Source organism: Tamandua tetradactyla, chromosome 3, assembly GCF_023851605.1.
Source record: "Tamandua tetradactyla isolate mTamTet1 chromosome 3, mTamTet1.pri, whole genome shotgun sequence".
NCBI lineage: Eukaryota > Metazoa > Chordata > Mammalia > Pilosa > Myrmecophagidae > Tamandua > Tamandua tetradactyla.
The window spans coordinates 206,840,955-206,953,024 of NC_135329.1; the positions used below are offsets into that span (position 1 = coordinate 206,840,955).

The following is a 112,070-nucleotide window of genomic DNA, read 5'->3' on the forward strand; positions in this document are numbered from 1 at the left end:
CCCCGAAACTGCGCCGCAGGCCCGACCACGGGATGGGGCTGGGCTGGGAGGGGGCCTGTCCTGCACATGCCCCTCCCCCTGGGAAAGTCTCAAGGGCACTGTCTTTGCCTCCTGGAACTGCTGTAGCAAAATACCAAGGTCCTGGTGGCTTCAAACTGACTGAAATTCATTTTCTCACTGTCCTGGAGGCTAGGAGTCTGAATTCAAGATACATCCAGAGGGTGCGTCCTTCCTTGCCTCTTCCTAGTTTCAGGTAGTTACTGGAAATCCTTGGCGCTCCTTGGCTTGTGGCAGCATAACTCCAGGGGCTGCCTCTGGGTCACGTGGCTTCCTCCCCTGTGTCTGTCTGTGTCTCTGGGTCCAGATTTCCCTCTTCTTATAAGGCCAGCCCTAATCCGGGATGTTCTCAAACAGCCACATCTTCAAAGACAGTATTTCCAAAACGGGCCACATGGGATTGGGGGGTTAGGGCTGGAACATGTCCATGACCAGGGGAGGGGAGCACAATTCTTGGAGACAAAGACCCCGGCCCTGAGTTTCCTCAAGGCCCCACACCTGGGCACCGATGCCCCCAGCTTCTCCTGCTCCCAGGGATTCCTCTGCCCGGCTGCCCATTTCCGCCTTCCTCCCCAGAACAGACCTGACTCACTCCACTCTTGGTGGCTTCTCACATTGCCCAGCCTCAACCCCCTGCTTCCTGGGGCTGTCACCTCCCCACCCCACCCTGCGGTTTGGCCCAACCACTAAACTATCGGGGACCCTCTACTCCTCAGCTTCTCACTGCTTGCTAGACGACACTGCCGCACGCAGAAAAGGGGCTTGAGCCGGGGGTCTGGGTCCAAGGGGCGCGCGCAGGAGACCTCGCTGCGGGTCTAAAGGACTGGAGGCCGAGTCAATTAAGGCATGAAGCGAGGTAGCTTTATTGTTGGTAGACGCTTATGCCAGGGCTGCCAGTAGCTAAAGACCACGAGGCTCGGTGAGCCCTGGATTATATACAGTTTGAGGAGAGGCGGAGTTAGGGCGTGGCCTCCAGGGGAGGGTAGCCAATCACACAGGGAGGACGGATGAGTGACTGTGACCATAGAGATGCTGTTTCTGAGTGTACTTGTAGCAGTGGATGTTGGGCAGGTGGAGGACTAAGGAGAAGGCCAATAGGGTTAAAGAGACAAGGCTGCATCATCACTAGTCGCTGGTGAGGCCTGTAATTCAGGGGTTTAGAAAAACCGGACGTGCCAAAATGGCGAGGGAGGGAGAGAAAAAGACTAAGCTACCAGGCCAAGAATAAAATTATGCCACACCACCCCCCAACCATACCTCAGAGCAGAGGTCCCTGGGGTTGGCTGAAGCTGTCATTGAGAAGCTCAACCAGTTGAACCTTCCCCTGTAACTGCACAGTCCCCTTCCTTCCCTTCCACGGGGGGTGGGCCCAAGGGCCAGCCTTGGCAAGCCCCTGCGTGCTTGGCTCCATCTCATCCGACCACAGCATGTGGTTCTAGCCTGGGCTCGAAGCCAGCTTCTCGAGGGGAGAGGCTGGGGTGGGAGGAGGTGTGTGGGGCAAGAGGGGTGCAGGCACCATTCCAGAGCTCCGGGGCCCTGGCCACTTGCCCCACAGGCCCCTGGAGGCTGCTGGTGGCCCCATAGGTAGCACAGCTAAGGGAGGAGGGCTGGGGAGGCTGGAGAGCCTCGGGGCAGCTACTCCCCCTTTGTCCTTTTATATCCCAGATGGCCACGTGCTGCCATTGAAACGAAGTGATATCTTTTTTAAGTTGAGAAACCACTGACCTGGGGATAGAAGACCTGGACCTGTTGCAGACGCCCCAGGAAGGGCCTGCAAGCTGGTGTGTGGGTTCTGTGAACCTGCCAGCCTCTCCCCGACCCCACCCCGCTCTCCGCCTTCCCCGGTCTCTCGAGGCACTGTTGCCCCCGGTTCAGCACAGGAGTGGCCCCCTCAAATAGGATGTCGGTTGAAATGAAATGAGACTTGCAGGGCCATCCTCTCTGGCTGAGGCTGGCTCCGAGGAAGCAGGTCCACCCACGTGTGCAGAGGGCACTGTCCAGCAGGCCTGAGGTAACGGGGGCTCCTGGTAAGAAAACTCACGCTGGTTCAGCATCTTTCTGTCCCTGCCTGAAACAGAGGCGAGGCTTGGGTTTCCCAGGGTTCAGTGAGGAAAGCCAGGCAGGACTGCTCGGGGTGGGGATGGGGAGCGGAGAAGCAGGTCGGCGTCCAGATCCAAGGTGGGGTTCACAGGCCAGCATCCCAACTTGGGCAGGTCCGGGGTTTTGACCATTCCTGAAAACACAGAGACAATCCCTCGGCTTCACCGCTGCTGGGAGACTCGGATTCACAAGAGAAACAGACCTTAACGCGGTGCCCTTGGGGCTGCGGGAAATGAGCCTTGTGCCCAGGCATGGCACAGGACACCCCACCCCACCCAGCGTGACCTGAAACCCAGGGGCCCCTGCAAATGATTAGGAGATCGTGGATCTTGTGCAGGGCCCGGTGGGAGCCAGGGGTCCCAGTGATGATGGATCTGGAACATTCTACAGTCAAGTTTGCAGGGATCAGAGCAGGTCACAGAGGAGACACGACATCCTACAGCCCAGTGGCAGAATGAAACTCATGCCTGCTCCAAAGGGATGGTTCTCGCCGTACGAAAGCCCAAAGAGGAAACATCACCAGCTCTACTAGCCATCCAGTTTCATTCCTGGGTTTGCCGTGTGCCTTAAATGTCCCGGCCTGCAGAGCCAGATTGTCTTTACTCCTCAGAGTAGGATGCCTTCCTTTGTTCTCCCACCTCCATCGATGCGGGGCATCTATTTTTCAGCCAGGTTCCTCTCCCCAAGTGTTTCTGCTTCTCGTCCCCCAGGAGAGGTGGGTCAGTTCCCCACCGCCCCTGGGTTTTCCATTTGCTCCATCTGGCTTCACCTGCTCTGCTGCACACACCTGATTCCCCACGGCGAAGGCTGAGACGCGGCTACTGCTTGTTTGCACCGAAGACTTAAAGAAATGGGAAAGCAAAGAGACTTTCATCTGCCGCTGGATGTGAAAAGTGAAGGGAGCCTGCCACCGTACCAGGAGCTACCTGGAGACCCCAAGGAGAAGAAGCTGTGTTCCATTCCCACGAACACGTCCTACCCCAGAGCCGGTCTTCAGAGCCTTCCTTTGCCACCTGAGCCGAGTGGCCTGGAGGCCTTCAGGTAGCCTTGCCGTCCTCTCCTGGAGCTGCGGTTTGGCCCTGGGCCTCAGAAGACCACTGCCGGGTGGCAGGACATCAGGATTTCGCACGAGTCCTGGGATTGTTCAGCCTTATATGCACCATCTGTGAGAATCGACCATTCGGATGATGAGGGTGTAGCCAGGTCTGGGCCGATTCCAGGACCAGGCGTTCCTCAGCTGGAAGGAAAGCCCAGGCCTCTTGTCCTTCCTAAATTCTCCGTGGTCTCCAGCCCCAAGACGCAGATGGAACCGGGAACACACAGCGGGCTGCATGGCTGGCTCAGTCGCAGCATCCTTGTGGAAGAACCGCTGCTGGGAGGGGACACGCTCACAGCGACGTGACAGTGTCTCCCGTCCCCCACTCCCCCCCAAGCCGGGCATGCCTGCCCTGCGCCCTGCGGAGCTGCTGCGTCTCAGTGGCCCCCTCATGGAGTGTCTTCATTGCACTTGCCCAGGGGGTGCCCCAGAACACAGGGGTGGCCACAGGCCTCAGGGGTGCTCTCGAGGCCCCTCTTCCAGCAGAACTGACGACGTCAAGCTTTGCAGTAACCTGGCTTCGGACCCTCCCCTCCCCAGGAGCGAGGAGGGCTGCGCTTCCAGTGCGGCTCATGGGCAGGGGGCTGTGTGCTTCCCTCCTGCTTCGCTTACACGGTCTAGGGCTAGGCTGGAGGCTCAAACCTGAGATGGGGGTCTGTTTTGTCCTCCCATTTCCAGCTTCGGGAGTCCGTCCTTGGCCAGCTCACCCCCTCTACATCAAGCTTCCCGGGGCTGCTGTGACAAGTCATAAACCAGGAGACTTAACCCAATAACAATTGATTCCCCCAGTTCTGGAGGCCAGAAGGACAACCCAAGGTGCCGGCAGGGCCCCCCAGTTGTCTGGTCAGGAAAGCACTAGCTTGACTATTCTGCAAGAATATGTCATGGCAGGTTGATGAAATCAAGTGTAGTAAATCATCAGTCAGTTGATTGCATCTGTGGCTGATCACATCTGCAGCCGGGCATGCCTCCCACGACAAGATAATCCAATCATTCGAAGACTTTATAAAGCAGGAAAATTCTTTCACTGCTTTTTCAGCCGGCAAGCCTCTCCTGTGGAGTTCATCCAGAGACTTCATTGGAGCCTTCACAGCCTGCCCTGCGGATTCTGGACTCTTCCATTCCCACGGTTGCGTGAGACACCTTTATAAATCTCACATTTACAGATCTTTCCAGTTTGTTCCGTTTCTCTAGAGAACCCGACTATAGCACCGTCCATTCCCTGCTCTGTGTGCTGGGTTCACCAGAGAAGCCAGTCCTGTTTGGAGACAAGTGAGAGGTAGCTGCATTTGTAGTTTTTGTTTTTGTTTTTGAGGGCAGTGAGGGGGCTGAGAAGGGTCACATTTGTGGGTCTCTCAGGCCCCTGCCCTCCTCACCGGAGGGACTCTCGCGAGGGCCGTGGCCCTCCTTCCCTTTGTGGAATGCGCTTTTGTCCTGAGGAAGGACCCCCAGAGGGCGGACCCTGGAGGCCTGGGGTCTTTGTCCTGAGGTTCGGCCCCTCCACGCACGTCCTCCCGGGGGCAATGTCTCTGTCTCAGTCTTGTGTCCGTTGTGCACGCTGGCCACCCCCCTCACTCACACGGGTTGCCCCTCACAACTTCTTTCCCCACTGATCTATTTAACAAAATCCTTTCTAACTTCTATTAGTTTCCACACTTGCCTACCAGGTCTCCATTGTTTCACGCAACTTTCCAGCTTCTATTTATTTGTGGCACCGTGCCCCGGTGGTGTCTCTTATGTTCCAGGTGTCATTAGTGCCCCACAGCAGTACCCAGCATTGCTCTAATAACTTCCACCCTCACAGGGTCTCCAGAGAGGTGATTAAAGAGGATACGGGTTGACAAAAGCAGCTCATTGGTGGCCTTTCCCAAGTCAAAGTCTTCCCAAGGGTCAAGATCCTGAGGGTGGGTCTGATTTTGCCCTCCAGGGGCTATAACTCTGGTTACGTAGATGACCGTCAAAGCATAAGGACGTCCTGGTCAGTAGGTGGCCGTCAAAGCACAAGGACTTCTCCAGTCAGCTTGCGGCACCTAGGGCGAGGCTGGGTTGAGCTCAGGAGAAAGGGGTGGCCCAGGCCAGACCTAACAGTTCACGCCTTCCGGGAGGTCTCGACCGGCTGGTAGGATTCATGGGTGAGGAACCAAGAAGAACTCAGATCCAGCCTGGGGGAGCCGTTCTCACTCTGCAGGTGGTCACGGTAGGGACGGGTCAGCAGGCGGTGACTTCTGGAGAACAGTGGACATCTTGTGCTGGCCACAGTGGTGGAGGCAGAGGAGCCAGGACCTTTGGCAGCAGCTCTGGTGGTCTCAGTGGTAGAGGGGCAAGATGGAGGGAACAGGGAGGGGAGGATGGAGCTGGCGCTGGAAGGGCCCTGGGGGGCACGTGGGCATGTGTGGTTCAGCTTCTACCAGTTTCTACAAGTGGATGTAGGGACCCTGCAGGCTTCTGCTTCCTGTCTCCTTGGGCCAGGCCCTTAGCCATGCTTCTGGACAGACCCAGGCTGGCTGCCTAAACAGTGCTGGATTCAGTGTTGGATTCTCAGGGCCCAGCTCTTTCCTGGAACCAGTGAGTAGCTCAAGATAAGTTCACAACAGTTGTATGAATCTGTTTATTTGGTAAATCAGATTAGTCAAATCATTTATTGCAGTTAATTGTGCCAGTTTCACAAATGTACAAGCAATAGGCATTATCTCGGGCTTTTCCAGACTGGGAGTACAATAAGGGCACGTTTCTGCCTAAATAATGTATTTGAGGCCCCCTAGCTTTAGTAGCAGGAACTTCAGACTGTTCTCAAATAAACCCAGGGTTCCCTGACTCACTGGCTGCCACTTGCTAGGGAGCGGGCATCAGGTACATCATCTCCCCACCTGCACCCCGAGACAGCGCTCAGCCCTTCTGTGCCTGATGGACTCCCATTGCTAATCGCAGCCCCGGCTCGGCGCTGTCACTAGTTGGGCCCAGAGAGGGACCGAGATGTCCCCCTGGCCAACCACACCTGACGTGCCCCTTGCTTGCTATGGCCAGGCCCGCTTCCACCAACCCTGAGGACTCCTCTGTGATTTCCAGATCCCAGGTGGGACTCCGAGATGAGAGAGGAGGCTCCCTCTTCTCCCCACAGTGTGCTGGGATCCATCTATCATTTCCTGTGACCCACATGGTTTAGTGATGCCAGCTCACGGTCCTATGCCCCTCCCCCAACACTGACTCCCCAGGATCTAGGGCCCCGGTCACCTGGTTGAGACGGGGCCAAACACTTTATGCTTGACCATCACTGGGGAGGATGGTGACCAGCTCCCCACTGTCCCCTTTCTCTTGGGATACCCCTCTGGTCCTAAACACACTGATGGACACATGTATGACAGGAAGGGTGTCACCCATCCCCACTGGGAGAGCGCCACTCTCCAAATGCAAAGAGAGAAACTAGAGCAGGGGCAGTCCCTGACTCTACCCACCCCTAGCTCTGGGTCCCGCACCTCAGTCCCCACTGAAATACTCTGTTGTGTGTACAAGTCGGGGTGTCTGAGAGCAGCATGGGTGATGTCTCACCCAGGATGGTGCAGCCCGAAGGCAGGGGGCAGTGTCGGGGGCTGGGGCAGTTCGGCAGGACTCCGCCTTGTCCATGGGTCCCCAGAGCCCCTGCCCTGTGGCTGCCGAGGTCCCTGGGGCCCAGCCACCTGTTCTCCAATGTCCCACTTCAATACCTCTTTCTCCCCCTGTGCTCCAGTGCCTAGAGGCTTCAGAAGAGAAAGCGGGGCTCCTGCCCCTGACTAGCTCTCCCTCCACTGGGGGAAACAGGAGTCACAGGCAGGAAGCATCTCTGTCCTGAGCCCTTCCTGCCCCTTCCCCAACCCCAACCCACATTTGCCCCCCAGAGCCCCCAGGGCTTCAAACCTTAAGCAATCAATCCCTCAGCCTCCTCCGGCCAAGGTCATGGGCTTTATCTAAAGCATCTCCCCACCTTCTCCTCACCTCAACCCCACCATCCCATCCTGAGGCCGCAGCAGTCAAAGCCCCCTATCCTACTAGAACGGGATTGCTAGTCTTCCTGAAGACCTTGGCCTTGTTCCCATTAAGGGACATGTGTTACTTCTCTTCCCGCCACTGCAGTATTGCAAAGCTTTCCCGCCAAGCTTCCCTATCATCATTCTACTCTTTGGAAGAGTTGACTTGTCTGTCACAACGTGCTGCTTCCTTTAACCTTAGAGAAGCCCAATCTAGGCAGTCAATTGTCTACAGTTTGTAGCCAAGCACTGCCGAGAACCCCGCTGCTACCTTTCTTTCTCAAGGCCAGGCCTCTGCACCCGAGGAGATGGCCCCCAACTCCTGGCTGACCCATTGCCTTCCTTCTGGAGAGGGTCAGCTCCTCGGGCAGTCAGAGCTCAGGGCAGCAAGACAAATAGACCTTCTCTGCTCTTCTCAGGCTGAACTGCATCAAGCCTGGTTCTTTCTAAGCATTTTCAAGGAAGCTAAGTCCAATGACCAACTTCTCAGACTGATCAAGATAGGAATTTCCCCCTCTTCTAGAGTCTTCTCCCACCACCTCTTCCCTCCAACCTGGGCTAGTGCTACAATTCCATGCAGGAAACATCTTGAGGGCATTGGGGAAGCACTATGTGTGTCAAAAGCTCTTGGCCTTGGCTCCTTTCTCCATGTATATCTTGTCCCCTCAGGACTCTCAGTTGCTGCTAACAGTTCTCCATTCTGTCCCCATGACTTCCACAAAGTGTCTAGTTTTTCCATGGCCTGGTCCCCACCAGCCTGCCTTAATCCCTCTGCATCCTTCTTGTGGGCAGGGGAAGGGCACCATAACTGACTCTCGTGTCCTTCTCCTAACTCCTCTCTGGTTTTTTTCCTCCTTCTTTCCAGAATTTTTTAGTCTAATAAAAAAACAAGGAAGAGTTGGGAAGCATCCTTGTTCAGATGGTCTCATTCTTTCTCAACTCTTCTGCCTTTATATCTTTTGGACCTAGAAATCAAGAATTCACCTGGTTCTCAGGTTCTTCAGAGATCCCTACACACTGGGTGATTTGTGTCAAGCTATCTGGATTTGGGAGAAAGGTCTTTGAGGTACAGTGAGCAAAAGCGGTGTTCAATGAGCATCAAAAGGGAAAGTACACCAATGAATACACCACATATCATCCCACCACACAAAAAAACCTTAGCATAGTACACCTGCTCATAACATTTGGGGATGGGGTTTCCTTCTTCTGAGAAAGGTATCCCTTCCCTTAGCCCCTGGTGGCCATGGTGTCCTGGGAGACCAGCTGGGCCCTAGAAGGCCGGTGTGCCATGATATCCATGCGGAATTCTTTGATGACAAAGTAGTAGCAGAAAACATCCAGGCAGCAGTTGATGTTGGAGATGCACAGGGACAATTGCAAGAATAAGCTGATGTTCTGCTTAGCTCTGCACTCTGTGATAAAGCCATTTCTCACCAAGAACTGCAGGAAGAAACCCAGGTGGACCGGTAGAAAGGAGACCACAAAGACAACCAGACTGGCTGCAATTGTCCAGATGCAAGCCCTCTGCTGGACCCAGTCCGGGGCGTAGTCCTGCCGGCCAAGGAGAATGTAAATGCTCCTGGAGGAGCAGAAAGCGATGACACCCATGGGAAGCAGGAATCCAAACACCTCAAAGGGGATGATGATCTCGGCACTCCAGGTGTCATCGGACATGTTGTGGAAGCACTTGTACTTTTCCACTTTCCTATGGAAGCTGTAGATAGGGGTGCTCCCGGCCCACACCATGACCCAGATGGTACAGCACATGATGAAGATCTTCCTGGGGGACCGCAGGTGCCTGACCAGGAGCGGATACTGGATGCTCAAGAACCGGTCGAGGCTGATGAAGCAGATGGTGAAGATGCTACCGTACAGACTGATGAAGTAGAGGCACTCCGCCAGGGTGCAGAGGGAAGGCAGGGGGGCCCGCGCATAGGACAGGGCCAGCTTGAACGGGAGGGAGAGCACCAGCAGCAGGTCAAAGACTGCCAGGTTGATCATGTAGATGGAGGTGGCAGTGTAACCTGACCACCTCTTCTTCAGGAAGGAGCTGAAGCCGCGGATGGCCAGCAGGTTGAGGAGGAGGCCCAGGAAGAAGGTGGGGATGTGGACTGCCAGCTGCAGGGTCTTCACCAGTTCGTCCACCTCATGGAAGGAGCAGTTCACGCTTGTGTTCTGCTGGCTCATGTTCATTCCTACAACATCAACAACAGATTAGATGAGGTTCTTCTCACGCTCCTGAAATGAGGGATTCAAATGACTTGGACAAGAATAGTAAACATGGCCCCTTTATCACCCAGCAAAGCGTGCTCTTATGATGATGAGTGACGATTAGAAAGCACTGCAAGGAAAAAGAAATTATGATTCCCTCTAAGCCTGCAACCCAGATATAACCACTGGTGCCTTTTTGTGTATACTATTCCAGATATTACACATACATATACATACACATTTCAGATAACTGAAAAGTAGGGTGGGGCTGACTTCAGATGCAGTTTGATCAGAGATTCAAATGCTGTTAGCAGGACACAGCTCCACTTTATATCCTGACCCCTCTGCTTTTCCTCACTCCCACACTCCCCTGAACAGAGTGATTGGCCCATTGATACTTCCGGGAGGGACGTCTGACTCACCCAGAGGCAGTGTCAAGCAATAAAACTCTGGCGTGGTTTTCTAGCAGGAAGTTGGGGAGCTCTTGGCTATGGGATTTGAAGTTGGGAAGGTGTACGTTTCGGACCTGCTGCACTCTCTTGCTACCCTAAAGAGAAAACCAGATGGAGAATGGAGAAACATGGAAAGGAGGACATTCCCAGAGAGGAAGGCCTGAGGTCTCCACAGAGCAGAGAAGGATCCTCAGTCAGATAAGAACTGGAACTGGCCTCAGGGACAACAGGATCAAGCTGTAGGTGTGGTTGTCACAGGGCTGTTGTGACAGCAGACAGCAGGCAAGGAGGTGGTCACGAGTCAGGGCTTCTGGTCAGATCAACATCTAGGGCCGAGGGGTCCTGGCCAGGTCTTGCTTTGCTTATGGGCCTGGCCAATTGGGGGCAAAGTGGCATGGCATCATGGGGTTATGTATCAAATAGGTGGACCTGGAGCACTTCAAAATCAGGAGCTGTTCAACCTGAACATCCTGATGCTCAGGATGCAGGATGCAGGTACTGCAGGAAGAACTGGTGAGAGGGTAGATCTGAACTATCTTTTCCCTCGTGGTGTGAGCATCCAAACCATCATGAGTCTTCCTTCCAAATATCACCAAGCATCCACCCTCTGCATACTCGTGACTTCTGCCCACCTTCACCATTCTCACCCCTGCTTCCATGCCACAGGGGAGGCTGCTCTGTGATTGGTCCTAGTGGGCCCTGTTCACTCCTGGTCAAAGTCACTGTGCTTGAAAGGTCACGTGCATTCACACCCAGCCTCTTTCTTGACCACTTTCTCAGCACAGATAGTGGATGAGCAAGTTCCACTACGGCCCGCTCTGTAAACCTAGCTTTCCTGTGACTCGCCCACCCTCCATGATTTCCTGGCTGGCCAGGGCCAAGATCCCAAGATTAAGGCATAGCCTGGAGGAAACCACAACATTGCCTCTTACCAGATAATTTTGCACTCGTGACCAATGCAGCTATTTTTTTTTCTAGCTAATGCTATTATACTGGATTGTTTAAATCGAAAAGATACGACAGTGTCACAGAGGAATTTTATCAAGCATTCTCAAAAGAACTAACACCAACTCTGCTCAAAGTCTTTCAAAAAATTGAGGAACAAAAATCGTTGCCTAACTTATTTTATGAAGCGAATATCACTTTAATACCACAACAGATAGAGACGTTGTAAGAAAGGAAAATTACAGACCAATTTCCCTAATGAACATAGATGTAAAAATTCTCAATAAAATTCTTGCAAATTGAATCTAATGATACATTAAAAGGATTATACATCATGACCAAGTAGGATTTATACCAAGAATCAAGGATGGTTTGACATAAGAAAATCAATTAATGTAATAGAGCATATTAATAATTTCAATGGAAAAAATCATATGATCATATTGATGAATGCTGAAAAAACATCCAACAAAATTCAGGATGCTTTCATGACAAAAATACTTCAAAAGTTAGGAATTGAAGGAAACTTTCTCATATCATAAAACATGTATATGAGAAACCCATAGCTGGGATCATACTTAATGGTGAAAAACTGAAAGCATTTCCCCTAAGGTCAGGAATGAGATAAGGATGCCCATTGTCATGACTATTAGCTAGAGCAATTAGGCAGGAAAAAGAAATAAAAGGCATCCAAATAGGTAAGGAAGAAGTAAAACTTTCCTTATTTGCAAATGACATGATCCTATTCTTGGAAAATCCTGAGAAAACCACAACAAAGCTACTTGAGTTAATAAACAAATTCAGTATAGTGATGGGATACAAGATAACGTACAAAAATCAGTAATGTTTCTATATACAAACAATGACTTAAATATGGAGACAATTAAGAAAAAAAATCCATTCAAAATAGCCACTAAAATATCAAGTATTTAGGAATAAACTTAACCAGGGAAGTAAAGGACCTGTACACAGAAAACTACAAAATATTGTTTAAAGAAGATCTAAACAGATGGAAAGATATTTCATTTTCATGGCTAGGAAGGTTGAATGTTGGTAAAATGTCAATCATACCCAAACTGATCTATAGATCCAATGCAATACCAATCAAAATTCCAACAACCTATTTTAAAGACTTGGGAAAGCTAGTTATCAAATTCATTTGGAAAGGAAAGAAACCTCAAATAGCTAAAGGTATTCTAAAAAAGAAGAGTGAAGTAGGAGGATTAACACTTCCCTGATTTTAAAGCTTACTACAAAGCCACAGTTGTCAAAACAGCATGGTATTGGCACAAAGAAAGAACTATTGATCAGTGAAACTGAATTGAGAATGTGGATATTGGCCACCAAATTTATGGTCAATAGATCTTCAACAAGGTTCCCAAATCTACTGAATTGGGACAGAATAGTCTTTTCAATAAATGGGCTTGGGAAAACTGGATATCAATAGTCAAAAGAATGAAAGAGAATTCATATCTTACACCCTGTACAAAAATTAATTCAAAATGGATTTAAGGCCTACATATACGATCCAGTACTATAAAACTCCTGGAAGAAAACATAGGGAAACATCTTTAAGACCTGGTAATAGGTTTCCCGAACTTTACACCCAAAGCACAAGCAACAAAAGAAAAAAAATAGATAGATGGGAGCTCCTCAGACTCAAAAGCTTCTGTGCATCAAAGAATTTTGTAAAAAAAGGTAAAGAGGCAGCCAACTGAATGGGAAAACACATTTGGAAACCATATATCAGATACATCAAGAAATCCTGTATACATAAAGAAATTATGCAATTCAACAACAAAAGAATAAACAACCCAGTTATAAAATGGGCAAAAGATATGAATAGACATTTTCTGAAGTGCAAATACGAATGGCAAAAAATACCTGAAGAGTTAATTATCTTCTTTAGGTATAAGGGAAATGCAAATTAAACTATGATGGGATATCATTGATTTGTCATCTGACCCTGCAACACCACTACTTGGTATAAATCCAAAAGAGCTGAAAGTGACACGAACAGACATTTGCACACCAATGTTAATAGTGGCACTATTCACGATTGCTAAAAGATAGAAGCAATCCAAGTGCCCATCAACAGAGGAGTTGGTAAACAAAATGTGGTATATACATACAATGGAATATTATGTAGCAATAAGATGAAATGAGGTCCCGAAGCAAAGGACAACATGCATGAGCCTTGAGGACATAATCCTCAGTGAAATAAACCAGACACAAAAGGATAGATTCTGCATAATCTCAATATTATGACACTGGTAAGATGACAATGTCAAGGCTCAGGTGAGCTGAATGAGTTGCTCTGAATAATATGCCAAGAAATGATCATCTCCAGATGGAAAGTCAGTGCAATATCCTCTGATATTTTGCTCTAGTATGATCTGGATGAAGATTTTGGGAACAGATGGGGAATATGGTGTCTCCTGTCCACATTACCCTCCCTCCTTTCCCCTTCTTCTCTCCCTCCTTTCTCTTCTTCTCCTTTCCTCTTTTTCTTTCTCTCTTTTCTTCCCTCCTTCCTTCTCTAAAAATAAAGAAAGAAAAGGTATTCCATGCACTCAATAAGATATTCAAATAGTACAAAAGGATGTACAAAGGAAAGCAAGCATGTAAACATACGTATGATAAATGACGAATGTCTGATATTGATGAATGCTTCTTTTTTTTTTTTTCCACATGGGCAGGCTCCAGGAATCAAATCCGGGTCTCTGGTATGGCCAGCGAGAATTCTGCAGTGCCCATGAATGCTGCTTCTTTAACATGTGTTAAATATTATGCCTACAGTTCCATCCCTTGCTTTTTCACTTAACAGTGCTTCTTGGAAATTCGTCATTAACATATACAAATATACTTTTTTTTAATGCCAAGTGCATTTTATTGTTTTTTTAATTATTTATTTTTTATTGATATAGTATATCTACATATCACATGATCATCCAAGTGTACAATCAGTGATTCACAACATCATCATATGGCTGTGCATTAATCATCACAATCAACTTTTTTTTCTTTTTTGTGTGTGAAAAATAGCATATATACACACACAAAAAAAACCCAACCAATTTCAAAGCACATTGCAACAATTCGTTGTAAAACAGATTTCAGAGTTTGGTATGAGTTACAATTCCACAATTTTAGGTTTTTACCTCTAGCTGCTATAAGATACTGGAGACCAACAGAAGTGTCAATATAATCATTCAGCAACCATACTCATTACACAAATGTAGTTTTTCTTTTAAAGACATCCTTGCATTTTGTTGTGTGGATGTACCATCATTCATTTGGTCAACAGCCTCTTGTTGAACTTTGAGGTTTCCTGGTGTTTCTTTACTGAATGACTCTTACTAAGGAAATTCCATTCTCCTATTGTTTCTCATTCCTGCAGCTCCCTTGGGGGGCCGTGAGAAGAAAGGATTGGGCATTTTTTTAGACCTTATCAGAGCACCATCCAATAGTACCCACAATCTCTAACCCCTAACAAAAAGGAAATTTAAATATATATTTGACACATATATATGCATATACAGGAGCACCATGTGCTATATGTTTGATACACATTGTTTAATTTGGCTTTCCAAAATAAAGATCCTGTGCTTTCTACATGTTAACTTTTAGTATGGACTTATGTCACAAGAAATCTGGGAAAACATATTTCCTCATGTGTAAAGCTTTAGACTCTTGTGTTCTGTGTGAATGGCATACCTCGAAGTTCTGCTGAGACCACACTGGGGCTCAGGTCCCCAGGTGAAACTGCTTCCATTCCAGGATTTCTAGAATAAGCACAAGCTGGCATCTGCCTCCTAATTAGACCTACCAAAATAGCCACAGGCCTTTCTCAGAAAATAACTGAATATTTAGAATAACTGAAAACAACAAGAGAAATCTCAAAAATGATGAGAAGAGCAGTCAAAAACCCTATTCAAGTCTAACTGTAAAGTGTTGCAACACCAAAGAGGAAGAATAAATGGGCTTAGAGAAGTTACCTGTAAGGGAAAAAACAACAGAAAACCAAGAACCACAGAGATAAGAGCAAATAGAAGTTCAGGTTTAAAGAGATCCAGCAAGACTGCGAAAAAGGAACTTGAGGCATCCGTTTGGGGCTGACTCAAACTCACGCAGATTCTATAGATGAACTCAACATGTAGCTGGTGGTTTGTAAATAGAACTAAAATGGCCAAGAAAAACAAAAATCAGTGATGCTGAAAGACCAGATCAAACTCAAACCCAAAACCTGGTGGAAAAATTCTCCCACGTAATGGCAGAGTGAGTAGAGATTGAAAAATTAATCTTCTGAATTCCCTCTGAAAGTCCTAGGAAATTATTTTTCTTTAAAGTTTTTTTTTTTAAGTAAGTAGCCTCACTGAAATAAGATTTTTTAAAAATGTGTAAACACATTTTTTTAAAAAGCAAGAATTGAAACACTGAAAACTTCTGGAAGATGGGCTGCTAACGCAATGCATGGTGTCCTGCCGTGCTGAGTCAGCCTTCCCGCCCTGCTCGGCTCGGCGCCCAGTCCAGCCCGGGGCAGCCCAGACACCCCCACCCACCAGCGATCATATGTAACAGGGGTGCATATGGGGGCCTGAGTTGGCCCAAGTCCCCTGAGAAGCAGACGCTCAGGCAGCATCAGACATTGGAGAGATGTATTGGGGGAAATGGCTGTGAAGGGCAAAGGGGAGACGGAGCGGGACGCAGCGGGGGCCTCCGGCAGGTGTGACAGCTGCAGAAGGAGAGAGGAGTCGGGGGGGCGGGGGAGGCGCTTCAGACCATGGCGCGGCCAGGCCAGTGAGGGGTCCCCGGGCAAAGTTGAGCAGGGATCACCCAGGATCAGGGGCCCCCGCCGTGTCGGTCACCGGCTGGGGGCAGCCCAGGGTGCTGTGGGTCTGAAGGGGCAGCAGCACTAGGCCGCCAGCCCACAGAGCTCTGTCAGCAGGCCAGCTTGGGACCTGGGCCACCACAGAGGCCTTCCCAAAGCTGCCATTTATGCCACGCTCTGGGCAGCGACCCGGGAGGCAGTGGGAGCCTGCCCAACCACCTTTCCCGGCAGGGCCCTGGGTCCTGTGCCACGTTTTTATTCAACCAGGCGAGCAGGTGGGGTCCCTTTGCCTCCCCCAAGAATTTGGATGGGCTTGGTCCCAGTAGCCTCCTACCATGAGCGACATGGAATTGAGTGGGGAAAGGTCAGGGGTCAAGCAAATAGGGTCCGTGCCTAGGACTGAAGGGACCAAAGATGACATTTCTCAGGCACCAGCAGTAGGGTGTGCCAGGGAGGTGGGGCTGAACTGAACAACTGAGAAGATGAGAAATAGGGTTCAAGGAGGTGCCTTGTTGCAGGATTGATGGAAAGCCACCCCCAGATGTATCACTCTCAGTCTTAAATGTCATTAACACAGAGCCTTGCAACATCCCTGAATAAGCAAATCAAGTTCCTTGGAGACTTTCTGGAAAAATAATGAACACCCAAAGAGGTTTCAGGGAGAGAATCTGGATGCGAGAATTCCAAACCCAACCAGATGTGGAGACCACAGAGAGCCTCGCTCGGGTAGGTGGACTCGTGAAAAGGAAAAAAAATGCCTCAAAGTTTTAGGTCTCTAAGAGATAATAATAATGAAGAAGGTGAGAAGGAAAAGATTAAGGTGGTAAAGTTGGGGCGGAATATTGAAACCAGGAAACTATAGGAAAAGACATAAAAGAGATTTAAATTATAATGAATATAGTTACACATTAAAAACAAAAAAATTATAATGAATATAGTTACACGTTTAAAACAAAAAAGGAAAGAAAAGAAAAAGATCATCTGCATACTTAAGAGAAGACACATGTAAATTAGAGAAGGAATAATGTTCTTAACGTGTGGGGGTAAAGGAGTGAATAATAACAGCATGTGGGGGGAAAGCAAATGCTTCTGTTAGAATATTCCACAAAGGGGAATCAAAAGTTATTGTTCTGTTTTTAAAATTTTGATGTTAGAGAAATATAAGTGTAAGAGATTTGGAAACCTTGAAGTAACCACTGACTATTAAAAACAGGATGTTTACCTTCAAAATTACTGAAGATAAAAAAAAACAATTAAAAAGTCAGATTATACAGCAAAGGAGTAAATAAAATGCAAAGAGCAACTAAGCATCAAAATTAGAACAATAAAGGTGAAAAATTCAAACTTCCCTTTACTAACTAGCAAAGATTTTCAGTTCAATTAAGTAGCAAAATACAACTGTTTACTGCTTTTAAAGGAAACATTTCAAAGGCACAGAAAAGTTAATGATAAAAGTTAATTACTGTATGATGTAGCAGAAAAATATAAACGAAAAGAAAGCCAGAATGATGATATTCATAACTAGCATTATAGAATTAAGAGTAAAGCCACTTATTAGGGGAAAGCAGGGCATCTTATATTAACAAAGAAAAATTTAGCTGTGAAGGCAAATACAGTAATTGTTTATACACTGAATGATATAGTATAAAATACATAATATAAAATGGTTAAAATTCAAATAGATATTGACAAAGACAAACCGCAGTAGCAAACTTTAGTATAATATAGATCAAGACAGTTTGAGTAGGTGAGCTATAAATTAGAACAGAATTATATAAATAATATACTTAGTAGAGTTTAACTAATAACACTTGGACTTGATTTTAAACAAATAGGTGATCCATTTTTTTCTCAACTATCCAATAAACAGTTGCCAAAATGAATTATCTACTTAGCAAAAACAAAACCTTCTGTAAATTAAAAAAGCAGAGATTATATTGGCTAATTTTTCAATACACACAAACCTAGGAAATAAAAATATATATAATTGGCTAATTAAAAATAAATAAAGTGAGAACTATAAAACAAAATGCATGGGATGTAATCATGACACTTAAGGACTTTTTAGAATGTCAAAAAAAACCCAAAAACTTCACAGATGCAGTCAAAATGATTCTCAGAAATAAATACTATCCCTAATTGTTTTAATTTAATTTTTTTAAAAGGAACTAAATAAATGAACTAACACTCAACTTGAGCATTTGGGAAAAAAGAAGAAAGAAGACTAAGGATGTCAGGAAAAAGAAATTTATAAAGATAAAAGCAGAAATCAGTGAATTATAGAAGAGGAAAATACCAGAATCAGTAAAGCCAAAAGTCGGTTCTTGGGGGAGATATACAGTAAACTAAACAAGACATATGTCTCTAACAACTGTTTCCAAGAAAAAAGACTCAGATGAGCATAATTAGAAAGAGGAAAGAAGACGTTTAAGGTTAGAGAGAGAGAGGGGAAGGCAAACATATGAAACTGCAGTATCGTTCATTTGCTAATCCATCTAAAGACTTTGATAGAGTTGATGTCTTTTGGGTAAAACATAATTTACTACAATTGATACAAAGAAGTAGAAGTGTGATTAGTTCAGTTACTATGGAAGAAACTAAGGATGTTACCAAAGAATTACCCTGAAAATAGGCTCTAGCTTATTTCAAATTGTCAAGGAACAGATAATTCCCTTACTCTATAAACTATTTCAAAACATAAGGGAATATTAATTAATTTCTATGATTACTTTAACTTACCCAAATACCAAAGCTTGGCAAATGCAGCACATAAGAGAAAAGTTATGACACAAGTGCACTTATGAATATAAATGCAAACATCCAATTTAAAACTCTACCAGGCAGGGCAGGCCATGGTGGCTCAGCAGCAGAGTTCTCACCTGCCATGCTGGAGACCAGGGTTTGATTCCTGGTGCCTGCCCATGTTAAAAGAAAAAAAAAGAAAAAGAAAATATTACCAGGCAAAATTCAGTATATTTAAATTATAGTTCATTATGACCAAATCCAATTTATACAGGCACTTACACATGAATGCCAGGCTGTTTCAGTGTTAGGAAATCTATTTAGACTTTATTAAAGCAAAAAGGGAAATCCATCTGATTGTACTAAAAGACAGTTTTTCATAAAACTTATTTAAGTGAATGAATAGAAAGGTAAGTCTTTAAAGTGATTGAGTAGCCAGCTCACATCTATGGCCAACACTGTATTTCATGGTAAAATGAAAAGACATTCTCGTTGAAATCAGACACTTTTGACACCCAGAAGTTCCAGATATTGCAATAAGATACTTAACAGAAATATTAAGAAGAAAGGAGACATTCCCTCAAATCAATAACACAAAGGGAAGATTTGATCAGTAAATGATGTTGAGACTCTCAGTTAACAAACTGAGGGTAAAATTCAACTTAGAACCTCATTTCACACCGTATAGCAAAAGAAATTCCAAATTCATTAAGAAATTAAATTTCAAAAAAACAAACTACAGAAAACCTAGGTGAAGATTTAATAGACAACCTCCCATAAAAGCTACTGGAGGGAAAAGCTCTTTCTCAACTTAGAATGAATGAAAAGCAGGACAAACAGAAAATAAATGGGACAGATTAGATTGCACAAAAAAGAAAAATAATTTTAACATCAAAAGATGTATTGCAGCAAACAAAATGCAACCGATATGACAAGCAAATTAATTTCTTCTTCTATGAGGAGTATATAAAAATGTATAACATCCATCCCCACAACAGAAAAACAGGCAAAGGACACTAACAAACAGTTCCCAGAAGAAGTATTACAGAGAGGGAAAATATTTGCTTAAGAAAATGATCAAAGAACTTGGCAAAAGCTCAGCTTGACAATCACCTGCCAGTCCGGTAACCGTACAAATTAATACATAACCTTTGGGATTTGAGAACTTATAAAAATCTTATTAGTCTTTCATCCAGTGATTCTGAAAACTTACCTTAAGTAAATCATGCAAAGAAGGAAAAATTGTGTTTAGAAATACGTTCATTTAGGCATTTTTTTTCTCATAGCAAAAGTACACACAGAGACACACATTTAAATGAGGTTAATTTCACTATGGTAAATGTACTCAACGGAAAATGTTTCTGTCACTAAAGATTATGTTTATGCTGACTGTGTTAAGTGAAAAAAAGAAACCACAAAGTCTTGAATTATACATACAAAATGATTTCAAGTATGATTTTAAAAACCCACGCATAGGGGAAGGGAAAAAAAAAACCTAGAAAAAAATTTCCATATGTCAAACAATAACTGCATTCTAGCAGTTAGGTGATGGTGATTTTTAAAAATCCTTTCTCTTTCTCTTTTCTTTCTTTGGTGTATTTTTATTAATTAATGACAAGGTGAAAGCAACTTGGAATTATATTTAATGTTGGAAAAAAAGCGACAAATAAAAATAGCTTTGGCTTCCTCTTATGTATTAGATAAGAAAAGCCCAGGTGTGGGTTTGAGGTATGGTGGGGTGGGGGGTTACACAAAATGAAAAGAAATGCACTGAACTAACAAATACACAGCTGATGAGGCACAAATCTTGGGACATCAAAGATGAACATTTGAAGATGTATCATTGAGGGATTTGGGGACAACGCACAAAGTGATGGAGAGATTTGCAAATGACAAGGGGAGAAAGCAGATCCCATCTGAGACGTGAGATAGCAGTGACAAGAAACCAATCCATGATTGAGTCTCATCTGTTCACAGGAATAAATAACAACATAGAAGAGGCTCAAGATGCCAGCTTACCAAAGAAGAGTGGGTGCCAGTCAGGGGAGATATTTAAAACATCATTCCCCCTAAGTTTGGTTAGCTATGAATAGAAACAACCACAGAAGTTAAAACTTAAATATTTTCTAAATTGTATATTTAGATTCAATGATCTTATCTATTTTAAAGGAACAAATGAAAGAGAAAAATTCACAAGAGAAACTGAAAATGAAAAACCTTCAGCGTCTCGATAAGGAAAGCACGGGGCAATCCGTGGAAGGGCTCATGGAAAATAACAATCATAATATGAAAACCCCTATAAAAAGTGCATCTATTTAGAAAGATCCAGTAATCTTTTTCCGATGAAAATCAGAGAAAATGAAGATATAGAGAGTGTAAAATGATAGGACAAGCTATGGCTTTATCAAGCACAGAAAATACAAGAAAGGAAGGGAATCCGACAAAGGAGTTTTTGGGTTTTTTAGTAAAAAGAATTGAGAGAGCAACATGGAGACTCCATAGTGCTAACACTTACAATAAATAATTGAAATGTAAAATGCTCAATTTTATGTTCCAAAGAGTGGAGCAAAGAATGGGAAGCTGCCAGAAATGCAAAAAAGAAATAAATAGAAATGAAAATATAATTGTAGTTGGATACCTTAATGCACTCTTCTTAGAATATCATCGATCACGTAGACGGGGAAATTAGAGTTCTCAACAGCCCAGTTAATAAGGGAGAACTAGCAGATAAGCAAGGAGAACTAGGCTGTAAATCAAGGGAATGTACCCTCTTTAGGAGGGGACAGGCGTCTTTTCACCAAATGTATCCCTTGGCATGTCCTTTTAAAGACCTGTCTACGCTCCTTGTTCTCAGACTGCAGGAGGCACAACTATTTGTCAACCCTACCCTCTACTACAACTTCATGCTATTAATAATATATAATAGACATTTCAGTCGGGGCAAAAATCAGAAGTGTGCTATTGAAATATTGGAACTATGTGTACACAAAACACAGATGCAGTTACAGCTGAAAATGAACATGGGAATGCCCAAGTGTCCTTGTGGGAAAGAAAACAAGAAATGAGGTGAACCAAGACTGCATTGGAGAGTCTGCAGGAGGAACGCGCTCGAGTGCTGTCCTGATTTCCCTGGACCGAGGCTGTCTGCCCCCATGGGTGCCCGGACGAAGGGCCCTGTGGAGGAGTTAGGGAGCCACAGCACAGCAGGGAAAAGCCACGCAATAGGCATCCCATGCCCAAGATGCTCCCCGCATTACGGCTTCAAGGGACAGCAGCAGGGCTGGCTGCAGGTGGCCCCATAGAAAGCCAGTCTTACAATCTTACAAATGGACTGTCCAAGACAGCACGTAGCAGCCTGGTGACGTAGTCAGCTCTCTTGTCACCAGAGGTATGCAAGCAACGGCAGAAGACCAGTTTCTCCAGAATGTTGTCAAAGGAATTCAGCCGTATGGCAGGGTCTTACTGGAGGGCTTTTTAAATATATATCCATCCCCGAAATGGAATTTTCTTTCTAATATGTTAATGTTCTCTAATGTTTAATGAAGATGGGGGAAATGATCCCATGCATTTGATCCCAGAGGATCCCAGAGGCCTCAGTTGTCCTCCCGACTCTGTGCAGTTGTGGGCCCCCACGCTGCCATCCGGGACCCCCCACCCCCACCCCGCTCAGCGCATGACCCTGGACCCCTGGCCTCTCCGAGTGGCCGCTGTCCCTGCCACCTGCCTTGTTCTGGGCTGCGAGTCCTGCAGCTGTCTGTGCCCCGCGTCTGCCCACCTGGGAGAGCCCCGAGGCTGCGTCTGCAGGGCTGAGGCTTCCTAGCCCAGTTACTGACCTCCACGCCAAGCCCAGCCTTCCCTCCCTCCATGGATTGGGTTTTCCAGAGAGTACAAGGGGCAGGAAGAGCACAGGCTTGAGGCGATTTGCAAGCTAAGAAGGGGTCTCCCTATCCACCCCCAGCCACAGTCCCAGAACTCTGGTGAGAGCCACCTGGGAGAGGGTAAGGCCAGCCCTGGGCTGGCAGCTGGAGGATGGAGCTTGAGGAGGCCCCGGAATGCTCGCCCACCACCAGGTCAGCCCACCCAGCTTCCCAGCCTGAAATCTGCGTTTTCTCGGGTTGTTTGGTGGTGGCACGACCCCAATGCCAATACTCACCTGCATGCAGGTCCTGCCGCCCGCACCATGCTGTGAGTGCAGTCTATGCTGACCAGGGCACCGCCATGCGAGGGGGACAGACTTCCTGACTCTGGAATTTTGCTAGAGCTGAACCCTGAGCTTGGAGGGGTTGGCGTGGGTCTGGGGTAGTGGAAGAGGGGCGGCCCAGGGGCTGCAGCCGTGGCCGGCACCATGCTAAGGTGCTGAAGAGAGTCAGCCCCAGGTCCCTCTGCTGGAGCTCACTCTGGAGTCACCCTTTATCTTCCCCCACCCCAGCCACCCACCAGCATCACCTGCCAGCGCACCTGGTGTACCCTGGAGCTCCCAGCCAGCCCCCTTCCTCGCTCTTTGCCCACGTAGCTTCACCTGACCCCCTCCCCAGGCCCTTGCAGGATGCTCCCTGCCCTGGTCCTTCTGCATCGCCCGAGGTGACTGTCCCCTGGGGAGGTCACTAATGATACCGAGGGGTGAGTGTCCACATAGTCCTAAGAGCAACCCCCGGCTGAGGACCGGGTCTCCTTGCCTCTATGTTGCCACACCTCACATGATATTGGCCCTCAGAAAGTCCTACTGAATGAAAGAGGGAATGAATGGATGATTGAATGATTTGGCCTACTGCTTCCCCAGAGCTGCTCAAGGGGCTGGGCCGAGAGGCAGCACCAGTGGAGAACGGAGCCTTCCATGGAGCTCCTGCCCACACGCCTGCTCCCTACCCTTTCTCCGCCACCTCCGGTGGCACAGCACCCCTCCAGGCGAGGCTCCCTGGCCTCCCATCTTCACCCCACACTCTCAGGAAGAATCTAGAATTCCCAGCATTCTCCATGCTGCTGCAGTTCCCCCCAGCCTCTCCAAGAGACCCTGAGGCCACTGAAGAGCCATCCGGTTATAAGATAAAGCAGCAGTTGAAGCCCACCAGATGCCAGCTAGCAGCCAAGCCCCGCACACCACCCACTGCTCCCAAGAGCCCCGCGAGGGAGAAGCCGCAATTGCCCCTATTTCCCTGTGAGGCAAACTGAGGCCGGGGGAGCTGCTCAGCTGGCCATGGCTGGGCCTGGAGTCCCTGCCCCGTGGCTGGCCTGCCGCAAGCGAGTTATATGACAATTCCCGAGATGCGTGATCTCAGGTACTTGGTGGTTTCCCCCAGAGATTCTGGGGGAGCCGGCTGCCGGCGGGGAGAGGAGAGCGGCACGCAAGCCGGTGTTGAGAAAGTCTCCCAGGCCGCCTACGGGGAGGTTTCCCCACACTGACTCAAATCAGGAGGAAGTCAGAGGTTCATAGAGAAATGTCACCCACCATTAGGGGACGAGCCGGGCCCCTGACTGCTGCTGCTGCTGTCACGGAGGCAGCCTCTGCCGTGGCCACAGCCCCCAGGGCAGCAGGTATGGGCACAGGTGTGGACAGAGGGAGCACGAGAGCCCGGTGACCTCAGGGAAGCCACTTGCTGTCCTTAGGGAAGCAGTCTGCTGCCACAAGAGCAAGGCCAGGTCAGCAGCTGCGGGCCTTGGCTCCTTTGCGTGACCCAGGGAACATTACCTGGCAGTGGCACGGTGCTGCTGAGTGAGCCGGGCGAAGGTATGTTCTCCTGCCGTCTGGGCCCGGGCCTGCTCTGGGGAGAGTCACTTCCCCTCTCTGGGGCTCAGCTTCCTCATCTGTGAAATGAGGGGGTGGGACCAGCTCTTCGTGAGGCTCCGGTATCATCAGCCTTACCTGATGGAGGGGCTCTGCCTCTGGGGTCTGGAGGTGGTCCACCCCACCACCATGCGCTGGACGGCCGGACCCGGGAAAGTGGGGCTCCAGGAGGAGGGTCTCCACCCAGCCCCTGCTCTTTTGGGGGAACCATATGCTCCTTGAGCGTCCAAAAAAATTAAGTAAAGTGAAGCATCCCTATGTGTGTCGAGGCCTTGGGAAACCTTTGGAAGAGAAGGAAGCGGCTCACACACACAAAGTGTGCTTTCTTGGGGAATCACGAGAAAGGTCACCACGGCTTCCAGAACCCCTGGGTTGAGAGCTCAGATTCACTGCCCACAGCGGGGTGGTGGGAGCTGGACACTTTCTCAGTTAGGCCCCAGCCTGGGGGTTGCATCGGGTCCCCAGGTGTGTCTGCAAGGACGGCAGGCAGGGCGCTGGGTGGGCCGTGCCTCGGCGAGGCCCTGTGCTCCTGACCCTGGCTTCTCTAGCCCAGGCACCCCAGAGATTCGGGCTAGGCTTGGGCAGCCCTCAAGGACCCTGAGAGCAGAGATTCCCCCAGAGGCCTCCCATCTCCAGGGCCGGGAGAGCTGAAACTCACCCATGCCTGTCAACAGGGAATCCGCACCAATTGCCACAAATCAGAAAAGTCTGGGCTGCGATCCAGGACGCGGTGTCCAGAGCCCGGGGCTGGGCGGTGGGGGCGGGTACTGGGGCGGAAGACCGAGGCCTGGGGTTATTTTTAACAGGCGTGCATGCTCTGACTTTCAGGTATCTGCAGGAGTAGAAACTCCCCGGGGTGGGTCGGGGTAATTCACTCCAGCACACGGGGTGCCCCTGTATAAATAAAGTGGTACCCTGTGCAGCTGCAGGGAAGCCACCTGCACCCTGGAACTGGGCCCGCCAGTGCGCGGTGAGGAGGACGACGGGACCGAGACGGTCTTCCAGGCTCTTGCCATCCACCTCTGGCTCTGTGATCAGACTGGTGCTTGCAAGGTGGGCTGGCACCTCGGAGCGCCAACTTGGCCTGGGCACCAGCCACAGGCGCTGGGCAGGCCTTCCCCACGCCAGGCCCCTCCCGGCCGAATCTCAGCGTCCAGCTGGGTCAGGGCATCTGGGCACAGGAGGGACCCAGGAGCAGGTGTGGGTGCCCACGGCGGCCTGCGGGGTGGGCTCTGGCCCCCTGAGCCTGGTCCCCACAGGGAGGGGTGACGCTGCTCAGCCCCTTCCCCCCAGGGAGCCCTGCCCAGCTCCCCTCTGACTCCCTTCTTTAGAAGGATATTTCTGTTTTCTTGCTGTGGCTTTTTAAATTCTTGAACACAAGCACACAATTGAAATGCATATAGAGAGGCATGTAGTAAAAGGTGTGTCTCCCCCCAAAAGTGTGTCACCTCCACTGACCCACACACCCCTCTGGGGACCACTGTTAACCACCGGAGATCTTCTAGAATTTCTGTCAGAGCATGTATGCATATATATTTTCATTCTCTCTCTCTTTAACAAAAGGTAGAGAACTTCCTGTGCTGTTTGGCAGCAAATGGTTTTCATGCAACAAGTCATCTCCCCTTGGGAGCTGGCTTTCTCAGGCTTTGCTCTCTGCTGCGGTTTGCCAGCGACCCCTCAGCAGGGGAGAAAGGCGGCGGGGGCCCTTGCAGGGGAACATGGGGTCTAGAGAGACTCAAAGGGTCGGGCTGGTTAGGGGCAGGCAGGCCCACCCCGCGGCTCGGGCCTCTCCCCCCAACCCCCCTCCTGCCTCTCTCTCCCCACCCCCTGCCACGGCCCCACAGAGTCATAAATATAAAGAACTTTCTTTCTCCAAAGGTTCTCCTTAAACCACCCAGCACCAGCCACGCCAGCCCTGCCCCACCCCCTCAACACCCAGAACGAGTCACAAGCTCTGGGAGCCTGGGTGGGCATGGAGGGTGACGGGCCACTGGGGTGCGTACCTGCGATTTCACCCCGTGGGGCAGCGTCCGAGCCTGGGGGCCAGCGCACCCGGGAGCTCACTGCATCCTCCTCCTGGGAAGCGGGACCCGCCTCGTTCTTTTAAGCAAAGTCCGCCCTGCCCGCAGGCAGCTCCAAGACCTGCCTCCAGGACCAGCCAGGATGACCTCGCTGGCCAGAGCTGCGCCACGAGGCCCCAACACTGCCCCGGGGCTGTCCAGGAACCTGGCAGGGGCCGGGGCTGAAACTCCAGGGACAGGGTGAGGGAGGAAGATGCTGGAGGCCCCGAGAACAGCCTGGGGGAGCCTCGGGGTCTCTCTGGGCAGCCAAGGCCAGTAGGAAGGAACGGCCAGAGCTGAGGCTGGACGGCAGAGCAGACATTGTCCAGGGGCACGCGGGGTGAGGGGGTCCCAGGGAGCCCAGTCTCTGCACAGGAACGGCGCACGAGCCGCTGTCCCCTAAAGGAGAAACTTCTGACGTCTGTGCATCGCGTCGCTCACCCAAATCAGAACCGGCCATGGTGGGAAGGGGCCGCTGAGGGCCTGGACACTGGACAGATCCCCAGGGCTGCGGGGGTCAACGTGGGGTGAGGGCGGGGACGAGTGTCCTAGCAGCCGTGGCAGGAGGAGATCAGGACAGGAGGGAGGCGACGAGGCGTCAGAGAAGGGCTGGCCAAGGCAGCTGGCTCCGACCAAAGCCTCAGGCAGCCCCGCCCGGGTTCGAGTCAACTGCCCCCACGCAGCAGCCCTGCAACCTTGGACCTGGCACCTCCTCGCTCCTCTGAGCCCACGCCCTCATCTCTCACCTGGGGGGTCATCCATTCACTCATTCAATCAACAAATGTCTGCTCATCATCTACCAGGTACCGGGCAGTGGGGGTCCCGCCAGGCCACAGCACCTGGACACCATCAGGACACGGGGTGGGGGAGGGGGAGCGCCTGGTACTCAGTGACTGAGGCCCCCACCCCCCTGACATTTATGTCTGCTTGGTGTCCCCCTAAAGGGTCCATTCAAAGAAAGGAAAAGTTACAAAACTGAGAATGGGACATTCCTTAGAGGAGGAGGCTGGCAGAGAAAAAGGGAGGCCCCAGCGGAGAAGGGTGGGCCGGGGCGGGAGGAAAGGAACGAGAGGGAGATGGGCCTCGAGTCCGGCTGCTCCCCGCCGCTGCCTCACCCCAAACCTCCGGCTTCTGCCTCTGTTCTTGTTCCCTGGCTCAGCCAAGGCCTTTTGCCTGGGTGACTCCATCGGACCTCAGTGGGAGCACACATGAGGACAGTGTCCAGCCAGCGTGAAAGTGGCACATGGGCCGCTGACACGCTCTAAGGCCAACGTTGCTGAGTACCAAGGCAGGATGGGGGAAGCCTGCAAGGGAGCAGCAAGGTTCTAGAATCCCTGCTTCCTCACTCACCCCGCCCCTAGCTCCACGGGGATGCGACAGTCCACTGAAGGCAGCAGGTTCTGGATGCCCAGACATCTGCCTGTGGACTTGCCTTCACTTCCTTTCATGACCCAGTGTGCCAGCACCTCCCTGTCCTTCCTTAATTTTCCTGCGTGGCCGTGGGGGCCACTTGGGACGAAGACCTGGTCTTGGCACAGGAAGGGCAGACCATCCAGACGGGGCGGTCTGACTTGACCACAAATGTCATAAAGACCTCCGGTTCTGGAGAAGACGGGAGTCTGAAGCATCCGTACCTGCTGAGCGCAGGGAGGGGTGGTGCCCGTGGCTGCTATGACATCATGCTTTGACATAAGCAGGCGAGGTCGTCCCACTCTGGCCTGTGTCTAAAAAACACAGGAAGGAATAAGTGCAGTCCTGGCCTGTCCAGGTTCTCACAAGGAGGTCTGGCCCTCGGAACCAGAGCCCTGGGCTCAGCAGGAGCTCCCTGGGGCTCCCTCTGCTCGGCAAGGTCCTTCTCATTTCTGGGGCCTCCCCTGAGTCCAGCCGTCCTCACCTCTGCAGGCTCACAGCTACCCGCTCCCACTTATTTCCTAGGGTCGTTGAGGGGTGTGTGGACACTTCCGAATTTATTTTCTTTTCATGCTTCGTCTCATGATGTCCTTTGGGCACGTGTCCCTCAGGGGCTTACACTTCTCTTTTGCTTTATGAAGTGTCTACCCGTCCTGTGTGGCGGGGTGTTTTCTCCCCACGCCACCCCTTGCGCACAAATGTACCTTTTACATCTTCGCTTTCCTGAATGGGAGTTTTAAATCTTGGCATGAAAGCAGCCCTTTTCCCCATGGAATGCCTTATACTTCATCTTCACCCCTCTATCGTTTGTAAAAGGATGGCATTCATCTCCTGCCTAGAAATCTTTGCTCTCATTGTTCCTTTTCTTTTAATCCAGGGGTGGAGGATGAAATTGCTTCTCCACTCCCAAGGGGCTGGCAGGCCGGGGCTCCAGGAGGTCTGCCGCCTGCCCTCCGCACCCACCCCACCCCCAATTCTCATGGGAAACCCCTCTCCCCAGGGCCACCATCCTCTAGCCCTGCCTGCTATCATCACCAAATCGCCCGGCTCACACCGCACCTGACCCCTGCCCAGGCTGCTGCCCCCGGAGACAGCCCCGCAGCTCAAGGAGACTCCATTCCCCACCATTTCTATCGGGCATCCTAAGGGCCACACTTCACAATCAGTTGGGCTCCAACAGCCTGCGGCATTTACTTTTAGCAGCTCCATTTACAGAGGAGGAAACTGAGGCACGGAGAGGTCGAGTACTGAGCCCAAATGCACACAGCCTGCAAGAAGCAGAGCTGGGATTTGAACCAAGGCAGTGGTGCCCGAGAGCCCCGACTTGTCCTCACGGGGCTGGGGGCTGAAGACAGCCCCCGACCAGGTTCTCCTCCTCTCTGATTCCTTGCCCAGCCCAGTGGGGCAGGGACCCAGTCATCCCCACATTGCAGGTGTGGGGACAGAGACGCAGACAGTGTGACCAGCTACTGAAAGCCCAGCAGCCCTTAACCCGCAGCACCTGCCTGGCTCCCAGGGCCGCAGCTGGGACTGCCATCTGTCTTCCTCCTTTCCTGGGGCTGCAAACGAGCTGGCTGAGCACAGCAGACATTTATTCTCTCGTGGTTCTGGAGGCCGGAAGTCATGATGCTGGCAGGGCCATGTGCCCCTGAAACCTGCCGGGAGGACCCCTCCCTGCCCCTTCCTGGCTCCCTTGGCTGTGGGTGCACCTGCCCACATCTGCACCCGGCCCTCTCCCTGGTCTCTCCCCTTCTTAGAAGGACACTGATCCTACTGCAGCAAAGGCCATCCCTAGCAGGACAGCAGTCACAGTGCAGCAAAGGCCACCTCCTCCAGGATGACCTCATCTTCAGTAATTCCAGCTGCAGTGGCCCAAATAAGCTCATACTCAAATAAGGTCATATTCTGAAGTACTCAGGGTTAGAACTTCATCCTGTCTTTTTGGAGAACACGGTCCAACCCAGAACACTAGTCCAGGCCCCTTTATTCCCTCGAAGGCTCCTCCCTCCACACCCTGGCCCTCAGGATAGCCTCCCTCCCCTTCCCTTCTCCCCGCAGGTCAGCCGCCAAGGCCCCATCTCCTCCCAGCTCTCCCACCACCCTGCTCAGGAGGCCGGGGCCTTCCAGCCCTGCCTCTCCACTGCCCAGTTCACGTCCGGTGTGGAGCCAGGCCCCCTGCCCCTTCTCCACTCCTCGCCCAGCTGCTGAGCCCGTGGGAAACACTCCAACCGGCGATGGAGCCACCCAACACAGCAGCTGGCACTGACGGATCCTCGGGGCACCGGCGCCCCCTCTCCTGGTGCTAGACCAACCTCAGTCCACCTCAGCGGCCCGCCCCCAGCGCCCCACCACCCACAGAAATCTTTGCCTCCTACTGCATAGAGAAAATATGGATTGTCAGTCACAAAGCCCTGAGCCTCATTCTGCAGCCAACCAACGACCACAGGTGTCGCCCTCTCACCTTCAGCCCACCCTACCTATCTCCTCCAGGGACCTGCCCCAGCAACAGCCTTTCATTGTTGCCTTGAGCAAGAGAAAATGCCAGAGTTTGTCACACTAACAAAACCTCCTTCCCTGTCTTCCTGGTTTTGAATGAAGAAAATTACTTATGAATTTGAGGGATACTTGTCCTATAATCAAAGGTGACCAGAAGCCTTACTTTATTATATTATGTAATTTTTAAATTACATAGATTTCAATAAAGGTACCCAGATTTCTGTTACATCATGCACACAATGTTATATGAAGTGAAGTTATTATGTAAGGGGAAGTCTTCAGTGTTCATTAAAATAACTGGATCTACACCTCTTCTAAATGAAGACAGCATAGCAATGAATATTTATAAGAAGAAAGGTACAGAGGCTTTTTGGCTCAACAAAACACCCAACGTTCTGAATTCATGATGGTGTTAAGTACAAGGACGGTGACACGAGGCTGCCATGGCTCCGGCCACTGCTGTGTCTTCCAGCTGCTGAGTGGGGTGTGCAGGAGCCCCCGTGTTCTTGCTTAGTTCCCAACCATCATCTCCAGCCAGGTCTCCTTATCCCACGGCCTGCTCCCATGGCTTCCTGGCCTTTCGCAAAAACACACGCCCAGATCCGATCCCAACAAGACTTGAACTACCACTGCTGGACCTCAGTTTTCTCATCTCTGCAGTGGGCACAGCTGTGCCGCAGCCGGGTCACCAGCACCACAATTCTCAGATTCTGACAGCACAGGACAAACCACAAGCGCACTGGGGGAAAGAACTCAGGCCCCAAGGACCGGGCTCTCATGCTGCCCGCTGTGAACATGGAGGAGAGCAGTCTGCTAGTCCAGGACGCCCCCAGCCAGCCACCCCACCTCCCCCTTTCCTCACCTCTTCCCCCTTCCCTGCCCCCTCCACCCCTGTTCTGCTGGCCCGGGCCTGCCCCTCCTCCTGCTTGCTCCCCTCCCCTCCTGAGGACCCCTCCCTGCCCAGCCAAGCTCCCCTCTCTCATCAGTTTGCCCCATCCCCACTTTCGAGCTCAGAAGGCCTGCAGCCTCAACGGTCCCCCTGGCCCCTGGCCCCCACCCTGCTCATCCCCCCTCCTTCCCCAGCCCAGCCCCTTCCACCTGGCCCCCCTCACTGCTTATCTCTCTTCCTTGGCCGTTGCCCTCCCTCTGGCCCTTCTCTGGCCTACAGCCACCTGGGCAGACCCCTCCCACCCAGACACCCACTCCCCCCATCTTTGCACCCTTGGGCCTTCCCATGAACCAAGCCAGGGGACTGGCGCCCCTGCCAATGGGTACCTGGACCTCTAGGAGCTTCAGTAATCAGGGCCCTGGTAGGTGCAGGGAGCAGCGGGGCTGAGCGGCTGCCACGAGCCTGCAGGGCCCTCGGGTGCTGCAGGAGGCCCCTCCAACTGGGTTCTCAGCCAACCGGGCACCTGGCTTGAGTCACTGGGTGGGTGTCCCCTCCTCGCCATCGTTCCAGAGGCCAAAGAAAAGGTTTGACCTTGGTTGGGGCCTCCAGAATCCTCAGAGCCCCCACTGGAGTGGGGAAGCTGGACTCCTGGGCTCCTGGGCTCAGGGCGTCTCTCTCTGCCCCCCTCCCCACTGCCGCGTGGCCAAGCACTGTCCACATTCAGAAGGAAGGACAGTGCAGGGTGCCTGGTGTACACCTCTTCCCCAAAGTAGCCCCCCACCAGGAGTCAGCGCCTGGGGCTCCCTTTGGAGGGCAAAAGCTGCCCAAGGAAGGGGTGACCTGTCTGCCTGTGGCAGCAGCAGGTGGACAGACAGTCCAAGCGCTGAGCATTGGGAGAGGACAGGGTCTTAGTTTCCCATAAACGGGTTGGTTTGACAATAGGAAAATGGCTCACGGGTTCAGAGGCAACAAGACTTGCTTGTCCGTCAGGCAGGCGGGCGCTCCTTAGGGCGCTTGGCCTTCCCACGGAGGCACAGCGCTCTGCTAACTTCTGGCTTCTGGTGGCCCCTGGGCATCTCCCTGTCCAGTTTCCTTTGCCTCAGTGGACAAGGAGGCACTGGACGAAGGGCCCCTCTTCTGTGCAGCTGCATCGTGACTACCTCTTCAAAGCCCCTGTGTACAAAGGGGCTCTCGCCACAGGACTGGGGGGACCTGAACGTGCCACCTGTGGAGGAAGGGGTCCACCCACCAGGCAAGCAGCTTGCTGCACCCTGGGGGGCCCTGCATCCTAGAGCCCCCCGCACCCTCCCGTAGGAGCAGGCCCCACTCCCCTCCCTGTCCCAAGAGTCCCTCTCTCAGCTACTGCGTCCACAGGACCCAGCAGGGTGCGGGCTCCGAACCCCTGGGACACAGGGTCCCCCTGCTCGCTGTCCCTCTGAGCCTGCTGGCCCCAGGGTGAGCTCCACGGGGAGCAGGGCTGATGGGGTATCTCCAAACCTCTGTCCTGTCCCCGCTCTTCTCCTCCCGCAGTCCTGAGACTCCTCCAGGCCCCGCAGAATGAGCTAGTGGGGTGACCTCCCGAGAGCGGGACTCCAGGCAGGCCCTGATAGGGGATGTGTCCAGCCATGTCACCTCCACACACTCAGATTAAACGGAAACCAGCTCAGGCTCCGTGAGCTGAAGCAGCAGGTGGCCTAGGACCCCCACCCAAAGGCCCCCCAATCTGCCCAGTTTTCCTCATGCCGTGGGTGCTGATACAGACGGAAGGGGGGAGCCTGGCCCACATTCGGGCCGTGCAGCATCGGGGGCCCCGTGGCATGAGGTGACCTGGGCTCCGTGGGCTCTGCCAGGCGTGCAGCCGCCTCCCCTCCCCCCGGCAGTGCCTCCCTCACTGCTCCTGGCCCGCTGGGTTCAGCCCCTCCCGGGCGCTGGGCTCCGTGTCCCCTCCCGGGCGCTGGGGCCTGGCACAGACCCACTCTTGCTCCAGGGCCCTTTAGGGGAGGTGTTACCAGGCCTCAGAGGCCCCCTCTGAGGTCACACCCACAGCCACTTCAGAGGTCACCATGTCACCCCATCCTGCCTGCCCACCCAGCCCTGTGTGGTCAGGCCGTGGTCTGAACTCTCCCTTTCAGGGCTAGTGACTGTGGAGGCCATGGTCCCCGGGCTGCTGCCTGAGGGGTCCCCTCGGCCCGGTGGCTTCTGCTCCCATGCCCTTCAGCTAAGAAAGCCGTCACCTCCCTCCCCAACCCACCCCACCCTGTGGCCTAACCAACCCACAAGGGCTGCGCTGCAGCTCTCGCCCAGAGCTCAACTGTGGCGTCTCTGGGTCCCCAGTGACCCGCTCGGCCCCTGGGCCCCGTCAGCGTTTCCTGCCGGGGACCTCTCGGGCCAGGTCTGGACACCGGGCGTGAGGTGACAGACAGCTGGGAGCAAGGCCAGTCTCCGCTGGTGGCCCCAAGCCCGAGCTCAGTGCCAGATGCGGGGGAGGGGGGGGGTCAGCACCCCAGCCTCCCGCCACAGTCCCCCGCCCCCCACCGTGGCCTGAGGTCACTTCCTGGCAAAGGTCAGCTTCCTGTCAGCAGGCTCAGAGGGTGGCTGCCCTCAGGGGACGCCCCAGTTGCTTCCTGGGATGGGGTCAGGGTCACCAACTGTCCCGGTGTGCCCAGGACTGGGGGCTTCCTGGGACAGTGGACATTCAGCACTGACACCAGGCCAGTCCCAGGCACACGGGGAGCGGCTGGTCCCTGCATGGGGTGGGTGCCCTGGGGACAGTCCCCTCTCCCAGCCCTGACTCCGACCCCCAGTGAAGGATACTGTCCCGGTCAGGTGCTGCCCTGCCCCCTGCCCCCACCCAGGGTCCTTGCCTACAGCTGGCAGTGCTGTTCTCTTCTCTTCCCGTACACTGTCCTCAGGGGCCCCAGAGCCTCTTGGTGGCCCGTTTTTGTCCCCGTGGCCCCGATGCCCACCAGCTCCACCTCTGCCACCACCTGGAAGCAGCAGCACCCATGGGCCCCTTCACAGCCAGAGACCCGGGGTCTTGGAGGAAACACCTGGGCTTGGGGCGCCTACATCCTCTCCTACTCCCCACCCCGAGAAGGCTGGCAGGCACCCCGCTTTCAGTGCCGCGGTGACCACATTTCCAACAAAACGCTCCCAGCGCCACAGCCGGACAAAGGGCTGCGGGTTTCCCGGGGCCGGGCCGGCCGCCAGCGCGCGGGAATGTCTGGAGCACCCCGAGAAGGCGGACCCTCTCCTCTCGGGGAGCCCGTGGGTGGGCCCAGGCCCCCAGGGGGGAGGGGCGCAGAGCCCGAGGCAGGGCCCGTCGGTTTCTCCAGCAGGAACCCCTTCCTTCTGGGCCCGGGAAGGGTGTGGACAGCAGGCCGCCCTGGTCGTGAGGGGCCTCTGCCAGGGGCCCAGTGCCCAGCGCCCAGAAGAATCAGGCTGCCTTGTGGTCTTCCCACCTTCAAAGGCTGCAGCCAGATCCCCTGGAGATGCACTCCCACCCAGACATATCACACTCACACACACACAAGACATTCCCGAGGGGGCATGCACACACACACCCAGAGACCCACATATATGTGCATATGTAACCAGACACATGTCCACACCCAGAGACATCACACACACTCAGAGCCACACACATGCACATAGACACACAGAATCTAAATACAACACAGAAGCACAGGCGTGCACACACACGTGCGCCCAGAGACACACAGATGCACACATGTACCCAGACACACACACACATACCCAGGACCTACCACACATTCGCCCCCACACACTAACCCCGAGACACACACTCACACACAAGGACACCCGCACATGCTGATGCTCCCAAAAACAGACACACATGCCCAGACACAAACACGCCCAAAGACTGGTGTCACACAGCTGCACAAGGTCAGAAAATGCAAGCCCACTCAGAAGCACAAGCTGCATATTCTCAGGCAGGTCCGCCCGGAAGCCCTGCCCGGAGCCCCCGCAGCCCCACCGGCGCATTTCTGGAGTTGATGCGGCTTCCCGACCCCCTGGAGGTCCTCAGCCGCCGTGCGGAGCAGGATGGCTGCCCGGCCTGGAGAGGACAGAGTCAGGGTGCTGGCAAGCCTTGCCTGGGCCTGTGACAGTGACCTACCACGGAGTCACCTTTCTCCTACTACGGGAACCTCGTGCTCATGATGACCACTCCAGGATGCAGTCTGAGAAGAACTTGAAAATATTCTTGCAGGCGGCACTTGCAGAGGCAATAACCTAAGAGGATTTCCAAGGAGTTCAAATCCAGCATAACAGAGAAACGCTTCTCAGAAAGTCCACAACTCAATAAAAACAACTCTAAGGCTTTGTTCTAAGGAATGCACGCTATGGAAAATGATGTACGAGGAGGGAAACACAACTCAACAAAAGCGAAACATTTGGTTAATCATGTGAAAGAATTTTATTAGATTGTTAGCAGTGTGGAATAATATATAAGCTATAAATTTAAGGAAATAAATCGGGATTCCAACTATGTAAATAAACAACCATTTAACAAATTAATGGTGAAATAGAAAAGAAAGAAAATGTTAGTGGTGCTAGGAAGATGAGATTGTGAGAAATTCATTTCCTTTTCCAATAGTTCTATAAAACGGGCGAATAAAAATTTAAACATAACCACGTAAGTGTATTGTAATGGAAATCCATCTAGCCTCAGAGCAAAAACTTACTACCTCAAGCATTTAATGATATTTCTCGGTAGAAGCAGGATGGAATTTTGCAGCAGTAGAATGAGTCAGGCTTATTAAAATTTGACATTGAGGACATGATCTTGTTAATTTGCCATTATAGAAAAGTCAAACTTTAAGAAGCAGGTTTCGGTTCACAGACAAAAGACATTTATTGAGGACCTACCATGCACACAGTATTTGGGATGCAAAGATGAATAAAGCAAACTTCAGGCTCTAAGGGTTCCGGAAGGAAATGCTTCCTGAACAGAGGGGTGGAGGAGCTCAGCAGGAAGCTTGGGCTCCAGAAAAGACTGGGAACCAGTTGTGTAGGAGGAGAGGGTGCTGGAGCATCAACAATGATTCTAGGTTTCTGACACTGGGACACTGGAACGAGAGGGGTCACAGGGCATTCTAAAGGAGGGGCTGCAATGGGCTCCAAAGTCTAGCTGGGAGGCAAGTGATTTGATTTTGGATCAGAGGGTTTGGAGTACCCCATAGAAGACGCCCCACAGTAAACAGATACAGGGGACTGCAGATTGAGAGTTGGGACTCATCCCTGTCCCTGGTTCTTTGGCCTGTGCCTGGGGCAAGGTCCACCTGCAAACAGCCTGTGTAGGACCCGCGTCCAGGCACAGAGGGAGAGAGGAGGGGCTGACCATGGGGCGGGGCCATGGGGGGGCCCACACCTCCCACCTCCTGCCCGGTACCAGCCAGTTCAGAGCTCAAGGTCAGGATCTCCGCAGACTGCGGTCACTTCCTAAGCGTCTGCACACCTGGTACCCTCGGCCACGAGGGACCCGTCACCCCCGCCTGTCAGCACTGGGGGTTCTGGGGATGCGGCAGCAGCAGTGCAGACAGTGGGCTTCGGAGCACGAAGGCCGTTCCCAAGACTGAGAAGGCGACAGGGGCTGAGAAAAGCAGGATTTTGGGCCCTGACATACAGCGGGCTGTGAGTGGCCAGGAGGGAGCCAGGTCGCAATGTCCCCTTGGAGGGGATGGGGCCCGCGCCCTGGGTATTGCCATCTGAGCTTTGCTCTGAGCCCCAGGGAGATGCAGTTGAGAGAGCAAATCCTTGAATCCTCAGGGGCAGGGGAGGGAGCCCCAGACCAAATCCAGAGGGGACCCAGTATCCCCTCAAACCTACACCCCCATAATTTATAGCAGGACTTCTGCCCTCCAGGGCCCTTTGCCTCCATCTCCCCTTTCCACTGTCGCGATGCTCCCTCTCCACGCAGCTTTTGCCCTGCAAAGGGAGCCCCCAGCTCTGACTCCTGGGGGGGCTGCTTTGGGGAAGGGGTGTACACCAGGCACCCTGCGATGTCCTTCCTTCTGAATGTGGACCATGCTTGGCCATGTGGTGGTGGGGAGGGCTGCAGAGAGACGCCCTGAGCCCAGGAGTCCAGCCTCCCCCCTCCAGTAGGGTCTCTGAGGATCCTGGAGGCCCCAACCAAGGTCAAACCTTTTCTTTGGCCTCTGGAACGACGGCAAGGAGGGGACACCCACACAGTGACTCAAGCCAGGCGCCCGGTTGGCTGAGAACCCACCTAGGAGGGGCCTCCTGCAGCACCCGAGGGCCCTGCAGGCTCGTGGCAGCCGCTCAGCCCCGCTGCTCCCTGCACCTACCAGGGCCCCGATTCCTGAAGCTCCTAGAGGTCCAGGTGCCCATTGGCAGGGCACCAGACCCCTGGCTTGGTTCACGGGAAGGCCCAAGAGTGCAGAGATGGGGGGAGTGGGTGTCTGGGTGGGAGGGGTCTGCCCAGGTGGCTGTAGGCCAGAGAAGGGCAACGGCCAAGGAAGAGAGATAAGCAGTGAGGGGGGCCAGGTGGAAGGGGCTGGGCTGGGGAAGGAGGGGGGATGAGCATGGTGGGGGCCAGGGGCCAGGGGGACCATTGAGGCTGCAGGCCTTCTGAGCTCGAAAGTGGGGAGGGGGCAAGCTGAGGAGGGGCAGGCCGGGGAGCTCGGCTGGGGGGGGGAGGGGTCCTCAGGAGGGGAGGGGAGAAAGCAGGAGGAGGGGCCTGCCGGGGCCAGCAGAGCAGGAGTGGAGGGGGGCAGGGAAGGGGGAAGAGGTGAGGGAAGGGGGAGGGAGGGCGGCCAGCTGGGGGCATCCTGGACTAGCAGAACTGCTCTCTCTCCATGCTCACATTGGGCAGCTCGAGAGCCCGGCCCCTGGGGCCTGAGTTCTTTCTCTTCTGGTGCCCTTGTGGTTTGTCCTGTGCTGTCAGAATCTGAGACTTGCGGTGCTGGGTGCCCTGGCTGCGGCACAGCTGTGCCCACTGCAGAGATGAGGAAACCGAGGCCCGGCAGGCCGTCAGGGGCAGGGCTTGGGCTAGGGCCAGGCAGTGTCACCACAGAGTCTCTCTACAACCTGGGTGGGCACAAGTTCTGGCCAGCTCCCTGCCCAGAGATGGGCGAGAGCAGCTGGCTGGCTGGGCCCTTGGGAGAGAGTGGCCCTTCCTTCAGGGTCACCCTCCCCACTTCTGGGAGCCCCTCCCTGGGATGGTCAGGAGGCCCTCGCAGCCACTTCCCTGGAATGAACCGGGGAACTCATGCCAGGACTTGGGAATCCCTGGCCCAGAGGCCCAGAGGCACCAGTAGGGGATAAGTCAAGAAGCAAGGGTCCAGGCGTCCATGCTAGGAAGTGATGGCCACCTGGCCCCCAGGCTCCCCAGGTTCTCCCACATTCCCTCTCCCCTGGCTGAGGAGTCGGCAGCAGGGGGAACAGTCAGGTAAGAAATCTCTCCTGGAAGTCACCTGCCACCACTCAGAACTCAGGCAGCCACGTCCTTGTGCTGTCTGCATTCCAGGAAGGGCTGCGAGGAGACGTCACAGGATTTTAATAGAAATGACCTAAGACTGGACACCAGACTGGGGCCCGCCTGCGCTGTGGGAAGGAGAGGGCCCACCCGGGGGGTTTCCACTTCCCTCCCACATGTGATGCATAATTTTTCCTGGGACTTTCATCAGCTTAAACTCCGGGGCCAGGGAAGTTTGGTTTCTGGGGTCCTGGTGAGCGCCCTTTGTAAGTCAAGGACTCACTTCTTCCTGGATGCTCTGTCTCCAAGCAAACCCTCAAGAAATCCTGAATCTCATCAGCTCATTCCTGTCATACCCAGTCACACCCTCCCATCTCCTCTTTGGGCTCCCCACTGCTCCCTCCAGTACCCTGCCCCCATCGGCTCCTCCAGCCCCCAGGCACCAGCCGTCTACTCCACCTGTCTTTCTCCATCCTCTACTCCCCGCAGGCCCTCACTTGCCCCTCCCCCAGCTTAGATACCCCAGGCCTTCTTATAATCCCCCCTTGCAAACACCCATGGCACCCCTGCCCCTCCATCTTATTCACCTGGCACAAATCCAATCCTAGATAAATCCACCTCCTTGCCTGCTCCTTGCCTGTGCTGCCGAAATGGGCATGGTTGGAGAACAGGACACAACCTTGCAGCCTGGTCTTGCTTTTAAAACATGGACTCCAGATGTCCAGGGGCCCTGTAAGTGGCCTGTCATTGCGACTCGACTCCTCTAGTTCATTCACTCCCCCACCTTCCTCTCCTCCCTGACAACACCCCACCCCACCTCATTCGCTGGCCTTGCCTCTTTCCACCGAGAAACTGGAAGCTCTTCTATATGTTCTTGCCAGCTACATCTATGCCCACTTCCCCTGCTCTTTCCACAAACACACTAGAGCCTTTCCCTCCTACAGACTCGAGAACGACTCCCCAGCAGTTGTCCCACTCCCTCCTGCATCGCTACTCCTTTCTGCACACAGGAGTGATATTACATACCTTCTTTACAGAAACTCTGGACTCCATATTCGTGGCCACCCACCAGCAGGTGACTCTGCTGCTCCTGACATCACAAGTCCTGAAGAACTTGTCCATATTTGCTGTCTCCAATTCCTCAGCTCCCTTTCCTTGAACCAGTACCAATTAGGGTTTCACTCCCAATATCCACCAGAGCGGCCCCCCACCCCAACACCCAATCTAAGGGTTACGAGCTCTCATCATACTCAACCAATGCATCTCTCTCCCTCTCAGTTTAACCTGTAAAGAGGTATAATTGACATGCAATAAAATGCACCCATTAGAAGTATATAATTCAGTGAGTTTTGGCAAATGAATAGCACGCTATGATCAAGTCATAAAACATTTCTATCACTTAAAAGTTTCCTTGTTCACTTAATTGCAGTCAGTCCCCACCCCACCTGGCACCAGACAATCATCGATCTGCTTTCTGACATTCTAGATTAAATCCTGCCTTTATGGCTGTTCATATAAATGGAACCCTGTGATATATACTCTCCTGTAGTCAGCATACTGGTTTTGAGATGCATCACGTTATTGCATTTATTAGTGGTTTGTTCCTTTTTATATCCTTTGCATGGATAAACCATATTTTGTTTATACAGTTGACCTATTGAAAAACATTTTGTTTGTTACCAATTTTCAGCTATTAGGAATAAAGCTGCTATAAACATTGATATGCAAGTTTTTGTGTGGACAAATGTTGTGATTTCTCTTGGATAAGTACTTAGGAGTGAAACCGCTAAGTCGTTTGGTAAATATGTGTTTAACTTGATAAGGAGTAGCCAAACAGTTCTCCAAAGTGGCTGTCGCATGTCGCATTCCCATCAGCTGTGCTCGAGACTTCTGTTCGCTCCAGATCTTCAACCCCTGGTGTTTTTTGTTTTTTTTTTTTTCCCAATTTGTGCTGTTCCACTGAGTGTGCAGTGGTATTTCATTGTAGTTTTATTTTATTTATTGTTTTTGCATGGGCAGGCACTGGGAATCGAACCCAGGTCTCCAGCATGACAGGTGAGAGCTCCGCCACTGAGCCACAGTGGCCCGCCCTCATTGTAGTTTTAATTTGTGCTTCCCTGATAATTAATGGTGTTAAGCAGCTTTTTATGTGCTTATTGGCTATTCTTCTATCTTCCTTTGTGAAGTGACTGTTAAAGTCTTTTATCACATTTTCTTTAATTGGGCTGCTTATCTTCTTTTTATTAGGTTGGAAGATATATCCATATAGGATACAAGTTATTTGTCAGATAAAATATGAATATTTTCTCCCAGCCTTTGGCTTGCCTTTTCCTTTTCTTAATGATGTCCATGGAAGAGTAGAAGTTTTAAATTTTAATGAAGTTCAATATATGGATTTGTGCTTTTAGGACCCTGAATAAGAAATCTTTGTGTATCTGACAATTCCAACAATTTTCTCCTTCTAGAGGCTTATAGTTGTAGCTTTGGATCTATGACCCATTTCAAGTTAACTTCTACAGATTGAAAAAGGTTCAAGTTGAGGATCATTTTCTTCCATATGGATATCCAAATGTTCCAGCACTGTTTTTGAAGAATGTTATTTCCTTATTGAATTACTTTGGCATTTTTGTAATAATTCAACTGATCATACATGTGTGGGTCTCTTTCTAGGGTCTTGTTCTGTTTCACCCGTCTATTTTTTCTGTTCTTATGCCAATACCACAGTGTCAGGATTAATGTCATTTTTATAGTAAGTCTTAGAATCAGGTAGGCTAAGTGTTCCAACCTTGTCCTTCATTTTCAGAATTATTTTAGATAGTCTAGAATCTTTGCCATTGCATACAAATTTTAGAATCAGTTTGTCCATTTCTACAGAAAAGAAAAGTTTTCTGGAATTATGTTCGGGAGTGCACTGAATTTGTAGATCACTGAGGGAAATTGACATTAAAAAAAATTTTTTTTAACATAACAACATACAAAAATGAACCTTCTTACCATATGATCATTCCATTCTTGGTATATAATCAATAACTCACAATATCGTCACATAGTTGTATATTCATTACCATGATCATTTCTTAAAACATTTGCATCAATTCAGAAAAAGAAATAAAAAGACAACAGAAAAAAAACTCATAACTAACATACCCCATACCTCTCCCTCTCATTGATTGCTAGTATTTCCATCTATCCAATATATTTTAGCCTTTGTTTCCCCTATTTGTTTTCTATACCCCTTACCACTCTCTTTCATTGATCACTAGCATTTCAATCTACTAAATTTACTTTAACATTTGTTCCCCCTATTATTTATTTATTTTTAATTCCTATGTTTTACTCATCTGTCCATACCATAGATAAAAGAAGCATCAGACAGAAGGTTTTCACAATCACAAAGTCACATTGCGAAAGCTTTATCATTATACCACCATCTTCAAGAAATATGGCTACTGGAAAACAGCTCTACATTTCAGGCACCTCCCTCCATCCTCTCCAATATACCTTAACTAAAAAGGTGATATCTATATAATGTGTAAGAATAACCTCCAGGATAACCTCTCCACTCTGTATGAAATCTCTCAGCCGTTGACACTTTTTTTTGTCTCATTTCTCTCTTCCCCCTTTTGGTTGAGAAGGGTTTCTTAATTTCTTGATACTGAGTCCCAGTTCATTCTAGGATTTCTGTTCCATATTGCCAGGAAGGTTTACACCCCTGGGAGTCATGTCCCATGTAGAGAGGGGGAGGGCAGTGAATTTGTTTGTTGTGTTGGCTGAGAGAGGCCACATCTGAGCAATAAAAGAGGTTCTCTGGGAGAGGAACTACAAATGGCCAAAAGGCACATGAAGAGATGCTTAACTTCCCTGGCTAGTAGAGAAATGCAAATCAAAACCACAATGAGATATCATCTTACACCCACCAGAATGGCTGTTATCAATAAAACAGAAAATGACAAGTGCTGGAGAGGATGTGGAGAAAGAGGCACACTTATCCACTATTGGTGGGAATGTCAAATGGTACAACCACTGTGGAAGGCAGTTTGGTGGTTCTTCAAAAAGTTAAATATAGAATTGCCATATGACCCAGCAATATCATTGCTAGGTATCTACTCAGAGGACATGAGGGCAAGGACACAAACAGACATTTGCACACCAATGTTTATAGCAGCATTATTTACAATTGTGAAGAGATGGAGACAAAATGTCCATCAACAAACGAGTGGCTAAACAAACTGTGGTATATACATATAATGGAATATTATGCAGCTGTAAGACAGAAGAAAGTTATGAAGTATGTAACAACATGGATGGACCTTACGGACATTATGCTGAATGAGATTAGTCAGAAACAAAAGGACAAATACTGTATGGTCTCACTGATATGAACTGACATTAGTGAATAAACTTGGAGAACTTTGTTGGCAACAGAGACCATCAGGAGATAGAAATAGGGTAAGATATTGGGTAATTGGAGCAGAAGGGATACAGATTGTGCAACAGGACTGAATGTAAAAACTCAGAAATGTGTTATAGTTTGGATGGACCATGGTGACTCAGCAGGCAGAGTTCTCGCCTGCCATGCCAGAGACCCAGGTTCGATTCCCGGTGCCTGCCCATGCAAAAAAAAACTCAGAAATGGACAGCACAATACTACCTAACTGTATTACAATTATGTTAAAACACTGAATGAAGCTGAATGTGAGAATGATAGAGGGAGGAGGGCTGGGAGCACAAATGAAATCACAAAGAAAGATGATAAAGATCGAGATGGTATAATCTAGGAATACCTAGAGTGTATAATGATAGTGACTAAATGTACAAATTTTAAAAATGTTTTTGCATGAGGGAGAACAAAGGAATGTCATTACTGCAGGGTGCGGAAAATAGATGGTAATTAATAGTTTAAAATTTTACCTTATGTGTGAGACTACAGCAAAAAATGTTTATCTGGTACAAAATTTATATTTTGACTAGTGCATTTCCTAATATAACTTATGCAGACAGCTTAATTGAACACCATATGTACATGGAACCTTGAGTAGGACATGAGACTTTGTTGGTTTGACCAGAGTAATGCCCCGAAAAATCCCAGAGTGATTTGAACAGTGAATAAAAAACTATTCGCAAAGTCCCCTTTGGGGAATGGTGAGAACGGGGGAAAACTCAACTTCCCCAAGTTGAATTCTTGATATTCTCACAAGCAGTGTGGACAACCAAAGCTATAGGCTGTGCCCTCAGTCTTGAGGTTTGTTCATATGAAACTTAACCCCACGAAGGATAGGTCAAGCTTACTTAAAATTACACCTAAGAGTCATCCCCAAGAGAACCTTTTTTGTTGCTTAGATGTGGCCTCTCTCTCCAACCAACACAAAAGCAAACTCACCACCCTCCCCCTGTCTACGTGGGACACAACTCCCAGGGGTGTGGACCTTCCTGACAACGTGGGACAGAAATCCTGGAATGAGCTGAGACTCAGCATCAAGGGATTGAGAAAACCTTCTCGACCAAAAGGAGGAAGAGTGAAATGAGACAAAATAAAGTGTCAATGGCTGAGAGATTCCAAACAGAGTTGAGAGGTTATCCTGGAGGTTATTCTTACGCATTAAATAGATATCACCTTGTTAGTCAAGATGTAATGGAGAGGCTGGAGGGAAATGCCTGAAAATGCAGAGCTGTGTTTCAGTAGCCATGTTTCTTGAAGATGATTGTATAATGATATAGCTTTCACAGTGTGACTGTGTGATTGTGAAAACCTTGTGTCTGATGCTCCTTTTATCTACCTTGTCAACAGACGAGTAGAGCATATGGAATAAAAATAAATAATAGGGGGAACAAATGTTAAAATAAATTTAGTTTGAAATGCTAGTGATCAATGAAAGGGAGGGGTAAGGGGTATGGTATGTATAAATTTTTTTTTCTGATTTCGTTTTATTTCTTTTTCTGAATAGATGCAAACGTTCCAAGAAATGATCATGATGATGAATATGCAACTTTGTGATGATACTGTGAATTACTGATTATATATGTAGAATGGAATGATCAAAATCGGAATGTTTGCGTTTGTAAGGTGTTTTTTGGTATTTAAAAAAATAAAATAATTAAAGAAAAAAAGAGAGGTTCTCTGGGGGTGACTCTTTGGCCTAATTTTATCTCTTTTTTATTTTTTTGCAGGGGCAGGCACTGGGAATTGAAGCCTGGTCTCCAGCATGGCAGGTGAGAACTCTGCCTGCTGAGCCACCGTGGCCCTCTTAGGCCTAATTTTAAGTAGGCTTAGCCTATCCTTCGCGGGGATAAGTTTCATATGAACAAATCCCAAGATTGAGGGCCCTGCCTATTGCTTTTGTTGTCCCCACTGCTTGTGAGAATATCAGGAGAAACTGTTATTTTTCAAGTGAGTTTTATCCTGAATAGATGTTGAATATTGTCAAGCACTCCTCTGTATTTCATTGAGAGTATCATAGGGTTGTTTTGCAACGCTATTGTTAGCCTGATGAATTACACTGATTTTCAAATGTTAAATCAACCTCACATTCTGAAATAAATATCACTTTATCATAACATAATATCCTCTCTGTGCATTGGTGGATTTGCTGTGCGACTGTGTTTACAAAGTCTATTGGTCTGTACTTTTCTTTCTTTCTTCTCCTTCCTCACTTCCTCCTCCTTCAATGACCTTGTCTGGTTTTGCTACCAGGGTAATTCTAGTCTCACAAAAATGGCTGAAATGTATTGTCTTGTCTTCATTTTTCTGGAATTATTTGTGAAGAGTTACTCACTTATTCCTTAAACGTTTTATAAAATTTATCAGTGAACTAATCTGGGTCTGGGGTTTTCTTTATGAGAAAGTTTTAAAATTACTATTTCAATTTCTTTCATGGATCTAGGGCTGTTCCAATTTTGCTATTTCTTATTGTTTGCCTCTCAGAGAGGTTGTTTATTCTATCTAAGTTATTATTTTATTGACATAAAAAGTTGTACATACTATTCCCTTATTATCTGTTTAAGTCTGTAAGATCTACAGGAATATCTCCTCTTTCATTTCTGCTATTGGTAGTTTTCATTCTCTCTTTATCTCTCTCTCCCTTCCCTTACCCCCTTTCTCACATCGTGATCAGTCTAGCTAGAGCTTTATCAATGTTACTGATTTTTTCCAAAAATCAGATTTTGATTTAATTAATTGCTCTCTATTTGTTTTCTACGTTATTGACTTTTTTTAAATTTTCTGTTCCGTTTACTCTCTCCTCTCCTTCTGGTACTTCAATTACTTTTAGGTTCAACCACTGAATAGCCTAGCAAATCACGGGGGCTCTGGTGGTGTTTTCCCCTAGTCTTTTTCTTCCCTGTCTGTGCTTCAATTTGACTTGTTTCTATTGCTGTGTCTTTACGGTCACCGATTTTTCTCTGTGTACTATTTAATTTGCCATTGTAAATACTTTCATTTCAGATATCATTTTTCATTTCTAGAAGCGTCACCATTTTGCTATTTCTGAGTCTGTGACCAGTTTTCCTCCTGTTCATGATTCACATTTTCCTGCTTCCTCACATACCTGGTAATTTTTATTACATGCTGAATGCTGTGAATGTTGCTTTGTTGAGTCTGGATTTTGCTGCTCTCCTTTAAAGAGTGCTGGGCTCTGGCGAAGCAGATCAGTTTGATCCTTTTAAGCTTTTTTTTTTTTTTTTTAAAGATTTTTAAGAGTGAGTTTTGAGCAGCTTCTTCTCTGTGACTAGTTTAGCATTATTACTAAGGTGTTACCCTCTTAAGGTCTCCACTGATTGCCTTGCATTTTCTACAAGGCCTCTCTACTATGGTTGATCAGAATTCAAATACTTCCCAGCCCTGTGCGAACTCTGGGTTCAGCTAACAGCTCCCCTGTGGTTTTTTGCCCAGTCTCACAGTGCATGCACATGCTTTAGAATCCAACAACAGAGTCAAGCAGATCCCATGTCGATTTCTAGAGCTCTTTCTCCAGAAATCTCTGGAGTGACTCTCTCCTCTTGGTATTCTCCCTCACGGATACCAGCTGCCTCGCGTCTCTGACCTTCAATATGATGATCCTCAACTCGCTGAGACCTCTGCGCTTTACATGGGATCCCCCTCCGAGCTGGAGTCAACGTTGTCATCAGGCAGAAGTTTAGGGCAATCATGGGGCTCACCTCGTTTGTTTCCCTTTTCTCAGGGATCACTGTCCTGTGTTTCTCGGTTCCCAATATCTGAAAATAGTTGTTTTCCATCTGATATGTTAGAGTCCAGTTCAGCATAAAGCAAGAAGGCAGTTGGGGCTGTTACAAGATTCACATGAGAACACAACAAAGTTTCTCAGAGACAGAACATAATGCAAATCTGCGTGAGCCACAGTCCCCAGGCCCCTCCAGCTCAAAGTTTAAGATGGAGTCGTGTTAACAAAATCACCCACTTTGCTATTAGTGTTAGTTGGAGTTCTTTGGGTTGTAAATAAGAGAAAATGTAACTGAGAATGTCCTCAACACAAAGGGAAACATTATCTCACACAATCAGCAGAACCACCAGGACTGTTGATTCTGCAGCTCAGCCAGGTCTTCAAGGGCCAGGTTCCTTCCTCTCGGCCTTGGAAACCCCATTGTGTTGGCTTTGCCCTCAGACTATCCCTTCATGGTGCAATAGGACTGCTGTGGCTCCAACCATCACATCTTCAAATAGCAGTAGGATGGGGGTAGGGAGCAGAGGTGCAAAAGACATAACTTTTCTGCATGTTCTAAGAGAAAAGAAACCACCCACCCTAGCAAATTTCCTCTCACATTTCATTGCCTAAATCACCTCACATGCCTATCCTTAAACCAATCCTTTTCAACAGGAGAGGAATTACCTTGAACAGCTTAGATCATTGCTGTACGTTCTCCTGGTGCTGGTCATGGGCCCTGATGCCCGTGTACACATGTCTTTATGGCTGGACAAATCCAGGTGTGTAATTAACAGGGATGGCTACCAGCCCACGTGCTTAGGCAAGGGTCTCCAGCTCCCTTGACAGTATCCCCTGTTCATTTCTGGGGTCATAAGCACATCCTTCCCTTATCAGCTGATATCATCCAGAGTCTTCACCCCCAGCTCTGACTTTCTTAGTGTCACAGCTAAGATGACTCCTCTGCCAACGACTCGGCATTAGAGAACATCACCTCTGTCTCGGGTGCCCCTGAGATCTGCTGCCCCCACCCCCCAGGCATCTGCTGGTATGCTGTAGCTGCTGTGCTCTCTGTGGGCCTCAGGATGGCGCAGCCATGCTGGCCTCCAGGCGGTGGGCTGGAGTGTTTCTCAACTGTGTCACTTTGTCTTCTGTGCTCCCAGTGTTTCTCAGGAAACAGCTCCTGCTTCTATCTTCAGCCCTCTACTCCCTAGAGTTCATAACCAAGGCCTCAATGCCAGGCTCCTAATCTGCCTCTCCTCACGTCTGCACATTCCTTTACATTCTTCCAAACTCTTCCTTTACATTCCCTCAAACCCTAGTGGGACCCGCCCCCCCCCCCCCCCCCCGCCAAAGTGCTGAAGCACCTCCACATCTGTGGTAGAGAAAGAGCTTGGGCTAGAGTTGTACCCCCACCTACCACCCCACAGACAATACCTGCATTTTCCTCTGACTTTGGAAGTCAAGAATCTGTTCACAGTTAAATCTATATCGCCACACAGCAATGGGGTAGGGCTTGCTAGACAGCTTACCTCGAGCTCATTTTCTTTCCTTCCTTTATTAAATTATTCACTCATTCAATAAATACATCTTGAGCACTTACTCTGCTGTATTCACTAGGAACACATAATAATTAAAGAGACACACAGAAAAACCACCCCTGTAGAGCCTGCATTCTAATGGTGGGGTGAAGAGACAGATAACACAAAATATTGAAGCAAAAATACCAGCAAGTTAGATAGCAAGTGTGATGAAGAAAATAAAAGCAGAGTAGGGGAACAGAGCGTGCTGGCAGCGTTAGATAGGGAGGCCAGAGAAACCCCAGTGGTTAAGTGACATTTGAACAAAGACCTGAAGGAGGCGAGGGAGTGAGCTGTGAGCCTGTCTTGGGACATGTTCCAGGCAGAGGAAAGAGCAAGTATAGCGAACCGCAGGAGCTGGCCGAGGAGTCTAAGCCTTCTTAAACCTGGTCCAGTGTTTTGTGTATTTGTATACTGCTATGCAGCTATGCGTATTCCTGTGAGCTGTCTCAGGTCAGTGGAAGAACAAGGCAAGGCGTAAATAAAATACAGCTGGGTCTCCAAAGGTAAACAAACCCAAGTTTTGAGGGCAGGCCGAGCTACGTCTCAGCTTTTCTTAAAGGACCAGCTTGTCCTTTGTCCCCAGAGGGTCTCCCACAGGATGCTCTGGCCTCCGAATTTGGCAGTGGCTCCAGGGAGGTCCGAGGTGAGGGCTCCTGCAATTGGGAGGCAGAAAAAGGGGAGCAGAGAAGGGAGGAAGGGGCACAGAGGCCACCCAAACTAAACCAGGGAGCTAGTTCACAAAAGCTTCTCAGGAGTCAACCTCTGGTGGCCCTTCAGTGGACCAGAATTGTCCTGAAATTGGATGCAGAGGTCGTGTGCTGGTGATTTTGTGCTGTTCTCTGTGGAAAGGGTGTGTTGTTTTAATCAGATTTGCAGAGAAGTTTGTGACCCAGAAAACAGTTAGCGACAAGGTTCTGAAAATTTAGCCTTGTCAGGCTAAGAATCAGTAACCCAAGCCCCAAACAGCCGGAAAATCATTCAGGACATCTGGGGGTGGGGGTGGGGGTGGGGGTCTCTGTCACAAGGCAGAGAGGCCTTGTGTGCACGTGGGCATGTGGGTGTGGGAGGGGTGGACATGGTAGCCGGTGGGGTAGGGGCCGTGCAGCAGCAAGCCTGGGGTCCAGAGGCAGCCACACCCTCCCTGAGTACAGGGTCCACAATGACAGGGAAGCTTCCTGAGGGTGGTGGGGTCCTCACAGGCCGGCCAAGCAGAGGAGCTGCGAGCCGAGAGCGCACAGTGGGCATGACTGAATGTAAGGTAGGAAATTCTCGGAGGCGCGGCCTGGGATTCCCACAGCTGGACCCTTGACCTTTGATAACCCGGTCCCTGGTCCTCAACTGAGGCTCAGGAGTTGAGCTCAAAATCCTAGGGGAGGAACTTAAAACAGTACAGTTTCCTAGGAAGGAACCAGGAACCAGAAACAAGAACCTAGGCCCATGCTACGTTCCCCACAGGAAGTGGGCTCAGCTGCAATGACGCTCAGCTGTCGGCGAGAAGAGGCTGAGTGGCCACCTCATCCCATTTTGGCTTTGGCTGGTATCGACCATGGATAGCCATTCTAAACCAGAAACCCTGTGGAGAAAGGTCATGGGGCCTTCTCAAATAGCCCCAATCAGGACTCGGGTGGAAATATAGGTGGTAGATACTATTCTGAAATACTAACTGAAGACGTTTCCCCACACTTCATATTGGCTTTTCCCCTACTGGGGAAGCTGAGCCTCCCAGCAAACAGAGCCTAAGAAACAGCAGAAAAAATGGCCTTCCAGAGATAGCAGCCCAGGCCCTGAGGGCCGAGAAAATTCCTGATGAGGCAGAACTCCAATAATAGGGAAAAAGGGAGCCGGGGCTGGGGCTGGAGAGCAGGCTGAGAGTAGAAGCCCTGAGAGGTGGTGGGTCACAGAGAAGGAGTCTATGGCCACTTCTCACCACCACTCCCAGGAAGAGAGCTGCACCCCCAGGGAAGAGGGCCACGGAATCCCAGACAGGGACTGGGGATCAGAAAGCAAGGAGGCGTGGCAGCACGAGGGTCCTTGCCCAGGTTGAGACTCCCGGGGATTCCCAGTCTAACCTCTGGGCACTGTGGGAAACCCTGAGGCATCTCATCCTGTCAACCCCAGGGTTTCCCACAGCGCAGGCTCTACAGAATTATTCCACGAGCCCCGTGAGGAGTGAGACAGTGGGTGAGGATCAAAACAGGGCGAAATGTAGATGCGGCAGCAGCAACCTGTGGGAGCTGAGGGTCGGGGCCAGGCAGGACAGGGCTCCTCAGTGGCTGCCAGCATGGGTCCAAGAGAGGCACGGAGGGTCACCTCCCGCCCACATAGCTCAGCTCCCACCCCCCAAACTTCTCTGCCTTCCCTCAGAAAAGAGAAGAATCCCAGTCAACCAAGACTAGGGGTCCTCAAAACAGAAATTAGGTCCTAGAAAAAAGAAGTGATATTCCTTGCACACCTGAGTTTATGGACTCTTGGATTTGTGCCTGCCTCGCCCGTGTGAAGACTTGGATCCCTGACCAAACCCCAGAAGTTTTGGAGGTAAAGGGAAGAAATCCTGCGGAGGGGAATTGAAGGAAGTTGGATTCCAGGAAGTACGGCCTGTTAGCACAGAGGGAAACACGTCCCCAGCAGAGATGACTGTGACATGGCACGAGAGTTACCTCTCAGAGTAAAATCGAAAATGCCCCACGAGCCCCTGGAGAATGACTCAACAAGGAGGTACCCCAAAGTTTGCTCTGGGCTAAGACAGTCTTCTAGGAGTGGGAAGAATATGGTTGAATGTTTTGTCACAAACTTACCCTGAGCTTATTCTCGACTCCTCAGTCCCTGGCCACCCACCGAAAGACATGGAAGAAGTTCCGCCTGCCCAGCCTCGGGCCGACAGGCAGCCCCGCAGATGCAGAGATGCAGGGAGCTACCAGCCCAACCACAGGCTGCTGCTGCCTGGCCAAGAAGACAGATACCCCAACTGATAAGGACACCCACAGACCTCCCCCCCCCAAAAGAGAAGTGAGTACCGCATGTGCTACTTCCATCCGCCTCTTGGCCCGGGCCTCTGTCTCTCCTCTGAATAGTAAATGCCCTTGTGGACAAAGCATGGAGGGCTGGAAAGCAGCGTGATTCAGGTGATTGGGCAAAGCTACGGGAGTTGGGGGGGGGGGGGGCAGGCAGGTGAACCCTGCAGACCAAATGAGGAGGAGGAATTGGGTAGTTGGGATTTTAGAAAGAGGGAAAGAAGAGAAAATGACTGAAAGGAAGTGTTTGAATGAGTTTGGGGAAGCAATTTCCTTTAGATTTTGGGGTATATTTAGAGAATGAGCACCAAGGGAGGATTTGAGTTGTTTACGTGAGTGCAGGATGCAGTCCCAGGCAGACAACCTCATTTCTCCAGCAGCTCAATGACATGAAAAGAATAAAAAAAGGAGGGAGACCCTAACAAATGCAGCGCGTGCCCTCCTTTGGATCCCGATTTAAATAAACCAGCAGATTCGAATAAAACTTCATTCGGGACAACTGAGTCAATAGGAACAAGGGTTGGCAGGAGATGAGGCTCAAGACTGACGTAAAAAAAAAATTGGTTGTATTAGAGAAGTTGTGGGTTTAGAGAACAATCATGCATCAAATGGAGGGTTCCCATACACTGTCCCACCACCAACACCTTGCACTGACGTGGAACATTTATTACAATTAACGATAGCACTTTTTAAATAATTGTACTATTTTTTAAGAGTAGTTACCTTTGTTACACTTGATAAAAGACTATTACAATAGTACTGTTGAGTGTCCGTGGTGCATTTTCCCCCACACACCACCCTCACAGTAACACTGTGCATTAGTGTTATACATTTGTTATAATTCATGAAAGAACAGTCTTCTACTTGTACTATTAACCATAGCCCATCTCCTAAAGGGCTCACTGCGTCATACAGTCCTATGTTTCATCTTTATTTGAATAACATATGCCACCTAAAGTTTCCCCTTTTAACCACATTCACCTATGTAATTCGGTGCTGTTAATCATGCAGACTGACTGACTTCTCTCAGGCATGATGGTGGCACGGGGGTGCATTAGAGACTGTCCTCATCAGATGTGAACTGATGAGGGACCTGGGTGAGCTGCTGGGACGTGAGGGTGAGTGGGGGACAGGGAAGAGGGCAAGGAAACACAGTTGGCAGAAGTTGACCATTCCAGAAGGTGGGTCTGGGGTGGGAGGGACCTGGACCGGCCACAGCAGGAGGCCACAACAAGCGGGATGGGCCCATGGGACCCCTGGGGACCTCCTAAGACTTATGGGGGCCAGAGAACCAGAGCCAGACAGCTGTGGCAGGTGGGCTCTCAAATCCTGTCCTTCAGTACTCTTCTGGGGTTCTTTAAGACACCCCACCTGAACTGGAGAGGAGGACAAGTCACATCATACCATAGTGAATCCCAAGAAGTACCTAAGAATTTTCATAGGTTCATCCTCCACTTTGGTCAACCTAAAGTTCTTTTCAACTTTCCTATGCTGGGCTTTAGTACAATTGACTTTAAAACAGCCCGCCACACTTTGCCACGTTATAGGACCCCCTTCCCCGCCTTTCCCACGTCCAGTCCAGGGTAGTCCAACGGCTGCCGAATGGATATTCTGGGACTGGTGGACCTGTTGGGCACCCAACAGCTCGTGCCTCTGCTTCCTCTTGGTCCTACCATTACAGTCTTTCTGGTTATGGGACTATTTCACAATGACCAGGTTGGTCCTTATTATTTTATGAATGGGGGGGGAGGAAAATGGAAAAATGCAAGTGTAGCTACTTGTAACAGGAAATGAACTTCATGTGGTCCAGACCAAGATGGAAATCTTTAGGTCTGCTGAAGCAGCAAGCCTCAAGCCTCAACCGGCTGCACCTTGGCCTTCAGCCAACCCACTGTGTGTTCAAACGTGAAGGGAAAGAACATAATTAAAGGGCATTGTGTGCACTTGTAGGCTGCAGCCAAGTTGTAAAGTGTAATTAGAGACTTGAATCTATTTTTAGTTCAAGGGGATAGAACCCATTGCCTAGTCCCTGCCCCCTTCCCAGGAAAACTGAGTCTGTAGCTTGACTAGATAACTTCAGGGCTTTTCCAGCACTGTTATGTTCAACCTCAACCAGTGTCCTCTACTCTAACCCAGGGGCATGCGACTACCTTGAGGGCTTCCTAAAATACCAGCCTGACCCTGGCCCTGTCCAAGCAGGAAGTCTCTGAATCTCACTTCACTGGGTCCAGGCAGCTTTGGCACGTGCTCACCTGCCCAATGGGCCCTGCAGAGCAAGAGGCCCCAGCGCTGCCCTCCAGCCACCCTCACCCGGCTCCTTCGTGACACCGGGAGGGCCACCTGCGCCTCTGTCCTCTCCAGGACATCCTGGGCTCGGCAATCGCCCTCACCAGCTCCCTCCTTCCCTTCGCAAAGCGAAACACAGTTCCACCCCTCACCCAGCCTTGTCACCGTCCAGGTGAGATGTGACAGCGGCTGTTTTGCCACAGGCTTCTCACATTGACACTGAAGGCGCACATCAGAAATGAGCCAAAAACCCCCTCCCCTGCAGCCCTGACCCCCCTCAGAGCTCACTCGCTGCCCCCCCCCCCCACTGCTTCCCCAGCCCGGGGCCTCTGCGCCCTCTTTCTCTCTTCTCCTGACCACACTGACCCAGGCGAGCAGCACAGGGTACGGAGCCCTAGTTTTGGTTTTTACTTCTTGCAAAAAAAAAAAAATTAAAAAGCGAACATCAAAATAAACATTAACAAAGAGAAGAGAAAGAAATGAAAAAGGAAAGCGAGCAAGAAAAGGAACATTTTCTCCCACAATTCTGGGCCCTGTCTGTTACTTTTCTTTGCGGAGTCAGTCTCGTGTTCTGCATTTTTCACTAAGGGCTGTGACTCTTCTTTCCACAATGGGATATAGTCTTCATAATTATAATTTTAAGCCACATAATACTCTAGTAAGGGGATAGACCATCGTATAGTTAAGTATTTCCCAAATGGAGTTCATTTAAGCCGTTTTTCCTTGCTTTGGGACAATTACGATATATTCCCTGAAGGACAATCATTGTCAGAGGACATCCATGTTGACACATACTGTTATACTCCTCTGGCAGTGGAGACAGGGGAGTGTATCAATTCCTCCTGCCTATGATTCTCAAAGGGTGGAACAGGCACCCCTAAGGGGTTCCTGAGACCTTCTTAGGAAAGTCAAAACTACTTTCACAATAAGTCTAAGACATTATTTGACTCTTCCACTCCCATCCTTTCCCAAGTATACAATGGAGTTTTCTAGCTACTACATAATGCCTGATATGGCACAGACCCAGTACAGGAGCAGGTGGGAGTCCAGCTGTCTTCTATTAAACCAGCCATCAAAGAGATTTGCAAAAGTGTAAAAATAATGCCTCTCCGCTCGCTAATATTTTCTGTTCTGAAAAAAAAAAGTTATTTTTCACAAAAATACATTTAAATATATATTTTAAATTTTCTATTTTTATTTCTAATTGTAATCTACATAAATAAAAGCTCTTTGGGGTCTTTAAAATTTTTTAGTAGTGTTAAGGGGTTCCAAGGCCAACAAGTTTGAGAACTGCTGGCCTGGATGTGAAGTGGTAGAGAGGAGGGCACCAGGAGTGCAGGGTTCGCTGAGTGGGGCATGTGTATGGGCTGTCTCCTCTAGCCTGTCTCCCAGGCATGGCACTGACCGAAGATGCAAAGTAATTCAATGTTTTTCTTTTTTTTCTCTTCTTCCCTGCCTTTACTTTCTTTTCTGTCTTTTCCCTCGCCTACCTTTTCCCTTGTTTTTCTCTTCTTGCCCCTCCCCGAGTCTAAACCCTCATAACGAAAGCTACACAAATAATGAAACCTTCCCTTCTTAACATGAATTAAAATTTCTCACACATCTAAAGAGAGACCTAATGACATTTGAAATAGGCTTTTCATCATTACTAATCCCATCAAAAGAGGTAACGTGCATGTTTTAAAAATGCATCTTCACAAGTAATCAACAAACTGAAAATGAAAATGAGATTTTTCATATCGAATTGGCTAAGAGTTAGTCAATGGCAATTCTTAGTGCTGGCAGAAATCTAGGGACCCGGGCATTCTCGTGCACCCTTTAGAAGGCAATTTGGCAACATGTACTGAGAGCCTTAAAAATAGGCTACCCATTGATTGACCCAGAGGGAAGTGAGAGGCTGTCAGCTTCACTTTGTGCTGAGATTCAACCTGGAGATTTTTTTTTTTTTTTTAACATGGGCAGGCACCGGGAATCAAACCCAGGTCCTTTGGCATGGCAGGTGAGCATTCTTGCCTGCTGAGCCACCATGGCCCACCCAAACCTGGAGATTTAATAGTATCTTACAGGGGAGGAGATCCTGAAAATTGAGAAGGAAAAAGAATTTCCTCCCTTTTACCAGGTTCAGAGAAGGTGACATAGAGGGGCCGGGAAAGGGGGTGCATGTGTTGAACTTCAGGTAGCCATGACACGGTCAAAGGACCGTCTGTGGGGAGATGTGGGCAAATCCTCCAGCGGGCAACAGGCCAGGGTTGGCCTAGAAGGGGCAGGAAGCAGGGCGACCATGGGGAGGTGGCGCTTGGGTGCTGAGAGCTGGCAAGCCTGGTGGTCACTTTTGAGTCTTCTCTGTGTTGAAACGCACTCCTGTCATTCCCCAGCCTTGAGTAATATTGGGCTAAAGGAAGAGCCTGGCTTTAGCTATGAGATCCCGAGTCAGCCCGTGTCTCACTACTTCCCCTCAAAGTCGAGGTGAGACCTCCGCAGGCTGGGGACAGGAGCAAAGCCCCCGCTGGGATCTTGTTTGGGGGTCTCTTGTCTTAGTTTCCTGGCTGCCATGACAAATAGCACACAGTGGATGGCCTTAAACAATGGGAATTTACTGGCTCACCATTTCAGAGGCAAATCAAGGCGTCGGCAGGACCATGCTTTCCCCTGGAAGACCGTGGCGTTGCGGGGTGGCCGCGGCAATCCTTGGGGTCCTTTGGCTTATGTCTCTGCCTCCCGACACATGGCCATGTCCGCTCCTTTCTCTTCCAGGGTCCCGCTGACTTGTGGCCTCTATGACTTCCCAGTTCTCTTTATGAGGCCTCCAGCAATTTGGATTAAGGCCGCCCCCCATTCAGTTGGGTCACGCCTTACCTAAAAATGACATCTTCAAGTGGTCCGATTTGTGATGGGCTCACACCCACCAGGATGTGGCTTAAGACTGTGTCTAAACTGGGGTACATAATTCACTCAGCCTCACCTGGGAGATGGCCAAAGCCCTCCCAAGAGTTTTGTGAGTCCCCAGAGAGGCTCTTCCCGTGGCGCCTCTGGGCACCATCCTTGGCAGCCCCTTCCCGGTGCCCCACCAGGACGCCCTGCACCCAGGACCGCTACGGGCATCCCTGAGGGTGTTTTGGGAGTTTGGGTGGCAGGGACACAGGAGGCTTCGCATCACAGAAACGCAAACTTCCCATCATCAGGTTCTCCACAGCTAAAACAGCTCCGGCTGCCCTGTCCCTGTGAGCAGCCCCAGACCTTCCCCAGACCTTCCCCAGACCACCCCAGGCCGCGCCCAAGAGCCCCTCTCACCCCGCCACCTCCACAGACAGAATAATGGGTCCCCAAAATGTTCCCATCCTAATCCTCAGAACCTGCGACTACATTAGGTTACATGGCGAGGGACAATTAGGGTCGCAGGTGGATTTAAGGTTTCTGATTAGCTGATCATCCTGAATTCTCTGGGAAGGGCCGATGCAATTCCAAGAGTTCTTAAAACTGGAAGAAGGAAGCAGGAGCAATGTGAGAAGGACTCAACCTGCTGATGCTGGGTTTGAAGCTGGAGGAAGGGGCCACAAACTGAGGAATCTGGGCAGCCCCAGAAACCTGGAAAAGGCAGGGAAACAGAGTCTCCCCTCGAGCCTCCAGAGGGAACTCAGCCTGGCCAACACCTTGGATTTAGCACAGCGAGACTCATCTCAGACTTCCAACCTCCAGACTGTAAGCTAATAAAATTGTGTTGATTTAAGCCTCTGAATTTGTAGCAACTTCTTACAACAGCAGTAAGAAACTGATACAGCTTTGTGAACATTACCAGGGCAGTAAGAAACTGATACAGCTTTGCGAACATTACCAGAGGAAGAGAACCTGGTAAAAGTCGACATATTCTGGGTCACCGGGACGGGGCCTCAGATGATTGTAATGAGAGAATTAAGGCAGGGTCGCCCAGGAAGCTGCAGAAGCTGGAAACATCCAGGTTTCATATCTGCCTAGGGTAGAGCTCATCAAAGATCATGAGTGTGAGTCAGTGTGAGTCAGAGTGAGGGCTGTACACAACCAGAAGAGAGGGCTGGCAGTCCCCCAGGGCTCCTGGAACCACCTCCCGTCACGGGAAGCCGTCAGCTCTGCAGGCTCAGAGACAGACGGGTGCACTTCCTGAAGCAAGCTCACGTTAGCCAAGCTCATTCCGAGAACCACGGTTTCCAAGGCTGCCCATCCTCTAGCTTCTAATCAACAGGCAAGATACCCAGGAAGCCACATCATGCCAGCAGGCCCTGGGTGAGTTCCATGACTCACATGTTTCACAGTCCCTGCTTCACGGCCCCACGATCACGCCCCACACCGGCTGCCCCTGGCATCAGGCTGGGTGCCTGCATCTGTGGTCCTGGTTTCCCACCTCATCCCATGACAGAATGCCCAGTCCATGACAGTCCTTTTTCAGTGTTTCCACAGCGACAACCAACCCCTTTGTCTGGCCTGAGAGTGTTCTGTCTCTGAAGGCGGCTTGGCTCAACTCTCCTGTGGTCCGTTAACTGTTGATTTTTAAATGTAGCCTTGAGAGAACAGTCCTATTTCCCTAATTTCCAAATCAATGGCAGAAGACTCCAGTAGGTTCTGTGTGCTGGCAATATCCCCCAACTTATTCTTCTTGAAGCAAAAAGTCCTTAGGGATGGGGGTGCAGTGGTGGCCTTACAAGCCCCTAAAATGACTTAGGGAACCTCTCTGCTCTGCGAGGGAGACTTGGGTCTCCATTCCAGCAAGCTGTGACCATCCTCATCTCTTATCAAGGGAAACCCCAAGTGTTGAATGAAGTGACTTAGCCCCTCACACATACTTGTCACCTATTTGGTCTATTTGGAAGCCTCTTTACTGAAGACCAACTGCTCCCTTTCTATTTTTTTTTTTTTTTGTCTGGGCAGGCCCCAGGTCTCCGGCATGGCAGGCACCATCGCACCACCCTCCCTTTCTGTTTTATTCTCAAAATCTGTAATCTCAAAGCACGTTCTCTGTGGTCTCTAGAATCGTTGTCATCTTACGTGGCATCCTTCTCAACTTCCCAACAGAAAGAAAAGCATGAAATATCACCTTCCTCCATCCTTGCACCACTAAGTAGCCATGGGACCTTAGATAAACGAATCCCCTAAGGCTCATTCTTGCATTCCATAAGTATTTGTTGGGCACCAGTTCTATACCAAAGCACTGACCTAGGAAAACTGCTAGAGATATAGCAGTAAACAAAAACAAACAAAAAATCCCTGTGCTTAAAGAAATTGCATTCTGATGGGAGGAGACAGAAAATAAAGAAACAACGTGTACGGGAGATCAGATGGTGATGAGCGCCAAGGAGAAATTAAAGCAGGGAAGGGGGTTTGGGACTGATAGCAGCAGGGTTGAAATGTGAAATACAAAAGCTAGGGGAGGCCTTGCTGAAAAGATGGTGTATGACCAAAGATCCAAAGGAGGTGCATTTGGTTCCTTATTTGTAAAATGGGAATGGGCAATAATAATAGCACTTGCCTCATCAAATTGTTGTGAGGATTAAATGAGTCTCTGCATACAAAGCACTTAGAACACTGCCTGGCCCATATTAACTGCTAAACAAGTGGTAGTCATCGTTACAATCACTACTTTAATGAAGGCTTTAGTGCTTTTGAAGCAACCCATTTAGTTTGTGTTGGGAATCAAAGATGCTAATATGGCTTATATGCCACAATACCCTTAAAGAAAATCTTAACAGATCGCTAATCAATTGCTGTACTCTCTCCTTGAACCCAGAGTGCCCCAGCAATCCTTCTTAACACAGCCCTCCAGGCAGTCCCCACAAAGCAATTGGAATTGGCAAATGGAAAGAAACTCATGTGCTATCCGTTGATGCAAATGCAGTTAGGGACGGGTTGATCTTTTAAATTTCCTCCACCACTTTTTTGTCTTTAATACGGAGTAATTTCCTCCATTCCCAAGAGTTGGCATCCCACCTCATTCATCCTTTCAGTGAAAGGGTAATCTCTAACTGCTCTGAGTGGCAATGAAAAAAATAATTTGAAGTTCACTATTGAGATTGTATAAAACAATACAAACCACCCTACATTGTTAGTTGTCTATTTCCCTAGGGTTTGCCAGAAGAAAAGTTTTGACTTTCTATTTTCTGTCTTTCCTTTATCTGACAATTGGTTTTTGTTATGGGCACATGCCACAGCGGGTCAGATGTTCTGAGGAAAGAAAGTGGCTTTCACACAGACTCCTCCTTCTCTTTATATAGTTTAGAAATTCCCATGACCTGTGCATGGATTCTTTCTCACTATAAATTCTCTTAAGTCTGCTCAAGACAGTACTAAGATCTAAATTTAGTAACACATTATAGTATCACGACTCAGGGATTTATTCAAATGAGCTCAATGAAAATTTTCTTAGAATTGAAAGGCAAGAATAACTACAATTCAAGCGTAGAGAACCTTAAGAATTACATATAAACCATGGTAGACCAGAAGCCCATAAAGGAGATTCACATAGGCAAATATAGCCACAAAATATACTATACGGACACAGATGGATGATAGAGATATTTAGATATTCTGGTTTTGCTAAACCAATTGAAAGTAAGTTGCTGATATAAAGTCACTTTCCCCCTAAATATTTCAGCCTGTACCTCCTAAGAGAAAGACATTCTCTTACATAACTACAATACCATCATCACACCCAAAAAATTCAACATGGACACAACAATATATGTAATAGACACTCCTTATTCAAATTTCTCCAAAATGTCACACACACACACACACACACACACACACACACACATATTTTTTGCATGGGCAGGCTCAAGGAATCGAACCCAGGTCTCTGGCATGGCTGGTGAGAATTATACCACTGAGCCACCATTGCACAGCCCCTTTATATACACTTTTAGTTACTATCCTGGATCCATTGTGTTTTACACATTGTATTTGTTTTATATTTGTTTAATATTAATCTTCCTCTACAATTGCTCCCCACCTTTTTTGTCTTTTATGACATTGATGTTTTTTGAGAGTCTTGTAGACTATTCTCAATCTCTATCTGCTTAATTGCTTTCTCATGATGTAATTCTGATTAGTCAATTTTGGCAACAATACTACATGGATGATGTTGTGTCCTTCCTAAGATCACCCTAGGAGACAAATAATGTTAGTTTGTCCCATTACTTTGATGCTAATTTTGACCATTTATTAATGTGATGCCCGACAGATCTCGCTATTATAATTATTAAGTAATCTTCAAATTGACACTTTATGACTATCCTGGACCCAATAACCTTCAACCTGATGGCTTTATCATTTGCTAATGATAATTTGAGTGGTTATTATGGGGGTCATTTCAAATGGTGACTATCTAATTCTATCAGTTCCTGCTTACTTATTAGCTGGCATTCTTCTGTGAAAGCATGCTGAAATCTTGGATTTTAACTGTCATAAACTACATTTAAATCTTTGCTGAAAATACATTTAAATCTTCGCTGAAAATACCACTGTATTTTTTGAGGACCGTAGCAGTTCCCCAAAATGGTAATTGCCATATTTATGTTCCCATTTCTTTTCCCCCTCCTCACCCTTTTCCACCTCCCACTGACCAAATCATTGAGCACTTTGTGCCTAGCACCGTGTTAAGTGCTTTATGCACATGGGATCATTGATTTACTCAAAACCACCCTATGAGGTGTCCATATTAGTCCCATTTTGCAGATGAGGAAACTGAAACAGAGAAGTAACTTGCCCAAGGTCATCCAGTAAAGTGACAGACCTGGGATTTAAATCCAGACCTATGTGACTTCCAAGGCCATGTTCCTTCCCAGCCACATTCTTAACTACAGTATTATCCTTTTTAAATATAAATATATCACAGCCATAATAAGTCTTTATTTTTGTTGATTCCTAGAGAACTTTTCGTCCTCGTCCCCGAGTAGTAACAATGCCTGATAAAAAGGCCAGAGAAATTGTGCCAAAACAGTAGCTATGGCATTATGTATTATTTTATTCTTTCTATGTAGCTGTATTCCCCAAGTCTTTTACAAGGAACATGTATTTCCTTTGTGATTTCTTTTTTTTTAAATCTTGTTCTTTTTAAAGAGAAAAAAGATTTGGGCACATTTTAGAAGTCAGATTCGGAAAGGCTCTTCCTAAGGGTTGTCTGACCTAGGAACACAAGTTCCAAGGGCACACACCTGGGTTTATGTGTTGGCAAATAATCCAATTTGATCCAGAGTAAAGGAATCCTCACCAATAGGCAGTCCATTTCCCCAGAGCCCTGGTCACGGAAGCTGGCTCTGTGCAAGGTGCTGGGCATTTATGGAGGACAGCAAGACTAAGCCTTGGGCCTCGGAATTTACAAAGTAATAGCAAGGCAAGGAAACAACACAAGGAATGATTTTTTGAGCAGTGCAAGATTAGAAATGCTCAGTGGCAGAATAAGAGTAGTGACCATCAGCCGGGAATTCAGACACAGAATAGATTATTGGAGCAGAGGCTTCAAGAAATTTCTAGAAGGGAAGTCAGAATCACAGACTAGGAAGTCATTACTTTGAGGGTTTTATAAGATTCTTTGCCTTTGTAACTTTCCCATGATATTTATTTTTGTTACTCCATAGTCTTCTGCAGAAACAAGCAAAATTCTTTTAAAACGGAGAAAAGAAGAGTTACCAGGAGACTGAGTCCCAATTCACAACCATGCATAATTCTGAATGCCAAAATGCCACCAAAGGCAACTCAGACCAGCATATAAAGGACTTGGAGGTTGTCAGCCCCACCTCATACAAGATAAAGCTTGAAAATCAAAAACTTTTCTTAGATCCATCAGAGAATTGAGGCCCCAAGACAAACCACCATCCCAAGAACTTGAGAGACAAGCAAATACACAGAGAATCCCAGCTCACCGGAAACAGAAGCACTGCCGAGACAGCAACTGGGGGGACTCTTAAATGGTGACTGATGGACAACTGGACACTTGCGAGGTAAAAACTCCCGTGAGCGGGCAACGGTGGCTCAGTGGCAGAGTTCTCCCCTGGCCAGCTGGAGACCCGGGTTCAAACCCTGGTGCCTGCCCATGCCAAAAAAAATATCTCCTGCGAGTCCACTCTTAGGGAGGCCCTCCCACTCTTCTGGCTTTTACGTCCAGGAGCCCCACCAGGTTCTCACTGAAGATCAGAGTAGAAGCGCTGTGCTTTGGACAGGAGGAGGAGAAAAATAACCATTCTGAAATACGCCCAAGAGAAAAGTAACCATTTAAAAAGCCCAGGGTGTTCTGTTCCTGCCATTATGAGAAGCAACTATTTCAGAGCCTTATCTGACCAGGGGTTGGGCAATGAGATAACTCCAACCCTCTCTAGCCTTCCCGTCTCACATAAGGGGAGAAAAAAGGCTAAGGAAAGCTTCTGAAGGTCGCCGCCCAGGAACTCAGGACCACTGAAAAAAGACTGAGATTTAATCATAAAATTGCAGAACCTTCCCTTCCTCAATACTCTACCGCCACGTCAATAGGGCTTCAGTATAATACCAGAGAACTACACCTGAGAGAGCTCGAAGACACTGAGTATAAAAGAAGGAACTCCTAGGGAAACCAAACCACAGCAAGGGATACAAAATAAATTAAAACCAGTACTTTGATTCTTGAAGACGGTTATATAATGATATAGCTTTTACAGTGTGACCGTGTGATTGTGAAAACCTTGTGTCTGATGCTCCTTTTATCCAGGGTATGGACAGATGAGTAAGAAAGTAAATAAATAATGGTGGGAGGGAATAAGGGTAAAATAATTGAGTAGATTGAATACTGGTGGCCAAGGAGAGGAAGGGGTGAGGCGTATGGGATGAATGAGTTTGTTTCTTTTTTCTTTTTTCTTTTTTCTTTCTTTTTCTGGAGTGATGCAAATGTTTTAAAAATGATCATGGTGGAGAATATACAACTATGTGATGACATTGTGAGCCATTGATTGTACACCAGGTATGAACTGTATGTGTGTAAAGATTTCTCAATAAAAATTAAAAATAAAAAGAAAAGAACACTTAGAGACTCTATAAAGGTTCCATGAACTAGGTTTGCCTTCCTGGAACATATGATTCCCAGAGGGTTCCTAGGTCAGATAAATTCTGAACCAGCCTCTCCAGGATTATCAATTAACTACATCCCCCCTATTCTTTAGTGTTTGACACCCTTTCTCAACATAAAAAAAGTCAGAACAACGCATTCCCCAAAGATCACTATAGATTGGGAGAAGTATTAAAGGAGAAGATGGTATAACAGAAACATAGGATTTAACAAACGAGTGTGACAGCTGAGTCACTATATTAATATTTCTTCTAGCCTCCAGTGCTTTGGAGCAGCTAGAAGGAAAAATCCAGATGATGGAATGGTAGCCCATGACAAACTGTGGGGACTTTTTTGTAATTACTTGTTGAAGAGTGCTGTGAAAATTAGAGCTTTTTTCTCTTTTTGTTTTGTATACATGTTATATTTTACAATAAAAATGCTAAAAAATATATATTAAAAAATGAAATAAGGAAACTATAGTAAAGCAGAAGTCTCTGGCTCCTACAGCTACAGCAAACATTAAACTCAGCCCAGCTCCTACTCAGAGTATCCTAAAACCACACACTAAAAGCCTGATTACCCAAGGTCCTATTATCAGATACATCATGTCCAGCTTTCAACAGCAACAACAAAAATTGCAAGGCATGCTAAAAAGCAACAAAAACACAATCTGAAGCAACAGACCAGATTCAGATATGACACAGATTTATAAGATAAGAAATTTTAAATAATTGTGATATGTTAAGCATTCTAATAGAAAAATTAGACAACATACAAGAACAGATGGATAATGTAAGCTGAAAGAGGGAAACACTAAGAAAGAATCAAAAGAAAACCCTAGAAATAAAAAACATAGCACATGAAGAATGCTTTTGGTGGGTTCATCTGTAAACAGAACATGGTCCAAGCAAGAATCAATGAGCTTGACAATATATCAATAGCAACTTCCCAAATTGAAATGCAAAGAAAATGAAAATAAAAAGGAATAATAGTCAAGAACTGTGAGACAATTATAAAAGGCATAACATCTGTGTAATGAAATGATAAAAATATAAGAAAGAGAAAAAGGAGAAGAAATATTTGAACAACAGCTGAAAGTTTTCCAAAATTAACGCCGGACAGCAAACCATAGATCCAGGAAGTTCAGAGAACAAGCAGATAAACCAAAAAATCTCCACCTAAGCATGCTACTGGATAAAGGCAGTGTATTCTTTTGCCTGTGTGCTCAAATGACCAATTCCTGAACACAGGGATTTCAAAGAGAGAAAAAGTTTATTATTTGGTGAACAGCAGGAGATAAGATGGCCTATTGGCCCAAAAATCTGTCTCCCCAAACTGTAGTAATTCTGATAGTTTTATAGCATTAAAAGATGAACAAATTTTAGGATAATGAGCACAACAGTCCCAGATGATGTTACAAAAGGTGATTTAATTATTGAACACGTGCAGATAGATTACATGCTTAGTCACAGAATGTATGTAGGAAAATGGTGGCCTTACAATGAAGATGGGTGTGATTTTTAATATTATGATGAAGTATAGGTGACTTACAGGTTAAAGTCTAAGCTACTGGGCGTATCGGGCAGGCACATTTGGGTCAGATCCAATTTCAGTTGTCAAGATAACTTTGGAGTTGGGGTGGGTTAGTTCTAGGTTGAGCCAGGACCCTTCATTAATAAACATTAGGGGCTGTCTTTAGTGATCACAAGACTCTAAAGTTGAAAAACTGGATAAATAGGTACAAATAAAGTTCAGTCACAAGGTTGTTATAGTCACAAGGGGACAAGATAAAGGCTATACAATCCTTATCAGGTCAAAGCAGCTGTATTACAATATAAAGACTTCAGGCATTTCCTTCTGTCTACTCCAATATGCCAGAAAGCAAAAAGGAGTATCTATATAAGGACACAGCAGTGAAAATCATTCTTTAAATCCTAATTGCTGGGTTATGATTCCTCCCTCTCGATTTGATAATTATCTCTCAATCTTGAGGGATATCCGGGCAATGACTCTTCTAACTTCTTCAAGGCTGAAAAGAGGAAGAAGAATGAAACTGCTTGTTGTTCTTGGAGAGTCTGGTGTTTCTGGGTTTTAGACCTTATCTGGCATTGGAACAGTTTAGAAGCTTTAAATCTCTGAAAAACAAACTCAATAAGTAAAACTTTTATAGAGCCCAGGGTATTCCTTAGGGTTTCCAGGAACGCTGTTGGTTGGGGTTTGCCATATTGTGGCAGCTTGCACTGTCTGGCTGACACTTGCATATGAGATAGGCATAACCTCCAGAATGACCTCTCGACTCAATTTGAAATCTTATAACCATTGAAACTTTATCCCCCACCCTTTGTTTAATTAATCTCATGATGTCAGGGCCAGGCTCATCCCTGGGAGTCATGTCCCACAATGCCAGGGCCAGGCTTACACACCTAGAAGTCATGTCCCATATAGGGGGAAGATCAGACTTTGGCTTATTAAAACTCCACATTTGAGCAACCTAAGAGGTTCTCTGGGGATGACTCTTAGGTATTAGTGTAAGGACCTGGGTCTCGGCCCCCTCCTGCATTTTGAGAACAAGTCACAGCCAGCTACATGACCAGGATAGATGTTATCAAAGAATGCAAACCCCCCTTCCCCTAATAACCAAACTGCATAAGAGTCTGCTGAAACTCTATTGTAACCAAATCTCCCAAGACTATCAAACTTTATAAATCTTTCCTTGGGCATGCCTCCTTCTCTTTTCCTCTCTTGACTTTGGGCAAGTGCAAACTTTCAACTCCCAGCCAGTCGCCATTAGGGAAGATCTTCCTCATGTCTGTAAGCCCCTAATTAAACTCAGGGGAAACCTCTGTCTAGCATGTTCTTTGATCTTGGGGTTGTGCTGGGCTGGATCATTTGATGAGCCAGCCAGAAGACCAAAGAACTGCTGTCCATAGACAGCATGAGTCTGGGGACTGGGACTCTGTGGGGGTAATCCCAGGGCAACCTGCTTCTTGGTGCAGAGAGGGACTGCCCACCTGTCTGACTGCACTGCAGTCAATTGGCCGTTATGTGCAGTGCAGCCAGCTATGGCAGGCTATCTCCAGGAAAACAGAGAAATCCTCAAGTCTGCATGGGCTGTTGCAGTGGACTGTCTTAGAAAGATAGAGAAATCGGCAGATTTAGAAGATGCATTGAATGAGAGGCTATGCCTCTTATATACATCTCATTCAATGCAAATAAGAGTTTAGAAATATTAGCAAGCAAGTAGGCTTGATTGAGAAGGCATATCTTGACTTCCTCTGACTGGGATCCAAATGCTTAGGGTTCTTTATCTGATAATAAAAAGGAGAAAAAAGAAGAAATTTGGGAGGCAAAGGGTGGAGTGACACTACCTTTTTATGTGGCATTTCCAAAGGTTGCCTCTTTATCACAAGGAATTAACATTCACTTCCTTAGCATTCCCTTAAACAGGGCCAGTCCACCCATTTTCACCCTCACCTGGGAATAAGAACAAAGGATTTTATTGTACTCGCATGGGGCTATTCACATAACCTGACCATCTGCCTTGAATTCATAGCAAAGGATTTGGCTAAATGGAAAAACGTGGCTCTATTTCATTATATTGCTGATATAATATATAATAATATAAATTTCATTATATATTGTCATATTAACAAATACCTTACGGAACTAAAAAAAAAAGTCTTAGGATCATTGCTATTTCATCGTAAGAGCTGGGGATGGACAATTAATTGTGGCGGACTGCAATGCCTTGGCTGCCCTGTCAAATTCTTGGGTATTGCATAGTTGGGAAAGGCAAAATTCCTTCCTTTTATAGTAATTGATAAGGTACAAGGTTTTCCAATGCTGCATATGCCAAAACAACTAGTGGCTTTCTTGGGGTTGTTGGGGTATTGGAAACCTTTCATTCCTCACTCAGCCCGAATGTTAAAACCTATGTATGTTTTGATTAGGAAAAGCTACCCCTGGGAATGGATACCTCTCAGCAGGCTGCTTTTGAAAAAGACAGATGGGTCATTGCACCAGCTCAGGCTTTATGAGGGATGGATACAACTGTGATTTGTGAATTAAATATGGGCAGTTCCAATATTGGCTTTGGGTGGGGCTTGTGGCAAAGGCAACAGACAAAACAAGTTCCCACTGGTTTTTGGTTTCAGTTCTGGAAAAGAGTTGAACTGTAGTACAGTCATTTAGAAAAATAACTGTGTGCTGCCTATAATGCTTTCGTGCAAGTTGAAGGACTAACTCAGAAATGTCCTGTGGAATTAAGAACAGCCATCTCCATATAGAGGTGGGTATACACTTACCTGGTACAGTTCAGCATTTTCAACAACAGCCCCTTAAATATAGAAATGCATGCTATCCTGAGACTAGTTTCCTAGGTGGAAGAAAATGCTCACCCCTTCCTGCTGCTCATCCTGAGGTAGATGTCCCTGTGGCCACCGCTGATGGATGTGGCAGTATACTTAGGTCTGCCTGGTACAATGATGGGTCAGCTCACAGGCAGCCTGTCACCTGGACAGCAGTAGCCATGCAACCTAGTACGGACACTATATGGAGGGAAACTCGGACTATTCAAAGTAGCCAATTAAGGGCTGTAATGGATGGCCATTGTTCATAAGCAAGGAGATGCCTTAATTATTTGTGCTGACAGTTGGGCAAGGTACCAGAGCCTGGCAGTGTGCCTGGCCATGTGGAAGCAAGAGCAATGGACTGTTGTCTGCCACTCCTTATGGGGAAAAGAAATGTGGAAAGATATCTGGACTGCCTATCACAAACAAAAGGTAACTGTGTTTTATGATCTGCCCATACCATTGATTCTTTAATTGGCAATATTAAAGTAGGTGCTTTAGCAAAAATTCGTCATCTAAAGCCAACATCACACAAGGCTGCTGAATGGTTGCATAGAAAAACAGGACACCATGAGTAGCAGACTTTGTGGGGACTGGGACAGCAACCCCAGCTACCCTCCACCAGAACAAGTGAAAGGATACGTGGACACCTGCCCCTCCTGTTCTCTGTCACACCCAAGGATGCTTCCTCATCAGCTCAGCCACAAGAAGTTTCCAGTCACCAAGTGGTAGGTATATTATTTGTGACCCCTTCCCTTATACGGAAGTGTAAAATATGCTACTGGACTGATGGCATACTATAACCTAGTAGGGAGACCCAACCAAAGAGCTACAATGCACAGTTCAGAAGAGCTCAGGGCATTCTGCAGAGTCCCCACACATACGGATAGTGAAGGGGGGACCCTCTCTTCCAGACAGCTAACTCAAGCCTGGGCTACTGGACGTGGCATCTTCTGGACACTTCATTTCCCTTACAACCCCACAGCAGTGGGGTTAATTGAAAGGATGCATGGGCTTATAAAAGCAATCAAAAGGTGCTAAGCAATCTCTGCAGCAGTGGATACTCTGGCCCTTGCCAGCCTCAGTTGGTGCTGAGCAGCTGCTGCCACCCCTGCTGAACTGACAATAGCGTGGCCCATGCAGGTGCTGCAAATTCAGGTAAAAAGACCCACAATGCTACAGCCACATGAGGTCAAGAAGACAACTTGCTCTTGCCTACGTCACAAGCATTAGAAATTGGGGAAAATAAGGCCGATTGGCCGTGATCCTGGCCAATGCAGCCATGTTGGTTGGGAGGCTGATGTCCCTGGGGCATTGGGGTCACCCAAAATTTAAGTATTAGACCACAGTTACACATAAAATGCCAAAAGTTGTATATGTGACCAACCCAGGACCTCCCATACCTCAAGGCACAGTATGTTTGACTCAGTGGAGACTTATGCCCAGGATAACTGGACTGAACTCCAGAAAGGTCTCTGCAATTGCAGGGGGAAATGTGTGGTGTCTGTCTACTAATAGAAATTCAGTTTGCATTCTTTTTGCCCTTAGCGTCATAGAAAATACCTTCTTGAAATAGGCTTCTGTGGTCACCTATTTGCCCAACAGATCTCAATGCTGAGTGTGCACTGCACTGCCACTGTCGGTGCCACCTGCCCGCCCTGGACCGAGACCCCTGGGAAATGGACTGCTGGAATCTCTTCCCGGCCTGGCAGAATTCAGCACATTGGGAAAGTCTGGAAGAGAACCTTCTCATGGCAAGGCTGAAACCACAGGTTTCATCAATTATCAATAGACGGGTTTAAGGCCCTTCTTCGGCCACAATGGCACGCTTTATAGAATTGTTAACTCCGCTTAGGGAACTCCCTATGGTCTATTGTCTCTTATACTGTTAATGATGCAATGTCTGTCCTAGGGCCACCAGTCAGCTGTGGGGGGGTAGGGGCGTGGGGATCATAAAGACCCAGGGCCCAGGCCACGCACCCCCCTCCCTTTTGAGAGCAAGCCACACAGCCACCTACATGATCCAGACAGACGTTAAAGCTCAAAGAATGTAAACCCCCTCCCCTAATAATCAACTCTCACAAGAGTCTGCTGAGACTCAATGGAACCAAATCTCGCAAGACTGATAAACTTCCTAAGCCTTTCCCTGGGCATGCCTCTCTCTCTTTTCCTCTCTTGACTCCAGACAAGTGCAGACTTTCATCTCACCATTGAAAGCCCCTAATTAACCTCAAGGGAATCTTCTCTCTAGCACGTTCTTTGGTCTCAGGATTGTGCTGGGTTGGAACAATTTGTGATAAGTAGCCACAGCTTTGACATTTCAGAAATTAAGTTTCATAAGAGCAAGCCATAAGATTGAGGCCTCGACTTATTAAATTGGGAGCCTCCATTGCTTAAGAGAATATTAGGAATTCCTCAGGTGGGGAAGTTTAGTAGTTACACTTTTTTTTCCAGTCCTCAAGGGACCTTACAAATACTTTTTCATTTTCTGTCGAAAATAGTCTGAAATGCATCAGGGTATAACATTAACTTGTACAGAATATTACAATTTCATTCCTTATTCTAAGTTCCATATTGAATACAGCTAAGTTAGGTTGTTTAAATAAACTGACCAGACAGGGTAAATTAGATAGCGTGCTGACAAAAATTTAAATTTTGGACAAAATAAATAGTTTCTTTTAGTTTCACACAAAAGTTAGTTTTAAAATATAGGCAATATTATCTTTTACCTTGTATTTTGATTTACGTAGTTTTAACCAGATCAATTTCAGTGACATCTCTAACTGGTGTCTGATTTTTTCTCGGTTTTTAACAGTTGCTTTATGGAGCAATGCTGACTTTCAGAGCTGGAGAACTAACTCTGAGTTTCAGTTGCCACACACACGCACTTAACATTCCAAGGAACTACTAGATTATACAAAGAGCAAAGTATTTCAGAATTTAGAAATAAAAGTTGTTAAAGCTGACAATCTAACCCCTAATTTTCTTAAAAGCACTTTTAAATGAAGCTACTTTCAGGAATGAAAACTTTTGACAGTTGTCTTATATTAACATATCATAGCAGAGGTTTTGTTCCTTTTGACCTTTACATGTTTACCAGAGTTATGTTAATTAACAGAAAAAATATAATTTGTATATCTATCCTGCCTCTCTCCTTTTGGTAGGTAAAGTTCTGACTTACAGCTAACTGCATATACTTTTAGAGCAAAGCAGTGCAACTGACAAGTAAATTTGGCTGTTTCTATGATTTTTAACCTTTTTTAAAAGGATAACTAAAACTATAACTAACATTATACCACTGTTTAACATTATACCAATTAGTATCAAGATATAAAATGGACCTTGAGAATATTGTCAAGTTTCTAGGAATTTTTATAAATCTCTAAATATACTCATACAAATTAAGCTAACAACAGGATAGAAAATCCCTTTTAACCACTGTAACACTTCCCAAATACCACCTATGCAATACGTTAAATGATTTTAGCACCTTACTTTTCAAGTGAAAAAACAAATTTTTTAAGTTTTTCCTTAAAAGTGAGGAGACTTAACCACATGATCATCTTGATTGATGCAGAGAAAGCATTTGACAAAATTCAACATCCTTTCCTGTTGAAAACACTTCAAAGGATAGGAATAGAAGGGAACTTCCTCAAAATGATAAAGGGAATATATGAAAAACCCACAGCTAATATCATCCTCAATGGGGAAAAACTGAAAACTTTCCCCCTAAGATCAGGAACAAGATAAGGATGTCCACTATCACCACTGTTAGTCAACATTGTGTTGGAAGTTCTAACCAGAGCAATTAGACAAGAAAAAGAAATGCAAGGCATCAAAATTGGAAAGGAAGAAGTAAAACTCTCACTGTTTGCAGACGATATGATACTATATGTCAATAACACCGAAAAACCCACAGCAAAACTACTAGAGCTAATAAATGAGTACAGCAAAGTGGCAGGTTACACGATCAGCACTCAAAAAGCTGTAGTGTTAGTATATACTAGTAATGAACAATCAGAGCATGAAATCAAGAAAAGAATTCCATTTACAATTGCAACCAAAAGAATAAAATATTTAGTAATAAATTTAACTAAAGAGACAAAAGACCTATACAAAGAAAACTACAAGAAATTGTGAAAAGAAATCACAGAAGACCTAAATAGATGGAAGGGCATACTGTGTTCATGGATTGGAAGACTAAATATAGCTAAGATGTCAGTTCTACCTAAATTGATTCACAGATTCAATGCAATACCTATTAAAATCCCAACAACTTATTTTTCAGAAATAGAGAAACCAACAACCAAATTTATCCAGAAGGGCAGGGTGCCCCAAATAGCTAAAACTATCCTGAGAAAAAAAAATGAAGTCGAAGGTCTCACACTATCTGACTTTAAGGAATGTTATGAAGCTACAGTGGTCAAAATAGCATGGTACTGGCATAAAGATAGATATATTGACCAATGGAATCAAATAGAGTATTCTGATATAGACCCTCTCATCTATGGACAACAGATCTTTGATAAGGCAGTCAAGCCAACTCCCCTGGGACAGAACAGTCTCTTCAATAAATGGTGCCTAGAGAACTGGATATCCATATGCAAAAGAATGAAAGAGGACCTATATCTCACACCCTACACAAAAATTAACTCAAAATGGATCAAAGACCTAAACATTAGATCTAAAACCATAAAACTGTTAAGAAAATGTAGGTAAATATCTTGTAACTCTTATACTAGGAGGCAGTTTCCTAGACCTTACACCCAAAGCAAGAGCATTGAAGAAAGAAAGAAATGGGAACTCCTCAAAATTAATCACTTTTGCACATCAAAGAGTTTCGTCAAGAAAGTAAAAAGACAGCCTACACAATGGGAGGTAGAAATCATATATCATATAAAGGTCAAGTATCCAGAATATATAAAGAGATTGTTCAATTCAACAACAAAAAGACAGACAACCCAATTACAAAATGGACAAAAGACTTGAACAAAGACTTCTCAGAAGAGGAAATACAAATGGCTAAAAAGGCATGTGAAAAGATGCTCAACTTCCCTGGTTATTAGAGAAATGCAAATCAAAACCACAATGAGATATCATCTCATACCCACCAGAATGACCATTATCAATAAAACAGAAAATGCCAAGTGCTGGAGAGGATGTGGAGAAAGAGGCACACTTATCCACTGTTGGTGGGAATGTCAAATGGTGCAACCACTGTGGAAGGCAGTTTGGCAGTTCCTCAAAAAGCTAAATATAGAATTGCCATATGACCCAGCAATACCACTGCTAGGCATCTACTTAGAGGACATGAGGGCAAGGACACAAGTGGACATTTGCATACCAATGTTTATAGCAGCATTATTTACAATTGCGAAGAGATGGAAACAGCCAAAATGTCCATCAACAGACGAGTAGCTAAGCAAACTGTGGTATATATATACAAAAGAATATTATGCAGCCGTAAGACAGAATAAAGTTATGAAGTATGTAACAACATAGATGGACCTTAAGGACATTATGCTGAGTGAGATTAGCCAGAAACAAAGGGACAAATACTGCATGGTCTCACTGATATGAACTGACATTAGTGAATAAACTTGGAGAATTTCGTTGGTAACAGAGACCATCAGGAGATAGAAATAGGGTAAGATATTGGGTAATTGGAGCTGAAGGGATACAGATTGTGCAACAGGACTGAATGTAAAAACTCAGAAATGGACAGCACAATACTACCTAACTGTAATACAATTATGTTAAAACACTGAATGAAGCTGAATGTGTGAATGATAGAGGGAGGAGGGCTGGGGGCTCAAATGAAATCAGAAAGAAAGATAGACGATAAAGACTGAGATGGTATAATCTAGGAATGCCTAGAGTGTATAATGATAGTGACTAAATGCACACATTTAAAAAATGTTTTTGCACAAGGAAGAACAAAGGAATGTCATTACTGCAGAGTGCTGAAAATAGATGGTAATATTTTAAAATTTTACCTTATGTGTGAGACTACAGCAAAAAATGTTTATCTGGTACAAAATTTATATTTTGACTAGTGCATTTCCTAATATAACTTATGTAGACAGCTTAATTGAACACCATAAGTACATGGAACCTTGAGTAGGACATGAGACTTTGTTGGTTTGTCCAGAGTAATGCCCCAAAAAATCCCAGAGTGATTTGAACAGTGAATAAAAAAGTATTTGCAAAGTCCCCTTTGGGGAATGGTGAGAAAGGGGGAAAATTCAACTCCCCAAGTTGAATTCTTGATATTCTCACAAGCAGTGTGGACAATCAAAGCTATAGGCTGCGCCCCCAGTCTTTGGGTTTGTTCATATGAAACTTAACCCCACAAAGGATAGGTCAAGCCTACTTAAAATTAGGCCTAAGAGTCACCCCCAAGAGAACCTCTTTTGTTGCTCAGATGTGGCCTCTCTCTCCAGCCAACACAACAAGCAAACTCACCACCCTCCCCCTGTCTACGTGGGACATGACTCCCAGGGGCGTGGACCTTCCTGACAACGTGGGACAGAAATTCTGGAATGAGCTGAGACTCAGCATGAAGGGATTGAGAAAAACTCTAGAATGAGCTGAGACCCAGCATCAAGGGATTGAGAAAACCTTCTCGACCAAAAGGGGCAAGGTGAAATGAGACAAAATGAAGTGTCAATGGCTGAGAGATTCCAAACAGAGTCGAGAGGTTATCCTGGAGGTTATTCTTACGCATTAAGTAGCTATCACCTTGTTATCCAAGATGTAGTGGAGAGGCTGGAGGGAACTGCCTGAAAACGTGGAGCTGTGTTCCAGTAGCCATGTTTCTTAAAGATGACTGTATAATGATATAGCTTTCACAGTGTGACTGTGTGATTGTGAAAACCTTGTGTCTGATGCTCCTTTTATCTACCTTATCAGACAGACGAGTAAAACATATGGAATAAAGATGAATAATAGGGGGAACAAATGTTAAAATAAATTTAGAGTGAAATGCTGGTGATGGGTGGGGTGTATGGTATGTATGAATTTTTTTCTGTTTTCTTTTTATTTCTTTTTCTGAATATATGCAAATGTTCCAAGAAATGATCATGATGATGAATATGCAACTTTGTGAATTACTGATTAAATATGTAGAACAGAATGATCAAAAGTTATGAATGTTTGCATTTGTTTGGTGTTTTTTGGTATTTAAAAAAAATTTTTTTTAATTAATAAAAAAAAGTGAGGAGACTTGTCTTCAGAAATAAAGGATAAGACCAACATAACCATTAACAAGGATATTACTCTGATGTAAAATCTTTGTTTTCCAGAGAGAGTACTTCGATAATTAAATAAAACTTTTTAAAATGTTACATTAGGAGCAGACTAATCAAAGCAGTTGGTTTATGCACTGTTTTTAAGGTCACTGAAAATAATTGTAAACGTGTCAAATTCTGTCTTGTCCATGGCTCTTTGTATTACCCATTTTGAAATATTTTGTATTAAGGCTATATTTCTAAATGGCTTGTAATAGTAAGTAATAGATTGTATGTATTATGTAAGTTTTAAACATTGAGATTCATCAAATTTTCATCTGATAATACAATTCTGCATTTGCTATTGAAAAAAAATAAAAGCGGATTCCCAGGGCAGATGTCTTCTTAGAGAGTCACCGTGGTTTTCCTGCTTCAGCAGCGCCGGCAGGGAACCGGCACTGGCCCCTGTGACCGGCCACCCCAAGCAGCCCTCGGCCACCCCTGCTCAACCGCCCGCCGTGAGATCACCTCCCCACCGCAGGTGTGCCCGGACTAACACCTGGCTCAGAGGCCCCATCACCACCAGGTCAACGGGGAGCTCCACCCTCTCACGCCCACCTGTCCACGTCTTACCATTGCCGTGATGATGGGGCTTTGAGGAACTTTGCCAAATACTTTCTTCACCAATCTCAGGAGGAGAGAGAACATGCTGAGAACCTCAGGAGGCTGCAGAACCCCCGGGGTGGCCTGTTCTTCCTCCAAGACATGAAGAAACCAGCCCGAGAGGACGGGGAGAGCGGGCGGGATGCGAGGGAGAGTGCTGACGCCTGGGGAGAAGGGAGAAGCAGTCACGACTGGAACTGCACAAACTGGCCCTGACAAAGAGGCCCCCACTTGTGTGGCTTCCCCGAGACGCTTATGTGAAGGAGCAGGTGAAGTCCATCGAAGAATCGGGCAGTTACGTAGCCGACCCACACAGCTGGGGGCACATCTGGCCTGGCAGATGGTCTCCCTGACAAGCCCACGCGGGGAAGCAGCGAGGCGCAGAGCTGAGCCTCGGGCCACCTTCCTGGGGCCACGGGGTTGGGGCTTCTGCGGTCCACTCGGCCCTGCACGTGCGTGGGATTCACCTTTGCCTTTTCTATAGGTTGTATCAACACCCGCCAAGTTCTTTCATTTGGACCATTCCTTCAGATAAAGTAATTTGGTACCAAAAGGAAAGAGCAGACTAACAATCCATATTATTTTAACAGGGAGAAAAACCAAACTTTAGTTTTGTATGCATACCCAGATTGACATAAAAGCTTTCTTTTTTAAATATATGATGAACAGGCTTATTAAATTTTGGTCGGCATTGACTATGACAGACAAAATTCACTTTTATAAACCTATAACTTTCTAAACTCATTCAGGGTTTGCCCTCAGTGTACAAACAAAATTTACTTTTATTCAGAGAATATGATGATCATAGTATGGGAAATTATAAAGATACTATCTACCCCACCTATAGTTTTTAATTTATCCAGACTGCATAGAATCAGAAATAAATTTGATAATGATTTCACAGAGCTTTTTGAACATGCATACTTCCTTCTAATAACAGTATTTATAAAGGGGAAAAGAGACAGACGTCCTACAAGAAAATGGAAAATTGAACAAATTTATGATTGAGTTTGGAACACAGCCAAGCATATATATACTTTATAATCACAACACACAAATGATTTCTTTGCAATATATCTGAAATCTCTCAGTTTAATCCAGACCTACCTTCAAAGGTCAGAAAAGCTTCAACTTTGAAATATAATCAGCTTTTCAATATTTAAGGGATTTATATCCAGAAAAAAAAAGACTAAAATTTTTCTTAACATTACTCCCAAGTGCTGAATAATACCAGGAATATGTTAGTTTACAAAATTAAAGTATGGCTTCTTAAAAAACTCGTTCAGAGCGTGATTTATTCAAATGCTACTTCCTTATTTAAAAGTCTTAGCAAATGGCCATGAGGTCTTCTTAAGTTATTCTTTTTCTATCTGCTTTTTAAATTCTTTCAGTATTTTTATTCCCTTGTGATTACTCTTACACTATGCCCTGGTACAAGTATATTCTAACCAGAATATAAATAAACTCTTTGTAAAAGTACATTGACTATTGAGTTCTGGAAAAAATACTGCAATTGTTTAATTTGTCCTAAGCCTAAATCCAGGTAAACGTTCCCAAAGTTCTCAAAGACCTTTCATTTTACTTACTGAAGTTCAGTAATTAGATTTTATTTAGTTACTCCTATCCCAAGGCTGTTTGGTTTTAATAATGATCTAATTACTATGGTTACCAGTGCGAAGGTATTATTGGGAAAAAAATAATATTAACAAACCTGACCTCTTCTGCAGCACTTTCTGTGCTTGCTATTTCTAATCTCCAGGCCCAGTAAAAAAACAAACAAACAAACAAACAAAAAAATTAAACCACATCTCCCCCATCTTTTTGCACCCAGTCTTTTCTTATGTCTCCTTTGGATTCTCAGGCCCCAGGGGCAGGGATGGGTTGCACAGAAAGAATGGAGTCTGGTTTGTTGAACTTGGATAAAAAGCTTTAGGTGAGGGTGGATGAGGATTTGAGAGTTCCCATGCCCTTCTCTTAAGTATTTCCAATTATTATATCTATTTCACTAAAAGCTGTGACCCTGGAACAACTGGAAAAGGTCTTTGCCTCCAGCGGTAACCTTTTGCACTTTAGGGAAATTCCAGGGCAGTTTCTTTCTAATGTCCAGGTGTGTTTACAGTAATTACAAAACTAAGTTTTGAACCTTGTCATTCAGAGAGTTTTTCCTTTATTTTCTTCAGAAGTACTAATGTATGTATTTATATAAACATGCTTACTTATTTCTAAGCAGTTCAAGTAGAGCTCTTTAAGAATTTTTTTTGTTAATTTGCTGTTACCATCCAGAGGTATGAGAATATATACTGAACAGGCGGACGGACACAAATACTAAGTTAGTTACACAGAAACACAGATATACTTTTGAGAGAGACAAGTAAGAGATGGACAAGCTTTATCTTATCCCATTTCTACCTTTTTGCAGAACAATTTTAACTGTAATATCTTTAACTTTAACTGTAATGGTAGTATTTTTTCATTTTAATCTTCTATTGATGCCAGATTATGTTATAGAAATAAAACTTTTTTTATAAACTCATGACTAAAATCTTTCTAATTTTATTTAAATTTTTTTCTTTTTCATTTTTTAAGATTCTTTTTTCAAATCTTTCTAATTTTAATACACCCCAAAGGTTCTGTTTTAAAGAATTTACATAATCAGTAAGCAATTAGGAATACTTGATCAATACAAATGCAGTAGGACACCAACTAACAAATTTAAAGCCAATCAACACATTATATTTAAATAACACACCAGTTAATAACTAGACCAAACACATCAGGAACAATTAAGCAGGCATTAAACACTTAAGACACTAATTACCAATTAAACAAGCTTTAAACACTTACTATACCTAGGTAACACACTGGCTAAAAGTTGAACAGTCTTACTTGTCTTCCAGGAGTATACACACACAGCAGACAAACTCAGCTCAGGGCCTCAAACCCTATATAGAATGACACCCAGAAAACAGCAGGTGTAGACATCAGAGCAAGGGGGATCATTCCAGAAGCGTAACCCAAGCCAAAGTTTACGGGACCCAAACTGCCATATTAACTCCCCAATCCACTTTTACCTTGATGACCCTGTGCTGGTTTGAAAGGATGTATGTCCCCTAGAAAAGCCATGTTTTAATCAAAATCCCATTTCATAAAGGTAGAATAATCCCTATTCAATACTGTATGTTTGAAACTGTAATCAGATCATCTCCCTGGATGATGTGATTTAGTCAAGAGTGGTTGTTAAACTGGATTAGGTGACGACATGTCTCCACTCATTTGGGTGGGTCTTGATTGGTTTATTGGGAGTCTTATAAAAGAGGAAACATTTAGGAGATTCAGAGAGAGATTCAGAGAGAGCAGAGCAGAATGACATAGCCACAAGAAGCCGAAGCCTACCAGCCAGCGACCTTTGGAGATGAAGAAGGGAAATGCCTTCCGGGGAGCTTCATGAAACAGGAAGCCAGGAGAAGAAGCTAGCAGATGACGCCATGTTCACCATGTGCCGTTCCAGTTGAGAGAGGAACCCTGACTGTGTTCACCATGTACCTTTCCAGATGAGAGAGAAACTCTGACTGTGTTCACCATGTGCCTTCTCAGATGAGAGAGAAACCCTGAACTTCATCGGCCTTCTTGAAGCAAGGTATCTTTCCCTGGATGCCTTACATTGGACATTTCTATAGACCTGTTTTAATTGGGATATTTTCTTGCCCTTAAAACTGTAAACTAGCATCTGATTAAATTCCCCTATTTAAAAGCCATTCCACTTCTGGTATATTGGATTCTGGCAACTAGCAAACTAGAACAGACCCATTCATCCATTTAGATGTCCAGACTTTGAACTGGAAACAATTTCTTTGAAGCTTCTTAAGGCTCCAAAGTGTGTGGAATACCCGTAGAACAGAGAAACGCTGGTTACTGAGCCTCTAGACTAATGTTCTGGTTTGCTAGCTGCGGGAATGTGATATATCAGAAACAGGATGGCTTTTAAAAAGGGAAATTCATTAAATTGTTAGGTTACAGTTCTAAGGCCATGAAAATGTCCCAATTAAAGCAAGCCTACAAAAATGTCCAAATTAAGGCAGTAACAAGAGGTCACCTTCACTCAAGAAAGGCCGATGAAGTTCAGGGTGTCCCTCTCAACTGGAAAGGCACATGGCAAACATGGCGACCTCTGCTAGCTTTCTCTCCAGGCTCTTGTTTCATGAAGCTCCCCTGGGGGCGTTCTCCTTCTTCATCTTTAAACATCACTGGCTGGTGGACTCTGCAGTCCTTGTGGCTGTGTCATGGCTCTAAGAAGGACTGTCTCCAAAATGTCTCCTCTTTTAAAGGATTCCAGTCAAGGCCCACCTGGAATAGGTGGAGTCACATCTCCCTCTATCCAAAAGTTAATACCCACAGTTGAGTGAGTCACATCTCCATGGAAACAATCAAAAAGCTCCCAGCTAGCAATAGTGAATGAGGGTTAAAGGACATGGCTTTTCTGGAGTCCACCACAGATTCAAACCAGCACAATGAGTGACCACAAAAGGCTCAGTTTCCATGCTTACCTGTTTTACCAGGACCCCAGAACCTCAGGCAGATGGCCTCCTTGCTTCTTTTGACTGTCTCACCAGATTCGCCAATTGTTACCGGACAAAGATAGTAGATACTTTTGCCCATGCACTCAAATGACCAATTCCTAATATAGGGGTTTCAAAGAGAGAAAAAGTTTATTACTAGGCACATAGTAGGAAAGCAAATGGTCTATTGACCCAAAAATCTGTCTCCCTAAACTATAGTATTTCTGATAGTTTTATGGCATTAAAACATGGGCAGGTTTTACGATAATGAGCACAATGGTTCCAGGTGATAAAATTAGAGAAGATCTAATTATTGAGCATGTGCAGATTTATTCCATGCTTAGTCACAGCCTGTATGTAAGAAAATGCGGCCTTAATATGAAGATGGGCATGATTTTTAGTATTATAGTGAGGTATATGTGACTTACAGGTTAAAGTCTAAGCTACTATGCATGTCAGGCAGGCCCATTTTGGTTAGATCCAGTTTCATTTATCAAGATAACTTTGGACTTCGGGTAGGTTAGTTCAGGGCTGAGCCAGGACCCTTCATTAATAAACATTAGGGGCTGGACCAGGTGGATTGGCTTTAGATAGAGTATGGTGGCCAAGGCATGTCTATAAACAGCATAATATATATTCTTCTCAAGCTCACATGGAACATAAGAAATCCAAAAGAGCAGAGATTATATAAATTACACTCTCAGACCACAAAGAATTGAATTAATAATAAAAAACAGAAAGATAGCTGGAAAAATCCCAGAATATTTGGAGACTGAATGATACACTTCTAAATAACACGTGGGTTAGAGAAGTCTCTATAGAAAATTAAAAATGTTTTAAAATAAATTAAAATGAAAATACAACTTATCAATATGTATAGTTTGCAGCCAAAGCAGTGATCAAAGGGAAATTTATAACATTGGATGCATATATTAGAAAAAAAGAAAGATCTAAAATTAATAATATAAACTTTCACTTTAGGAAACTAGAGAAAGAAGAGCAATACACACCTCACATAAACAGAAGAAAAGAAATGATTTTTTGAAAAAAGCGGAAACCGATGAAATTGAAAACAGAAAGCCCATACAGAAAATCAACGAAACCAAAAGTTGGTTCTTTGAAGAGATCCGTGCAATTGATAAGCCTCTAGCAAGGGGCACAACAACCTGACAAAGGGAAAGATCCTTACAGGTGGGGACGTGCCTCTGGAGATGGCCTGGTAGCTGTTGGTACAGTCTACCATGAGCGCCAATTCATCCTGGATTAAGAGACAGGGAGTCAAAAAGGAGAAGATGACTCCTGTGGTCCGGGTTGGAGGAGACCAGATCACACTTTGACCGGGGCCCTCCCACGCCCATCCACGCCCTGCCAGGAGTCCGCAGCGACAGTTGCTCTACCTCCAAGGGGTAGAGTTCTGGCACCCCGGGTTAGCATTCGAGGCCCCCAGGAGCTGGCTCCAGAGCACCTCCTCAGTGCTCCCTTCCTCTCTTCTTCATGTGAGCTACACTGAGTCAAACCCAACCACCTGCTGGAGTCTTGCTTCCTGGGCTGGCCTGCACCAACATGCAGCTTAGGAACCAGCATTCGGCAAAATCTGCTCTTCAGCTCCACCTTCAACCCCCCGGAGACAATACCGAATGGCAGCTTTGCCTCATTTCCGGCGTCCCTAAACCCGTGGCCTCCCTGAACAGGTGGAGGCCTGGATGGCCCCAAGATGGAGGCCGCATGACACTGCATGGTTTTGTGTTACTGTCTGCAAATTCGCTTCCAATAAGAGTAGGTGCGCCACATGCTAGGGGGCGCGACAAAATGTTCTGATAGGCTTTATCTTTTGAAATTCTATCCGTCATTCCAAGTAGAAGTGTATAATTATTATTACTGGAGTAAAACATGGCAATAATTAATGATGACTGTGAAAGCCATTTATTTGATGCACCAAAACAGTCATTAAGAACTTCCCAGTAGATAAATAGGGAAGTAAGATGGTTAAGCGAGAGTGAGTAGCTAGATAAGGAGAACACTATATCCTCTATGGTGTAACGCATTTAAATAAAGATTTAAATGAGAATATTAAACAGGACTGCGATTACATTTTATTTTAATTCTAATCTTTGTAGAATTGTTTTGTGTGCTTGTATTTGTAACATTAAACTAAATGCCCATAAAGATTGCTATTTAATTTTTAGTTATACAATTCAATTACAGGCATACCTCATCTGCTAACTTGAATCTCTCATGTGCCCCAGAAAAGCCATGTTCTTTAATCCTCAATCAATATTGCTGGGTGGGATCTTTTTGATTGTTTCCTTGAAAATGTGACCCACCCAACTTCGGGTGGTAACTTTTGAATAGATGGGTTCCATGGAGACGTGTCTCCACCCATTCAAGGTGGGGTTGCTTACTGGAGCCCTTTCAGAGGGAATCATTTTTGGAAAAAGCTTCAGAGGCAACAGAGCCCACACAGCTAGAGTTCTTAGGAGATGCAGAAGGAAAACACCCCTGGGGAAGACTTATGAAATGAGAGAAAGCCAGCAGAAATTCCATTTACCTTTCTAGCTGAGAAAGACCCCAAATGTCATCAGCCTTCTTGAGCCAAAGTAACTTCCCCTGGATGCCTTAATTTGGACATTTTCATGGAGTTAGAACTATAAACTTACAACTTAATAAATTCTCTTTTTAAAAGCCGTTCCATTTCTGGTATATTGCATTCTGACAGCTTAAAAATGAAAACACCTCATTTTATAGCACTTTGCAGATATTGCATTTTGTGCAAATTGAATGTTTATGGCAACCCTGTGTTGAACAAATGTGTGGTGCAATTTTTCCAACATCATGTGCTCATCGTGTGTCTCTGTGTCGCATTTTAATTAATGTATGTATATTGTTTTATTAGACAATGCTATTGCATATTTAATAGACTACAATATAGTGCATACAAACTTTTATATGTACTGAAAAACTAAAAAATTAATATGTTTCACTTTATTGCCATATTTGCTTTTTTGCAATGGTCTGGAACTGAACTCACACTATCTCCGAGGTTTGCCTGTATACGTTTAGACTTTGAGTCTCTCAAGAAAAGCCCAGTCTGGGAATTCTTTATACCTTAAACTTTCACAAGGAAGCAAAATTCCAAAATCATGTGGACAAAAAAATACAGGATAAGTAAGGTGACTGTATGTGGTGGCTTATATTATGTACTCCAAACTTAGAACTTTTAGGGAGTCAATCTGCATTCCTGTGGGTGTGAACCCATAGGAATAGAATATCTTGAAGATATTATTTTTTATTAAGATTTGGCCCAACTGAATGGAATTGGGTCTTAATCTGTATTACTAGAGGCCTTTATAAGCAGAAGAAATTCAGAAATAGTGAGAGAATGCCACGGAGAGGAGCTAGAAGTCAGCGGGAACCTGGAAGAGAAAGGAGAGGGTATTTCCACGTCATGGGAAAGCCAAAGAACCCAAGGATTGCCAGCCAGCCAGAACATACCCACCCGGGGAGCAAGCAGGCCTTCCAGCCTCCAAAACCTTGAGACGATAAATCCCCACTGTTTAAGCCAACCCATTGTGTGGTATTTGTCATAGCAGCTGGGAATCTAAGGCACCAGATTATTGATTGTCCAAATTGGGACACTTTGGGGAGTGAAATGGATGTTTTTAATGATTACATCTGGACCCCACAAGTAAATGGGACAGTCCTTGGTAGCCTAGGTGACCCCCCCTAAATATCCTGCTCCTTCACCTACCTCAATTGGAAGTGAGTGTCATTTTAATCTCACAGATATTTGGCAGTTACTGTGGAAGACATTTTTCAGTTAACAGTGCCCAGAAATCAATGCTCCTGTTCTATAATGTCAAATTTTTAAAACATGACTCCAAAATTTTTAAAAATAAAATTGCCACATTATGTTTGGACAAATTCAAGATTTATGGTTTTATCTCAGAAGTCCACCCAGTGCTTGGTTTCTGAGCCTGAGCCATCTGATGGTCAGCGTGATGGGTAGCGGTGGGGAGAGGATGCTCCTCCACCTTCCTGCCTCCATCCCCCACTCTTCCCAACCCTTGAACCTCTGTCCTCTTTCACCGAGGTCCCATCCACCCTTTAAGGTCAGGTCTACACAGGCGCCCCCTCCTCTGTCCCGCATTTCCTGATCCACCTGGCAAAACTACTCCACTTCCAAACTTCTGCAGAACTTCACTGGCCATGAGGATATCATGAGTTAAGACACAGATGACCGAATTAATGTTAACATCTGCTTGGCTGCTGACGCTAAAAAAATAACCCCAATTAACCAAATCACCCCAGTCTGAGGCAAGCCACCTTGACCACCCCCAGGCAAACTCCCTGGGCAGTGGCTCGGGTTTTTTCAGGAGTCTGTGGAGGGCTTGAAGCTGAGGCAGGAAGAACGCAATCTGATCTGATTCTTGCCTATGGTGACACTCGTTGGAGCATTGTTCATGTGCAGGAAGTGGTCATTCTCACCCTCCTGGTCTCCAGCTCTGACTCACCGGGTTGTCCCCACACTGCGGCTTCAGATGCCGCCAACAGCTCGGGCAGTACAGTAAAATGTCTCGCTGAAAAGTCCCCCCAGGCGCGGAAAGGGCTGTTGTCACCATTCACGCGGTTTCATCTCGATGCCTGGACCGCCTCACACCTGGGCCAGGTGATCTTAATCACAGCTGTATCGGTGTAGGTGTGAAAAGGTCCCCCAAAGTAAGGGCGTCTGCGCCATTGATTATTTCACACCCCTCCTCCCAGATAATCATGGCCCCCACCTCCACTTCCTGGGTACATTGTGAGTGTGACTATGTGCTATAAAAAGTGAGTTTCACTGAGATTTTTGTAAACATCTAGCTAACATCCCGCTTGGTACTTCCCTCTGAGAGCCAAGTTAGCGTGATGAGAAGAAATCATCTTATTTGCAGGAAACTGGAACCTCTAAGTCTCCTTATGAAGCCAAGGAGCAATATTGGAGCATCTGTAATGTGAGGTCTCAAGCTCGTATCAAAAAGCGCATGTCGTGACTAAGGCAGGTAGGTGTCTGCCACAGAAACCCCGTCTCTGCTGCCACGCTTCAAACTCCTCCAGTTTCAGAGCTCCTCCTCCAAGACGCACCCCCAAACCCACCCATGTCCCACGAGAGGCCAAAGAACTGGAGGTGAGATAGAAGCAGTCAGCCGGCGGCATGACTTTTGGGGGATGAAATGTGTCCCCCCCCCCAAAGTAGTTGGGGGTTCTAACCCCCAGGGCCTGTGAACATGACCTTATTTGGAAGTAGGATCTTCGCAGATGTCATCAAGTTCACGTTAGATGCTGGTTTGGGGTGCGCCTCACCCCAGTAGGACTGGCACCCTTATAAGAAGAGGGGAATCTGGACACAGAGATACTGGGGAGAAGGCAGAGATTGGAGTGATGCAGCTGCAAGCCAACAGAAAATGAGAACACATGTGTGTTATTTTAGTGAAACGTGATGCCGGAAGTATAAAGTAGAAATGAATGAAAAGAGTTAACCGTGGGGGCAGAGGGGAGAGGGGACAGGTGTGGGGCGAGGTGTCTCTTGGGTACCTTCTGATAGCAACTAACTTTTGCACCATGTAAATGTTTTACATATTCAAAAAATAAAATTCAATTTAAAAAGGATGAGAAAAACCAAACAGTACAATGGAGTACAAACAGAAACAACCAGACTGGCAACAAATCAAACCGATACCCTAATCACGCAGAGCAAGGAATTAATTCTAGCCCTCTGATTGCACATCCTTAATGAGATATGTTCTAAGAACAAAAAAGGACTGTGAAAATGTTCGTCATGGGGGAGGGTGTGTGGGAACTCTATTTCCCGCATGTTCTTTCTATAAACCTTCAACTTCTCTAATTAAAAAAAGGACTGCAAAAAATATTTTAAACTTTTCTTAGTAGGTTTACTGTTATTGATCTTGCAATTCTGAAACTTTCATGCATAAAATATGCAAAATGAATATGCAAATATATACTTTACTGAAAGAAGGGGAAGAATGATACAAGTGATAAGTGGAAGAGATCTAGAAAAACCCTGTCATGGTAGCTTTGAATTGGAAACGTCGGCTTGAATTCATGATTTGTTTCAAAATGAATTTCCCAACTCTGTCCACCAATGGTCTAGAAGCAACAACATCCCAGGAGCAGTGATCTAAGCTCTTGTATTCTAAAGACTTTTGCCGCTAAAATGAACCTGATCTGGGGTTGGAAATGAACGATGTAGCCTGGAATAGCTTGCATTTCCAGAAAGCAAAAAGTCCTTAAAAATAAATGCAGGGCGGGCCATGGTGGCTCAGCAGGCAGAGTTCTCGCCTGCCATGCTGGAGACCCAGGTCGATTCCTGGTGCCTGCCCATGCAAAAATAAATAAATAAAAATAAATAAATGCAACTGTCAAAAGAACCCATGAGCTGACCTAAAGGGCTCTGGACAAATGTGGGACAGTTTGAACATCAAAAATGAATAACAATAATATTGGGTTGAATTATAACACATTTTTAAAATCCATGAATCCACAGTGATTTAAAAAAAGGGGGGGGGGGGAGAGGGAAGGAATTCTTAGCAAGAAAATGCCCCCTGGTAGATGTATAAGGAATAAAAGAATTAAAAAACGCTACTTTGCACCCCCACTGAAATACCTGATTCCAGCACGTGTCATCAATGATTGCTAAAATTACTGGGTGAACTGGCTGTTTGGGTGGTCCTGGGGCCATGGGACCAGCCCACAAACTACTCCTTACTCCAAGGGGGATGGAGAGAGGTGTAGTAATCAAACCTGGCATCACCAAGAAGGGTACAACCTGACCTTATCTGCCTCCTGATGCGATGCGATGAGAAGTACACAATATCACCCAGGAAGCCACCTTACCACGAATATTAAGCCTGAATCTAATCATGAGTAAACAACCAGACATCCTACACATGTGGGACGTTCTACTGGCCAACTAATGTCATGAAAAAAAGCAGTAATCACATCAATAACAAGAAGGCAGAGGATGGTTTCAGATTGAAAGAACCTAAAGAGACACAACAACTAAATTATCACACATGAAACATGATTGCATCCTGGATAGGGTTTCTTCAATCCAACTATAAAAGATGTTTGGGGGGGTCGGGGGCAATTGCAGAAATTTGAACACAGATGGCATTTTGGAGACTGTGATGGTTGGGATAACGGTGTGACTTTGTGGGAGAATGTTCTTTTTAGGAGATGCTGAGATAACCAGGAGTGAAGGGTGACAGTGTCAGCAGCTTGCTCCGAATGGTTCAGCAAAATAAAAGTACATGAAAGCAGAGAAGAGAGAAAGAGAAAGCAGTTCGGATAAAATGATTCGAGGTGGAGAATCTAAGGGAAGGTAGAGGGATGCTCATTGTGCTTTTCTTTCGACTTTTCTGCAGGTTTGAGAATTTCACAAAAAAAAAAAGTTGTGAAAGAGGCCGCTTGCAGCCCGAGGCCTGGCAGGGAGTTTAGGATGGCTCCCTAAATCCCAATAGATTAATCCCCTTTTTATGGTTCCCTAAAAAGCAGAATGGTCCACATTTCACTTCTCGACCCCTCCTCCCACTCAGCACCTGTTAAAGCCCCACCACTTGCAGACACTCTGAATCCAATAGCCCTTGGAAAAGTTGAATGAATGGAAAACACACCTGGCCAACACCATCCAGGTAGGGCGGGAGTTCCCAATGCCCCTGTATGATGGTTAGGTTCTGCTGTCAGCTTGGCCAAGTGATTATGTCCAGTCATCTGATCAGGCAAGCTTTGGATATTTCGTGACTAGTTGATAAACCAGAAAGCTGGTGTAGTAAATCGTGTCAGTTGATTGCATCTGTGGCTCATTACATCTGTGATCAACTAAGGCATGTCTCCCATGACAGATGAAGGCTTTTAAGAGAGAAAGACTCTTTCACTGATTCTTCAACCAGTGAGCCTCTCTGGTGGAGTTTATCCAGACCCTTTGTCAGAGCCACCAGCTTCACAGCTTGCTCTACGGATTTTGGGTTCTTCCATTTCCATGGCTGTGTGAGACACCTTTATAAATCTTATATTTACATTATGACACTATTAAACTGTACCACAGAGGAAACTCCTGATACTGTGTCAAACTATAGGGACACCCAAATCAATAGGCCAAGCCCTTATTTTTGAAGCTTGTACTTGTGAAGCTTATGTATGTAGCAGAGAAGCTTAGCCTACCTATAGGTATGCCTAAGAGCCACTTCAGAAGGACCTCTTTTGTTGCTCAGATGTGGCCTCACTCTCTCTAAGCCCAACTCTGCAAGTGAAACCATTGTCCTCCCCCCTACATGGGACATGACATCCACAGGTGAAAGTCTCCCTGGTGTGGGAGATGACTCCCAGGGCTGAGCCTGGCCCTGGCACCATTGGCTCAACAATGCCATCCTGACTGAAAGGGGAAAAGAAGTGTAACAAATAAGATATCAGTAGCTGAGAGAATTCAAATAGAGTTGAGAGGCTACTCTGGAGATCACAGTAGTGCAAGCTTCAGTTAGACATTGCCAACTATCATAACTTGCCAAACACAACCAAAACCATTCTGCCAATCCTAAAGAACACCTAGGGCAATATACAAAATTCCACAAATGTTCCATGCACTCAGGCAGCTTTCTAGAAACCTACAACCTCCAGATGAGTCCCTGGACCTGATAAGTCCTGAAATGCAGATAGACCAGCCTTTCCAGAACATCAACTAGTTCCATCTCCTTATCCCATATATTATCCACTGTCCCTTCCAACATGAAAAAGTTAGAATGGGCATAGCCCAAATACCCCTAGAGAGTAAGATCAAAGGTGATAGTGGACTTATATACAAAGAAGATAGGGTTTAAAAACAAGTATGATTGCTGAATTATTATATTGATATTTCTTTTAGTCTCCAGTATCTTAGAGCAGCTAAAAGTAAAAACCTAAAATTGTGGAATCGTAACCCACACCAAATTCTGAAATCTGTTCTACAGCTAATTGTTGTGATATGCTTTGAAATTTATTTATTTTTTTGATTATATGCTATTTTTCACAAAAAAGAAAAAAAGTCGATTGTGATAAAATGCAAAGTTATATGTTGATATTGTGAACCACTGATTGTACACTTTGGATGATTACATGGTATGTGATTATACATCAATAAAATACAAATAATTTTTAAAAATAAAAGGAGAAGGTATAGTTATAAAAGAGAAGATAGGATTTAACAAATGGGCATGATTCTTGAATCATTATATTGATATTTATTTTAGTCTCCAGTGTCTTGGAGCAGCCAGAAGGAAAAACCTAAAATTGTGGAACTGTAACTCATACCAAACTCTGAAATCTGTTCTATAACTACTTGTTGTGGTGTATTGCTTTTTTGTATATATGTTATTTTTCACAATTAAAAAAAAAACTTTTAAAAAGCACTAAATAAATAAATCTCATATTTACAGGACTAAATAAATAAATCTCATATTTACAGCTCTCTCCCATTGGTTCTGTTTCTCCTAGGATCACCTCTCTTCCACCCCAAGCGGTAGGGCCTGTGAGGCCTCCAGCCAGCCCCAGTGGGTGCTGGGGTCGGGGAGGGGCGCCCATCTGCTGTGCCAGGTTTTCGCCCTTCTTATCATCTAGGGCACCTGGGGCTCTTCCCAGGCGGCCCCCCAGCTCGGTGGGGACGCCTCTATTTCTCCCAGCACCCTCCAGGCTCTCAAGGGCCTTCGTCCATTTGTTCCTTTATTTGGTAGGTCTGCCTGTGCATCAAGGCGCCAGGCTTCCCGGCCCTAGGGACACCGTGACGGACACGCAGCCACCGCCTCTGCTCTCTCGGAGCTCACAGACAAATTGCAACTGTGACAAGTGCCACGAAGGGGACGGGGGGACAAGATGTCACCGGAGCTGATAATGGGGGTTCTGGCTGACGTGACATTTGAGTGACAAACAGAAAATACAATTGACGGGCCTTGGTGACGGGGTGGACTGGGCGAGGAGGGCGCTGGGACGTGCTCAGGTTTCTGGCTTGTATAACTGGATGGGTGTGGGCGGTGGCCCCCACCGGGACACCCCTGACAGGCTGCAGAGCAGCAGGGGTGACAGGCATTCCTGCAGGCCAGGGGAGAGGTGGCCCCCAAGCCTGCATGTGTGGGAGCCAGCTGTGCACCTCTGGAAACTTCCACCAGCCCTGGAAAGACACACACCCAGGGGGTTTTCAAGCCTGGGCAGTCTCCTTTAGTTTTTGCTGTTCTTTGTTCTTGGAAATAGATTCAGGGCAGCATCTCGCATACCAGGTGACAAGGCTCCTGTGGCCTGCTAGCAGGGAAGGCCGCCTCTCCTTTTCTCCTGAGAGCAAAGGTGGAAGGGAAGAGCTTGGGGAGGGAACAGACATGCAACACACACAAATGCGTGTGCACACATACACATACTCAATTGTACCCAATTCCTTCTTTGGGGGTTTGCCACTCCAGAGGTATCCAATTAGCTTTGTTAACAGTTGGAGATCACATTATTCACCCAAATTTGGTCAAGGAAAAGTACAATATTTTCTTGGAATCAATTATTTGATAAGCTGCTAAGGCTATATTTAAAATGAAAAGAGACATTTCATTTACTGCTTTGGGGATGGGATGGGGGGAGACAGAGGCTAAAAAAGTGATTGGAGAATGGAGCCCTTCCCGGTTAGACCCTTTCCCTCACCCCCTTCATCCACGGTCTCCTAAAAACAAGACTCCCTTGATGCATGTGCATTTTATGTAGAAGGAGGTGGAGGGACCGAGTTCTACTCCCGGGAGGACACAGAGCAAGACAAGGCACAGGAGGGGAAGGTTCCCAGGATGCCAACCCTCAGGAGTCAGCAGAAAGGCGGGCTGGGGCGTGTATTATTCCCTGAGGCTGCTGTAACAAAATACCCCAAACTGGGTGACTTAAAACAACAGAAATTTATTCTCTCACAGTTCTGGGGGCCAGAGATCCAAAATTGAGGTGTCTGCAGGGCCATGTTCCCTCTGAAGGTTCTAAGGGAGGGTCCATTCCTTGCCTCTTCCAGCTCAGTGGCCCAGGCATTCCTTGGCTTGTGGCTGCCCACTCCAGTCTCTGCCTCTGGCTTCACATGGGCATCTCCTCATCTGTGTGTGTTCCTTGAAGACACTTGTCTTTGGATTAGAGCCCACCCAGATAATGCAAGAAGGTCTTCTCATCTCAAGATCCTTCACTCAATTCACATTTGCAAAGACCCTTTTCCCAAACGAGGTCATATTCACAGGTTCCAGGAATTCGGATGTGGACACATCTTTTGGGGGGCCACCACTCAGCCCACTCCAGGATGAGACTTCCGCAGACCACGGAGGATGGGTGGCGGTGGTTATGCTTGCTTGCCTTCTGACTCAGCACTGGTGCCTTGTGGTTAGGGCCACTCATTCTGGAAGTACACTGAGAAACCCATCCCTGCCTCTGCTCTCACTGCTTCTCTCGGGACCACCTCGGAGACGGCTTCTTGAGAGGAAATCGGGAGGCATTCTGGGAAACCCTGGCTGGCTCAACACACCCTCCTTCCCAGCTATGCAAATGACACCCCTTCTTCAGGGCCTGTATCCAGGCCCCTGCTTTCAGGTCCCTTTGTCGGCGGCCCAGGCCCCAGCTGACCCGGCCTCCGTGGGACTCTCTGGCCTTGGCAGTGCTCTCACAACGCTGACAAGTGCTGGCGGCTGCCCGCTGCACGCTGGGCCCAGGGCTTAGAAGCATGAATCCCACACTGCCTTGGGATGGTTTGGGGATCTTAGCCTGGGGCAGGCTCCATGAAGTCCCAGAGTCCTTGCGGGGAGGAGGGGTGGAAGTGTCAAAAGTCAGCACAAGAAGCTAAAACCCCTTTAGACTGAATCACCCTCAAAGATCACCTTTAAGCCACCAGGGCCCAGACCTTCAAGTTCAAACGCAGGAATCAGAGTGTACCCCGGCATTGCGGCTGCACCTCCCTCACCCAGGGGCAGGTCTAGCTTAAAGAATGGGGGCGGGGTGGGGCGGGGGAGCAGTAATTAAAGAGATTATTGTCATCAAACATCTTCCTCCCCAGGTATAGGAAATGGTTTTCCTAAGTTAAGGGCCTGCGTGCAGCAGCTCACTGCAGGTTGATTTTTCATGGATGAGCCAGTCTGATGCACCGGACCCTCAGGAGCCCGCTTCTCCAGCTCTCGCTCTCTGCCCTCTCTGCTCCCAGGCTGAGCTGACCCTGAGCCTCTCCCTGCCCCGTTCCACCCCAGGAGGCCCCAGGGGCTTGGTTCCTCCTTCCCAGGCTGCCTTCTTCCAACCAGCCCTATGGGTTCCATCCCTTCGAAGGCTGCTAGAATGGCAGGGTCCCCCTCAGCGCAGCTGTGCCCAGCCCTAGTGTCCAGAAGGTGGGAGGGGCACCTCCTGCCTCCTGCTCCTGCCCTGTCCACGCCCCTCCCTCACTCCCGCATCACTGTCAGCCCAACTGGGGCAGGAAACAGGCCCTGGATTAGGGCTCCCTCGCTCTGCTTCGTTTTCTTCTGGTACTTAACGCCCCAAGATGATGCTATCGGTCTGCCTATTTATTGTTTATCTCTTCCCAGGAGAATATGAGCTCCAGGACAGCACGGACTTTATCCCCAGGGCCCAGGGCAGCAGCAGGTGGCACAGAGAGAGGCTCGGGGCATCTTTGGGGACTGAAAGCATTGACTGCACATCGCCTTATTCCCGCACCCAGCGCGCCACCATGTGCCCCGGCCCGCTCTGCTCGGCAGGCAACCGATCATCCCGGAGCATTTCCTCACGCCGGCCGAATACCCTTCACTGCTCTCACTGCTCATCTTCGTGCTCCGCCCTCCCTCGCATCTTCCTTCCTCGGTCCTGGAATCTACCCAGAGTCCGGGGCAGACGCCTCGGGTCTGCTTGGAGGAAGGGACCCCGGGCAGTAGGGCGCAGTTTGGCTGACTCCTGAGTTCCTCCCCGGGGACTCATACATCGTCACAGCAGTTCCGGGGCTTTGGGGGTGGGGGGTGGGGGGCGACGGGGGTTTCACCTCGCCCTGTCCTGGGGCGCAGGAGGAGGATGGACTCCCAGGTTCCTCTGAACCCCGCGAGGACACCCTGGTCCACTTTCTCCCGGGCGGCGAGCTGCGGGCCCGGGCCCTGCGGCTCCGCAGCGCCATCTGGTGGCGGCTGCCGCTGAGCCCGCGCGGGAACCCCGGCAGAGATTCGTCGCTGCTGCAAGCGGCCTTTTCCCACGGGAACCGCGCACACCTCCCTCTTACACATTTTATTTCAGAATAAAATAAATACGTTTATCACAGAAAATCCAGGGAGACAAAAAGAAAGTGAAACTCACCCATAGCGGGGTTGCTAGCTAAAATGCAAGACATCCAGTTACATTTGAATTTCAGATAAACCACCAGTAATTGCGGGGGATGCTTTTGATCCTAGAAATTATTCGTTGTGGTTATGGGTTGCATTGTGTCCCCACCAAGGACCTCTGATGTCCTACTCAGAAGGTGACCTGATTTGGAAATAGGGTCGTTATGGATGGAATCAGGCAAGTTCTAATGAGGCCACGATGGAGTGGGGCGGCCCTTTAATCTGATACGGCAGGTGGCCTTACAGGAGAAGGAAATGTGGACACAGAGGAGAATGCCATGTGACAGCTGGGGCAGAGGCAAGCCACGGCCAGAAGCGAAGCAACAGGCGTGGGACAGGGGCCCCTACCGGTTTCAGAGGGCCCTGCTGACACCTTGATTTTGGATGTGCAACCCCAGGACAGAGGCAATAAATTTCTATTGTTTTATGCTACCTATCTCCTGGTGCATCATTGCTGAAGCCCTAGGAAACTGGGGACAAGCTGTTCATTTGAGAGTCAAATTTAACTGGACGTCTGTATTTTATTTGCCAAATCTTGCAACCCAACACCCATAAGCACATGATCCAAAGTAATCTTTTTGAAGCATATTAATTTTTTTCTAACCATATATATACACTTTTATGCTATTAAATTTATTTAATTACAAATTTAATCTTCATTCCTATCCCCTTATATTTTATAAACAGCTTAATTTTTATTTAAATTTATTTTTATTTTTCTTCTTTTGTCTTTTTTATTGTGAAATATAACATATATACAAAAAATCAATAAATTTCCAAGTATATTTTAACAAGTAGCTATAGAACAGATTTTAAAGTTCGGGATGGGTTACAGTTCACGATTTTTAGTTTTTTCTTCTAGCTGCTCCAAGACACTGGAGACCAAAAGAAATACCAATATAATGATGTAGCAGTCATACTCATTTGTTAAATCTTATCTTCTCTGTTTTACTCTTCCTTTTCTTTAAGTAACATATATACAAAAAAGTAATAAATTCCAAAGTACATTGTAACAGTTAGTTGTAGAACAGATTTCAGAGTTTGATATGTTACAATTCCACAATTTTAGGTTTTTATTTCTAGCTGTTCTAAGGTGCTGGAGACTAAAAGGAATATAAGTATAATGATTCAACATGTTAAACACAACTTTCTCTGTATATTTCCACCATCACTTTTTTTTTTGAAAGAAACTTTTTGTATTATGCACATTGTGCTTTCACTATAGCAAAAGCAGTTAATAATAATTAGTTTTAAGACGGTAAATAGTTTGTTTGTTTGTTTTTTAGTTTTTTTTATTAATTAACCCAACATTTAGAAATCATACCATTCTACATATGCAATCAGTAATTCTTAACATCATCACATAGATGCATGATCATCGTTTCTTGGTACATTTGCATCGGTTTAGAAGAACTAGCAACACAACAGAAAAAGATATAGAATGTTAATATAGAGAAAAGAAATAAAAGTAATAATAATAGTAAAAACAAACAAACAAACAAAAAACAAACCTATAGGTCAGATGCAGCTTCATTCAGTGTTTTAACATGATTACTTTACAATTAGGTATTATTGTGCTGTCCATTTTTGAGTTTTTGTATCTAGTCCTGTTGCACAGTCTGTATCCCTTCAGCTCCAATTACCCATTATCTTACCCTGTTTCTAACTCCTGCTGGACTCTGTTACCAATGACATATTTCAAGTTTATTCTCGAATGTCGGTTCACATCAGTGGGACCATACAGTATCTGTCCTTTAGTTTTTGGCTGGACTCACTCAGCATAATGTTCTCTAGGTCCATCCATGTTATTACATGCTTCATAAGTTTATCCTGTCTTAAAGCTGCATAATATTCCATCATATGTATATACCACAGTTTGTTTAGCCATTCTTCTGTTGATGGACATTTTGGCTGTTTCCATCTCTTTGCAATTGTAAATAATGCTGCTATAAACATTGGTGTGCAAATGTCCGTTTGTGTCTTTGCCCTTAAGTCCTTTGAGTAGATTCCCAGCAATGGTATTGCTGGGTCGTATGGCAATTCTATATTCAGCTTTTTGAGGAACCGCCAAACTGCCTTCCACAGTGGTTGCACCATTTGACATTCCCACCAACAGTGGATAAGTGTGCCTCTTTCTCCGCATCCTCTCCAGCACTTGTCATTTTCTGTTTTGTTGATAATGGCCATTCTGGTGGGTGTGAGATGATATCTCATTGTGGTTTTGATTTGCATTTCTCTAATGGCCAGGGACATTGAGCATCTCTTCATGTGCCTTTTGGCCATTTGTATTTCCTCTTCTGGTAGGTGTCTGTTCAAGTCTTTTTCCCATTTTGTAATTGGGTTGGCTGTCTTTTTGTTGTTGAGTTGAACAATCTCTTTATAAATTCTGGATACTAGACCTTTATCTGATATGTCATTTCCAAATATTATCTCCCATTGTGTAGGCTGTCTTTCTACTTTCTTGATGAAGTTCTTTGATGCACAAAAGTGTTTAATTTTGAGGAGCTCCCATTTATTTATTTCCTTCTTCAGTGCTCTTGCTTTAGGTTTAAGGTCCATAAAACTGCCTCCAATTGTAAGTTTCATAAGATATCTCCCTACATTTTCCTCTAACTGTTTTATGGTCTTAGACCTAATGTTTAGATCGTTGATCCATTTTGAGTTAACTTTTGTATAAGGTGTGAGATATGGGTCTTCTTTCATTCTTCTGCATATGGATATCCAGTTCTCTAGGCACCATTTATTGAAGAGACTGTTCTGTCCCAGGTGAGTTGGCTTGACTGCCTTATCAAAGATCAAATGTCCATAGATGAGAGGGTCTATTTCTGAGCACTCTATTCGATTCCATTGGTCGATATATCTATCTTTATGCCAATACCATGCTGTTTTGACCACTGTGGCTTCATAATATGCCTTAAAGTCCGGCAGCACGAGACCTCCAGCTTCGTTTTTTTTCCTCAAGATGTTTTTAGCAATTCGGGGCAACCTGCCCTTCCACATAAATTTGCTTATTGGTTTTTCTATTTCTGAAAAATAAGTTGTTGGGATTTTGATTGGTATTGCATTGAATCTGTAGATCAATTTAGGTAGGATTGACATCTTAACTATATTTAGTCTTCCAATCCATGAACACGGTATGCCCTTCCACCTATTTAGGTCTTCTGTGATTTCTTTTAGCAGTTTTTTGTAGTTTTCTTTATATAGGTTTTTTGTCTCTTTAGTTAAATTTATTCCTAGGTATTTTATTCTTTTAGTTGCAATTGTAAATGGGATTCGTTTCTTGATTTCCCCCTCAGCTTGTTCATTACTAGTGTATAGAAATGCTACAGATTTTTGAATGTTGATCTTATAACCTGCTACTTTGCTGTACTCATTTATTAGCTCTAGTAGTTTTGTTGTGGATTTTTCCAGGTTTTCGACGTACAGTATCATATTGTCTGCAAACAGTGATAGTTTTACTTCTTCCTTTCCAATTTTGATGCCTTGTATTTCTTTTTCTTGTCTAGTTGCTCTGGCTAGAACCTCCAACACGATGTTGAATAATAGTGGTGATAGTGGACATCCTTGTCTTGTTCCTGATCTTAGGGGGAAAGTTTTCAATTTTTCCCCATTGAGGATGATATTAGGTGTGGGTTTTTCATATATTCCCTCTATCATTTTAAGGAAGTTCCCTTGTATTCCTATCTTTTGAAGTGTTTTCAACAGGAAAGGATGTTGAATCTTGTCAAATGCCTTCTCTGCATCAATTGAGATGATCATGTGATTTTTCTGCTTTGATTTGTTGATGTGGTGTATTACATTAATTGATTTTCTTATGTTGAACCATCTTTGCATACCTGGGATGAATCCTACTTGGTCATGATGTATAATTCTTTTAATGTGTTGTTGGATACAATTTGCTAGAATTTTATTGAGGATTTTTGCATCTATTTTCATTAGAGAGATTTGTCTGTAGTTTTCTTTTTTTGTAATATCTTTGCCTGGTTTTGGTATGAGGGTGATGTTGGCTTCATAGAATGAATTAGGTAGTTTTCCCTCCACTTCGATTTTTTTGACGAGTTTGAGGAGAGTTGGTACTAATTCTTTCTGGAATGTTTGATAGAATTCACATGTGAAGCCGTCTGGTCCTGGACTTTTCTTTTTAGGAAGCTTTTGAATGACTGATTCAATTTCTTTACTTGTGATTGGTTTGTTGAGGTCATCTATTTCTTCTTGAGTCAAAGTTGGTTGTTCATGTCTTTCCAGGAACCCATCCATTTCATCTAAATTGTTGTATTTATTAGCGTAAAGTTGTTCATAGTATCCTGTTATTACCTCCTTTATTTCTGTGAGGTCAGTAGTTATGTCTCCTCTTCCATTTCTGATCTTATTTATTTGCATCCTCTCTCTTCCTCTTTTTGTCAATCTTGCTAAGGGCCCATCAATCTTATTGGTTTTCTCATAGAACCAACTTCTGGTCTTATTGATTTTCTCTATTGTTTTCATGTTTTCAATTTCATTTATTTCTGCTCTAATCTTTGTTATTTCTTTCCTTTTGCTTGCTTTGGGATTAGTTTGCTGTTCTTTCTCCAGTTCTTCCAAGTGGACAGTTAATTCCTGCATTTTTGCCTTTTCTTCTTTTCTGATATAGGCATTTAGGGCAATAAATTTCCCTCTTAGCACTGCCTTTGCTGCGTCCCATAAGTTTTGATATGTTGTGTTTTCATTTTCATTCGCCTCGAGGTATTTACTAATTTCTCTTGCAATTTCTTCTTTGACCCACTTGCTGTTTAAGAGTGTGTTGTTGAGCCTCCACGTATTTGTGAATTTTCTGGCACTCTGCCTATATTGATTTCCAACTTCATTCCTTTATGATCCGAGAAAGTGTTGTGTATGATTTCAATCTTTTTAAATTTCTTAAGACTTGCTTTGTGACCCAGCATATGGTCTATCTTTGAGAATGATCCATGAGCACTTGAGAAAAAGGTGTATCGTGCATCCTGCTGTTGTGGGATGTAATGTCCTATAAATGTCTGTTAAGTCTAGCTCATATTCAGATTCTCTATTTCTTTATTGATCCTCTGTCTAGATGTTCTGTCCATTGATGAGAGTGGTGAATTGAAGTCTCCAACTATTATGGTATATGTGTCTATTTCCCTTTTCAGTGTTTGCAGTGTATTCCTCACGTATTTTGGGGTATTCTGGTTTGGTGCGTAAATATTTATGATTGTTATGTCTTCTTGTTTAATTGTTCCTTTTATTAGTATATAGTGTCCTTCTTTGTCTCTTTTAACTGTTTTACATTTGAAGTCTACTTTGTTGGATATTAGTATAGCCACTCCTGCTCTTTTCTGGTTGTTATTTGCATGAAATATCTTTTCCCAACCTTTCACTTTCAACCTATGTTTATCTTTGGGTCTAAGATGTGTTTCCTGTAGACAGCATATAGAAGGATCCTGTTTTTTAATCCATTCTGCCAGTCTATGTCTTTTGATTGGGGAATTCAGTCCATTAACATTTAGTGTTATTACTGTTTGGATAATATTTTCCTCTACCATTTTGCCTTTTGTATTATATATATCATATCTGATTTTCCTTCTTTCTACACTCTTCTCCATACCTCTCTCTTCTGTCTTTTCGTATCTGACTCTAGTGCTCCCTTTAGTATTTCTTGCAGAGCTGGTCTCTTAGTCACAAATTCTCTCAGTGACTTTTTGTCTGAGAATGTTTTAATTTCTCCCTCATTTTTGAAGGACAATTTTGCTGGATATAGGAGTCTTGGTTGGCAGTTTTTCTCTTTTAGTAATTTAAATATATCTTCCCACTGTCTTCTAGCTTCCATGGTTTCTGCTGAGAAATCTACACATAGTCTTATTGGGTTTCCCTTGTATGTGATGGATTGTTTTTCTCTTGCTGCTTTCAAGATCCTCTCTTTCTCTTTGACCTCTGACATTCTAACTAGTAAGTGTCTTGGAGAACGCTTATTTGGGTCTAATCTCTTTGGGGTGCGCTGCACTTCTTGGATCTGTAATTTTAGGTCTTTCATAAGAGTTGGGAAATTTTCAGTGATAATTTCTTCCATTAGTTTTTCTCCTCCCTTTCCCTTCTCTTCTCCTTCTGGGACACCCACAACACGTATATTTGTGCGGTTCATATCGTCCTTGAGTTCCCTGATACCCTGTTCAAATTTTTCCATTCTTTTCCCGATAGTTTCTGTTTCTTTTTGGAATTCAGATGTTCCATCCTCCAAATCACTATTTCTATCTTCTGTCTCTTTAAATCTATCATTGTAGGTATCCATTGTTTTTTCCATCTTTTCTACTTTATCCTTCACTTCCATAAGCTCTGTGATTTGTTTTTTCAGTTTTTCTATTTTTCTTTTTGTTCAGCCCATGTCTTCTTCATGTCCTCCCTCAATTTATCAATTTCGTTTTTGAAGAGGTTTTCCATTTCTGTTCGTATATTCAGCATTAGTTGTTTCAGCTCCTGTATCTCATTTGAACTATTGGTTTGTTCCTTTGACTGGACCATATTTTCAATTTTCTGAGCGTGATCCGTTATCTTCTGCTGGCATCTGGGCATTTAGTCAGATTTCCCTGGGTGTTGGACCCAACAGGTTGAAAGATTTTTCTGTGAAATCTCTGGGTTCTGTTTTTCTTATCCTGCCCAGTAGGTGGCGCTCGTGGCACACGTTTGTCTGCGGGTTCCACCAGTAAAAGGTGCTGTGGGTCCTTTAACTTTGGAAAACTCTCGCCATGGGGGAGGTTCACCAGCCGAAGCAGCTTGGAAGAGTGACAGCCGGCCCGGGGGTCCGAACACGGGGAGGGTCGCCGGCCGCCGCAGCCCGGGAGAGTGCACCGTTCCCAGCCGGACCGGGGATTCACGTGTTTGGAAAGGACCCCCCGGTCACCGTTCTCCACGGTCTGGGGATTTCCGACCCAACTCTCTCAGTTGATCTGGGGGGCCTCGCGTGGTGGGACCGCCAGCCGCCTTGGCCCGAGGGGACCGCCTGCCCAATTCTGCCAGCTGGCCTGGGAAGGAGGAAGGGAGGGACTCCGGCCGCTTGCCGTCCCACCTGGGAAAGCCCGCACCCCTCGGCGATCTCACCGGAGCTGGTTCTCCCAGACAGTCAGCCGTTCCAGGATGGGGTACACCGTCCCTTTGATCTCTGTCGTGGCTCCGGGAGCTGCTCTGTATCGTCTCCACTCCCCCAGTAGCTGTTCTGGAGGAGGAAAGGTGAGGGTGGCAAGGCTGTCAAGGATGGTGGCGGAGGAGCCGGTGAAGGCGGAAGAGGGCACGGTGGTGGTTGGAGAGCCTCCAGAGCAGGAGGAGAAAGGGAAGGATAAGATGGCGGATGGAGTGGCGCCGGAGCAGAAGGGGAAAGGGAAGGGCAAGATGGCGGCGGGAGCGCCGCCGGCGGAGAAAGAGGGAGAGGAGGGCTGGATGGCAGCGGGAGCGCCACCGGCGGAGAAAGAGGGAGAGGAGGGCTGGATGGCGGCGGGAGCGCCGCTGGCGGAGAAAGAGGGAGAGGAGGGCTGGATGGCGGCGGGAGCGCTGCCAGCGGAGAAAGAGGGAGAGGAGGGCTCCACCATCACTTTTGATCTTTCTCCCACTCTTTAGGGGTATTTGGGCTATGCCCATTCCAACTTTTCTAATATGAGGGGGCTATGGATAATATGGGATAGAAGGATAGAACAAGTTGATGTTCTGGAAAGGCTGGCACCTCTGCATTTCAGAACTTATCTGGTCCAGGGACTCATCTGGAGGTTGTAGGTTTCTGGAAAGTTACACCAGTGCATAGAACGTTTGTAGAATCTTATATAATGTCTTAGCTATTCTTTAGGATTGGCAGGAATGGTTTTGGTTGGGTTTGGCAACTTATGGTAGGTGGTAAGGTCCAACTGAACCTTACATAAGAGTGACCTCCAGAGTAGCCTCTCAACTCTATTTGAACTCTCTCAGCCACTGATACCTTATGTGTTACACTTCTTTTCCCCCTTTTGGTCAGGATGGCACTGTTAATCCCATGTTGCCAGGGCCAGGCTCAATCTTGGGAGACTTACATCCCTGGATGTCATGCCCCATGTAGGGGAGCGTGATGGTTTCACTTGCAGAGTTGGGCTTAGGGGGGGGGGGCACATCTGAGCAACAAAAGAGGTCCTCCAGAGATGACTCTTAGGCAACCTATAGGTCGGTTAAGCTTCTCTGCTACATACCTAAGCTTCACAAGAGCAAAACCTCAAGATCAATGACTTGGCCTATTGATTTGGGTGTCCCTAATGTCATATATGCGTATATTTTTTACCAAATGAAAAATTGGCTCCTAGAGTAGATGTTTTATAACCTAATTATCTCTATTTGACAATATTCCATGAGACTCTTTCCATGGTATAAAATGTTCTTACAGCCCAGTGTTTCATGCCAACAGACAGAAAAGATGGCTGTTAAGACTCTCAGACATCTGGAGATAATTATACCTCCCAGATCCCCTCCTTTTTTTCCAAGCCAACCTGCCCTGTTCCTTCCGTGGTTCTCACATTGCAACGTTGGCAGTACTTCACCCCTGAGTTCTCTTTCCTCTGCCCACACTCCAGACCGTTTTATCACTTGTAGGACGCACCAATCTCAATTCTGCAGAACAAACCAGCAGGGGGTGGGACTTTCCTTAGAGAAGCACCCTGAATCAGGGTCAAGATTGTGACCAGTTCAAAGCCCTGCTACTCACTCGTTAGCTCCACGACCTTAGACCAGATCTGTAACTGCTCAGCTACAGCTTTCTTGACTTTAAAACAGGCAGAGTGATGATAGGGCACTTGTGGATTAGTCTTTCTCTTCTCCACTAGATGGTAACTACCACATGGGCAGGAAACCTTCATGTGTGCCATGGTAACCATTACATGCCTAAGGAGATGCTCAATGTTGGATGTGTCCGAGGCATTAAAAAAAAAATGCGAGTTAAACAAATGCCAGATGCCTTCCATGGAAGGAAGTGGTGCACCTGTCCAGTGTGGGGAGAGACAGGGCAGCTGTGTTAGGACCTGACCCCTGCTCTCACCACAGGAGCCTGAGCCACCTGCCCACTCTTCCCACTGTACCACACTTCCCCACACCTCACAGTCGGATAATTCAGTCATTCATCTTGTGAGCTCCTGCAGCAAAAAAAGGCAAGAAACTCCAGTACCTGGTAGGATGGGGGAATATGTGGGCTTTGGGTCAGACAGACTGGACTTGAATCCTTGCTCAGTCACTTCCTGTGAACTTGTGCAAGTTTCTTACTTCTGCTATAACAAATTACCACTTCTTTAGGAGCTTAAAACAACATAATGCTGTAGAAGTCTGACATGGGTCTCATTGGGCTAAAATCAAGATGTCAGCAGGGCTGCATTCCTTTCTGGAGGCTCTAGGGGGGACTCCATTTCCTTACGTTTTTCAGTTTCCACGGCTGCCCAGATTCCTTGGCTTACGGTCCCCTTTCCTCTATCTCCAAAGCCAAGCCATCGAATCGATCTGACCTCCTTTCACAATCACATCTCCCTCTGACTCACCTCTTCTGCCTTCCTCCTTCCACATTTATGGACTTTAATGATGACATTGGTCCCACCAGAATAATCCAGGATAATCTTATATTAAGATAACTAAATAGCAGCCTTAGTTTCATCTGAGCTCTTAATTCTCCTTTACCACGTAACCTAACACATTCACAGTTAGAATATGGATGTCTTGGGATGCCATGAGTCTGCCTTCCACAGGCCTAGAGTAATTGTATCCTCTCCAAGAGTCCATTCTTACAAAATGGAGCATCTACAATGGTCAGAGTGGGGATTAAGGATGGTGATTGTATCAGCTATCTACTGCCAGTAACAAATGACCCCAAAACTCAAATAGTCCTAAAACAGTAAATCTTATCTCACATACTTAGAAGGTCAGGAATTAAGAGAGCTGCTTAGCTGAGTGCTCTGGTTCAGGATCTCTTATAAGGTTGTGGTCAAGATACAGCCAAGGCTTTCAAGAAGGTTCACCCCATGGCTCCTGGCAAGACACATCATTTCCTTGCAATATGGCCACCTCCCTGGGGCTGCTTGAGTGTTCTCACAACATGGCAGCTGGCTTCCCCCAGACAGAGTAATGCAAATGAGCAAAGCAAAAGCCTCAAGGTCTTTGTTCTTTTTACCTATTCATATATATGTATTGCCTATTCAAAATAGCTAAATTAAATACTTTTTCAAAATTATTAAAATTACCCACAACATTACACAATTTGATCAAGTTCTGAAGTCTGCAAATGTAGCCACAGAATCCTTTCCTCAAATGAAATTTTCCAGGGAAGCCTGATGTGGCAAATGGATCTGAGCAGGTGGCTCAAATGGGGATGGGATCTGGGGACCGTGTGCCAGCCTCTCAGGTCTCAGTTTAACCTCTGGCTTCAGCCTTCAGAGATGGGCCTTCCTGATTTTCTAAAGCTGGATATCAGAGCTTTTAGGAGATTTTTAAATGCTAAAAGGACCATTCGCCCCATTCCTCCCAGTCTTTGCTTTGCTTTGCTTTGCCCTTTAGCGTGAAAAAATATCTTATTTTTTGAATCAGGCAGTTGCAAATCTTTATAGGAAGAATTAGTCACCTGGTTAGAATACAGGGTCCCAACCTACTCTGACTGTGCCCCAGAAGGCTTCGCAGCCTGAAGGCCTGAAATAGAACTAAAGCAAACTGGAGGCTTATCCCAGGTGCTCCCTCTCCCTTTGCCGGCCCCTCCCTCCTCTCCCCTCCCCTCCCTCCTCCCCCACCCTGCATCTTAGGCAGGAACCTGTGACAGAAGGTCAGCCCCTCCCAGCCTCAGGGAATTGTGTTACTATGTCCTGCAAGCATCTAGGGTTTGTGCCCAGTCACGCCCTGAGTTCAATTCCCAGACCTGCTTCTTGTGAATCTGGACATATCACTTACCCTTTCTGAGCCTCGGACTCTGCCTCTGAAACTTTTCCCACTGCTGGGTTGTAAAGATGACATAGGTAAAACATCCAGTACATAGAAGGACCTCAGTGCATGGGGGAAGTTATTGTTAGACCTACAAAGGAGAGTTTCCTAGTGTTCTTCGATATCCACTCTCCCCTTCTTCCTTTCACTGATGAAAGGTCCCAAGGATTAGCTGGGTGCCTGGCCAGCCAAGCAGAGGCAGGGGGGTGGTCACCTGGCTAGTTCTGGCCAAGGGAATAGGAGTGGAAGTGATGGGCCCATCTTCTGAGTTGCACCCCGAGAAGGATGAGCTGCCCTCACTGCCCTCCTGCTTTCCTGTCCCCACACTCACAGGAGGTGAAGGCTCCTGGACCAGCCGCCACACAGGCTGGGAAGGAAGATGACAGAGCAGCCTGGGCCACCCAGACCACCGACCTCAGCAGAAGGAAAGGCTGTGTCTCAGCCACTGGATGTCTTTTTACATCAATTTAGCTATGAGCGTGGAGTTCAAAATGTACACCCAGGAGTCTTATTATATTTTAATCTTTTTTTTAAATTAGAGAAGTTATAAGTTTATAGAAACTATTATACTTTTTTTAAATTCATTTTTTAACACCAGCTGGTAGAGCCCAAAGCTTTCATGCTATTTCCTGCCTTCTAAAGTCTCTCCCCCAAAAAGCCCCTGAAGGGCCCCAAAGGGCTGGCTCCTCCCACTCTCTAAGGTCCCAATGACACTTTTGCTGCTTTGCTCTTTTGCCCCTCGGTATGTCCAGGGGCTTGGCCTAGGTGGACCCTTTGTCAATGGCACTTGAGTCCTAGCCTTCTGGTGAAGAGTTGCCCACCATGCCAGAACTCAGTCCAGCTGCAGGCTGAGAAGACGATGGAGGACACAGCCTGTCCACTGGGGGCCTTGAGGAGAGTGGGGACACAGCAGGAGAGGGAAGCACCCTCTCTACTTTCCAGTTCATATCTATGATGTGGTTGTCTGAGACCTTTATTTCTTCCTTCTCTAAGAAAGTAACAGTGTTCCCCATGTCAGGACTTCTGGGTAAAAGCTGGATTAGAAAGCACAGGACAGCCCTACGTGAGCCATGACTCCCAGGGGTATAATTCCCTGGCAATGTGGGACAGAACTCCTGGGATGAGCCAGGACCCCCCCGCCTCCATTATTTATTTTTTATCCATAATTTTTTATCCAGCATCATGGAACTGAGAAAGCCTTCTTGGCCAAAAGGGGGAAGAGAGAAATGAGGCAAAATAAAGTCTCAATGACTGAGAGATTCCAAACAGAGTCAAGAGGTTATGCTGGAAGTTATTCTTACGCAGTATATAGATATTCCTCTTTAGTTTATGGTGTATTAGAGTGGCTACAGGGAGGTACCTGAAACTATAGAACTGTGTTCCAGTAGCCTTGATTCTTGAAGACAACTATATAAACGGTACAGCTTTTACAATGTGACTGTGTGGTTGTAAAAACTTTGTGTTTGATGCTCCTTTTATCCAGGGTAGGGACAGATGAGTAAAAAATTATGAATAAAAAACAAATAATGGAGGGGGGCTAAAGGGTTAAAAAATCGAGTATTTGAGATACTGGAGGTCAATGAGAGGGTGGGGTAAGGGACATGGGATGTATGTGTTTTTCTTTTTTTTTCTGGAGTGATGTAAATGCTATAAAAATGATCACGGTGATGAATACATGACTATGTGATGATATTGTGAGCCACTGATTGTATACTCTGGATGGACTCTATGTGTGTGAATATTTCTCAATAAAAATATGAAAAAGAAAAGAAAGAAAGAAAGCACAGGTCTGGCCCCAGGTCAGGTGCCGTGTCTCCCCCATGGTGATCTGTCCTGGGAGCCGGAGGAAAGACAAACAACACGTGGAGGGGTTGTCAGGCCTGGTTCATTCTGGAAGGAAGTTTAGCATTTTTCAATACGGTGCCCAGGCCCACGGGAGAAAGGCCACAGTGCTAATTTGAAACTGTTACGTACTCCAGAAAAGTCATGTTCTTCTAATCCAATCTTGTGGGGGCAGACCTATTGCGGGTGGGACCTTTTGATTAGGTTGTTTCCATGGAGATGGGGCCCACCCAACTCAAGGTGGGTTTTAATCCTTTTTACTGGAGTCTTCTATTGAGACAATAAAAGGCAGAAAACATGGCGAGAGCTCAGAGCCGATACAGAGAGCAGAGCCAAAACTAAGCTCGGAGACAGAAAATGTCCCGGGAGATGCTAAGCTAAGAGATGAAATCCAGACGCTGCCCCGGAGAAGCTAAGAGAGGACCCACAGACACTTAGAGAGTTAGTAAGTGCCCCAGGAGACTCCAGCAGGGCCCATAGAAGCTGAGAGAGCCATTTTGGAAACCAATCCAGGAGAGAAGGGCCAGCAGACATCGCAACATGCCTTCCTATGTGGCAGTGAAAGAAAGACGATCCGCCTTTCTTGAGTGAAGGCATCCTCGTGTTGATGCCTTACTTTGGACACTTTCATAGCCTTAGAACTGTAAATTTTTAACCTAATAATTGTCTTTTGTAAAAGGCAAAACATTTCTGATATATTGCCTTCTCACAGCTTTAGCAAACTAAAACCACCACCTGATTCCTGGCTCAGACTGTTCTGATTTGCTGAATAAGGGAGAGGGGGCAGCAGTTCTTCTCACTAACACTGCCCGGGAGAGGGAAGGGAAAGGACCCCAACGCTGCCATCAAGGTTCTGCAAAGCTGCTGGGGCCTGTACCCAGGCCTCCCCAGACCCATGGGCCTGTGGCTCCTAGAGGGTTTTTTATGCAGGATTTTCTGGTTGATAGATTGCTTTTCAGAGTCTTTTATTTATATATATATTTTTTAAAAAGCAATTTTAAACAACTTGGGTAAAGACCAAGTCTGAAAAATTAACAAGGGGAACGATTTTCCCTGCATTGGGCTCAGCAGTGGCTGTGCCAGGTGGTGTGGCTGCTGGGAACATCTGTCCCGTGGCCTAGGGCACTCAGCTCACCCCCTGTGCTGGGCAGCTAAGGGCTGCTTTGATTTTCTTTATTTTATTTTATTTTATTTTTCGGCTTTTTTGAGGGTAGGGGTGGGGTGGAGACCGGATCCTGCAGCTCCTTTCTGAAATTTTGGCAGGCCTCTGGTACCCATAGAAGACGGGAAGTGAAAAGGCACAAAAGACATCAGAGCCCCACGGGTCTGTAACGCTGGATTCTGGGATAGCCACTGAGCTGGGCTGGCAGCGGCCACACCGCGGCCTCCCGGGACCCCTGCTCTCCCTCCCTCGTTCTTTTTCAATGCTGCGGGTTCAGGAGCATCCGGGTTCGCCCTCTTTGAAAGCTCCAGGTGTACAAATATCCGTTTTACTTGGAGGCTTTTATCCACTCCACGGGATAAAAGGATTTGTCCTTCCGACACGACAGACCTTTACAATGATTGAGAAACTAAACCCAGCGGGCTTTAGTCTCACAGCAGCTTCCCGGTGTTGGAAGATTTCCAAGGAATAGCAGGGCGGAGGCCCTCGGCCACGACGGGAAGCGGGAGGACGCGGGGGTATTGTGACATGCTCCGGGGAAGGGCAGTTTTCCCTTGGCCCCGGAAGCGGGGCCAGAGGGGCAGGAGAGCCGGACGGGACATGGAGCAGCCGCTGGGGCCCCAGCCCTCTAGGGCCCCGCGGGAGGGGAAGGACGACACGCAGCAGCAGGCGAGGGTCCAGTCCTTGGACGGTCACGGTCAGGTGCTGCTGGTGGGCGAGTTTTGGGAGGAGGATGAGTGTTGCGCGGGCCTGCAGAACTTTGGGGCCCCGGCCCCGGCCGAGCAACCGCGACCCGCCGGGACCTCTTCCACCCGAGCCACGGACGGCCACAGCAGCTGTAGCAGCTGCGACAGCCAACGGTCCAAGCGCTCCCGCGACAGCTCCGCGAGCGGCGCCGACTGCAGAGCGGGGAAGGCCCGGCGCACCGCAAGCCCCAAGCGCTGCAGCAAGGCGCCGCGGCGCGCCAAGCGCAAGGTCACCCGCCCCTGCCCGTGCCAGCCGGCGCCACCTCCCGCGGGGACCCCCGGCCCCAGGGCGGCGTGCAGCCCGCCGCCGAGTTGCCCCGACCCGCCGCAGCCACCGGCGCAGGGCGCGCAGCTGCTCCTGGTGATGTGCCGCGCGGCCGCCCTGAGCACGCAGCTGCCGCGGCTGCAGCTCCTCCTGCAGCAGGTGCGCGCCCGCCACCGCCGCCCGCCCGCCGCGCTTGTCGGGGTCATCATGCAGCCCCGGCACGACCAGGAGGCCGAGGCGCGCCGCCGCATGGAGAACCTGCTCTGCAGCATCTTCGCGCCGCACAGCCCCGCCATCGAGGTGCACACCGCCGTGTTCTGCCCCAGCCGCCCCGAGGGCATCCTGGACTTCCAGCGCGCCTCCTGCCAGGAGGACAAGGACGCGGCGCGGGGAAGCGGCCCCCTAGTGGATCAGGAGACCCAGACGGATGGTGAGGGGCTGGGGGGCTGGGGGACTGCAGAGAACGCCGGGCCGCCGCTGGCGTCCCCGGGTGGGAAACCCTTAATTACGACTTCTGTGCCCTCTCCCTGCTGCTGCTCTGAGTAGTTGACAAATCCCCGACGTCACACCCCCGCTCCAGGTGCCTCCACTTACACCCTTTTGAGTGGAAATGAACTACATTTCACACACGCACGCGTGCACACACGTGCTCCCTGGGGCAACTTTAACATCAGAAGCACTTGAATTAACTGAAATCCAAGACTTACATCCCCACCCTCCTTCACCCCCCAACATGAGACATCATTGCCAACTGCTCCAAATCATGGTCAGTTAAGGTACTGACTTCTGAGTGTGTAGGCAGGGCACACCCCATCCTCTCCCCAGCCACTTACTCCTGACTTGGTTTTCTCCTCCCAGGGAATGATAAAAACATGCCTCTCGTGAGCCAGGACCGGTCCTAAGGGCTTATCACCTTATCCTCACAACAGCCCTCTAAGGAAGGTACTAGAACAGCTGCCAACTGCAGAATTAGGGCTCCTAACCCTCCAGGTCCTTCCAATCCAGGACCCAGGCTGGGGGCCCTTTTGAAAGTCTTATTGAGTCCCAATTACCATCTGGAAACCCTTTCCAGATCTGCCCCTCTAGGCACAGCAGGAGATGGGAGAAAGTGCCTGGGCTGGGGGAGTCCAAATGTGAGTCACTCCAGTCTCTGCCACTGTCCTGCTGGTGACCAAAGCAAGGTGTCACCTTTGAGGTGAAGCTCTAAGCTTCAGGACAAACAGTGCCATGCATGTTCTGGGCTCCAGGACACAGCCATCAGGGTCCTTATGGGTGTGGATTTTAATACCCCAGAACCTTATCCTAACTCCCGGACTTTGCATCCCATCAGACTCATTCTTCACCATCTTAACAAGTCCATGATATTCTTTCTCCTTGGCTGGAGTGCCTGGCCAGAAAAGCCCCTTGCCTATGGACTAGCCAGGCCAGTCTGTCCTTGAAAAGAACCCTCAGTGATGAAGCCTCCATTGCCTTGCCCCCTGTAGTTCATCCTGTCTTTAACACTTTCCTCTCCTCCTACCCTGACCTCCCAATCAATTCAAGGAGCTTTTGTTGCATGCCTTCTCTGGGCTTTGGCCCTTCTTGATCTCCACTGCCTGGGGGTGGAGAACAAGCAAGAGCTAGGATGGAAATAATACTGACGCCAAGCAGGATGCAATGGACGTCCTACAAACCAGCCCTCAGGGCTCAGACAGGGAGAGATGGCCTCCACTTGGGATCTCAAGAAAGGCTTTATGAGGAAGCGACTCCACTTGAGATGGATCTCGATGATGTGCAATGTCTTAGCAGAGAGGGAGGGGTGGGGGTGGAGGGAAAAGGGCACAAATACATCAGGGCAGGAATATTAGGCATGTTCAAGGAACCTCCTGTGTTTGTGGTTGGCCAGAGCTGGGCCACCCATGTGTCACCCATGCATCACCCATACACCTGGGACAGTGGATTGAGACCATATCCCAGAGAATTGACATCCTGGCTAGGAACCTGGGCTTGCAGGAAGGCAGAGGGACCATGGAGGACGGTCTGGCAGAGAACTGTTTCGGGACCATTCTTCCTCATTCTTCTGGGTCAACTTTTCACCCCACAAATTCCCTGTCCTCAGCCAGCTGGGGGCCACCCTTAGGACAGAAGCCACAAATGCTTTAGTGTCTGTGCTGCCTGAAAAATCCCTCAAGATTCCCTCACAGCCTGACCCTCTGTGACTCCTCCATCCCTCTCCTGTGATCTGTGTGGCCCCTTCATGAGAAAGGGCATGTTTGTTTCATGCTATCAGGAACTTCCACCCATGCTTGTCTGCTCCTGTCTGATTCATTTAAATGGGTGGTTCCCAGCCAGGGACGATTTCACTGTCCTCTTCCAGGAGACATTTAACAATTTCTGAAGATATTTTTGGTTGTCCCAATTGGGGGATGCTACTGGCATCTAGGAGGCCAGGCTGCTACTAAACTTCCTACAATGCACAGGATGGCCCCGACAATGAATTTTGCTTCCCAAAATGTCAGTGGTGCCAAGGTTGAGAAACACTGATTTAAACCAAGTTGAGGCCCTTGGTCAAAGCCTATTGGTGCCTGAAAATCTGATTTGCAAAGAAGAATGCTTAGGAGTCCCTGACCTGTCTGCTGAATCTCCCTACCCTGGATTTTCCAGTTTGTCTGACTCTAAATCAAACCATTAAATGATATAATCACCTTCTTGTGGATTTACAATCCTCCTTTGTAGTAGTCAAACCAGATACAATTCAAGCTACCATCTGAGCTTCCCTTCCCTTCTAATCCTTCACACCTTTCGTTGTTGTTCCCAGTCCTCTCAGTCAAGGGATTTTTAATTCACCAATTTTAAGGCCTGTATCATAGTCTGACTCCCTGTTGCCTTCTGGGATAATGAGAAGAAAGAACCCTGAAGTGGAATTTAGCTCTCCAATTAGCTGTGTAAACTTGGAAAAGTAATTTCACTTCTCTGACCCTTAGTCTCCTCTTCTGATAATCTTAATGATTATGTTTTCTTCATCTAGGGTCTTAATCTTTTGTGACCTCTAGAATTTCTCAAATATATCCTGTCATTTCATAATTCACATTGAGCCTGGCCTTCCTTGCTGTGGGGACTCCCCGTAATCTTTTTTTGGATTATCTAGCAAAATTTGCACTAAAAACTTATTTGGGGACAAGAGAGTGGCCATGCCCCGCAGCTCTGTCCAGTAGGGTTGACAGTCCAATACTTACCTCCGTTTTCATGGTGGAAATGGAGTCTTCTAACGTGAGCCTGTTTTCCACCGCAGTCCAAGAGTGAGGTTGAAGGTTGTCTTTTAAAAATACTTTTTCCTCTTCTTGTCCTAAAAT

At 46.8% G+C, this 112,070-nt stretch overlaps 2 protein-coding genes across 4 annotated transcripts; both read right to left on the minus strand.

Annotated features, from left to right (window-relative positions):
• Positions 1-5,847: 5,847 nt before the first annotated feature.
• Positions 5,848-63,176, minus strand: GPR55 (G protein-coupled receptor 55). Of its 3 annotated transcripts, none has more exons than XM_077155405.1 (3): positions 62,456-63,176; positions 24,122-24,237; positions 5,848-9,449 (listed from the first exon to the last, which is right to left on the minus strand). In XM_077155405.1, the coding sequence occupies exon 3, from the start codon at positions 9,445-9,447 to the stop codon at positions 8,482-8,484; it is 966 nt and encodes a 321-aa protein (XP_077011520.1). In that variant the 5' UTR covers positions 9,448-9,449; positions 24,122-24,237; positions 62,456-63,176; the 3' UTR covers positions 5,848-8,481. The 3 variants fall into 3 exon arrangements, with proteins under 3 accessions (XP_077011520.1, XP_077011519.1, XP_077011518.1); XM_077155404.1 differs by lacking the exon at positions 62,456-63,176 and adding an exon at positions 24,876-24,979; XM_077155403.1 differs by lacking the exon at positions 24,122-24,237 and having other exon boundaries at positions 62,456-63,174.
• On the minus strand, positions 48,338-100,973 carry LOC143678206 (uncharacterized). The gene is made up of 4 exons (XM_077155408.1): positions 100,863-100,973; positions 80,395-80,525; positions 75,821-76,014; positions 48,338-48,923 (listed from the first exon to the last, which is right to left on the minus strand). The coding sequence occupies exons 2-4, from the start codon at positions 80,504-80,506 to the stop codon at positions 48,807-48,809; spliced, it is 423 nt and encodes a 140-aa protein (XP_077011523.1). The 5' UTR covers positions 80,507-80,525; positions 100,863-100,973; the 3' UTR covers positions 48,338-48,806.
• Between the last annotated feature and the right edge of the window lie 11,097 nt (positions 100,974-112,070).

Excerpts from the sequence above, each read along its gene's own strand:
- GPR55 (XM_077155405.1), bottom strand. The coding sequence starts at position 9,447 with ATGAACATGAGCCAGCAGAACACAAGCGTGAACTGCTCCTTCCATGAG.
- LOC143678206 (XM_077155408.1), bottom strand. The coding sequence starts at position 80,506 with ATGGGCAAAAGTATCTACTATCTTTGTCCGGTAACAATTGGCGAATCT. Across the intron at positions 76,015-80,394 it reads CTGGGGTCCTGGTAAAACAG|GCGTCAGCACTCTCCCTCGC; the intron begins GTAAGCATGGAA and ends CCTTCTCCCCAG. Across the intron at positions 48,924-75,820 it reads GCCCCATCATCACGGCAATG|GAGCCCTCACCTCGGACCTC; the intron begins GTAAGACGTGGA and ends TCCCAATTGCAG.